General features: G+C 52.2%; 3 protein-coding genes and 1 pseudogene across 4 annotated transcripts; all 4 read right to left on the reverse strand.

The window, feature by feature from the left end:
* Positions 1-15336: 15336 nt before the first annotated feature.
* DNAL4 (dynein axonemal light chain 4) lies at positions 15337-19606 on the reverse strand. Its single transcript, XM_049771744.1, has 4 exons — positions 19535-19606; positions 16486-16683; positions 16222-16305; positions 15337-16027 (listed from the first exon to the last, which is right to left on the reverse strand). Exons 2-4 carry the CDS (start codon positions 16552-16554, stop codon positions 15863-15865), a joined length of 318 nt encoding a protein of 105 aa, XP_049627701.1. The 5' UTR covers positions 16555-16683; positions 19535-19606; the 3' UTR covers positions 15337-15862.
* Positions 19607-29000: 9394 nt separating this feature from the next.
* Positions 29001-55578, reverse strand: NPTXR (neuronal pentraxin receptor). The gene is made up of 10 exons (XM_049772475.1): positions 55524-55578; positions 54025-54097; positions 53470-53540; positions 49851-50087; positions 49653-49746; positions 48775-49540; positions 37087-37306; positions 33710-33957; positions 32548-32727; positions 29001-31851 (listed from the first exon to the last, which is right to left on the reverse strand). The coding sequence occupies exons 1-10, from the start codon at positions 55576-55578 to the stop codon at positions 31627-31629; spliced, it is 2169 nt and encodes a 722-aa protein (XP_049628432.1). The 3' UTR covers positions 29001-31626.
* Positions 55579-62165: 6587 nt separating this feature from the next.
* On the reverse strand, positions 62166-69692 carry CBX6 (chromobox 6). Of its 2 annotated transcripts, none has more exons than XM_049771629.1 (5): positions 69540-69692; positions 69337-69380; positions 69117-69182; positions 68917-68983; positions 62166-64507 (listed from the first exon to the last, which is right to left on the reverse strand). In XM_049771629.1, the coding sequence occupies exons 1-5, from the start codon at positions 69675-69677 to the stop codon at positions 63560-63562; spliced, it is 1263 nt and encodes a 420-aa protein (XP_049627586.1). In that variant the 5' UTR covers positions 69678-69692; the 3' UTR covers positions 62166-63559. The 2 variants fall into 2 exon arrangements, with proteins under 2 accessions (XP_049627586.1, XP_049627585.1); XM_049771628.1 differs by having other exon boundaries at positions 62166-64561.
* A 29297-nt stretch (positions 69693-98989) lies between these two features.
* Positions 98990-100162, reverse strand: LOC126006355 (coenzyme Q-binding protein COQ10 homolog B, mitochondrial-like; annotated as a pseudogene).
* Between the last annotated feature and the right edge of the window lie 24013 nt (positions 100163-124175).

Here is a 124175-nt window from a genome sequence, read left to right on the forward strand (position 1 = left end):
CAAGGGAAAAAAAAGAAAGGGGCAGGTCGGGGTCGTTCTGAGGAAGGTGCCCCCCCCCCCCCCAAGTTCCAATAGGAAAGGGCAAAGGGAAAGGGAAGATTAGGGAATTCTCTCACTTACAAACTCGTGTGTGTGTGTGTGTGTGTGTGTGTGTGTGTGTGTGTGTGTGTGTGTGTGTGTGTGTAAGGATTATTTAAAGGCTATTTGGGGCCACCCCAGAGTGTCAGAAGTCCTGTCCTTTCCATCTGAGAAGCCCCCTGAGTTCCCAACCTTGTTTTATTGTTTTTTTTGTTTTGTTTTGTTTTGTTTTGTTTTTTTGGGTCACACCCGGCAGCGCTCAGGGTTACTCCTGGCTCCAGGCTCAGAAATGGTTCCTGGCAGGCTCGGGGGAACATATGGGATGCCGGCATTCGAACCAATGACCTTCTGCATGAAAGGCAAACACCTTACCTCCATGCTATCTCTCCAGGTCCCCCTTGATGGAAGAAGCTTTTCTCAGTCACTTTATTATTATTATTATTATTATTATTATTATTATTATTATTAATGTTTTGGGCCACACCTGGCGACTCTCAGGGGTTCCTCCTGGCTCTGAGCTCAGAAATTGCTCCTGGCAGGCACAGGGGACCATATGGGATGCTGGATTCAAACCTGGTTCTATCCTGTGTCGGCTACACGCAAGGCAGAACACCCTGCCGCTGTGCTATCTCTCCGGCCCAGCTTTATTATTTTAAAGGGGCTATTCCTGGCTATTTGCTAGACTATTTGTGGTGTTGAGAATTTTGTTTTGGGAGGGCATATCCGGCGGAGCTCAGAGGTTACTCCTAGAAGGGTCTGGGGGACCATATGGGATGCCAGGAATTGAACCCAGGTCGGCAGCTTTTAAAGGAAACACCCTCCCCGTTGCGATATCAATGGGGTGGTGTGGGGGGCTGTTGTCAGAGATTGAACTCGAAAAGGAGTCCTCTCTGCAGCCACATAGCTTGCAACGGCCTCATCTCCTGTACTATCTCTCTGTCCTGTTCCTCAATTTTAAAGAGGAAGGCCCCTCCGTGTTCAGAACCTTTTCCTAACCTGCTTTATGCAGACTTGCCAGAGGAAAGAAGGCTGCACGAATACAGGGGGAGAACCAAGTGCCGGGGTGGGGGTACAGAGCCCTGATTTTCCCAAAGCAGAATCCCCAAAGACAGGCACCTCTCAGGAGAGGCTCCCTGGCAAGCTCAGGGAAGTCAAAGCTGTCAGTGCCAAGAGGAAGCAGAAATGACAAAATCAGGTGACAGGACAGGAAGGCTATGGGCACGGGCCTGGGAGAGCATGAAACTCCATGTGCTGTGAGCAAAAAATAGGACTTCATGAGCCAGAGCAATAGTACAGAGGTTTGGGCTTTTGCCTTGTGTGCAGTCGATCCGGGTTCGATCCCTGACATCCCTTGAGTACCACCAGGAATGATTTCTAAGTGTAAAGCCAGAAGAAAACCCTGAGCACCACCGGGTGTGTCCTCAAAACAAAAATAAGACTCCATCACCACTCACAGCCCTTCATGGAAGAAAGGGGTTCCCTTACTCATACCCTGAAGACCATGGCTACCTATGTTTGTGGTTTCAAGGAGCAGACACCCAGAAGGGGGCTCCAGAAGCCTATACAAGCTGGGGGATGCAGGCTTTAGCCCCTGAATCCCAATCTCAGTGGCCAACCATGTGGCCCCTACAATCAGGCCACAGATTTCTTTCTCTTTCTTTCTTTCTTTCTTTCTTTCTTTCTTTCTTTCTTTCTTTCTTTCTTTCTTTCTTTCTTTCTTTCTTTCTTTCTTTCTTTCTTTCTTTCTTTCTTTCTTTCTTTCTTTCTTTCTTTCTTTCTTTCTTTCTTTCTTTCTTTCTTTCTTTCTTTCTTTCTCTCTTTCTTTCTTTTTTTTTTTTTTTGATTTTTGGGTCACACCCGGTAATGCTCAGGGGTTACTCCTGGCTATGTGCTCAGAAGTTGCTCCTGGCTTGGGGGACCATATGGGACACCGGGGGATCGAACCAGGGTCCGTCCAAGGCTAGCGCAGGCAAGGCAGGCACCTTACCTTTAGCGCCACCACCCGGCCCCTCTTTCTCTCTCTTTCTTTCTTTTTCTTTCTTTCTTTCTTTCTTTCTTTCTTTCTTTCTTTCTTTCTTTCTTTCTTTCTTTCTTTCTTTCTTTCTTTCTTTCTTTCTTTCTTTCTTTCTTTCTTTCTTTCTTTCTCTCTTTCTTTCTTTCTTTTCTTTCTCTCTTTCTTTCTCTCTTTCTTTCTCTCTTTCTTTTCTTTTCTTTTTCTTTTTTTTTTTTTTTTTGGTTTTTGGGCCACACCCGGCGGTGCTCAGGGGTTACTCCTGGCTATCTGCTCAGAAATAGCTCCTGGCAGGCACCGGGGACCATATGGGACACCGGGATTCGAACCAACCACCTTTGGTCCTGGATTAGCTGCTTGCAAGGCAAACACCGCTGTGCTATCTCTCTGGGCCCTCTCTTTCTTTTCTTTCTCTCTCTTTCTTTCTTTCCTTTCTTTTTTTTTGGTTTTTGGGCCACACCCGTTTGACGCTCAGGGGTTACTCCTGGTTATGCGCTCAGAAATAGCCCCTGGCTTGGGGGACCATATGGGACATGGGGGATCGAACCGAGGTCTATCCTACGCTAGCACTTCCAAGGCAGACACCTTCCCTCTAGTGCCACCTTCCCAGCCCCAAAAGTAAAGTGATTTTTTTTTTTTTTTGGTTTTTGGGTCACACCCGGCAGCACTCAGGGGTTACTCCTGGCTATGCACTCGAAAATCACTCCTGGCTTGGGGGACTATATGCGATACTGGGGGATCGAACCACAGTCTGTCTTAGGTTAGTACGTGCAAGGCAAACGCACTACCGCTTACGCCACTGCTCTGATCCCTCTTTCTTTTTTTCTTGGTTTTGTTTTTGGACCACACCCACACTCAGATATTACTCCAGATAGGATCAGTGAACCTTTAAGGATGGGGGCTCAAACCTAGGCTGGTCATGTGCAAGGCAAACACAATCGCCCCTGTGCTATCACTAAGCCCGATTCTTGTCTTTCTTGCCAAGAAGTTTGGTTCAGGGGCCCTTCCTTCATTAATAAAACAAAAGAGGGGTGGGAGATCTGGTGCAGGAGAGAGGGCAAGAAGCTTGGTTCAGGGGCCCTTCCTTCATTAATAAAACAAAAGAGGGGTGGGAGATCTGGTGCAGGCGAGAGGGCATTGGCTGTGCATGCAGCTACCACCCTGATTCAAATCCCTGTCACTACATAAGCACCACTAGGGCATCACTTCTGAGCACAGAGCCAACAATAGCCCGGACATCCCTCTGGGTGTGGCCCCCAACCAAAACCCAGAAACATTCTAAATAGCTTTGCAAATCAGTTACTAAGTTGCATGATTTTACAGACCTTAATAAAATTGTAAAAGTATCAAGGGCTGGAGTGATAGCACAGTCGAGGGTGTTTGCCTTGCACACAGCTGACCTCAGACCGACCCTGGTTCAATTCCCAGCATCCCATATGGTCCCCAGGAGCCTGCCAGGAGCAACTTCTGAGTGCGGCCAGGTGTGGCCCAAAAATCAAAACTAACTAAATAAATAAATAAAATTATTTTAAAAAGCTAAAAAATTAAAAGTATCAAACTAAAAGGAAGTAAACTCAAACAAACCAAGAACAAAATAGAAACTAAAAAAACCTACCCTAAATAAATACAGTTTTTATTTTAATTTTATTTCTTTATTTCGGTTTTTGGGTCACACCTGGCAGCACTCAGAATTTACTCCTGGCTCTGAGCTCAGGAATCACTCTTGGCAGGCGGATCAAATCTAGGTTGGCCACGTCTGAGGCAAAAATCCTACCTGCTGTGCTATGGCTCCAGCCCCGTTCTATATTTTTTCTTTTGAATTTTTCCATATTCCCCCCTTTTGTTTCTTCAACAACCAGGGAGGTTGAGGTGGGAGAGTGACCCTCAGTTATAGGGTGCTAAAGTGCACACAACTTGCTGGGGTTTCCCAGGAGCCTAATGAGCAAAGCTGCAGTGTTGGGGGTCCACATTGGATCTCGATCTGTTTGCAAAGCAGGTGCTCTATCACTGAGCCATTCCCAGGGGTGTTGGCCACTTCCGAGGCAAACATCCTCCCTATTCACTTCAGCCCCAGAAGGTAGAAAGTTTGCCTTGCATGTGGCTGACCTGGGTTCTATATCCGGCATCCCATACGGTCCCTTGAGCACCTCCAGGAGAGATTCCTGAGTGCAAAGCCTGGAGTAACCCCTGAGTGTTAACCTCCGGGGGCCCCAAACAAACAAACAAAGAGATGTCAGAAAAACTAAAGCCACACACTTCCTCTGGGCCCTCCTGGAACTGGCTGGAGAGGGGGTGTCTCTGATGCATTCAGGAGCAAGCAGGTGAGGAGACAGGGTGGCAGGAGCAGATGGCTCAATGTTCCCAAATCTGCTCTGGCTCCAGCCCTGTTCACTTGAGGGCTGGCCTGAGGGCAGTCAGCAGCCAACATGCTAGACAGAAGCTGGCGCCTGTCACCTCACAAACCTGCCCACTCCCTGAGCTGTGTCCTCGGCGGCCAGGCTGAGGCTTTGAACAGATGGGTGAGGTCTTGCTGGACACTAGGAGTTAGTCATCAGTCTCTGAGATGCAACAGGATGGGCAGGGTCCTGTCAGATCAGTATCTTGAGTCTCTGTCCTTCCCCTGGACACCCCCTAAGGACACCTCATATCACCGTCCCTGTGCATCTGCCATTTTCCAGCCCCTTGATCTTACTCTTTTTTTTTTTTTTTTTTTTTTTTAATTTTGGGCCACACCCGGTGATGCTCGGGTTACTCCTGGCTCTGCACTCAGAAATCACTCCTGACTCCGTGGACCATATGGGATGCTGGGGGATCAAACCGCGGTCCGTCCTAGGTCAGCCACGTACAAGGCAAATGCCCTGCTGCTGCGCCACCACTCCGCCCCCCCCTCCTTGGTCTCTTGGGCAGAGCCTTTAATGCAGGATCAAGTTTGACAGCTCTGGGCAGGCCCCTCTGAAGACCTGTGGGGGTCAAGCCCCAGGCATACTCGCTCCTCTGCCTCCTGGGGGATCTGATGTGGTCCACCCCCGCCCTGCCTGTCGAGGGGTTGAGTGAGGGCTAAATCTTTCATCCTTGGAGCATAGAGCGTCCATCTCTGGGCGGCAAGCGCAGTTAAGTCGGTTTTATGGAAGGAGAGGTTCCAGCTGCAAAAGGGAAGGTTCTGGAAGGGGGGCTGGCCCCAGAACACTCTCAGCCGGGCCTTTCGGGGACTTCTGAGTCATCTCTGTCCCCCACGCCTCTGGCTTCTCATAAATGCCAGGTAAATGGGTATTAGCTAACTGCCCCATTGCACCTCCCAGTCTTCAAACGCGCAGCTTCCCATGTAGCTGAGACTGGCATCCAATGCCCCCTGGTGCTCTGACTGCTCTCCTTGGAGCCAAGCCCCATCCTCTGCCCCACCCTGGGCTCTATGTCTCATCTACTTTGACTCAAGTGGAGCACTGGACTGAGAGCCCTCCCTCTGTGCCCTGGTATCTGACCCATGAAATGCTGCTCAGACTATCAGCCTTCAGGACTGACTTCTGCCTCCCTGTTCTCCAGCAAGACAGTGAGGTGGTTCCAGGAACAAATTAAAAAAAATTAATTTTGGGGTCGGAGAGATTGCCCAGTGGTAGGGCATTTGCCTTGCAAGTGGCCGACCCAGGACTGACGGTGGTTCGAAACCCGGCATCCCATATGATCCCCCGTGCCTGCCAGGAGCGATTTCTGAGCACAGAGCCAGGAGTAATCTCTGAGCACTGCTGGGTGTGACCTAAAAACCAAAATAAATAAATAAATAAATAGGGGCCGTCAAGGTGGCACTAGAGGTAAGGTATCTGCCTTGCAAGCGCTAGCCAAGGAAAGATCGAGACCTCAGTTCGATCCCCAGGCATCCCATATGGTCCCCCAATTTCTGAGCAATTTCTGAGGGGCAATTTCTGAGCGCTTAGCCAGGAGTAACCCCTGAGCATCAAATGGGTGTGGCCAGAAAAAAAAACTCTCAATAAATAAATAAATAATCGAAATTTGCCCTAATTCTTTTTGTTTGTTTTGTTTTGGAGCCACACCTGGTGGTGCTCAGGGCTTCCTCCTGGCTCTGCACTCAGAAATTACTCCTGGCAGGAGTAATTATCATAGGGGATGCTGGGATTGAACCCAAAGCAGCCTTGTGCAAAGCAAATGCCTTCCCTGCTGTGTTATTGCTTCTACCCCTCTTTTTATTTGTTTCTTTGTTTTGGGGTCACACTGTGCTCAGGGTTTATTCCTGACTCTGTGCTCAGGAATCACTCCTGATGGGACATGGGGGACATTATAAGAGCCAAAGATTGGACCTCAGTTGACTGCATGGAAAGCAAGTGCCTTGTCCATTGTATTATTGCTTTTGTGGAGGGGGCTGGGTCGCACCTGGTGGCGCTCAGGGGTTACTCCTGGCTCTGTGCTCAGAAATAGCACCTGGCAGGCACAGGAAACCATATGGGATGCTGGAATTCTAATCACTATCTGTCCTGGATAGGCTGCATGCAAGGCAAACACCCTATGCCCTACTGCTATGCTATCTCTTAGGCCCCTTATTGCCTTTTTTGTTTGTTAGTTTTTAGTTTTAGGGCCACACCCGGCAGTGCTCAGGGGTTACTCCTGGCTCTGTGCTCAGAAATCACTCCTGGCAGGCTTGGGGGACAATATAAGATGCCAGGAATCAAACCCAGGTTCATCCTGGGTCAGCCGTGCACAAGACAAACGCCCTACTGCTGTGCTATCTCTCCGGCCCCATATTATTTCTCTGATCTAGAATTTGCCCCAATTCTATGAGAGTGAAACTGACAGTCACCAGCCACTTTTCATACTGTGAGGACCAGATGGGCAACATTCCTGGGCTGTCCCTTGTCTCGGGGTCCTCCTCTGGATCACAGAATAATTTGACTGTATTGATTTAATACAGTGTTGGCCACACGGGGGCTGGCCTGGAGTCTGTGACCACTTTATCACTTACTTACCCATGTTTGGCTTCAGTACCTGCTCCTATACAGAGCCGAGAATGAGATGGGTTCTCACTGGAAAAGGCTGGAGAGAGGCTCGAGGCCCCAGTGGGAAATTGTCCCCCAACAGTCCTCAGGGACCAATACAAGGACCTCCTTATACTTATCATGGGCCCCTTCCTCTAGAAAACAGATGAAAATCATTATCTGTGGGGCCAGAATGATAGCACAGTGGGGAGGACATTTGCCCTGCACAAAGCAGACCTGAGTTTGATTCCCAGAATTCCATATGGTCCCCTGAAACTGCTGGAAGTGATTCCTGAGTGCAGAGCTAGGAGGAGATGAGGCCCAAGCGATAGCACAGCGGTAAGGTGTTTGCCTTGCACTCGGCCAACACAGGACAGACCCTGGTTTAAATCCTGACATTCCATATGGTCCCCTGAGCCTGCCAGGAGTGACTTCTGAGCTCAGAGTCAGGAGTAACCCCTGAACACCGCTGCGTGTGACCCCCCAGGGGAAAAAAAAAGACCCTCTGAGTGCTGCCGGGTATGGCCCCCAAAAACAAAACAAACAAAAAAGAAATGAAAATAAATGATCATGTAAGGGTGACTAGAGAGACAAATCAATGGACTGAACTTGTGCTTTGCCTGTAATAGGATCTGGTTTGACAATCTAAGATCTCCTGAGCACTGTCAGGAGCAGCCTCTGAGCCCAGAGTCCAGAGTAGATTTTGAGCACTTCCAGGTCTAACAAAAATATATTCTAGGGCCCTGAGAGATAGCACAGCGGCATTTGCCTTGCAACCTATCCAGGACCAAAGGTGGTTGGTTCGAATCCCGGTGTCCCAAATGGTCCCCATATGTGCCTGCCAGGAGCTATTTCTGAGCAGACAGCCAGGAGTCACCCCTGAGCACCGCCGGGTGTGACCCAAAAACCAAAAAATAATAATAATAATAATAATAATAATAATAATAATATTCTAGGGGCCAGAGAGATAACGCAGCAAGGCTTTGGTCTTGCACATGGCCAACCTGGGACAGACCCAAGTTCAATTCTCGGCATCCCATATGATCCCCCATGCCTGCCAGGAGAGATTTCTGAGCAGAGTCAGGAGTAATCTCCTAGTGCAGCCATCTGTGGCCCAAGAACCAATACACACACACACACACACACACACACACACACACACACACACACACACATTCTAGGGCTGGAAAGAGAGGATAGGGGGTAAAGGCATTTACTTTGGGCTCAGCCAACCTCAATACAATATATGCCAAGATGTGCCCCCCTCCCGAACTACACATGAATAGAAATTTGTGGGGGCCGGAGAAATAGCATGGAGGTAAGGCATTTGCCTTGCATGCAGAAGGATGGTGGTTCGAATCCCGGCATCCCATATGGTCCCCTGAGCCTGCCAGGAGCGATTTCTGAGCATAGAGCCAGGAGGAACCCCTGAGCGATGCTGGGCATGACCCAAAAAAAAACCCAAAAAAAAGTAAAAAAAAATTGTGATAGGTTTGTCTTGATAGGAAAGTGGATGGGGTATTTGCCTTGCACATAGCCAACCTTTTGGTTGGATTTGCACTTCATAAGGTCCCCTAGCCCCACCAGGAATGATCCCTGAGCACAGTCAGGAGTAAGCACTGAGCACTGTCGGGTGTGGTTCAAAAAAGAAAATCTTCAAAAATGATTAGCAGACTAGGAAGATGACTCTCGGGGTAGAGTACACGCCTAAGGCCCTGAGTTCGATTCCCCCAGAGCCCCCCCCCCCCCATCCCGTATTGTTAGGCTTAGCATCATCAGGAATGGTCCCTGTTGGAAAAAGCGAGAGAGAGAGAGAGAGAGAGAGAGAGAGAGAGAGAGAGAGAGAGAGAGAGAGAGAGAGGGAGAGAGAGAGAGAGAGAGAGAGAGAGAGAGAGAGAGTGTACGGAGGGACAGTACAGCAGGGAGGACACTTGCCTTGCACACAACAGACCCAGGTTCGATCCTCAGCATCCCATATGATTCCCGAGCCTGCCAGGAATGATTCCTGAGCACAGCTAGGTCTGGTCCCCTCCCCCTGCAAATGGAAGTCATTTGAGGTCTTCTGTGGCCCCGAAAGTGGTATATGCCTGTGAGCTAAGTGAGTGACCAAGGGGGCAGGGACTGAAGGGCACAAATAGGCAGAGAGTGACCAGCTCAAGGGGACAAACCCAACTGAATCAGGGACACTGAGGCCAGGGCTGGACTCAGCCACAACCCTGCCTGTCATTGGAGACAGACCCAAGCCCCACACAAGCTTGGTTTCTTCCCCTGGGAGCTGTGTGCTCCCTTCCTGCTTGACCTCAGTTTCCCTGTCTGTGCAGTGGGGACAGGCACCATCCCCTTGCCCTCCCCTGGGGCTGGTGGAGCCAGGGTGTCCAGACAGATGCTCTCCCCAGCCTGGGGCTGTATGGGGCCCCACAGAGGCCGGTGTCCTGGGGCACTCTGCAGGTGGCACTGGGCCCTTCCCACGCCATTGCAACCAGCTGGGCACCTCAGCAGCAAGGCTGGAGGGCAGGTTGGCCACATGAGTCACTCCTGATGTCCCCTGATGGCTGCAGGGCTGTGGCAGCACTCCTGAGTGCATTCAGTCTGGGACCTCAGGTTCTTAGTTGTCAGCTTGGCCCTTTGTATCTCCTCTCAGCTGTTTTATTTGATTTATTTTTAGCAACATTTATTCACATTTAAAAAAATCCTTTTTTTTGGGGGGGGTTTTGGGTCACACTTGGTGGTGCTCAGGGGTTACTCCTGGCTCTGGGCTCAGAAATTGCTCCTGGCAGGCACAGGGGACCATAAGGGATGCTGGGATTCGAACCGGGGTGCGTCCTGGGTTGGCCACGTGCAAGGCAAATGCCCTACTGCTGTGCTATCTCTCCAGCTCCACATTTTAAAAAATTTGTGTCAGGGGCCAGAGAGATGGCATGGAGGTAGGGCGTTTGCCTTGCATGAGCTAATCTAGGATGGATCGCAGTTTGATCCCCCGGCATCCAATGTGGTCCCCCAAGTCAGGAGCGAATTCTGAGTGCACAGCCAGGAGTAACCCCTGAGCGTCATTGGGTGTGCCCCCAAAACCAACCAACCAAACAAACAAAAACAGTAACTTTGCCAAAGTTGTCTGAGAATACCCAAGGACCTCCCAGTGTATGAGCCCAGCTTGTTGGGAGACGCTAAGATACTGGGATTTGGGGATGCAGGTGGGAGCCCTTGGAAAAGGAACCATTGGGAAAAGTGGGGGCAGGTGTGGAGATGGGAGGGGGGCATAGGTGGGCGTGGTTAGAGGTGGTATGGTCAGAGCTAGTGGGCTTGGACAGATGTGAATATGGTCAAGGGTGTGGGCGTGGTCAGAGGAGGTGGGTGTGGTCTGAGAAATTGGGACCAGGTGAGTAGGTGGACCAGGGGTGTGGTCAGACCATGGGTGTGGTTAGAGGATGTACATAGGGTCAGATTGCTTAGGAAGGTCAGCTGGTGTGGGTGTGGCTAGATAAAGTGGGTGTGGTCCTAGGTGTGGCTGGAGGACATGGGCGTGGCTAGATCAGGTGCTCTGGACCAGGTCCATTGCAGGGAGCATCCATAGTCCAGAGAGCAGGTTAGATGACAAGACGGACCTTGCAGTGGAGCCTTGAGGGTCGGGTCCCTTTGAATTGTGCCCATCGCGCAGGGAAGGCACACAGGAAGTGCTCAATAAACTCAATAAACCTTATGAATGAAGTGTAAATTCGTGTAAACTGATTCCAAGTCTGTACACCTGTTTCCACTGGGCCTGATAAAACTGATTGTAGGGGTCGGAGAGATGGCATGGAGATAGAGCATTTGCCCTGCATGCAGAAAGATGGTGGTTCGAATCCCAGCATCCCATATGGTCCCCCAAGCCTGCCAGGAGCGATTTCTGAGCGTAGAGCCAGGAGTACCCGCTGAGCGATGCCGGGTGTGACCCCAAAACAAACAAAAAAATAAATAAACAAATACATAAAATAAATAAAAGATGGCCTATGGGGCTGGAGAGATAGCACAGCGGTAAGGCGTTTGCCTTGCACACGATCAACACAGGACAGACTCCGGTTCGAAACCTGGCATCCCATATGATCCCCTCAGCCTGCCAAGAGTGATTTCTGAGGGCCAGAGAGATAGCATGGAAGCAGGGCATTTGCCTTGCATGCAGAAGGACGGTGGTTTGAATCCTGGCATCCCATATTGTCCCCCGAGCCTGCCAGGAGCTATTTCTGAGAGTAGAGTCAGGAGGAACCCCTGAGTACTGCCGGGTGTGACCCCAAAACAAACAAACAAACAAAAAACGTGATTTCTGAGCGCAGAGCCAGGAGTAACCTTTTAGCACTGCTGGGTGTGACCTCCCCCCAAAAATATAGATGGCCTGATTAAAAAGAGGTGGCCATGTGAGGGCAGGTACATGAGTCCTGCCAGGCACCCAAGAGTCTCCCAGTGTGCTCTCCCCTCTTTGTCCCTCCCCACGCCCAGTCCTCTCCCTGTCCTCTCCAAGTGCTCTCCCAGGGGATAGTGGCCAGCGAACCTTGCTATGAACACTGTGGCCACCAGAGGACGCCCTACACCAGCAGTTGCAGTGAGACCCGCCCAAGCCTTCAGCAACTCAGTGACAAAGGTCACCCTGAGAGAAGAGGGCAGAGGGACAGGCCCCGGGCAGGGCTCTCTGGAAGGCAGGCCGAATGTGTCCCACAAACATACCCGTGGGGTACAGAGGAGCGCGGACAGAGCAGGGATGTCTCAGAGGGACACAAACAACTGAGTGGCTCCTTCCAGGAGAGTTGAAGGGGATTGTTGGGGGGGGGGAGTTATAAGGAGTTTACAGTGCACTGAGGTGAGGGACAGTGGGGGAGATGAGAAGGTGTGGGGATGTACCCAGAGCCAATGTCATCCTTGACTGGCAGCTCAGGTAGGCTACTGGCCTCTTAGCCTGGCTCTTTCTTACAGGAAGCCCTCTGGGGGTCACAGTTACGGGTTGGACACACTTTGCCCAGCCTCAGATGTCCAGCTCTAACCTTTCCTCACTCCCTGGGGCCCTCAGAATCTGTCGGTCACAGTGCCCTACAGCCAGGCTTCCCTGCACCCCCAGAGTATGGCCACTCAACTTACCCTGCAGCAGGGACCCTGTTTCTAGTCTTCCAAGGAGAAAGAGATGGAGGTGGTGGAAGGGAAAGAGGGGTCAGGACTGAGGGGTCCCAGGGACAGTTCCGGCAGCAAACAATATTGTCTCATGTCCATCCTGGGTTCTGTTCCTGCCCCCCACTTCCTCCCCACTCATCTACACTTCAGGAGGCCACAGGGCTCCAGCCCTTCCACTCCCCCAAAGTCCTCCCTCACTTGGACCACCCCAACATTCCTGCTTCACCGCTTGAGTGCAGTTTGGATCCAGGCTGGGTCCCAGTGTCCCTCTCTGTCCTCAAAACCCCTCTGGCCCTCTCCACCATGATATCCCTTTGCCCCCAGAGCTGCCCCCACAGCTGTGCAAACATATCACTCGACTGGAGTCCCTGCCCCAGAAGAGGTTTGAAAACCAATAGGGGACGCCAATAGTCAGTGAGTCCTGCGCAAGGCTCAGGGGTTTAATAAAGAAGTTTTGTTTGGGGCCCGGGGAGATAGCACAGCGGTGTTTGCCTTGCAAGCAGCCGATCCAGAACCAAAGGTGGTTGGTTTGAATCCCGGTGTCCCATATGGTCCCCCGTGCCTGCCAGGAGCTATTTCTGAGCAGACAGCCAGGAGAAACCCCTGAGCACTGCCGGGTGTGGTCCAAAAACCAAAAAAAAAAAAAAAAAAAAAAAGTTTTGTTTGCCCTGAAGTTTGACATTAGGAACTGGAAACTGTTAAGTGGGGCTATTCTTTGGGGCTCGGTGAAGGGCCAGAGGCCAGCAGCTCAGAAGCAGAGACTGCCCCTGACATCTCCCAGGCCCCGGACCCAGCACCTTGCAGAAGGCCTGGCTGGCTGTGTGGCCCGACTCAGTTCTTGCCTTGCCTGGGTGAGTCCCTGGGCTCATCTTCGGCACCACAAAGAGTGTCGCTGGCTGTATGGTGGCGGGGAAGCTCTTGGCAGCAGGTGACAATGGAGCCATTGTCACAGCCAACAGATGCGGGCCCGGCCAATGGCTCAATGGACACACTTGGGTAGACTGTAGCTGCCTGGTTATTTTCAGGTTCCTGGGGAGGACAAAGCTTCCCCCAAGGACTCATGAGGAACTGAGCCCCAGGAGATGAAGGGGCTCACTCAGACCACAGGCTCAGGGAGACCAAGTGTCTGACCCTCCTGCTTCTTGCTGTCCTTGACCTAGGTGCTCCCACCTGGGCAAACACTCACAGCTTCCGGATCACTATATTTTAGGGAAGGAGAAAAGGGACTGATGTGAACTGCACATCTGAGGCCTGGAAACCCATCAAAGGGCGTTGGATACCTAGGGACAGGGCAGGGCGCTGTTATCTGTCACTGATTTCTTGTTGGTGTATTCTGGAGAGAACTTTCTACCCACTCATCACCTGTCCATCAACCCATATATGGGTCATCTACCTACCTACCCATCATCCTCCCATCTCCTCAGCACCCATCAACAGTCACCCACCCACCTACTCAGTATCCTCACATATATCCATCACCCATCCAACATATATCCACAGACCCATTCATCTGACTATACATTCATCTGTCCATCACCTCCCATAAATCCATCTGTCTGTCTGTCCACCCATCCATACACACCTTCCCATCTTTAGCACAGTGGGGACCCGAGGGTCAGGATACCACTCTTGACTCATTCTTCCAATTTGAAAGCATGGCCCACTTGATCTAAGTGGGTGTATGGGGCAGGGCAGGAGTGAGCCTTCGATCCAAGTACTATGACTGCTGTGGGGAGGCTGGGGGCTGGACTCTGGGAACCTGTCACCCTCTAACTGCACTGCTGTGGTGTGGGGCCACTGGAGTGCTCACCCCTCACCTACAGAGGAGGAAATGGGAGAGGAGCCGGGGTGGCGCTCTTGCCTGCAGGTTCGGGGTGCTGGACGCTAACTCCAGGTCTGCTCTGGGCCCCCGCAGGCCCCGAGGCCTTTTTCTTTTCTTTTTTTAGTTTTTTTGGGTCACACCCGGCAGTGCTCAGGGGTTACTCCTGGCTGTCTGCTCAGAAATAGCTCCTGGCAGGCACGGGGAACCATATGGGACACCGGGATTTGAACCAACCACCTTTGGTCCTGGATCGGCTGGCTGTGCTATCTCTCCGGGGCCCCGAGGCCTTTTTCTAAGGCAGCAGCTGGCAGTGGGCGGTGGTTGCCTTAAATACAAACCCTCAGGGGAACAAAGGGAAAATAAAACAGGGTAGCTTCCGGTCCAGACCTAGTGTCTCCCCACAACTGTGGGGTCACTCTGGGGAGCTTCGGGCTCAGTAGGAGGCTCTCCCAAAGCCACTCTGTGGCTCCTTGGCAAGGAGTGGGGGTGACATGTCGGCCCTAGCTGGGAGCCCCCAACCAAGGGAAACCCCTGCTGCCTGTCAGTCCTATTCATGAAGCAGGCAGTGGCGTGGCCTTGAGAGCCCTGAGCAAAACTCTAGAAACTTCTCCACAGGCTCTGGCAGAAAAAGCAGATCTCAGCCTTCCTGCCATCTCCTCACCGACCTCAGCACCCCAACCTGGAGCTGGAGACCCACGTGGGACTTCCCTGGGCAGGAGGACCCAGAGGCAGGGCCTTTGGATGGTCTGACAAGGCCACAAGGGCTATGGGGGCGGGAAGCTGGGTCTGAGCAGCCAAGGCCGGGGTGGGGGGCCTAGACTTGTCGCAGACCCCTCTTGTGTGAGGGGATCACAAGGTGGGGGCTTGTCTCCTTGTCTTCAGCTGCTCACGGACACAGCTGGAATGAGCCCTGGCAGGGCTGTGCCCACAGTGGCAGTGTTCCCTGGTGGAGTGAGCTGGGAGTAGCTACCTAGGCTTGAATCTAGGGTGTCCCCTTCCCCTGCTGCCTGGACAGGCCACAGACGCCCGTCTGTATGGGACCCTTTTGGGCCTCACCTCCCCAAGGCCCACTTTTCTGGGGACCCCCATATGCCACTCACGTGTGGGCTCCAAGGGCAGGGTGGGATGGGTACTTCCCCCAGAGATCCTTAGGGAGCACCACTGAGCTGGAGTGAAACCAGTGATGGAGGGCTCCTCACAGCTCTGCAACGGGGTGGGGGGTGTATGCAACTACTCACAGGGCCCCCCGAGGCAGAAGCCTGCCAGGACCAGTCCTGCCTCCCCCAATCTCAAGGGGACGGAGGCCGAGGTCAAGTTTTGTCATTTTAATTGTAAAAACCAAGATGTTTATATAAATAAGTCCACTGTGTAAAATAGGGGCCCCTCTACCAAAACCCTCTCCCCACACTCAAAAAGCATCTAGAAAAGCAGCGGTGATGAGAAGTACAAAGTAGCAAGATGTGTCCCTGATGGGCAGTGTCCGCGCCCCTGCGTGGTGGTCGGGCTGGGCACCGGTCAGCGCAGCCTGGGGGCAGGTCGGAGAAGGGGCTTCTGGGGGTCACTGTGTGCTGGGGCGAGCGGACTCCGGCCAGCGCCCTGAAGGGGAGGGTATGGCTGGGACCGGCAGGAGCGGACACCTGGCAGCAGTGCAGGGGGCGGTCGGCCAGCTAGGGGTCTGGACTGTGGGGGTAAGACCGGCTCCCCCTGTCCCCTGTCCCCTTCCCCGAGCAGCCGCCCTGCGGTCCCGGGGTCTTCTGAGGGAGGGTCACCACACACGGGGCACAGGGCGGGGACATGGGGCTTCGAAGCTCCAAAAGTCCTGTGGCAGGGGGAGGGTCAGGAGCACTTCCAGACGCACACGGCCAGGGTACCCCCGAAGTAGAGGTACAGGAGGCTCTTCACCTCGTGCGTGATCTCAAAGCCGAAGCCCTCGCCGATCACCACATGCCACGAGGAGCCGAACTTCTTGTCCATCGTCTCCTTGATCATTTTTGCAGCACTCTGGGGGTGAGGGGGGGAACAGGACATGGTCAAGGGCGCAGGAGGCAGGGTAAGTGGAGAGGGAGATCACACCCGGCAGCTCTATTCTCTGTCTGGAGTGGGTACCCCACCCAGGCTGCCCACAGACACCAGAGCCGCTGAAAGGGGGTGCTCCAGAGCGGGCCTCATCCCCGGGATGGGCTGGCCTGTGGTACCTCGTTGTTGTTGGAAAACTTCTCGCAGGCCATGACACACAGCTCCATGGTCTCCACGCGCATCTCCTCAGGCATGTCCGAGTGCTGAGGGGGAATCGAAGGCACAGAGCTGAAGGCACAGGCTGGGCAGCCGGAGCCAAGCTGAGCCCCAGAGGTCAGGCCCCGGCCCTGAGGTCTGCAGGACGGTAGGACAGATCTTGGACCAGAGCACAGGGACACAATGGGCGTCTGCCCACCCCACCGCCCCAACCTCCCGGGCCTTACCCTGACCAGGGGGAAGGTCTGCAGCCGCTTGTAGTCCGCCTCGTCTTTCTTGCCCTCCGTCTCTCCCATGGTCCTTCCACTCCGGCTACCGCCGGAGCAAGCGGGAGTGGGGCCTCGTCGTGTGGGACTTCCTCAAACCGCCCCTGGGAGCGCAGCCAGTCTGGGGGAGCTGGGAGTGGGTGCCAGAGAGGGGAGCTGCTGAGAACAGGGAATACCGGGGCTGAGTTGACAAGTGACAAGGTGTCTGGGTGGCCTCTGTGGTGCCTCCAGACTGCCGCCTCTGTGTCTCCTCCTGGGTTCCAAGTGGCCAGTGGGTGTGGAGCCTGGCGAGACGCCAGCCCCAGGAGGCGAGGAGTGGCTGTCATCGTCATTACTGCCAACAGGGAGGTGGCAGTGCCATTGGGGCCCAGGCGACACTTGCATCTCTGCTCACCAGCAGGCAGGGCCGTGAGTGTCACTCGGGGAGCTGAGGGCGCTAGGTGCCCCTTGGGTGCCCGGCCTCCGCTCTTCCCACCCACCATCCACAGGCTCTAAGCATGTGGTCCTGGTTCTTTGAAGCCACACAGACATCTCGGCCTCCCAGGGCAGTCGTGAAACTTAAACAGAGAGGACCAGGCCCTGCCAGGCCCTGGGTGGGTGACTGGCTAGGACACCCCACCCACATGACACCCCTTATTTCCATATCCAGAAACTGAGTGCCCAGCTCAGAGCACAGGCTGGACCTTCGATCTCCACGAGTGAATCAAGGACAGCTTGATTCCCACAGGGGTCCCACTGGATAGGCGTCTCGCCTCGAGCAGGGGTGTGGGTGCTGGCTGGGGCAAGGGCTGAGCAGCAGAGACTCCAGGAACTGGCCTCATGTAGCCCAGATGCTCCTGCCCTAACCCCAGCCCACACTGTGGGGCCCAGCCTGGTGCCTGGCTCTGCCTATAGCCCCTGTTCACTGCTCTGGCCCCTGCAGTAACACCCCTGCCCCACCCAACGCTCCTGTTCCCCGCTCCTGTTCCCCACGGGTGTGTTTCTACCTCCCAACCCAGTTCTGGAAGCACCCAGCCCGCCACTGCCCCGCAGAGGCTGCCACTGGGGCTGGGTATGAGGCTCCTTCCACGCCCTTCATGCCCAATTAGGGTTTGTGGGGGAGATTACAAGGAGCACACAGGCTGGGGGCCAGGAGTGTTGGTGGAGTGGGCTGTAAGGATCCTCAGGGACCAGAAGACCAAGAGGTACCACAAAGGGCTGGAGCCATAGCACTGTGGAGAGGGCACTCGAGTTGCATGCACTGACTGAGCTGGGCTTACGGTCACCTGAGAACTGCTGCGTGTGTGTGTGTGTGTGTGTGTGTGTGTGTGTGTGTGTGTGTGTGTGAGAGAGAGAGAGAGAGAGAGAGAGAGAGAGAGAGAGAGAAGGAGAGAGAGGAGAGAGGGAAAGAGAGGGAGAGGGAGGGAGAGAGAGGAGAGGAGAGAGAGAGAGGGGGGAGAGAGGGGGAGAGAGAGAGAGAGAAGGAGAGAGAGGAGAGAGTGAGAGGGAGGGAGAGAGAGGAGAGGAGAGAGAGAGAGAGGGGAGAGAGGGGGAGAGAGAGAGGGGAGGGAGGGAGAGAGAGAGATCAGTGGGCAAAGGGCAGGCTTTGCATGCCACGAGCCTAAATCTGAACCCAGGTCCCACCTAATCGCAGGCTCATCGAATGAGTTACTTTCCCATGATTGGAGGATAGAGAAGAGGAAAACAAGGTGGCATTCACAGCTGGACTTGGCTGTGAACTAACTAGACAAGGGCCTGAAAACCTGGCTCAGGAAGCCTGTTGCACATTTGGGGTAACTATTCCCGCAGCAGCTGTGTGAACGGGGCAGAACAGGGGGATACAGGGGTGGGGTTGGTTTGTGGAATGCATTGGTCAGACCATCCCCTCATCAAAGCCTTTGGAGGTGAGAGGAGATAGGCTGGCAGTGGCCAATGGCATCCCTGGGGAAAAGGGGGTGTCAGCGAGGACAGATGGTTAGTGGAGACACAGGGCATTGGGTTTCACAACGCCCTGAGTGTCAGTGGGGGATAAGGTAGGCAAAGGGGGGGGGTGTAGTTTAGCCTCTCCCCTGACCCTCTCTTGCTCCCATGCTCCAGGCATGACCATGGAGCCAGGTAGGAAGAGTAAAGGTGCAGATCTGGGTTGTGGAGGGTCAGATGAAGAAATGAAGTGATAGGATGGGTAAAAGGTGGGTGGGCAGAGATGGAGGAGAGGAAGAAACTTCATTTACACTAAAGTCTTATGGGAGGGGTCCACCTCAAAACTCCCTGCGGGGCGGCTGGAGCCACAGCACAGCAGGGGGGACATGGCCTTGCACCCGGAGGGGCTGGGTTTGAGCCCTGACACCCCTCCAGAAATGATACCTGAGCAGAGCCAGGAGTAAGTCCTGAACACCACTGAGTATGACCCCTCAACTTTCAACAGGGGGCCGGATTTGAGCCCTGACACCCCTCAAGAGTGATCCCCGAGCACAGAGCCAGGAGTTAAGTCCTGAACACCACTGAGTATGACCCCCCCCAAAAAAAAAAATTCCACCAGGGTCAGTGACGGGAGCTGTCTCCCTTGCACTCAAACTGGGGTCCAGGGAAGTTAGGAAACGAGGGCGGGGATCCCTCACAATAAAGTCCCCCAAGTTCTCCGGACGCGGACCCTTCTGGGGGGCACCCCCCAAAAAGACCTTGGGAGCGTGCTAGAAGGATGGGGAAACTGAGGCCCAAAGTGGGAGGGTCCCAGCCAGCTGTCAAACTGCCCCGCAGCTGTCAAACTGCGATCGGGGCCCGTTGGCGGGCCGGAGCGAATGTCGGGGTGCAGCGGCGGGGGTCCCCGAGAAAGGAGAATGAGGGGTGCACCTGCAGCGCCAAGATCGACCAGGAGGAGCCGGGGCTGAGCCCCCCGCAGGCGGATCACCGAGGTGCGGCCTCGCCGAGGCCCAGGCCCCGCCGGCCTGACTCAGGCCGTCCCGGCGCCCGCTTCGCGCCGGCCCGGCCCACTCCGGCCCGCTGCCCGGCCCGCCGCGCCCCGCGGCCTCACCTGCTCCCGCCGGGACAGCCCTTAGCGCATCCCCCGCCAGGTTGTCAAGGCGCGAGTGTCTTAGCAACAGGGAGGAAGTCCCGCCCCCACCGCCGGAAGTGGACCTCAAGCGGCGCTTTTGATTGGTGACTTCGGATGCCGATCAAGGTCGAAGGCCCCTCGTGACGTCAGGTTTAAAGGAAAGGTGGCGTGGTTTAGGGGTCAGGGAGGCGTGGTCTCGCTCATAGGCGTCTTAAGCGTGCCTGAGCCCCTCTGGAAGTTCTCATTGTGGAAGAAACAAACTTTGAACAGCCTTTTTGTCTTGAGGGTTTCCGTTACTGATTTGACATAATAAATGTAGTGATGGGGCTTGAGCGATAGCACAGCGGGGAGGGCTTTTGCTTTGCATGTGTTGGGCCAGGATTTGGTCCTCTGCATCCCATATGGTCGGTCCCCCAGAGCCTGCCAAGAGTGATTTCTGGGGAGAGCCAGGAGAAACCACCGAGCATCAATGGAGTAACCATTGAGCATCTCTGGGTGTTGCCCAACAACACAGATAGACTCTAGACTCTAAAGACTCTAGATACTACTTTATTAGACTCTAGATTTGTGTAGATTTTTTTTGGGGGGGGGGCACACCAGGCGGTGCTCAGGGGTTACTCCTGGCTGTCTGCTCAGAAATAGCTCCTGGCAGGCACGGGGACCATATGGGATACCGGGATTCGAACCAACCAGCTTAGGTCCTGGATGGCTGCTTGCAAGGCAAACACCGCTGTGCTATCTTTCTGGGCCCTGTAGATGGTATTTTACAATTAGATGTTTATCTTATGGGAATTTCAGGTATTAGGATCCTGGAACCCATGACTCTGAGACTGCAAGGAATTTTATGTGCTTTGCATAAAGTACAGAAGGCATTTGAAGACGAGGGGTGAAGGTGGGGCACATGATGCTGAGCACCAGACCCTGCCATCTACATGTAGAGCTAGAAATCAACCTTTTAAACAGTTTCCTCGGCCCATCTCACCTCCATCCTTTGGCACAGTTATTGCATCTAGAACCACAGTCCAGTGGAAGGAAGCTGGACTTCCTCTAACAGCCTCAGAGAAGGGCCAGAAACTTTAGATGATTGGACATTGACAGAATCATTTCTTCCCTGGATGCTGGGATATTATGAGGAGTCCAATTGGGTCAGAAGCACAGTTCTGGGGGAGCCCCCAGTGAGCCTGGGAGCCCAAATGTGGCAGGTGTTGATAAAAAGGCAAGCAGTGGAGACAAGAAAGAGGGAGGGCACTGGCCTGGTGCAGCTAGCCCTGTCCATCCCTGACATAGCACGTGGTTCCCTGGGCACCAGGAGTGACTCCTGAGCAGAATCAGGAGGAAGCCTCAAGCTGAGTATGGCCCCAAACTCTCTTCCCAGGGGAGACAGGTAGGGATCCCAAAGATTGAAAGCTTCCAGGAGCTGGGGACTACTCTGGGGTAAAGTGGGATGGTAAGGGAGGAAACTATTTGGTGAGTTTTGTTTTTCTTTATTTCTTTTTTTTTTTTTTGGTTTTTAGGTCACACCTGGCAGTGCTCAGGGGTTAACCCTGGCTTTATGCTCATAACTCGCTTCTGGGGTCTGGCTAGATAGCATGAAGATAGGGCCTTTGCCTTGCATGCAGAAGGATGGTGGTTCAAATCTCGGCATTCCATATGGTACTCCGAGCCTGTAAGGAGTGATTTCTGAGCGTAGAGCCAGGACGAACCCCTAAGCACTGCCGGGTGTGATCCAAAAACCAAAAACCAAAAAAAAAAAAAAAAAAAAAAAAAGAGATTGCTTCTTGTTTCTGGCAGGCTCAGGGGATCATATGGGATGCTGGGATTCAAATCACTGTCATTCTGCATGCAAGGCAAATATCTTACCTTCATGCTATCTCTCTGGCCCTGTTTATTTCCTTTTCTTTCCATTTTTGGTTTTAGAACCATACCCAGTTATGCTTAGGAGTTACTCCTGGCTCTACACTCAGGGATCACTCCTGGCAGACTCAGGGAACCATATGGGATGCTAGAGAGTCAACTCAAGTTGGCCATGTGCAAGGCAAATGCCCTCCCCACTGTGCTATTGCTCCAACCCAGTTTGGAGAGTTTTAAGGCAGGCAGTAGCCTGTTCTGACTCAGTCACAGGAAATCCCCGGGGAGGGGGTGTACCCAAAGTCCCAGACTTGAATTGGGGCAGCAGAAGGCAGATTGGAGTTTGCTGGCAGCCTGGGGTGTGCTAGGCCCTTGTGGGCCTCAGCTCAGTTGGTCCGGTGAGAGCCTAGGGCTTGTCTGCTGGGCCGCCATGTTTCCCAGCATCTCTGCTAACTTCCTGCAAAAGTTGGAAGATAGCCTTGGGAGGCAGGAGGTGAGAATCTCGCCTCCGCCTCTCATCCAACCATCCCCTAAATGGGGTCCATGTTGGCTGTCTTCATTCTCACCTCCCATTCCCTCCTCAGCCCACGGCAATCTGGCATCCACTCCCACAGTGGTACCCAAATTCTCTCTCCCATGGTTACCAACACCTCCTGGTGGGGGAGGATTTGGTGGGACCTTTTCCTCTTCCTCACTAGATCCTGTGCTAGTAGCCACTTCTGTTGGCCACACCCAACAACCCGAGTTCTCTGCCTGGTGTCTGAGAAGGTGAAGTCTGGTCTGTACTTTGCATGCCAGGCGACTGTCCCAGGGAAGTGGCTGTTCGATTCCACCCCACTCCAGTCTTCCTCTCATGTCCCCTCCTAGCCCCTTGCCCTTTGATTGTCCTCCTGGTGCTGGTCCTTTCATCTTGCCACTTTCCTGCCTACTTTGGCCATCTCCTTTCCATCAAGAAGCTCACTGGACCCTATTTCCTGGCATTTACAGAAATGAGGGTGCATCTCTACTTTAGGAAAGCTCCCCCACTGGTGGATCCAAACTCTTTTTTGGGGAGGGTTGGGTCACACCCAGCAGCGCTCAGGGGTTAATCATGGCTCTACACTCAAAAATCACTCCTGGTAGGCACGGGAAACCATATGGGATGCCAAGATTTGAACCACTTTCTGCATGCAAGGCAGACACCCTACCTCCATGTGATTTCTCCAGCCCCGGATCCAAACTCTTTCAGGGATTAGGCTACCCTATGCATGACTGCCTGGGCCTTCTGCCTTCTGCACTGTTCCGTGGGGATCTGGCTCATTTCGAGTTTCACTGCTGGGTCTTTCTCTGGCTCCTGGATTTTGGCCTAAGGCTGAGATCCTATTTCAAATAGAAGCTCTCCTCTTTCATCCAAAACAAAGATCACCCCTGGTTCCTTTGTATCTATTTGTTTTCAATTTGGTTTCACCCCAAAAGGAAGATTGCCTTACATGCAAACCTGAGCGGGACTGGCTCAGAATAGCCTGAGCTACCTGTCCTTACTCTATCCTTACCCCCTACCTGGGGGTGGTCTCTGGACTCAATAAAAACGACAGTTCTGGCAGGCAACTTGCTCTGTACAGGAGGTAGAAGATTATCAGACTACACTCGTTTTACCCTCAGCCTGGTTTGGATTATTTCATGTGATCCTGCTTTAGACCTGCTCACCCGAGGTTGGAAATATGGCAGTTGGGGTGATCTTGCACCCATCACAGACCCTTGGCCTGACCGTGACCTGACCATCTGTCCCATGTCTGTTTCCACCACAACTCCCAGGGGAGCTTCCTGACCACGCTTGCTCTGTCTTCCGGTCAAATGGAATTTTCCAAAAGGCATCTTTCCATCTTGTACAATGTTGTTCATCTCCTTCCTAAAACTCAGCTCTTCGAGTCCTAAAATCCAGCTTCTACACCTCTCTCTTCAGCAGCACCTTCCTTCCTCCCTGATGGCCCCAGGTGACATCAGGTGTGGTTTGCTTGCTGGGCCACCTTCTATGAGGCTTATGCCTGGGTCCCACCCACTCACACTTTGCATCATCCCCTGGCTTTGTCCTGTGTACTTCCTGCCAGCATCTCCTCAGTACCCTCCCTCTCAACAGGGGGAATCCAGCCAGGAGGGTCAGAGATAGGGAGGAGGAGGAGAAACTGTTTCATAGGTGTGTATGTGTGTGTGTCTGTGTGCAGTAGACTCCGGTCCCCTCATCACTCACCCCTATCAACTGAAGTCTGGTTTTATTATTATTTTAAATTTTATTTATTTATTTATTTATTTATTTATTTATTTATTTATTTATTTATTTATTGTTTTGGGGCCACACCTGGCAGCACTTAGGGGTTACTCTTGGCTCTGAGCTCAGAAATTGCTCCTGGCAGGCTCGGGGACCCTATGAGATACTTGGGACCTAAACCCAGGTCAGTCCTGGGTTGGCCAGGTGAAAGGCAAATGCCCTCCTCGCTATGCTATTATTTTAATTAAAAAAATTATTTTCGGGCCCGGAGAGATAGCATAGCGGCGTTTGCCTTGCAAGCAGCCGATCCAGGACCAAAGGTGGTTGGTTTGAATCCCGGTGTCCCATATGGTCCCCCGTGCCTGCCAGGAGCTATTTCTGAGCAGACAGCCAGGAGTAACCCCTGAGCGCCGCCGGGTGTGACCCAAAAACCAAAAACCAAAAAAAAAAAAAAAAAAAACCCAAAAAAAAAAATTATTTTCTTCGGGCCAGAGAGGTGGCGCTAGAGGTAAGGTGTCTGCCTTGCAAGCGCTAGCTAAGGAAGGACCACGGTTCGATCCCCAGCATCCCATATGGTTCCCCCAAGCCAGGGGCAATTTTTGAGTGCTTAGCCAGGAGTAACCCCTAAGTGTCAAACGGGTGTGGCTCCCCCAAAAAAACACCCCCCCAAAATTATTTTCTTTGGTGCTTAGGTTTACTCCTGGCTCTGTGCACTCCTGGCAGGTTAGAGGGATACCGGGACTCGAACCCCTTTTGGACTGCATGCAAAGCAAGCACATACCTCCCGGACTATCTCTCCAACCACAGAAAACTGAAGTGTGGGCGCCCGATACCCCCTTTCCTGCCTGCCTGCTTGCCACTGTGAAAATGGGGCTATGAACACTTGGGAATCATTATCCAGAGGATGTCCTTCAAGGGTCAGAGTTAAAGCCCTGAGTGGGGGCTTTGGCACAAAGGGGAGGACTCCAGCCTATTGGGGTTTGATCTCCGACATCCCTTATGATCCCCTGAGCACCTCCAGGAGTAAGTAGCTCCTGAGTGCAGAGGCAGGAATAACTTCTGAGCATTTTGGAGTGTTACCCAAAATAAAAATAAATAGGTAAATAGGGGCCAGAGCGATATCACAGCAGGAGAACATTTGCCTTGCCAGCAGCTGACCCAGTATGGACCTGGGTTTGATCCTGGTGTCCCATATGGTCCCCCAAGCCAGGAGCGATGTCTGAGCACAGAGCCCAGAGTATCCCCTGAGCATCACCGGGTGTGGTCCAACCCCCCCAAAACAAAACAAAACAGAAAACTAAATAGGTGAATAAATAAATGCCACGTGCCCCCGGAGTGTATTAGCTACATATCTGGGGTCAATCGTCTGAAACGAATCTCTCTGAGTCAGGCACACCTTTACTTGGGATTCTCGCAGGGCAGTGCTGCCCTCTCTTTTCTAGCTCCTAGCGAGTTCTGGGTTTCCTTAGCTCAGGCTCGCTTTGACCTTCAGAGCCACCCCTGACTCACATGTCTAACAACACGGATTATGTGGGTCTCCTCGATAATCCGGGTTAATCTGATCTCACAGTCATCTAATTAGCAAAACAAATCTCCTCTGCTCCTTTATTTCATGGCCACGTGCCCACAGGTTTGGGAACCAGGACTTGGGCACCATGTAGAGTCCTAATTCTACTTCCTGTTAGTCATGGGGGGGGGTTAACTTTGCATGTGTGATGGGGAAGGTCTACCCTGTTTGTTCATTGAAAATGAATGGTGCAGAACAATAGCACAGCGGGGAGGGAGTTTGCCTTGCACAAGACAGACCTGGGTTCAATTCCGGGCATCCTATCTGGCCCCCTGAGCCTGCCAGTTGGGATTTCTGAACACAGAGCCAGGAGCACCACCAGGTGTGGCCCCTAAAAAAGAAATGAATGTAGGAGGGGCCTCTAGAAAGACAGTACTTGGGGAATGCTTTGCATACAGGCGATCCAGATTGGCTCTCCATCAGCCCATGTGGTCCCCTGAGCTTACTAGGACTGATTCCTGAGTGCAAAGCCAGGAGCAACCCTTGAGCACTGCCAGGTATGGCTGAAAACAAACAAACAAACAAACAAACAAACTGTGGGAGCCAGAGTGATAGTACAGAGGGCAGGGTGTTTGACTTACACACAGCTGACCCAGGTTCTTTTTTTTTTTTTGGTTTTTGGGCCACATCCAGTGGTGCTCAGGGATTACTTCTGGCTGTCTGCTCAGAAATAGCTCCTGGCAGGCACGGGGGACCATATGGGACACCGGGATTCGAACCAACCACCTTTGGTGCTGGATCAGTTGCTTGCAAGGCAAACGCCACTGTGCTATCTCTCCGGGCCCTGACCCAGGTTCTATCCCTGGCATCCCATATGGCTCCCCAAGGCTGCCAGGAATAATTTCTTAGTGCAGAGCTTAGGGCATTGCTAAGTGTGACACACACCCCCCTTCAAAAAAAATGAAAAAGAAGGGGCCGGGTAGGTGGCGCTGGAGGTAAGGTGTCTGCCTTGCAAGCGCTAGCCAAGGAAGGACCGCGGTTCGACCCCCGGCGTCCCATATGGTCCCCCCAAGCCAGGGGCGATTTCTGAGCACATAACCAGGAGTAACCCCTGAGCATCAAACGGGTGTGGCCCAAAAACCAAAAAAAAAAATAAAATGAAAAAGAAAAGGAATGTGTAGGGGTCAGAGCAATAGCACAGCATGTAAGGCATTTGCCTTGCATGCAGCTGACCTGGGTTTGGTCCCTGGCATCCCATACGGTTCCCTGAGCCCAACAGGAGTGATTCCTGTGCAATGCTAGCCCACACCCATCTCTCCCAAAAATAAACTTGTAGATGAGTGAATGAGGGGATATAGACCCACCTATCCTTCTTCTGGGAGTGACCTCCAGCGGGGTGTGACCTTGGGATCCTGGGAATGACCTACACCACATGGGACCCCAACCCTGCCTGTTACCTCCAGGGAACCGAGACCCTGGGTTGCAGGATCCTGTGTGACCAGCAGAGGGCGTGCGCAGAGCAGGCATCAGGTTTGGTTTCAGGCGCCTAATGCCAGACCTAGCATGGGCCTCAGTGCCGTCCTCACCAGGGATATCCCCATGTGTCCTAATCGGGCCCCACTCTGCTCCCCCAGGACACTGACCCCACCATCCTTCCCTATGGGTGACGAGGAGATAGGTGTGACCGGTCCCCTCGTGTCCTGCATGTGCCAGTCCTGACAGTCAACACGCGCCATGGGGATTTCCTCACATATGTTCCTCGAATCCTGGAGGAGCTACAAAGACACCCTGACAGACAGAGGCAGGTCCAGGGGCCCCAGGTGCTGCAGGCTGACGGCAGGGACTGCTTCATAGGCTGCTTTATAACTGAGACTGTAGGTGCGGCCTGGATGACAGTGGAGAGTGAGCTCCAAAGGGCACCAGACTGTGGGCAGAGAAGCTCTGTCTGGGCTCCCCAGTGTCCCAAGTCTGTGCAGAGGGTAAGAGCTGTCCCCCTTATCTCCATCTCCTTCCTTCCTTCCTTCCTTCCTTCCTTCCTTCCTTCCTTCCTTCCTTCCTTCCTTCCTTCCTTCCTTCCTTCCTTCCTTCCTTCCTTCCTTCCTTCCTTCCTTCCTTCCTTCCTTCCTTCCTCCCTCCTTCCTTCCTTCCTTCCTTCCTTCCTTCCCTCACTCCTTCTCTCATTTTTTTGTGCACTCCTGTTGTTTTCGTGTCCACCCTCTTAGCTTTCACCACAGATGCTTTTGCTTGTTTGTTTCGTTTTGGCACTCAGGAGCTAATCCTGGTTCTTTGCTTAGGAGTAACTCCTGGCAGGTTCAGGGGAGCATTTAGGATGCTAGAGATCAAACCTGGATTGGCCAAAAACCCTTCCCACTGCGCTATCATTCTATCCCCTAAGTTTTTTTTTATATCACAAAGCAATCATTTAATCAAAAAGATACAATAACTGATAGTTAGATTTTTAGAAAATGTTTCCAGAGTGTTGAACAACAATAATAATATATGAGGTCTACAAACAAATGAACAAAGAACTTCTGTTATGATCACTCATTCATGAGCTGTTTGCTGCTAGTTTTTGGCCACACCTGCCAGTGCTCAGGGCTTACTCTAAATTCTGCACCCAGAAATTACTCTTGGGAACCCTTTGGGATGCCAGGGATTGTTGAACCTAGTTGGCCGAATGCAAGGCAAATGCCCACCCCACTGTGCTATCACTCCTGCCCATCTTGGTTCTTTTATTTATTTATTTATTTATTTATTTATTTATTTATTTATTTTGGTTTTTGGGCCATAGCCAGTGACTCTCAGGGGTTACTCCTGGCTATATGCTCAGAAATTGCTCCTGGCTTGGGGGACCATATGGATGCCAGGGTTCAAACTGCCATCCATCCTGGATCAGCTGCGTGCAAGGCAAACGCCCTACCACTGTGCTATTGCTCTGGCCCCATTTTTTTTTTTTTTTTGGTTTTTGGGCCACACCCAGCGGTGCTCAGGGGTTACTTCTGGCTGTCTGCTCAGAAATAGCTCCTGGCAGCACGGGGGACCATATGGGACACCGGGATTCGAACCAACCACCTTTGGTCCTGGATCAGCTGCTTGCAAGGCAAATGCCGCTGTGCTATCTCTCCGGGCCCCATCTTGGTTCTTTTTTGAGGCACTGTTCCATGGGATTATTTATTATTTGTGCAAGTGTGAGAAGCTTTGGGGAACCCTGGGTAGGTTCATCTAGATGGCATGGCCCTTGGCCTCTGACCAGGATCCAAGAACCAATTTCTACCAGGAGCTGTGATGACACCAATAGATCTGGCAGAAGATAGCAGTACCCTCAGTGAGCAGAAAAGTGAGGCTGGGGACTGGGGTGGGCATGGGGTGTGGGGTGGGCTGGATAAGGTAGCAGTGGCCTGACAGCTCTGACAGTCAGTGGGGCCCTAGAAGAGCTTCAGGAGTTGGAGCAGATGCCAGAGAAGAGATGGGATAAAGCACTCCAACCTCCCTCCTTCCCTGCTCCCCTCTCCCCTGCACCCTAAGGGAGGCCTCATGTGGGGTCCAGGTGGGTCATCCAGGCTGGTTGATTCTTCCCGGAACACTCGAGGACCTGAATCCCAGAACTGGGGCACAGAGTGGGGATGGGGCGTAAAGAATGAGGCCAAAGCACAGGTAGCAGAACTGGGGCACCTTGCACGTGGGATTTGGGTTTCTTACACTGTCCCTGCAGAAAGTGGGGTGTGCCTGCTCTCTGGGCTGCAGAGTCTGATGGGTGTGTTGTATGGGAACAAGGGGGAGACACCTTCTTGGGGGATACCTCATTCCTATCCTCCAAGATAGCCCCCCAACCTTGCAAGAAGAGCCTCAGTAAACTTCTTGTTTATTTGGAACGTTCAGATTTACAAAAACGGAAAAAGTAACAAAACCATGAGAGACCACACTCACACACAGACACGCACACACGCACCGCATGTCACTGTATATACAAAATCGGGGGCAGGGAGGGTGCCGCGGGGGACAAGGATGGTTGTTGGGTCCCCCAACTTGTCATGTTCCCTCACGGCTCAGCCAGGGTTTCATTCCCCAAAGGGGTGGGACGCACATGGAGCTTGTGGAGACAGGCATGTGGGGGAAGGGGCAAGGAACACAGGCCTGTCCCTGGGAGAAACATCTACCCCAGTTTGGTCAGGCAAAGAGGGTGCAGAGACCTTGATAGGAGGGGAGTGAGGGGTCCCTGTGGGTGGGAGGGGACAGATAAACACAGCAGAAATTTGGTGTCGTCTCCCCAAGTCCCGCAGGGCACCCATTGGCTCAGGCGCCTTCCTGCCCTGGCAGTGGCCCCTGGTCATGGACGATCGGGGAAAGGGGGTCGGCGCCCCCAGGACACGGGTGGGGCACCATGACCCACAGTGGTGGGGATCTGGCAGATATGAGCTGGGAGCACCTTGCTCCGGGCAAGACCGGAAGCAGGGTTTGGGGAGATGTGAGTATCCCCCTGCCCTGCCTGCTGGGGATAAAAGGGAGCAGCCTGGGCCTCTTCCCTGCCAGCTGCTATAAATGCTGAGCAGAATTCGGTGGTTCCTTTGGGACCAAAGCAAAGATACCCAACTCCATTCTACAGAGTGGAGGAGTTCCTCGGAGCCCTGAAAGCTCCTCGGAGGTCCTAACTAAAGTTCAACTCTGGGCCTTCATCCCACTTCTGTCTAATGGGCCGATGGAGGGTTCATGCCACTGGGCACTGAGCATAAAGGGGTGTCCCACAGGATCCAGCTTCATGACTGATTTTCACTTCCTCAGGAGTTCCCTTGAGTGCCCTTCTATTTTGAGGGGACCAAAGCAGTCACCCAAGCTGCAGGGATGGGCCAGGACAGGCAGTGGAGGGAGAAGGGGAGGCCAGGAACTGCCTAGAAGGAAACTGGGACCCTGACCTCTCTCAAGGGACCCAAACTTAGAGAGTCTGCACCCCCACAATGCCCACAGCTTCCTCTTGCCTCAGGAGGGCTGGCAAGGGAGAGGCAGGAGCTGATCACCAAACAAGGATAAAGGACTTAGGGCATTGCTGGGGTAGGGGACCCCAAAGATCAAACTAGTTCCCCACCTATCCTCTCCTCAGTCCCTCCCACAGCCATGTCCTTAAACATGGTCACAGCAGCCTCCTAGATCCTGGCATCCCCAGAACTCGGGTCCTGTGCCCTGCGGTAACCCCAGCATCCTTCGGCAGATGAAACGTCATGGAGGCTCATGACTCTGTTCCAGGCTGACATCATTTTGCTTTTACCCGGGCAACAGAAATGCACAGTTCTGGCTGTGGTTCTTGCAGGGGCTGGGGGTGTCAGGAGGTCCAAGCTACCTGTGCTCTGGGGTTACAGACAGAGATCCGGGAGCTAAGAAAGCTGGAAGGAGCCCCTGCCCCCAGCCCAGGTCCTGCCTATGGTTCTGGGGTGAAGTTCGTGAGTGTGTGGCCATGGGAATGGGCATGGGCAAGAAGAGGGCACCTAGCCTGGCACTGGGACACACCTGGTATTTGGCTGACAGGGAGAATCCCTCTGTCTTCTGCTCCCCATTCCCTCCACATCTTCCCTTTCTCTCCTCCTGGGGGGGCTCTAGAAAGGCAGATGGGGTGTGTCTGGCCTCAAACACCTGCTCTCTCAGGTTGGCCAGACTCAAGGACAGCGCTGGATGGGGCCAGATAGATGGTTCATGGGGGCCCTGGGTTGGGGTGCTGACTCCCCTGCTGTGCTGTGGGAGCCTATGTGACACCAGCCCTCTCTGACTCTTCCCAGTTCGGGCCGGATGACCTCCCATGTGTGATATCCTTCCACTCTGTTGGGGAGCCATGAGATCATGCGGTGGGGCCAGCTCTTGGGAAAGTGCTTATCCTGGCGTGGGCACCAGATCAGGGCATACAGAAGAGGGTTTCGCTGTCTGTGTGCGAGGCTAGTGTGCCTCGCCAGGCCATGCTCTGACCCTGGTGCCAGCTGTGAGCCTGGGCACAGGCCTGGCGGATGCCACCTGTTGCCACAATGCCCCTTATTAACCAGGGGTCCACAGTTCACCTGGGGAAGTGACTGCAGGTCCTTCCTTTGAGAGAAGAGGCCTCTCATATGTTCCCAGTCTGGGCTGGGGGGTTCGGGGGACACAGCTGTGGGTGGGCACAGGGGGTGACGGGTGATGTCCTGGGGTCTGGTCCCCAACTGCAGGCTAGAACTGGACAGGGTCTGTCCAGAGCCAGGTACAGAAATACTCAAGCCACAGGATACAGAGCAAGAGGGCTAGAGATAAGGGGGGGAGGGAGAAATGCCCCAGACTTCCAGGCCCTCCAACTGTAGCTGCCCACCCCCTCCCATATGGCCTAGGGGTGCCTCTGAAGGGCAGGGAATCCTGGAGGGGCAGGTACAGGTGGGAGGGGAGGGAAGGAGAGAGGAGGAGGAAATATGCCCCCAAAGTCCCCCCTGCCACCGATTTGGGGCCCCTGGGAGAGATGGCCCCTCAAGCCTTGGCAGTGCCTTTGCAGACATTGAAGGCATTCTTGGTTGCACCCCCGAAGACCTCCACCAGCTTGTCTTCCCAGGGGAGGGCATTGCCCAGCAGCGGCCCTGAGCAGTTGGCGATACCCTGGATCTGGGCAGGCGTCAGGATGTGGTCCCACAGGTTAAACTGGGCAATGTCACCCACAAAGGCCTGAGTGGCATCAAACCGGCCGCCCAGAGTATCCTGGGACAAGAGAACAGCAGAGAAAAGACAGTATGAAGGGGCAGAAAAGACAGGCAGGGGCTGGTCAGACCCACCCCTAAAGACCTAGTCTCCGCCTCTACACTCCTAGGCTCCGCCCCAACACTTAGGCCACGCCTCTATACCCCAGGCCCTGCCCCCAAAACTTAGCTTCTCGCCACTATTAAAGTTCTACCCTACAGTCCAAGGCCACGCCCTCAACCTACAGCCTCAGGCCCCTCCCCAAAAATATAACCACACCCCACAGTGAAAGCCCTGCCTCTATAGTTTCAGACCCGTCCTCCAATTTTTTTTTTTTTTTTTTTTTTTGGTTTTTGGGTCACACCCGGCATTGCTCAGGGGTTACTCCTGGCTGTCTGCTCAGAAATAGCTCCTGGCAGGCACGGGGGACCATATGGGACACCGGGATTTGAACCAACCACCTTTGGTCCTGGATCGGCTGCTTGCAAGGCAAACGCCGCTGTGCTATCTCTCCGGGCCCCCGTCCTCCAATTTACCCCCCAAGGTTTTAGCTCCTCCCCAAAGCTCTGAGTCCCGCCCTAAAGATTCCATGATTCTCTTTGGCACTTTTCTGTTCTCTGGAATCTCCGTGTACCTCACTGCTGAATGGCCTGGGGATTGCTATGTTACCCCGGTTCCTCTTCAGGGACCCAGCCCCAGTTCTCACCCCAGCCTTACCTGCTCCTGGCCCAGGATAAGGATTCCGTGGGGCTTGATGGGGTGCCAGGCGGCCAGGTTCTCGCCAGAACCCCGCAGCTCCCCATCCAGGTAGGCGGACCACAGGCCGTCCCTGGTGGTCCAGGCAATGCAGACGTGGTGCCAATTGCTGTCCTTTAGGCTCAGGGGCAACTGGGCCACCTAGACACAGGTCCCCAAATCTGGTTAGAAGGTCTGGAGGTGGTGTCCAAGATCGGGCAGCGAGGTGTCCTTCCTTCCCTGCCCTGGGACTCAGACACTGGGCAGGTGTCTGGCCCTGGCCCCAGCACCTAAGCTCATTGGGCCATGGAGGCGGGGGTGGGGTGGGATTGTCCTTCCTCCCAGCACCCTGAGGACCGTGACTGGCAGATCTGAGCTGGCCTGTGAGCTGAAAGGTTCTTTCTGCCTGTGGTTTGGGGCTCCGGGTGGGGGGCACTTTCAGCTCTCCAGTTCCCTGAGCTCATGACTAAAGGCAACACTCTTGCTGCCTTTGCTGCATCAGGCCCCTTTCTGGCCTCTGGGACTCTGGGTCTGGCTGGTGCCAGCAATGCCCTGGGTCTGTCCATCTGGAAGGGGCTGAATTCAGGGACAATAAAGACACGAGAGAAGCAGGCAGGAGCCTGGAGCAGAAGCTGCTGAGGGAGACAGCTGCTGGGGGTGGACCAGCATGAGGAAAGGATAGTGGAGGTGTGACTGGTCCCCTACAAGGCCTAACCATGGGAGCACAGCAAAAGGAGGTATGGAGAAGACAGAGATGAAGAAACCTCTGGTGCTGTCCAGGGTGCTGAAGTCCAACCCTGGGGAACTGTATGCAGGGCTGCGGCAAGCTGGATCTAGGTTCTGTGCAAGGTAACCAGCTAGCAAGATTTTTTGTTTTGTTTTGTTTTTGGCCACACCTGGTGGCACTCAGGGGCTACTCCTTGCTCTGCATTCAGGAACTGCTTCTGGCAGGCTCAGGGGACCATATGGGATGCCAAGGATAGAACCCGAGCCCATCCTGGGTTGGTTGAGTGCAAGACAATCCCCCCACTGCTGTGCTATCATTTCACTCCAGCCCCTAGCTATCAGGACCTAAACTGACTGAACCCCCTGTCTTCTGAGGATCTGCTGGACCCAGGAGAAATGTTCGATCCCAGCCCCTCACCTTGTCATTAATCAGCAGCTCCATGGGGTCCCGACCTGTCTGTAGAAGCACAATCTCATTGGCCTGGCCTGGCACTGAGTAGGAGAAGGGGGTGCCCTGGCCGATGCCAGCCGAGCGGGAACGCAGCCACACGCAGATGGTGAAGGCGTAGAGCTCAGGCAGTGCCTTCCGCACGCGGCCATACATGTAGTTGTTGCGAATGGGGATGCTGATCTGAAAGGCATCTGGAGGGCTGTAGGCCGAGGGTCCTGGATGGGTGATGGGTGGGTCAGTCAGGCTCATGGAGGCCATCAAGTCTGCTCTGATCCACCCCGTTGCTCCTGTGGCAGAAGCTGTGTGCAGAGACTCTGGACCAGAGATGTTCCCAGGCCAACCGTTTCCTAGGTTGCTTGCCAGGCTAGTTTGGCAGCATCACTGCTTTGGCCTGGGAGAGCCAGGAAAGTGGGGTACAAGAGTTCTTCCCCTTGAGTGTGAGGCTCAAGGGGGGAAATCATTTTTCATGAGGATTAGGGGTTCAATGCTCCACTGGGTTAGCCAAGAAGCAGCATCCCAGGCCAGAGTAATAGCACAGCAGAGAAGGTATTTGCTTGCATGCGGCAGACTTGGGTTCAATTCCCAGCATCCCATATAGTTCCCCAAGCCTGCCAGGAGTGATTCATGAGTGCAGAGCCAGGAGGAACCCTTGGGCACTGCCGGGCTGGTTGGGGATGATCGCATTTCTAGCCTAAATCTTTTTTTAGTTTTTAGCTTTTGGACCAACCCAGCAGTGCTCAGGACTCTGCACTCAGGGATCACTCCTGATGGTGTTCAATCCCTGGCACCCTGGTGGCTGCACACCAGGACATGCACTCTCTGTAGTGCTTGGGCTCCGGCCATGGTTTCCTCCTCTGAATGGCTTCTGTACCTGAGTCTGCTCAGGGTCCCCAAATTCACTGCCTGTCTCCGCCTTCTGAGTGTGGTCCTTACTGGGCACCAGAGTTGAAGCCTAAGGGCTGCAGGACTGGGCCAGGGAGTGAACCAACAGGCCACTGAGCCACCAGGGACAGCAGTGGTGAGGACCCGGGCTCTGGGGCTTGTCCCTACACTGCCCTCCACTCCGTCTTTCTCAGAGTCCTCACCCTATTCCATGGAGGCACTGTACACACATGTCCTGTTCACTGTGTACCCCTATGATAGTGCTTAGGACCCTAGACTCGAGTCACACAGACCTGACTAAGCCCCTAGATTTACTCCTTAGGACTGGCTGTGTGACCTTGGGCCTGTCCCAGGACCTCTTTGAGCCTCAGTTGACCCATCTATGAAATGGCAGTAATGGCACCGAGAAGGTTAAAACTAGCTGAGTCCTTCTCATTCACTGCTGGTAGGAATGCTAACTGGTCCACCTTTTTGGAAAACAATATGAATATTCCTCAAAAAAAAAAACAAAAACAAAACAACCTTAGAAATTGAGCTTCCATATGATCCAGCAACACCATTCCTAGGGATATACCCCAGGAACCCAAAAAACACAATGTAGAAAAGCCGGATGCATTCCTACATTCATCAAAGCACTATTTACAATAGCCAGAATCTGGAAACGTCTGAAGTGCCTCAGAACAGATGAGTGGCTAAAGAAACTGTATCTTGGGCCGGGTAGGTGGCGCTGGAAGTAAGGTGTCTGCCTTGCAAACGCTAGCCAAGGATCAGGACCGCGGTTCGATCCCCCGGCGTCCCATATGGTCCGCCCAAGCCAGGGGCGATTTCTGAGCACATAGCCAGGAGTAACCCCTGAGCGTCAAACGGGTGTGGCCCAAAAACCAAAAACAAAAACAAAAACAAAAAAAAAAAAAAGAAACTGTATCTTTATAGAAGTTTAAAAAAACTGTATCTTGGGCCCAGAGAGATAGCACAGCGGCGTTTGCCTTGCAAGCGGCCGATCCAGGACCAAAGGTGGTTGGTTCGAATCCCGGTGTCCCATATGGTCCCCTGTGCCTGCCAGGAGCTATTTCTGAGCAGAGAGCCAGGAGTAACCCCTGAGCACCGCTGGGTGCGGCCCAAAAACCTAAAAAAAAAAAAAAAACCAAAAAACAAAAACAAAAACAAAAAATACTGTATCTTTGAACTGTATTTGTTTTGTTTTGTTTTTTGGGTCACACCTGGCGGTGCTCAGGGGTTACTCCTGGCTCTGAGCTCAGAAATTGCTCCTGGCAGGCTCTGGGAACCATATGGGATGCTGGGATTCAAACCACAATCTGTCCTGGATCGCTGCTTGCAAGGCAAATGTCCTACCACTATCTCTCTGTCTATCTCTCTGGCCCCTTTAAACTGTAAACTGTATTTTTTTTTTAAAGAAACTGTGGTACATCTACACAACGGAATACTATGCAGTGGTTAAGAAAAAAATGAAGTTGTGACTTTTTTTTTATACACGGATGGATATTATTCTGAATGAAAAGAGTTAGAGGATGAGACAGGGAATAATCCCACTCATTTGTGGGATATTAACATAAAAGATATTAACAGGGCCCGGAGAGATAGCATGGAGGTAAGGTGTTTGCCTTTCATGCAGGAGGTCATCAGTTCGAATCCCGGTGTCCCATATGGTCCCCCGTGCCTGCCAGGAGCAATTTCTGAGCATGGAGCCAGGAATAACCCCTGAGCGCTGCTGGGTGTGACCCAAAAACCACAAAAAAAAAAAAAAGATATTAACATAAATGGTCTGAATACCCAGAGATAATAGGGACCAGAGACAGGCCAGTCCATGATAGGAAACTTGCTACAAATAGCAGGGCAGTGCAGTTAGGATTGAGAAGGGTCCACTATGGCAATGACAGTTGGAAATAGTCACTCTGAACAAGTAGTGCTTGTTGAGTGGAGATAGAGTGATATGCATGGTATCCCTTTATTAACAATCATGAAAACCAGTGTCTAAAAGAAATCAAAGGAAGAGAGAGAAAGGGGGGAAACTGGGGCATTGGTGGTAGGAAACGTGAAGGATGGTGGACATTGTAAGACTGAAGCTCCATCACAAACAATTTTATAATCACTGCTTAAGGCTGGAGCAGTAGCACAGTGGTAGGGCACTTGCATTGCACGGCTGACCCAGGATGAACCTTGGTTCGATCCCCGGCATTCCATATGGTCCTCCAAGCAAAGAGTGGTTTCTGAGTGCATAGCCAGGAGTAACCCCTGAGTTATCATAGGGTGTGACCCAAAAAAGAAAAAAAAATCACTGTTTAAATAAAAAGGAAAAAAAAACTAGCCGAGTCCTGTACCTGAAAAGTGCTCAGTGACCACAGCCATGGGACCCTCATCTTGCTCTTCCTTGGGGGTCTGCAGCTCTCCATCTCCCTTTCCTCCTAGCATCGGGTGTCCCCGAGGGTTCGCCCCCAACTCACCATGTTCCAGCTCGGCTATTCGGCCCTGCAGCGCGTCCAACTCCTTCTCCACCTCCTGGCGCTGCTGGTGGCTGCTGTGGCTCAGGGCCTCACGCTCCTTTTCCAGTGCCAACACTTTGCCCAGCAGGTGTCCCTCTAGCTCGTCCATCTTGGCATGTAGGGCAGTGGGTGCAGCTGGTGCAGGGCCGGTGGAGAAGTTCCCACGGGTGGGCAGCTCCTGCTATGGACGGGCAGAAAAGAGGGCACATGAAAGGGGCCTTGCATAGTGCCCTAAGGGAGGGTGCAAGGCAACTCAGGACAGGTGCTTAAGACCCACAGGGGGCACAAAGCTGGAGTCCTTCTGCCTGTACAGACATTAGGCCTGGGGTACAGCAGAGGGGCTGAGGGGCAGGTGTCAGAATTGGTTCTAGGAGGATATGAAGGGGACACTGAATCAAACCCAACTCCTCCGCACCTTCCTCACAGCTCATGGGACAAGCCATGAGTGTTGCCCACACCCTAACCCCTGCCCCAGCGGATAGAATATGGGGTGTGTGTGGTGCTTCTTTTAGGGTACAGGGTTTACTGAGTTTCTTAGAGCTCACTCATCCTTCCAGTATCCCTGAACTCCCTCCAGCTGAACCCCCAAATTCCTTTCATCCAGTCTCCCAAACTCCTTCCAGCTACCCCCCCAAACTCCTAGAGCCAGGGGCATCCCTGCCACAGGGTCCAGCTCCCCAAACCCTCCTGAGGATATGCTGAAAACAAAACCACCCCAAGAGCAGAGCCCCAGGTTGGACAGAACTCAGCACGTGGCTCCCAGCACTTTGGTTTTCAGTACTTTACCCAGATCTCAGTACTTCCGCTCACTAGCCCACTGACCACTGCTATATTAGAGGGTTTTTTCTGACTGCCGGGGGTCCTATACACCCTGACACTGACACTGTTTATAAACAATGCCTTGGTTTCCCTTTCTGTGAAACAGACGGGGCCCATCTGTATACCCCAGACAGATGGGAAGAGAGGAAGTAGCAGAATGCAAACAGGAGACTTGCATATCTTTTTTTTTTTTGGTTTTTGGGCCACACCCGGTAACGCTCAGGGGTTACTCCTGGCTATGTGCTCAGAAGTTGCTCCTGGCTTGGGGGACCATATGGGACACCGGGGGATCGAACCGCGGTCCGTCCAAGGCTAGCGCAGGCAAGGCAGGCACCTTACCTTTAGTGCCACCGCCAGGCCCCCGAGACTTGCATATCTTAGCCAACAGGGGCTCACTACCTCCAGGGCCTTCCCTAGACCACGATGGTCCATTCTGTGACAGAGCCACCACTCACCGTGTGTGGACTTCCTGGAAGCCTTGGGAAGGACCACAAAGTGGCCCATTTTGAGCGTGTCCCAGCCTGGTGCAGGAGGGGCTAGGCCAAGTCTTGGTAGGGGTGCTGTGCATCTTTGTGAGGCTGGGCCCGTCCACAATCCACTGTGGAGCCCTCAGGACATGCGTCGTGGGGAATGCGTGAGGTGGGGGGAAACTGAGGTAGGCGTCCTTTGGAAAGTCCTAAAATACCGGGGCACAGGCCAGAAGATGAGGTGCGGGCCCGGAGAGATAGCACAGCGGCGTTTGCCTTGCAAGCAGCCGATCCAGGACCAAAGGTGGTTGGTTCGAATCCCGGTGTCCCATATAGTCCCCCATGCCTGCCAGGAGCTATTTCTGAGCAGACAGCCAGGAGTAACCCCTGAGCACCGCCGGGTGTGGCCCAAAAACCAAAAACCAAAAAAAGAAAAAAGAAGATGAGGTGCCCCATGCTGCCAGGAAGGAAGGGCCGGAAAATATTACGCATTGCCTCTTGTCGGGGCTGCAGGAGGGAGCGTACAAGCTGTTCTTTTGTGAGAGCTACCAAGTTCTGGGACAGGAAGAGGGAGGCGGAGAGGGGGCCTCTCCGGATTGATCGTGAGGGCCCTTCCCTGCTCACCACCCCAAGTCTGAATCAGTCAAACATGACTCCGACCACCTCACTTTCCCATCTGTTGCGTGCGGGCGGTGCGTGGGCGGCTGAGCCAGGCGAACCTAATTGGGGTGTGGTGGGAGGATGGTTCCATCACCCCCCTTTTAGCTCCTGATAAGGCAGAGAAATGGGGGTTCAGAGCCCGCCAACCCCCACCAGGATGAGTTTTGAAAGAAATTCTGGCTCTAGCCCAACTCAGAGAATTGGGAACCATCACGGCAGTCCTTGTCCCAGAGAAACCTGAAAGGAAATGCCAGGCAAGCATCCCACACACCCCTCAACACCCAGAAATCCAAGGAATTCATTGATGGACCACAGAATGGAGGCTCAGAGAAGGCGAGTCTCCCACCTAAGGTCACACAGCTTCAAAGTTGCAAAGCCAGGGTCCCAGTGCAGTCGCCTCTAAAAGGAGAAAATTCTGCCACCTCGGGGACCAGCTCAAGGAAATGTAGTGGGGGACCGGAGCGGTGGCGCAGCAGTAGGGCATTTGCCTTGCATGTGGCTGACCTAGGATAGACCGAGGTTCAATCCCCCGGTGTCCTATATGGTCCCCCAAGCCAGGAGTCATTTCTGAGTGTGTAGCCCGGTGTAACCCCTGAGAGTAATCTCAAGTCTCCAAAAAAACAAAAACAAAAACAAAACAAAAAACAAGGGCCGAAGAAATAGCATGGAGGTAAAGGCGTTTGCCTTCCATGCAGAAGGACGGCGGTTCGAATCCCGGCATCCCATATGGTCCCCCGAGCCTGCCAGGAGCGATTTTTGAGCACAGAGCCAGGAGTAACCCCCGAGCATTGCCAGTGTGACCCAAAAAAACCCCCCCAAAAAACCGAGGGCAGCTTATTTTGGGGGGACTGTCATCACTGAGGGGTCCTACAAGCACATGAGCACTGCTGGAAGATCAGCCCCAGGCACAGCAAGGAGGAGAGGGTGAGGTGCAGAATGTGGGGATTCAGGTAGCTCTCCTTCCTCACCCAGGGCAGCAAGTGCCTCTCTCCAGAGGGTCTCTGCCCCCTTAGAAAGTCAGAGTGAAGGGGCCAGTGTGGTGGCGCTAGAGGTAAAGTGTCTGCCTCACTAGCGCTAGCCTAGGACGGACTGCGGTTCGATCCCCCAGCGTCCCATATGGTCCCCCAAGCCAGGAGCGACCTCTGAGCGTATGGCCAGGAGTAACCCCTGAGCGTCACCAGGTGTGGCCCTAAAACAAACAAACAAAAAAAAGTCACAGTCAAGTCTTATCTCTCCCCTGGGTCCTTAGATATCATACTCACACCCCACACCACCAGCTGAGTGGCATGGTTAGATGAGGGTGCCCTGCCTCAGTTTCCCCATTGCACAAAGGGTGTGATAAGAACATTGTTTTCAAGCACTAGAGAGAGGAATAAATATGCTCACAGACATGTAGGAATGGCACTTTGAGTTTCTGCTTAGTTTGGGGGCCACACTCCATGGTTGTTTAGGGCTTCCTCCCTGCTCTGTGCTCAGGGATCCTTCATAGCAGTGCTGGCAGGACCACATGTGGGGTGCTGAGGATCAAACTTGGGTCACCTGCATGCCAGGCCAACACTTTTCCCTGTGCGGTGTCTCTGGTTTTGAATGAGGACACCCTGCCCTTGGCCTTGTTCAAGACCTGCCATACTGGAGAAAACGTTTGGAGAGAAAAGGCTCAGAAGAGACTGTGAATTTCATTACTCAGGGTGAAGCTAGAATGTTCCAAAGGTGATGTGTCCAACATTAAATTATTTTTCTGCCTTTGTTTGTTTGTTTGTTTGTTTTGGGGGGTCACACTCAGCGGCACTCAGGTTACTCCTGGATCTGTGCTCAGAAATCACTCCTGGTAGGCACAGAGACCATATGGGATACTGGGATTCAAACCACCTGGATCGGCTGCATGCAAGGCAAACACCCTACCGCTGTGCCATCGCTCCGGCCTCTTCTTTGCTTTTTTTTTTTTTTTTTTAAGATCACATGCATCAGATCAGTGCTGAGGGCTTTGTCCAGGCTCAGAGATCACTCCTGGTGGGACTCAGGGGACCCAGGTAGTGCTGGGAATCAAAACAGTGTCAGCCACGCACAAGGCGCTTGTGCTACCCGTTGCCCCATCTCTCTAGCCTGACTGGCCCTGTCTGACCCCATCGGTCATCGTGGTTTGGGGCCCTCCTGTCTGCAGTCTGTACCTCCTTGTCAGAGCCCCATCTGTCCCCCCAGTTCCGCACTGCTGAGCCTCCGCATGTGCTGTTCCCGCTGCCAAGAACACTCTTTCTGCACCCGCCCTTTCGGCCAAATGCCAGCTAAGCCTCCAGATGGCAGTTTCCCTGGCGCCTGAGCCCAGAGAGACATCCCAAGAAGGAGGAAAGGAAGGGAAGGAAGGTGGGCTTCTTTGGGGTTGCACTCATGCCCTCAGATTTTTGGGACTACTCGATTTCCTTCATTATGAAAAGGAGCTGAGAGGGCCCAGAGAGATAGCACAGCAGCGTTTGCCTTGCAAGCAGCCGATCCAGGACCAAAGGTGGTTGGTTCGAATCCCGGTGTCCCATATGGTCCCCCGTGCCTGCCAGGAGCTATTTCTGAGCAGACAGCCAGGAGTAACCCCTGAGCATCGCCGGGTGTGGCTCAAAAACCAAAAAAAAAAAAAAAAAAGAAAAGAAAAGAAAAGGAGCTGAGAATGTGTCTCTATGTTTGGAGATTCAAAACAGAACAGGGGTCAGAGTGATAGCACAGTTGTAGGGCATTTGCCTTGCACATGGCTGATCTGGGACAGATCCAGGTTTGATCCTTGGCATCCCATATGGTCCCCCGAGCCTGCCAGAAGCGATTTCTGAGTGCAGAGCCAGGAGTAACCGCTGAGCATAGCCAAGTGTGGCCCAAAAGCAAAAACAAAAACAGGTCATGGGAGTGCCCCACCTCATTATTCTGTGGGGACCTCCAATCTCCTGTCTAGTGTCCCTGCCACAGCCCAAGGCCTCAAAAAGTGGCCGAGAAAAGGTGCTCAATGCTGCGCATCAGAGGAGAAGCAAAAGGAGAACGTGGAGGCTGCCAGGTGCCACCAGAATGGGTGCGTTTGTAGGGTGACCTCACCAAGACTGGTGGGTGGTGCCTGGGGCCAGGGGCGGGCACTGCTCTGGCTGCCACTTTAGGGACGGAAGAGATGCCGCCCACTGGACTGGGCCTCTCCATGCCGGAGAGGAGACAGGGAAAAGGGAGCATGCCGCCTCCAGGTCTCCCTAAAGCGGAGTGTTGCTGCCTGTATGTTCACGGCTGCCTTTCTCGCCATCAGTCTAATGCGAGATCCCAGGCTCCTCCGCAGTTTTGGGGCCCTGGGATGGCTTGGCAGACGAGGCCAGCGTCGGAGGCGTGAGGCTGCGAGTTGCACCCCCGCACCACCCCACATGCCTGGTGCCAACTCCCGCTAGCAGCTGCGTGGACTGCTGGAAGCTGTAACTGACTGTGTATAAACACAGGGGTTTCGGCATGCGACGCCTGGATCTACCCACAAAGACCTGGATGGAGCCCAGGGGCTGGAGCAGTAGCACAGTGGGGAAGGAATGCTGTCAACCAGGGTTCAATCCCTGGCATCCCATAGGGTCCCCAGCCTCCCAGGAACAATTCCTGAGGGCAGAGCCAGGAGTAACCCCTGAGTGCCGCCAGGTGTCTGTTATAGAGTTGGGCTTCCTGAAACCCAAACACAGAGGCCATTGATGTAGTCTCTTGGGGGCTGTGGATTTTGAGGGGGGTCAGACATGAACATCTGGGAATTGGAAGTGATTGGATTCTGAATTTTGGGGGGATACCTTTGTGGGTGTATCCACCGAGGGAGTCTCACTAATGTCTGAGTCCTTCACAGATGGAACTGGCGGCATTTACCTACCAGAGGGAGGTGAGTGTGTGGTAGAGGTGATAGGCCTCAGGATGCATGATGCGTGACAGAGCAAAATGGGGTCCTTTGGAACATCCTTCCACCCTTCCAATTGAACAGACGGGGAAACTGAGGATGGGGACGTAAGTCACAAGCCAGAACTCTGCAACACACTCCTGTTCCAGAGGCTGGGAGGGGAGTGTGGGTGGGGGGAGTGTCTGGCCCTCTGGGATGCTTTGTAGAGGGGAAATGGCGGCAGGGGACCTGCTGACTCTGGATCCAGCTTGGGAGCACCAAGATCCTTTCTGCATTCCTGTAGCAGCACAAGAAATCTGGTGTGTCTGAGCCCCAACCTGGTTCCAAGGGTGTACAGGGCTGGAGGCAGGAGCTCCTGCGAGTGATGGAATTTTCGAGAGACCCTTCCCGCCCCTGTTCTTGGGCTGCAGCTGCCAGCACAAAACCTGGGGATCTCTGCGCTCTCCGGAGGGCAGGTTCCGCGTGGGGAGGTTCTGGAACGATGCTCAGGGTTCCCCCACGGAGGTGCTTCAGGTGCCAGGGAGCAAACTCAGGTCACCTCCCTGTAAAGTGTGAGCTCCAACCCACTGGGTTCTATCCCATGCCCTGCCTTTAAGCCAATCTTTTTTCTCTCTTCTTGCTTTTTTTTTTCTGTTTTTTTTTTTCTTTCTTGTTGGTTTTTGGGTCACACCCGGCAGTGCTCAGGGGTTACTCCTGGCTCTAAACTCAGAAATCGGTCCTGGCAGGCTCTGGGGACCATATGGGATGCCAGGATTCCAACCATCGTCCTTCTGCATACAAGGCAAATGTCCTACCTCCATGCTATCTCTCCGGCCCTTCCTTCCTTCCTTCCTTCCTTCCTTCCTTCCTTCCTTCCTTCCTTCCTTCCTTCCTTCCTTCCTTCCTTCCTTCCTTCCTTCCTTCTTCCTTCTTTCCTTCCTTCTTTCCTTCCACTCATGGTTTACTCCTGGCTTTCATCTCCAGCATCACTCCTGGTTGGACTCAGAGGACTCTATGGGGTGCCGGGGATCAAACCCAGATCACTCTCCTACCAGGCCAACACCCTCCCTCCTGTACTATTGCTCAGCCCCTGAACCAGGCCCTTAATCTCTCTGTACCTTGTTCTTTCTTCCCTCGTTAGTAGGATGAAGCACTTCTGAGTGTTTCTGAGGATTAAACGAGCCCATGACGGTGTCTGACTCACACATGCTAAGCGCTCTGCAAGCAGGGGGCTCTAATTATTTTCACAGTGAGATTTGGGACTATTAGTGCCCCCGAGTCAGGGGACCTTGGTGTGAGCCTCATTAGTTGTTCTTGGCTGTGGCTCCCACTGGCATTGGGGGGACGTGACCAGCTTGCCAAGCTGGGGTTCGGGATGCTGCGAATGTCACACACTGGTTGCTTAAATCAATCTTGACGTTTCCTTCCATGCACAGGTTGTGTTAGCACAGCCGCAGCCTTGTACACGGGGCACAAATGGGCCGGCCCGTTGACAGAGTCATTCCTGGCCCTGGTGCCATCAAACCCGCCTCTTCTGACCCACTAATCCAACTCCTGGGATTCAGCCACAGAAAAGCTGCCACCGACGCAAAAGAAACCAACAAGGCGCCCTGTATTTGGCAGGAAAGTAATTAGCCGACAGTCCCCAACCACGGAGGCCATAGAGGGGCTGATGGATGGTGGCGAGGCGATGGGCCCCCAGAGAGCTCAGGGCTGTTAAAATGCCGTTACTAGGGAGGCTGGCAGCCCTGGAAGCGACCCACGCTGGATCTGCACCGAAAGACCTGCAGCTGGCTGGAAGGGAAGAATTCAACAGGGCTTTTTGCTTTTGAAAAATTTCTGTTCAGGGCTAGAGCTATAGCACAGCAGGGAGGGTGTTTGTCTTGCACACGGCCCACCTGGGTTTGATCCCCGGCATCTCATATGGTCCCCTGAGCCTGCCAGGAATGATTTCTGAGTGAAGACAGGAGTAAACACTGAGCACCGCCAAGTGTGGCCCAAAAAACAGCAACAAAATTTTTCTTTATTAATCTTTTTGTGGTGCCGGGGACCAAATCCAGGGTTTCACACCAAGCTTGTGTGCTAAATCATATTCTAGATCCTTTTCCCTCCATCCCAACTGTGTGTGTGTGTGTGTGTGTGTGTGTGTGTTTGTCTTTTGGCCACACCTAGTATTCAGTGGTTACTCCTGCTTCAGCGCTCAGGGAGTCACTCTCATGGTGCTCAGGGACCATGTTGCACTGAGGATCGAACTTGGATTTCTGGAGAGAAAAGCCTGTGCTCAGCTCTCTGAGTTTCCCCAACCCTCCCATCCCCAGACGATTTTTCTTTCTTTCTTTCTTTTTTTTTTTTTTTTTTTTTGGTTTTTGGGCCACACTTGGCGATGCTCAGGGGTTACTCCTGGCTGTCTGCTCAGAAATAGCTCCTGGCAGGCACAGGGGACCATATGGGACACCGGGATTCGAACCAACCACCTTTGGTCCTGGATCGGCTGCTTGCAAGGCAAACACCCGCTGTGCTATCTCTCCGGGCCCCCCAGACAATTTTTCAATAAACAAAACCCACAGCAGCAATAGAAGCCCGGAGAAAGGGATAATTGCTTACAAGACCTGAGGGGGTGAGACCTTCCTCCCCTTTGGGAGCCTATTTCTTGGGGGTGGTAAGAGGCGAAGGCAGAGAGGTGCCAGGTGGAGGAGGGCGAGGGCGAGGGTGTGTGGAGGTGATAAGAACATAGATGGGAGATAGACCAGGGCCAACTTGTGATTAGGGGCGGCCTCTGGGAGGAGGTATCCTCAACAAGACTCTTTAGATGAGAAATGGGGGTGCATGATGGGGGTATTCCAGACTGAGGGAGATGAGCCCTGATCTGAAATGGGGGCCTGGAACAGAGAAAGGGGTTTGGACTCCAGGGAAGCTCCAAGATACTGAGATAAGAAGTAGGCTTGAGAATCTGTGGACACCCTCTGAGGGGGTATTGAATGATATTGGGGGCTGCATGGGATAGGCAGGGGAGGCCAGTCATGGAGTAGGATGCACCCCAGTGTGGGTAAAGTCTGGGCTCCACCCCACCACTGTCCTGGTGTGGTTCTCATGGTCCCAAGACTGCAGAGCAGGGTCCCTATGACATATTTTTAGAAAAGAGTGCAGGGGGCCAGAGAGGTAGCAAAGTGGGGAGGGCGTTTGCCTTATGCCTTACTCTAGGTCGATCCTCAGCACCCACTATGGTCCCACTAGGAGCGATTCCTGAGTGCAGAGCCAGACATGACCACTGAGAACTGCCAGGTGTGGCTCCCCGTCAAAAAAAGTAATAGTAAAGGATGCATGTAGGACCAGAGAGATAGGACAGCAGGAAAGGCAATTGCCTTGCACACAGTTGACCTCGATTCAATCCCCAGCATCCTATATGGTTCTCCGAGCTTGCCAGGGATAATTTCTGAGTGCAAAGCCAGGAATAGTAGTAACCCCTGAGATCTGCAGGGTGTGGCCACAAACTCCAAAGTAAACAAATAATAAAATTTAAATTAAAAAAATGATACATAAAATTACAGATTGCAGAGCTCAGGTCCCCCCAACCCCAAGGAACTCTGCCAGATTCGGAAGGCAGGTGGGGACCCCAGACTGTTTGTCTCAGAGCACTAATGTAGGCATGGGGAGACCCCACGCAGTACCTTACTTCCCAGACACCAGGATCCCCCAACCTCAGCGGATTACCCAGAGGGGAACCCCACTTGCCAAATGTGTGGGTTCCAGGCAGCTCGGCTGGGGGTGAGCAATCCTGGTGGCATCTGGGCCTGCGGCCAGAGTCAAAATTGGCGAGTAAGAACCTTCTTGCTTTCTTCCTTTTTTTTTTTTTTTTTTTTTTTTTTTACATCCGTAAACTCTAGTTCCTGAACGGAGTGTTTGTTTCCATTTGTAAATGTGGGGACACATTTTGTTGTTGTTATGTGTTTTGTCTTGGGGCTGACTCCTGGCTCAGGGCTCAGGGCTAACTCCTGGCTCTGTGCCCAGGTATCCCTCCTGGCAGTGCTTGGGAGACCATCTGGGATGCTGGGGACCGAAGCCAGGTCAGTCACAGGCAAGGCAAGCACCTACCTAACCCGCTGTACTATTTCATGGACCCTAGACTGTATATTTTTCTGTTGTTATTTTTTTTTTAGGGCTACTCCTGATGGTGCTCAGGGCTCATTCCTGGCTCCACACTCAAAACTCACTCCTGGTGGTGCTCGGGGGACCCTATGGGATGCCAGGATCAAACCCAGGTCAGCTGCTTGCAAAGCAAATGCCTTCCCACTGTGCTATCACTCCAACCCGTGTGTTTTGTTTTGTTTTGTTTTTGTTTTTGTTTTTGGGCCACACCCGGCATTGCTCAGGGGTTACTTCTGGCTGTCTGCTCAGAAATAGCTCCTGGCAGGCACGGGGGACCATATGGGACACCGGGATTCGAACCAACCACCTTTGGTCCTGGATAGGGTGCTTGCAAGGCAAACACCGCTGTACGATCTCTCCAGGCCCTTTTTTTTTTTTTTTTTTAAGTTGCCTTGATGATAAAAGCTGATGGTGGATTGAGCTAGACGTTTGTCTGTGCACTGGGCCTTCTGGTGAATACACTCAACCCACTTGTACCCCAGAAAATGAGGCTGCAGCCCCATTTTACAGGTGCAGAAACAGCCTTCTGGGGGCCTTCTGTGTTCTCACCTCTCACTCCTCTCCTGCCTCTGCCCTTTACCTCTGAGTCCTACCCACAGACCTGGCATTGTGGACTTTAAGAGGCCAGGGACATCCCTGTGCTGAGCCAGGACAGGACGCAGAGGGCCCTGAGAGCATCCTGACTTTGTTTTCTTCCAGCATCTCCTCCTCCGCCTTTGCTGAGTTTTGGGGGGCAGATGAAGCCCATCCTTTTTCTCCCCCATTTCCATCCATCCAATCATGTTCCTTTCTCTCTTTTGCTGCAGCCTGAAAATGGGGGGTGTGTGTGACTGGGAGTGTTTGGGAGGTCCAGCTTGCTCGGTCTGTCCCCTCCCTCTCCGGAGGACCCCCAGGGAGGTCTGGAGCGGACGATGGGACCCCAGAGCTGATTCTCCGCAGATCAGACCCCCCTTTAGCCAGGAATGTGTACAGAAGGTGACCCAGCTCTGTGCACAGTGCTCACGCCTCCATTTCCGCTGGCAGCTGGGGAGAACTCGGTGGGCAGTGATCCTAGTGTGGGGTGTGGATGAAGTCAAACCTAGGGGTGCGGGAGGGGGGTGGCGTAAGGGCACCCGAATTGTTCCACCACCTTGGCAGAAGCGGATGACATAGGGATCCTCGACGAACACTCCTTGGGGAAGTGAGTGTGCCCATGAGGGGCCAGCGCCACTTGGGGGGGCATTTGGAAGAAGAAAAGGGAATGAAAGGGGCATTCACGGAGGTCCCGGTCCCCACTCCAAAAGAAACGACGGGTCTCAGTGGGGCCGGAGCGGTGGCGCAAGCGGTAGGGCGTCTGCCTTGCACTTGCTAGCCTAGGACGGACCTGGGTTCTATTCCCCTGGCGTCCCATGGGGCCTCCCAAAGCCAGAAGCGATTTCTGAGCGCATAGCCAAGGAGTAACCCCCTGAGCGCCACCGGGTGTGGTCCAAAACCCAACAAAAAAGAAACGACGGGTCTGGGTCTCAAGCGCAAGTGCGCGCGTGGGGAGACGCGCCATGGGGAGAGGGGCCGGGAATCGAACTCGTGGCCCTGCCTCGCCTGACACCCGAGGTGCAGATGAGTGGGGAGTAGGAGAACCTTTCCCCGCGGGGGGGGGACCCCGGGATCTCGCAGCACACGGGGCCCCAACCCAGCCACACCCCCGACGGCGCTCACCTCCAGGCGCTCCAGGCGGTCCCGCAGGGCGCGCACGGCATCTTCCAGCTCCAGCAGCAGCGCGGGCGAGTCCCAGGAGCCGTCGGCCATGGTGTCCCGGCGGGGCCCGTTGCCCTGCAAGCCCCGGGGCAGGCCGCTCTCGCAGCGGCCCAGCTTGCCGGTGAGCTCGCGGATGGTGTCCCGGTCGGCTCGGATGCGCGCCTCCTGCTGCAGGGCCGTCTGGCGCAGCTGCTCCGCCGTGCTCTGCAGCAGCAGCAGCTCCTCGCGCTCCCCGACCCCGGGCTGGCCGTCCCCGGGCTGGGCGTCCCCCGACGACGGGCAGGCGGCGGCCAGCGGCGTGCACAAGAAGCGGCTGAACAGCGGCAAGGGCGGCAGCGGGTGCGCGCTGGCTTCGGGCGCTCCTGGCAACGGCGGTGGCCGGGCCGAGCCCCCCGCGCCGTGCAGGGCGCTCAGGCTGCGTTGCGGGCCCGGGGACGCGGTGGAGACGTTGTCCCCGTGGCCGCCGGGCAGCGCCCGCGCCGGGCTGGCCGCCAGGGGCACGCTGGCGATGATGCAGATGACGGCACCCAGGAACGCCAGCATGCCCGCGGCCAGCAGCACGGCTAGGAACTTCAGCGTTGAAGGCGGGCGGCGGGGGCTGCCCGAGGGCCCCCCGGCTAGGCGAGGCGAGGCGACGGGGTCCGGGGCGCGAGGGCCCGGGAGGAGCGCGCGGAGCCGGAGCCGGAGCTGTTGGCACGGCCGCTGCTGCCGCCGTTCTGAGCCGGGGCTGCGGGAGGAGCAGGCGGCGGGAAGGGAGGGGAGGGAAGGGGAGAGGAAGGGGAGAGGCGGGGAGGGGAGGAAAGAGGCGCGGCCGCCCCGCCCCGCAGGCTCCCCAGGGCCAGGCCTGGCCCAGCCCCGCTCCCTCTTTCACGCCCGACTCCCAGGCCAGGCAGGAGGGGAGCCCCCCACCCCTATCAGGGTGGTAGCGAAGAGCTGGGGAAGCCCCCCCCTCGAGTCTCATTGAGCCAGGAGGGGGGCTGCATCCTGGGGAGGGAGGCGAGATTTGGGGTTCACCCGGAGGGGTGCACCCCACATACTCAAGATGCGCTCTGCGCCCACAACCTGTCCCCCCAAGTCGGGTTCAGCTACGGGAGTGGCTAGCTGGCTGCGGCTGGACCCATCACAAAGAGGAAACTGAGACCCTGGGGGACTGGGCGGGGGCCTCGTTGGACAAGAGTTAGTGAGCCAGGCCCTGGTGGGCTGCAGGAGGGAGGCGACCCCAGCGTGGGGGGCAGGAGATGAGAGATCCGCTGCCACCTGCCAGTGACACATCCCTGCAGGCCCCCCAGACTGCGGAGTCTCCAGTCCTCTGCGACCTGAGTCCATGGCATACATAGGAAGTAGCTGGATGATGCGGGTCCATCAGTCCATCTCTGAGTCTTCGCCCATGAAAACATAGACCTATTTTAGTGCCCCCCCATTAACTTTGCTTTGAAAAATTCCACCGAAAAATCCTGTCCTCGGGGCTGGAGCTAGAGCACAGCTGGGACGGCGTTTGCTTTACATATGGTCCCCTGAGCCTGCCAGGAGTAATCCCTGAGCACCGACGGGTGTGGTTTACCCCCAATAAAACACCTTTCCACTACCCCTCTAGCTCCTGGGTCCCACAAGAGGTTTCTTCCTGGTATACGCTCCAGACTGCCTGTAGAGGCCTCTGGGTGTTGGTGGCAGAGGAAGGTCCTTCTTCTGGCTCCAAGATTCCCCCCAGACCCCCCTCCCCACCAATGGTGCAGAGGGGCAAGGCAAAATCAGAACAGAGCTTAGCACCATTCCCTCCAGCCCAGTCCTGGGCCTACAGGACCACACCTGCCGGCTTCCCACTCTCTAGGCTTCTGGGATCTGAGAGGCAGGAACTAAGAAATGGGGACCTCATCTACTAGGCACCCCAAAGCCCTGTGTGCCTGTGTCTTTGCAGGGAGGCAGTGACCTGGAAATCCAGCCCTACAGTGTGGGCTTTGGACCCTCTCTGAAGGTCGAGGAAGGAAGTAGAGGCCTCCAGATACTCTGTTGGGACATTTGTGCCTTTGTCCTATGAAGCCAGAGATGTTATGAGATTGTATCCTGGTGGCTCCTGCACGGGAGGGCAGGAGCAGCTGGGCAGGGCCTTGCCCAGAGGTAGGGAGACACTGGACATTGGTACCCAACGGTGTCACTCTATATGATGTGCCCCCATGAGATTGGGGACCTCTGGCTAAGTGGGTCTTCCAAGTGATGACTTAATTTTAGTTTTGGGGGAGCACATCTTGTGTGCTCAGGGCTCACTCCTGGCTCTACATTCTGGGTTCACTCCTGACTGTACTTAGGGAACCCTACAGTAAGTATACTGGGGGATCGATGTAGTTGGCCTCCCTGCTGTGCTATCACTCTGGCCCTCCCAGTCCCTTAGGGAGTGAGGTCCAGGTCCCCTCCAAGGACTGCATCCACCACCAGCTGACCTTCCTCTGACCAGCTGCTCCAGGCCAGGTGTACCTATGACCTTGGGCCCGTCACTCCCCGCTGGTGACAATACTCCTGGCGTCTCTCTGGTCTCAGATCATCTGGCAATCTGAGACTCTGGCAGCTGTTTTCAGGTCATTTTTGGAAGAACAGCTGTGCTAGGCGGCCTCAGAGAGTGGAGACCGTTTTCCCCCTGGATCGTGTGTGCCCAGATAATACAGCTGATGTCTAAGCCAGAGGTTAAAGAGAAGGTTTCCTGGGCCAGGTGGGGAGGGAGGGCAATGGTCTTGCCTGCAGCAGATCCGGGTTCGAGCCCTGGCACCGCATAGGGTCCCTTAAGCCCTGCCACGAGTAATATCTGAGTGCAGCGTTAGGAGTAAGCCCTGAATTTCTCCCAGGTGTAACCCCAAAATGAAAGTGAACAAGAAAAAGAGGAGAGTTTGTTGAGCTCCCGACTCAGGCCCTGTAACAGGGACCTACTGTGAGTATAGCATGGGTTGGATTCCCCTTTACGACCCCAAGATTCTGGGGGCTGAGTACCCTCAGGAGTGTTGACTGCCTGCCATGCCAGAGTGTCAGGTCACGGGTCTCAGCTGCATTGGAAGGAAGAGGAGATTCTCAGCCACTTACAGTGCTCACCACTCTCTCTGGGCCTCAGTTTCCCCATCTATGAAACGGGGAGTCATTGTAGCACATGCAAAATTCCCATAAATAGTGGTTTCCTTTTTTAATACATAATTTATTTAAGTACCATAGTTACCAACATGTTGGTAGTTGAGTTTCAGTCATAAAATGTACACCCCCTTCACCAGTGCAACTTACCTGGCACCAGTGTCCCCCATTTCCCTCCTCCACCCCCATAAATGTTATATTTTTGAGGGGGTTTTGGGTCACACTGGGTGGTGCTCAGGGGTTACTCCTGGCTCTGTGCTCAGATATCACTCGTGGCAGGCTTGGGGGATCATATAGGATGCTGGGATTTGAACCACCATCTGTCCTGGGTAGCTGCGTGCAAGGCAAATGCCCTACCTCTGTGTTATTTCTCTGGCCCAAGCGTTGTATTTTTTCTTTTTACCTCAGCTTCTACCCTACCCCTCTTAAGGCAGTGTTCAGTGATACTGGGACCAGGGATGTTGCTGGGGATCAAACCAGGATAGGCTGTGTGCAGAACAAGTGCCCTCCCTCTATGCTATCTCTCTGCCCCTCACATAGGCACCCGCTGATTTCCAGACAGTGGAAACTTTCAGACATTTCCAATATTGTCACTGCCTAGAGAGATGGAGGAGAGTGGGTGGCTGTCTCCCCAACACCAAGGATGCCTTCTGCATTTATTTGGGGGTTATGCATCCCTCAGTGCTCAGAGGTTACTTCCAGCTCTGCACTCAGGAATCCCTCCTAGTGGTGCTTAGGGACCAATGGGTTGCTGGGGATGGAACCCAGATGGGTCGTGTGCAAGACAAGCACCCTCCCCACTGTGCTATCCTTCCTCCCTGCCTTACTCTGTCTCTGATCTCAATCCAGCCTGGCTTCCCTGCCCAAGGCAGCTTGGTGGGAGGCAATTTCCCTCGAAGTTAGCAGGCATCTGCCCACACAGGAAGAGGCAGATGGGACCAAGTTTATCACTCTGGGGGTCCTGGAAAGCCCCCTCAATCCTAGAGATGATGAGAATCAGATTCTCAGCGAGATGCCTGGGTCCCTCGAGCCCCTGGGGTTGTTTCGTTGTTTTTGTTTTGTTTTGTTGTTTTTTCTACTTACATTCCCTCGATGGTGTCCAGGAGTAACATCTGCCCTCAGCGAGTGACAGACCATTCACTGGGAATCGGTAAATGATTCTGGGAGTGAATCAGTTATGAGGGTAGCATGGTGCCCATCTCGGGGGAGGGCAAACTCATCCTTTTTATTTTAATGGGAGGCAGGTGGTAAACTAGTGACTAATGAAAGAAGCAAGTGTATTTATCATAATCATGGACTCTCGAGACCATGAAAAAGCAGGAGGGTAGAAAGTTCTAGGAGGTAAGGTTAGGGTGGTTGAGCTGAGGCTCATAGGACCTGGGTGTGCTTGGGAACAGGAAGGAGACCCATAGGGGGGGGGACAGGAGCAAGATGAACCCCCAGAAGAGGGGAGCGGGAGGAGGAAGGGAGGGTGCCACACCCCATTCTGCTAGCACAACCCAGCAGAGAGACTGATGGCTAGGCAAGTAGAGTAGGCAAGGGAATCACGTGGCTTGTGTTTGTGGAAGATCTTGAGGTGGTTGGTGTGGAGACGAGTCTCCTGGGCTTCGAGGAAGCATCTAGAACAATTAGGAGCGAAGAGGGAGCCAGCGATGACATGGCGGGGCCAACACTACAGATGGTGTACCCTGAGATAGGGTTGGGTGTATGAACATTTTTGTTTTGGGGGGTGGCACTCGGGCCTGGGGAAGGTCCCAGAAAGGAGGAGATGCGAGTTGGTGGGATCTGAAAACACCCTCGCTTCTCTCCTGGGGGGCCTCTGGCTCAAGAACACCCACCTGTGCAGATGCCCCAGTCCCTCTGTCTGTTCAGCCGTGGGTGTGCGTTAAGAGGGAGCTGCTCCAAAGATGATCAAACATTGGGGTGATGTCACTCCAAACCGGATGACAGACATTTAGAGCAGCTCATATCCCTGTGGTTTGAGCATGAAAGTCCCCCCCCCCAAGATGGCTTTTCGGGGTCCAGCCAGACAATGGGGTATTATTGTTCAGGCATGAATCATCATTTTGGATGGAAAGACGCGGGTCTCGGCGGAACACGCACACTCCACGCTCGGCAGGCTGCCTGCGGCTCTTTGTGGAAACACTTGGGAACAATTCCAAAGCCCCGCGGTTGCCTGGAGCCCGGAGGCACAGCAGAGCTGGCACAGAACTGGCTCCCCAACAGGCTGACATGGGGCCCGAGCACAAGCACAGCTCTGAGTGCGTGAATCCCACTGTGGTAAAAAGCATCGCGTGGATGTGGGTCCATCTACATTCACCCGCAGAGCCTTCTGCAGGAGTGGGAATGTGTGTGTGTGTGTGTGTGTGTGTGTGTGTGTGTGTGTGTGTGAGTGTGTGTGTGAATTGCAGGGAAAACTGACAATACACAGATTCCAAAATTTAGGGCATTGTGGAGACAGTTCCAAAGCCCTTGGGTTGCCTAGCAGGCTAGGGATAGAAGAAGGAAGGAAGGAAGGAAGGAAGGAAGGAAGGAAGGAAGGAAGGAAGGAAGGAAGGAAGGAAGGAAGGAAGGAAGGAAGGAAGGAAGGAAGGAAGGAAGGAAGGAAGGAAGGAAGGAAGGAAGGAAGGAAGGAAGGAAGGAAGGAAGGAAAAGACAGGACCTTCAGCTTAATTGTTAGGGTCAGGAACTCCACTCCCCCAAACTAGCAAGTGGCCAGATCTGGGTTGGACCTAGAGGGCTTGAGCGAGACTGCAAAGCACCCCAGAAATTGCAGAGGCAGCACTCTCTGCTGAGCCAACACCATTCATTCCCTTGGTGCAGAGACCCAAGAAGGGTGCGGGTGTTTGCTAGGGACAGGGGTCCTAAAGAGAGGACATGCTGCAGCCCCCCAGCTTTGTTCCCTCCATTACCCAGGTTTTCCTGGACCCTCCTTCCTCACCTGGGTAAAGCCCAGGGAGGATCCAGAGAACAGGGAGATGCAGATGCGTGTTGGGAGAAGCAGGAAAGAAAGGAAGGATGCTGGGCAGCCTCGGACCTTAATCAAGTTATTCCTTAAAGAAGGGAAGCTGGGACTGGAACAATAGCACAATGAGGAGGGCACTTGCCTTGTACCTGGCTAACATAGGTTCAATCCCTGGCACCGCATATGGTCCCCTGAGTCTTCTCGGAGTAATTTTTTGTTCTCGTTTTTGGCACACTTGGAGTTGTTCAGGGCTTACTCCTGGCTCTGCACTCAGAAATCGCTCCTGGCAGTCTCAGGGGATCATACGGGATGCTGGGGATTGACGCCAGGTCCATTCTGGATTGGCTGTGTGCAAGGCAATGCCCTACTGTTGTACTGTCACTCCATCCCCAGAGTGATTTCTGAGAGCAGAGCCAGGAGGAAACCCTGAGCACCACTGAGTGTGGCCCCAAAACAAAATAACAAAAGAGCTGTGTCAGGGGATATTTAGGGTTTTGGGGGTTCACCCTGAGATGCTAGAGATCGAACTTAGGCTGGACAGCTGCCCTACCTCTGATGCCCTCTCCTTGTCCTCCAGTGCCACACTTGGATCTAGGGGTGTAAGGTGACAGACAGTTTAGGCTGCTTCAAAACAAACCTGCCTCAGGGAACTTGGCCACACTTGGGGTCTCCACACCCAGACCTTTCCTCATCTTGGTGTTTGCCCCATTGCTGCCTTCTATTGCAATAGGCCCCAGCAATAGTCCTCAGCCTGTCTCCTAAAAGTCCATGGATTGACTCCTCCTTCCATCCTCCTTGTCTGTCCTGGGGCTTTTGGGGTGGAATACTCTGGTTTTGTTTGTTTGTTTGTTTGTATTTTTTGTTTTTGAGCCACACCTAGTGGCACTCAGGGGTTACTTCTGGCTCTGCAATCAGAAATTGCTCCTGGCAGGACCATATGGGATATAGGAGATCAAACCTAGGTCCATCCGGAGTCCACAGTGTGCAAGGCAAATGCCCTTCTACCATGCTGTCATTTAGGCCACAGAATATTCCTTTTGGACGAAAGGCAGCTCTTAGAGGCTGCCTATCTGGACTTCCCCTCTTCAGGAATGAGGACATGGGGCAGAGACCCCACATCTCCCTCCCTGTATCCCGTCCCCTTGCAGAGATGTCCCCACAGAGGACTCAGCTAATGAGTCTCCCCATCTATGTAGGGGAGCAGAATGGTGGTCAGAGAGGTTGTTTGTCAAGTTGTCCAGGAACCAGGGGACAGGCCCCCTTCTGCCCTAATACCCAAATTAACCAACCCAGTGCCAGGCATTTACCATCCGACCAGGGGCTCAGTCTAAGCACTTCCTTCTTCCTTCCCTGCATGTACTACAAGGGGCTCAAGTTGCATTTCCTTCTTGGATCCCCAATTTCCCACCCCTCACTGCTCCATCCTGTCCTTTCCTGCCTCCCAAGCGGTGCTCTGAAGTTTTGTGGGGGTTCTCCCGGCGATCCTCAGTGTGTAGAACGAATCCACATCCAAGCACTGGCTGGCCCAAAATTCGGGTCTCATGAAGGCTAACACATGCACCCTCTGGAGAGGCTGCTGTGTGGGGGTACAGGCCTGCCCGGAGATCACCCCTGGCTCCTGGGGGAAGCCCTTAGTTTTCCAAGCCAGCTTCCGATTTCCTTGGGAGGGTGAACAGGAGGAGCTCGGCCGGGGCAGGAAGGAGCCATCTGGTGCTGGCACGAAGACCGGAGAAGCCGGGGACACGGGTGTCCTGCTGGTGGGGGCCAGAAGGGCCAGAAGGATGGGCACTTGCTTGTGGCTGCTCCACTTAGGGGAGGTGGGCCCAGGCATTTTCATCCCGCTTTATCCATGGCTGCTCAGCTGTGAAAGGAAGCCTAGATCTCGCTCCCCAGTCCCTGCCTCGGGCTGTCCCTCAGAGCCACAGAACCTCGATGTGGCACCCCAACCCTGTCTTCTCCATGGTCTCAGCACCACTTCCTGTGACCCTGATAGGACCGTGTGTGACCTTCATATACATGGAGGGGGGTGTGACCTTCATATCCATAGGGGTGCGTTTGGGTTGGGTCTGGGAGAATGGGGGTCTGAGAGTGTGGGGGTCAAAGCTGAAGAGTGTGGGTAGCCCAGGCTTCGAAAGTTTTGGGTATCTGGGCTAGGAGTGTTTGGGGGGGGGTCTAAGCTTAGAGAATGGGGTTCCAGCTGGGAAAGCAGGCCTGGATTGGAAGAATTGGGGGATCTGAGCTAGGAGAGTTTGGGGGTATGCTCCAAGTGGCTGTGGGGAACAGTCTCATACACACACAAACCTTTTCCTCGATCCCAGCAGGCAGTCTGTACCTGGGTGGCTGTGGACCCTCCAGACTCAACCCGCCGGGCAGGGAGGGCAAGAGGGGGACAACACTTGCTTTTAGGCTGGCTTGGGAGCCCCTGGGGCTCAGCTCCGTCTCTGTCTCTCTCAGCTGCCCCCCCCCCCAGCTCTGTAGCGAGGCTCCAGCTCACAAAGGCTCATTCTGGGGCCCAATTTCTGCATGCTCCGAGTTCGACCTTTGGAAAAGGCAGAGCGGTCGGTGGCTCCCTGTGGCTCTAATGAAGGTCACCTCCGGCGGCAGGCTCCGAGGACACCTGTCCCCATCCAGTCCCCATGAGTCACTGCCACGATTTCCACCTTCATCTTTCGATCTCTTTGTTCCAACTTGGTTTCAGAAGCTGGAGGTCCTGAGGAGCCAGAGATCAGGCAAATGCGGGTGGCTTTGTTTTGCCCCACTTTCTCCTTCTGTGACTGTCCAGCCTCGCAGGGGATAGGCGGCGAGTCCTGGCCAGCTGCCACCTTCCCTGCCTACTGTCCAATGTCTGAGATGTTTATAAGGGCTCATCTTGGGAGCATTGCCCCAGGAACAGCCTGCAGGTCCTTTCTTTTTTTTTTTTTTTTGTCTTTGTTTTGTTTTTGGGTCACACCCAGCAGTGCTCAGGAGTTACTCCTGCCTCTATATGCTCAGAAATCGCTCCAGGCAGGCACAGGGGACCAGATGAGATGCTGGGATTTGAACCACCGACCTTCTGCATGCAAGGCAAATGTTTTACCTCCTTGCTATCTTTCTGGCCCCAAGGTCCTTTCTTCGGGGATTGACCCCCCAAACAGGCTTGTGTCTGCTCCTACATATACTCTGGGGTGTAACTCCATGTACACACACATACTTTTTTTTATTTTTTTGCTTTCTCTATTTATTCCCAGACGTGGGCATTCTGGGACCACGCAGATTTCTAATTCAAACCTCAAATATGTGTCAGGAAAGGTCTCAGTTTTCATCGTTTCATTCCATCTGGGTTGTGACTCATTTATGAAAAAAAAAAAAGTCTATTTGAGACCTTTTTTTCTAGCCTGTCAAGTATTCTTATTTTTAGGGGGGGGGGCACACCCAGAGGCGCTCAGGGATTGGTTACTCCTGGCTCCGCACTCAGAAATCAGTCCTGGTAGGCTTGGAGGACCATATGGGATGCCAAGGATGGAACCCAGGTTGGTCTCGTATTGACTGCTTGCAAGACAGACAATCTACTTACTATGGCTCTGGGGGCGGTATTTGAAGGGTCAGAAGGCCACAGATTAAAGTTAGGGTTTCAGGCTTTGAAGTAGAGCAGTTAGTATAGTGCAATGGATAGGTAACTTGCCTTACATGCAGCCTGCCTGGGTTTGTACCCAGCATCCTCTAAGGTCCCTCAAGGAGTGATCCCCGAGTGATAAGGCAGAGTAAGCTTTGACTCAAAGCTGGATGTGGCCCCAAATCCAAATTAATAAAACGCACTTGGGGTTTTACATATGCTGAGGCCCCTCCCCCTGCTTAGATCTATCAAGGGGTCAGTTTTCTCCTCAGTGCCCCAGGGGCAGCTGTATCTTCCTTTTTTTGTTTTTGTTTCTGGGCCATACCAAAAACGATGTGAGGATGGGGGTTACTCCTGGCAAACGACCTACCGCTTGCGCTACTGCTCCGGCCCCAGCTGTTGTCTTCTGAGTCTCCAATCTGGGGTGTCCATTACTCTGGACCATCTGCCTCCGGGTCAAAGTGGGGAGCACGGGGAGCCTGGACTCCAAGACCAGATCTCCCTGGCTCCTCTCCAAGCCTTTGGAATGTGCTTCTGGGGTCCCTGCCTGCCACTTGGCTGACCCCATGTCCCACTGTCCTCCTGAGGGAGGGGGACCTGTGAGGACAGTTCTGGGGGTAAAGCTACAGTGTGTGTGGAAGAGCAAGAGAGGGGTTACATCTTTTTCTAAAATTTATTTTGGGCCACCCTGGCAGCACTCAGGAAACCATACGGGATGTTGGGGATTGAGTCCAGGTCAACCTTGTGCAAGGCAAACATCCTCCCTGCTCTGCTATTGCTCTGGCCCCAAGAGGGGTTACATCTGGAGAACAGTTGGGGGTGCCGTGTGGGAAAGGTGCTCCCTACAGGCTGGCCAGATTCATTCTGGGATGATGTTGGGTAGGAGATCCCTATGGTGGGAGGGGTGAGGGGCAGAAGGCATTTGGGGAAGGGTGGAGGTCACATTCAGGGGCACTGGGGCCCACCCAGATAGGCCTTGGGGGAAGAGCTGGGAGTCTTGGGGGGGGTGCAGCTTTGAGCCCCCATGGTCTAGAAGACACCCATCAAAAACCCCTCCCAGTCCAAAGGAGCTCACCAGTGGGGCTAGGTGAGGGACCATGGGGACCTGAGGTGACCAATTTAGGGGTTCAGCACATTGCCCCCAAGTATCCTCTGGGTCTCATTTGGACATGTTTTACCTTCCTGGGGGAGCCCACCTCAAGGTAGGAGGGGTCTGAGGAAAAAGCCAAGTCTTGTTTCTTTTGACCCTGAGACCAGCCAGTGGTGGAAGGAAGGACAGACACGAGATACCCCCAGCTTCGGAATGTGACATTTATTTTGGGGGGCAAGAAAGGCTTTTCCACTCCACCTTCCTGGCATTGGTACAATATTGAAGAGCAGCGGAACTAAACAAACAAGATGGGAAAATTCAGCACAGCCCCCACCCCCAAAACAGTCAGATCAGGAACGGAATCAAACCCCCCCTGCCTGCTTCCCCGGCTGACCTCACTGCCCAGCCTCGCTGTGGGGGAGAGCTCACCCCCAGGCAACACCCTCATTCCCCACCCAGCTTGAGGGATGCTGACCAGGGCCAGGTTTAGCCAGCTGGGAGCTGGATGGTTGAACCACGGACAAAGGTGCTCTCACCTCATGTCCCATGCGTGGGATGGAAGCAAGTAACCTCACCCCATCCCCACACATGGGGTCACACAGGTCCCCTTCTAGTGGGGACCCACCCACGCCCATTGCATGAGCTTTGGAACCGAGTCTCTCTGTCTACTCTGTTCCTTCAACCACGGGGTCCCCTTTGACCCCTGCCAGCTCAAAGCCCTGCCTAGAGCAGACCCACATGAGAAGAGGCAGGAGTGGGGTGCTGACCCCGCCAAGCTGGGAGACCCATTTGCTCTGTGTCCTCTGACTTCTGCATCAGGCCAGGGGACCACCATTTGTGGGTGCGGCGACCAGCCCCAGATTCTGGGCTCTCGGTCCCAGCAGGGATGCAGACAAAGGAGAAAGGAAAAGCTTTCTAGGATTTTTCTTTTCTCTCCCAAGAAGTTATTCTTGAAACCACACAAGTGCCATCGAGGCTGCCTTGGGCAAACCCTGACAGTAGAACTGACTACGTAGGGGCTCCTCTGGCCTCGTGGGGGGCCAAGTGCAAAAAAAAAAATAAAATAAAGAGGGGCTGGAGAGATAGCACAGCGGTGTTTGCCTTGCAAGCAGCCAATCCAGGACCTAAGGTGGTTGGTTCGAATCCCGATGTCCCATATGGTCCCCTGTGCCTGCCAGGAGCTATTTCTGAGCAGATAGCCAGGAGTAACCCCTGAGCACCGCTGGGTGTGGCCCAAAAACCAAAAAAAAAAAAAAAAAAAAAAAACCCCAAAAAAAAAACATGGGGCCCGGAGAGATAGCACAGCGGTGTTTGCCTTGCAAGCAGCCGATCCAGGACCTAAGGTGGTTGGTTCGATCCCGGTGTCCCATATGGTCCCCCGTGCCTGCCAGGAGCTATTTCTGAGCAGACAGCCAGGAGTAACCCCTGAGCAATGCCGGGTGTGGCCCAAAAACAAACAAACAAAAAAAAAAAACATAATAAAATAAAATAAAGAATAAATCCCACAGAACCCCAAAACAGAAGGCAGCCCAATGCAGTCCCTAGAGGGACCCCACTTCCTGGGCTCCCCTCACCTGAATGCCAAGGAAGCTTAGCTTCCGGGGGTCCCCCTCTTTGACGGAGTCTCCCCATGGCAAAGCAGCTGCCTTCCATACCACCCTACAGCTCTGCCCCTAAGGTCCCGTTTCCCATGCTTAGAAACGGGACGCCTCAGGCCCCAGCATCTCAAGGCAAGAGGCAGGGCTCACTCGGAGCCTCGTCCCTCTGCAGGCTGTGGGGGAAAAGGGGAAAGGGGGAGGGGCCTTGCCTAACTCCCCACTGCTTCCTGGGGCTCAGCCCATAAGCGGGACCCAGGCAGGGATGGAGCCCCAAGTCTCAACTCATGCAGACACAGACCTTGCCTGCTCCTAGCACAACAATGGGGTGGGTAGGAGGCACATGAGGGAGATGACTAGTGCCCTAACATCGAATATGGACCAGCTCAGGTTTTGGGGGGCACCTCACACACGTATAAAAATAAAGTCAACCAGACCACTTCTGCCTGGTACTTGGGCAGAGGGAAAAGCAGCAAGGGGGGGTATGGGGAGGGGCTGATCCGTGCAAGTGTCTGGGGGGGCGGCTGGGCCCTACTTAAGAGACACCCTGGGAGAGGTAAAAGGGTGCTCTTCCTGACCCTGTGCCCACATACCCCGTATCCAGGAGGGGGCGCTGGACAGCAAACCCTGGTGGGAGAGGAGGGGCACCCTCCAGTCTCCCTAGAAAAATACACAGCTCCACAATCCTGAGCCTACAGCACTGGCCAGGGAAGTTCTGGGGTGCGGTGGCCTTTGGGAGCAAAGGGAAGGGGGCTTGATGGAAGGAACCTGGAGGCCCTAAAAAGCTGGTGGAAGGCACGAGGCCCACAGCCAGCCGCTGCACCCCCATCTCAGCTTCCCCTCAACTCCCACTTGCCTGGCCCCTGCCGCTGTGACTCCAGGACCCCCGACTTCCTCACATGTGCAATCACTGCGATACTAATTTTTTCTTTAAATATCTCTCCCGCCCCCCGCCCCCATCCCCCTAGCCCCGTAGGAACCCCACAGTATTTTTTTTTCTATTTCTTTTTTTTTGCCTCTTTTTTTTTTCTTTTTTGGGTTTTTTTTTGTTTGTTTTTTGTTTTTTGCAAAACTAACTCTCACTTTCCTGTCATAAAATCACCTCTGAAAACACAACTCCTTTACAAAAAAAGGTCACGAATGCCACGAACTCTCGGAAAACACGTCTCTGTGGGCGCTGGGTCACCTGTCTGGGTCCCCCCGAGACAGAGGAGGCATACCAGCCCTTGGGGGGGGCCATTTGGCACTTAAATGGCCACGAAGCCAGCACAAAGGGGGGGTGGGGGAAATGGGACAGAGGAGGGTTGGGAGAAAAACGCACCCCACAAGGTGGTTTTTGCTGCCTAACTGGGTCCCCGGGTCCCCTCTGCTGCAGCCTCCTTGCCCACTATGTGGGGTACCCTGGCACCCCATTATCCTGAAGCACACAGGCCCCCTCTCCCCAACTCTGCTCTTGTGGTGGGGGGATGGGGGAGGCCGGGAACAGCACAGGGAAGAAGTCGGCAGGCTGAGCCCCACGGGGACAGGGGACACCCAGGACCTTCCTCTCAAGCAGGAGGGGGGAGAGGAAAGATGGGGTGGGGGTCTCCCACCTGCCTAGTCTCTCCATGCATGTCTGCTGAGCACCCCAAGGAGGACCAAGTGCACAGGGGCTGGAGATGGCCCCAGATAGAGTACCAGGCCTTGGACCCTGTTCTACAGAAGTGAAAGAGGATGCCCTGGGAAAGTGGGGCCCACAAGGACACAGACAGCACCGGGGCGACAGCGGAGGTGAGATGGGGAACTCAGCAGCTCCCAGGAGCACCTTTGGTGGAGAATCGTGCGTGGGGTGGCCCGCCTGGCCCCACCTTCCAGATGGGGGTCAGAAGAGGAAGGGGCAGTATTGATTGCTAAGTGCCTCCAGCCCCGCAGGTCCAGCCCTAATATCTGGGAGGTAAGGGGTACAGCCACTCTGGTCAGGGGAGCTACAGTGGGGCCCCCCCTCAGCTGCCAGGTTAGCACCAAGAAGCCAGATGCACCAGATGCCCAGAGGCAGGAGGGAGGTGAGCGGGGAAAGGAGGGGCAAGGAGAGAAGGAGGAAGGGGCAGCTGACCCCCAGATCCTGTACGCACAGAGGGGGTGCAGAGAAGCAGGGGACCCCCGCCCCAACCCTTAGCACCACCCCCATGTGGGCTTGAGGGGACTCCAACCAGCCGGGCCCATCCCATCCCATCCCGGGAAAGGGGAGTGTCCACGCGCAGCGGTTTGAGAACAAGCAAAAAGCACAGGCAGAGGGTCCGGCAGGCTGGGGTGGGGTGGCGTGGGGAGAGTGGGGGTGCAGGAGCGGGTCTAAGCACTGTCACAGGTGGGCAGGGCGCCCAGACCCGGTCCCTGCCTCCTGGTGGGGGGCTCCCCCCTCACTTGCCGGCCCCACCGCTGCTGGCCCCAGCGCCCCCCACTACGGCGGGCCCTGCCACCTTCTCGAAATCCTCGGGGTTGCAGAACTCCTTGATGGTGACGGTCAGAAGGTTGCTGGTCACGTCAGTGACCACCACATTGGAGCAGGGTGACATCTCGGGGCGCCAGTCCCCGGCCTCGGGCTCGGCCGGGGGCAGCGACGGTGGCTCGGTGGGACCCCCGGGCAAGGCCTGGCCGGGGGTGTCTCCACCCATGCCCATGCCAGAAGCGCGCTTGCCGGTGGTGGCACCGGGCTCGGGCTGGCGCGACAGGTCGAGCACTTCGGGCTCCCGCCAGTGGGGTGCGGTGGCAGTGGTTTCGGGGTGCAGCTTGGGGGGTGCATCGTCGGGGTCAGGGTCGGAGGAGGCGGGCACGGGCGAGGGGCAGCCGGAGGAGCTGGAGCTGCGCGCGTCCAGGGGCGCAGAGGTGGCAGCGGCGGGGCGCGTGGGCACCGGCGGGCCGGGGGGCGGCTTGTAGAGGGCGAAGGGGCCCAGCTGGACGTGGCGCAGCTGCGATCGCAGGACACTGTCGCCAAACTGCTTGCTCTTGCCGATCACCCGGTTCCGCGATGGCACCTTGGGGCGTGCCAGGGTGCTGGCACCCTGCCCCGCCTGGCTGGCAGTGCCACTCCCGCTCCCGGCCGTGGCCGCCCCAGGACCCTTGTCCAGCACCTTGAGGTTGAGGATGATGCGGCTTCTCTTGGGCTCCCTCGGCTTGACCTTGCGGTTCAGGATGCGCACCGTCTCGGAGAAGGGCGAGATGGGTGGGCGCAGGCCCGGGGTGCCACCCTGCGGGTCGGGGCGCGGCAGCGGGCGGCGGGACATGCGGTGGCAGCGGCGGATGTCCTTCTTGAGCCGGTGCACGGCCGCGCTCGAGTGCAGCTTGGGCGAGGAGGCGCTGGCGCTTGGCTTGACAGAAAAATGCACATCGCTGACGCGAAGGGCCTCGGCCTGGGCCCGCGCCTAAGGGGGGCAGAGGGCGGGCGTGGGCTCCTCTGCACGCCCCGGCCAGGCTGACACCCACCACCACCAGCCAGCCACGGGGTTCAGACAAGCCAGGAGGTCCCAGAGCCTGAGCTGCTGAACCCAGGATCAGGGGAGTGGGAGTAAATTAGGGGGATTGGGAAAAGGAGCCAGCGCAGATTTTGCCCCCCTCCCAAAGGGGACCGATCCAACCTGAGGCTAGGCCCAGTGGCTCCAGCCCCCCCACCCCCGTTGGCACGGCACTGCGCCAGGGACCCAGGTGACGACAAACCCAGGGAAGCCCAGCCCTGCTCCACTCACAGCTTTCAGACCCCCTTTTGCAGGGCTCCAGACTCCCTCTGCCTCGGAACTAGCTGTACCTCACTACTTGGCCTGGCTCCCCTTCCCTGAGCCTCTGGGGCCCCATTTTCTGAGCTCCCAGGCCCCACTCCTGGCTCTGACCCCTTTGTGGGGTTGGAGGGGATCAGGTAGGAAATGCAACCCCAGTAGAACAAGTTATTTTTGGAGGGGGGAAGGGGGTTTGGGCCACACCTGGAGGCACTCGGGTTACTCCTGGCTCTGCACTCAGAAATCGGTTCTGGAAGCCTCAGGGGGACTATATGGAATGCCGGGGATCGAACCTGAGCCCATCCCGGGTTGGCAATGTGCAAAGCAAACATCCTACTGCTATGCTATGGTCCCTGCCCCTGAACATAGTTTCAAAGGGGATGAACGGACAACTGACCTCAGTGTCAAGGGACCAGTGGGGAGATGAATGAGGAGAAGTGTGAGCTGTCAGGACACTGTCCCCAGCTCTCCTCTCCTCCCCCAGACATGGGGCGCAGTGTAGGGATGCTCCCAAGGTCACCGGAGCCAACCCCCTTGGCAACCTTTCGCTGTGACAGTAACAGGCCAGTTGCCAGATGCTTCATGGCTTCCCCTCCGTTCCAGGAGAACCAAGAAACAGGCAGAGGGGATGAACACAGAATCCTCCTGCCTGGCTGCAGTCCGGGGGTCCAGGTGGAAAGAGAAGACAGAGCACAGAGATGCTGAAACCCACGCTGGGTGAGAGATAGGGGTCCTGTGCAGACACTCCCATCAGCGGGTGATGGGATCAGTATGCAAGTTTCCAGATTTGGGGTCTCAGTGCTGCTGCTCTAACCAACCAGTGCCTGGGGGGGCCGGAGGGGAGGGGTATAGTATCAGTCAGACTAGCGAGGGCACAACCACCAAGTCCCCCAAGTTTGGCAGTGGGTCAGGCTGCAAATAACCACCACCAGCACTAGATGGCAGCACACAGGGCGTGCCCTCCCATCCCAAGCAGCAGAAATCCCAGTGCCAGGGCGGCAAGGCCCTTGGCAGGGGCTCATTTGAGTATCAGGGGCAACAGCTGGTGAAGATCCGGCAGAAATGCCTTTGCATGAAGTTTACTCATTAGGTAATTAGACTGATTGGGGGGGGGCTCCCAAGAAATTATCATTTTTCTAGTGTTTGCTTCTCAAACCTGCTCCTAGGACCTTTTTTTTTTGGGGGGGGGGGTCACTCTTGGCAGTGCTCAGGGGTTCCTCCTGGCTCTACGCTCAGAAATCGCTCCTGGCAGGCTCAGGGGACCATATGGGGTGCTGGGATTCGAACCACCGACCTTCTGCGTGAAAGGCAAACACCTTACCTCCATGCTATCTCTCCGGCCCCTAGGACAGCTTCTTACTTTAGATTTTGGAGCTACTTATACAGGGTATTGCAGCCAATACTCAGCTAAGTGGTACATACAAGCCTCATTGCTTCTGAGGACAGGGATGAATGGCCGTGTGGGCAGAGCATGTGGCACGAGGGATTGAACTCAGAGCCTCAGGCACGAGGCACGCACTTCACCCACACTGATCTCTCTACAAAGTGAAGGCAACCTGTCTTGCATTTGACTAACGTACGGTCCTCCCAGTCACTAGGGGTCCCTCCTGAGCACTGAGCCAGGCATAACAACCTTTTACTCCAGATTTGTTTCTTGTTTTTTTGGTGGGCATAGCAGGCAATGCTAAGGGCTTACTCCCGATTCTGCACTAGCAGTGTTTGGGGGATCATACAGGATGCCAGGGATTGAACTAGGCCAGTCATGTGCAAGGCTCCTGAACTCCAGATCTTTTTTTTGGGGGGTGGGGGGTCACACCTACCAGCGCTCAGGGGTTCCTCCTGGCTCTGCATTCAGGAATTTCTCCTGGCAGGCTCTGGGATGGGTGGCTTATATCTCATATGGGATCCCAGGGATCAAGTCTTGTTTTCAAGCAAGGCAAACACCCTCCCTGCTGTGCTATCACTCTGGCCCACTCTCTGGACATTTTTTAAAGGGTCTCGTTTCCTTTTTATGCTCCAGTCTGAAACCCTTGTGAGAATCCATTGAAAGAGTCTCGGCTGTCTGTGAATAGCGGGTGACTGCAGAGGGTTTGTCAGTCGGCGGGTAGCCAGCTCGGAGGGACTCCATGATCCTGAGCAAGTTGTCCCACTTACTGCCTTATTTACCCCCCCCCCCAGTGGACCAGCATGGGGCCCTCCTTGTGTACTCTGTTCAAGAGCTTCAAAGTAAGGGGTGGGGTGCAACTAGCTTACCAGACACGCCCCACAGTGGCTCAGTCCAGGGGCTTCTGACCTACTGGCCACAATTGTGATGCTGTCCCCAAAGTCCTGAACCAAACCCCCCCATCTTCCTCGCCACCCAGCAACCCTTCCACCCTGCAGAACTTCCATGTGTCTCCATGTAGGAGCCTTTCCCCTGAACCTGCCAGGTACTCTATGAGAAACAGGGTGAAGTCAGAGGCAGGGCATCGGGACCTCAAAGTTAAATGACTTAAGTCTCCCTAGGGACTGCAGAGATAGGACAATGGGGAGGGTGTTTGTTCTGCAGGCAGCCAGCTCAGGTTCGATGCCCAGCATCCCTTATAGTCCCCTGAACACCATCATGAGTGATTCCTCAGTGCAGAGACAGAAATAACCTCTGAGAATTGCTGGATGTGGCCCCCCCAAAAACCAACAACAATAAAATGACTTCTTTCCAGGGCCTTGACTTTTTTCATCTGTGAAGTGGAGGTAATCCCCTTCTCCTTCAGAGTAGGGGGCTGGAGAGGAGAAAGTAGATATTCCCATTGGGAAGAAGGAGTGGGGATAGATTCAAAGCCCATAGACAGCTCAGAAACTGAAGCTCTCAAAATTAAAAACAAAACAAACAAAAAAACAATTTTTTGACCATCAATGATCAAGCGCCATTCCTCATGTCCCCACTAGAGGACGCTCCAGCTGTGCGGAGTCACACAGCCCAGCCCTCCTCCCTCCTAAGATCAGGTTCAGGGGTGCAGAAGAGTTAAGGATGCTTCCCCCGCCCCTGTGAGGCCCCATGTGTGCGATGGGGTTTCTTATAGAGCAATCTGGAAACAAATGTCTCTCACTTCTGCTTGAAAACCCACACAGCAAACCTTCACACCTATGTGGGGGGCCTACTCCTCCCCATCCACCTCCTGGGACTCAGCCCTTTTGGAAGAACTAAACGGAGAATTCTGCAATCTCATTTTGGCATGCCCACCCTTCCCGTGAAAAGTCACCAACATGACACAGGCTGGCTGGGGTGCGGGGTAGGGGGTGGCACTGAGAGCCCAGAGCACTAACTCCTGGATTAGATGCTCCTCCTTGCATCTCTAGCTCACTAGGGTCCTCCTGCCCTCCCCCATCATCAAGAAGATCAGATCAAAGCCACCCACAAACATTCTTAAGATGGCTTCCTGGGGAGCAGAGGGGGCCCCCTTCCCTCCTCATTTAGAACCTCCAGAAACAGGGTGTGAGATGGGCTGAGGCTCAGCACCCCAGAGCCAGTAATGGCCTGGCTGCAAGAGAAGAGACTGCAGGACAGTGGGGGGACAGCGAGGAGACGACAGGGCCAACACCCACCTCAGGAGAGAGATGCAGGAGGTGAACCCCAAATGCTTCTCCTGTTGCTTGGACCCTCCAGCTCTGAGCTCAGCTCTCAGCAGGAGGACTAGGGGGCTTTGCCAAGCCTTAAGAGTGGGCAGCCCCCACCTGTCTTGTTCCTACCCTACTCCTGGAGCCCCCACCATCTCCCCAGAACCCTAGTTTCCTCCCTGACGTTTGTCTTGCTGGAGCTGAGGGCGGGCTGAGGCCTGGTGCCAGGGGCTTTTCGGGGGACTCACACCACCCCCCTACCCAGCTGGGGCCCACTCTGCAAAAAGGCCCGCCCCGAAGGGCGGCGGCAGTGGCTGCATCTCTGTCCCTCCCTCTCTTTACTGAGCGCGGGGCGCTGGGGGCCCGAGATGGGGTTCCCGGGGATGGATTTCCCGGGGGCTAGGCCAGGTTACCTTCAGCAGGAAAGTTTTAGGTTTGGGTCCCCTCTTCTTGGGTCCGTAGAGCTCCCGTTCCCGCTCCCTGTGGTGGAGAAACACCCAAGATCCAACCGGGGTTCCCTTCCCGTGGAAAGGGGAGCCCCCTCCCCAACCCAGGGCATGTCCTCCCCGAGCCCCTACACCCCACCCCATGCCTGCCAGCTGCCCCAACGCACTTCTGCTCGAAGGCAGCGATGAGCCTCGAGTCCAGGATATTTTCCTCCGGCTCCCAAGTGCTGTACCTGTCATCGGGAGGAGGGGGGTACAGGCAGGGAGGTCAAGGCACATAAGTGGGGGTACCTAGGCTTGCCAGGGTGGCAAGGTGAGCACACCCCATCACCCCCAAGAAATGCAAAGGTGCAGAGGGAGCCCCTGGGCTTGCATGCATGCACTCACTTGATCGCCCACCCCTTCCATTTCACCAGGTACTCGATGCGCCCCTGCAAGACACAAGAAACACAGAGGGGGTCATGGGGGGTGTCGTGGGGGGGAGCGGGGAGGCGAGATCGCTGGGCCCTGGAGATCCCCCGACCCCTAGGGCCTGGGCAGCGGGCTGGAGAGACACCCCTCGAGCCCCTCGGGGTGTCGTGTCGGCTCACCTTTCGGATGCGCCGCTTGATGATGGATTCGGCCGCGAAGACCCGCTCGCCCACTGCAGACAGCTCCATCTTGCTCCGCGGCACCCACAGCCCATAATACTCCCGGCTCCCGCGGCCGCTGCTGCACCGCTCGCGCATGCGCAGCAGAGGCGGCGCTCCGAGGGGCCCCCCTCGGCGGGCGGGTGAGCGAGCGCGCGGCGGCAGGGCGAGAATGCGCACGCGCGCACGCGCGAGCCGACGGCGGGCCGTCACGTGACCTCGGCGCCGGGCGCGCGGTTGCTAGGGCCTCCCTCCTCTTCCCCGGGGACGGTTGCTAGGGAAAGAAAGCGCTCGCGGGGCGGGGCTCTTAAAGGGGCCGCGTCGGGCTGCTGGCGGTGGGGACCCTCCGCCGGGCTCAGGGCACCGCTGGGTCGGAGACAAGGTTGGGGTAGTGCCGAGGCTGTCTGGCGGATACCCGCTCACTCTTGTCCGTTTCTCTCCGCACGCTCTTTTGAGCCCCCGCTCACGACGCCTCGCCCCCTCCCTTGCGAACCCCGCCCGCCTAGGAGTTTGCAAACAGTTAAATATGATACAGCAGAAATGCATTTGCTGCTGCTTTTGCCTCGCCGGGCCCTGCGGGAATTTCTTTAAAAACCTTGGCCCAGCACCACCTTATCCATTATTTATGGGTTCGTGGGAGTGTGGTTTTGTAACCAGTTCAGATGAATTAAAACAAAAACGCCACCGCAGGAAAGGGGGTGTTTGGAAAAGGGGTGAAGGAGGCCTCCCTCTCCTGGCCCAGGTGACCCCATGCAGAGGAGGGTGCAAGGCTAGGGTCTAGGGGCCCTCACCTGCCTGTACCCCTCGAGATCTCAGGGACCTCGGCGAGGCGGAAGGGAGAGCCGCGGGGTGCGGCAGTGCTCCCCGATCCTGCAGAGTGGCCCAGGCGGGTCATCCGTGGGTCAGTGGCTGGAAACAGCCAGTGCACCCAGGCGCCCTGTTTTCTGCTTCTCAAGATGGGGGAGCCTTGGAGCTGCGCTGCTCCCTCTCTCCCGCAGTTCCTCCAAGGGCTCCACCTTAGCTAACAACCTTAGATCCATTGCTGCAGCTGGGGAGACCTGGATTGGGAGGGGGGCTGCCCCTGACCACAAGCTGAGTTGCCCCCACACTCAAAACACTCTGTTTCTTTCCTTTTGAATGATGGAAGCTTCTTTTTTTCATCACATTTGTAAAATGGAAAAAGCCCGGATCTGCAGTCTTCTTCCAGCCTCTTAGCTGTTCTAGAAAAACACTCAGCTCTCAGGACTATATATATATACACTGCGCTGAGATAGTGGAGACATTTCAATTGTTTTTCAGCAACGTGGGATCCGCTCTTTTGCTCCTTGGCTGTCTGGAACCTGCTTTTTTTCCATGATGTCAAGTCAGAAAATACAGATTAAGGGGCTGGAGCAGTAATAGTGCAACCTTGTAAGCAACCTACCTGGGTTGGATCCCCCTCACAATCCTAGCCAGCCAGAAGTGACCCCTGAGTGCAGAACCAGGAATAAGCCCTGAGCACCGCTAGGTTTGGCACCCAAACAAGAGAAAATACAGACTTTGCCCTCTAGGGTAAAGTGGCCAGATTTGCTCATATATGAGAAATGAGGAGGACTTTGACATTTCTGAGCTGCACGCGCGCGGGCACACACACACACACACACACACACACACACACACACACACATTCTTAGGGTCTGCAGAGAACCCCATCATAGTTTCAGCTGTTTGATTCTACCTTGAGAGCCCCCTACCCCTTCTAAAACTGCTTGTTCCCTGGCCAAAGCAATAGTACAGCCTTGCGTTTGGCTGACCTGGGATTGATATTCAGTATCCTAGATGGTCTCCCGGAGATTGTTGGATGTAACCTCAATTCAAAAGAAAACACAAGAATTTTTTTTAACGCGAGTGGTTTCTGATGGCCTTAATTATTAATGGCTTGTGTAGGGGTTGGCACGATAGTACAACAGATAGGGCATTTGTCTTGCACGTGGCTGACCCGGGTTCAATCCTCAGAGACCCATCTGGTACCCTGAGCTTGCCAGGAGTGCTCCCGGAGCACTACCAAGTGTAACTCAAAAGCATAACAAACAAAAAATGTTTGTGCAAGCCTGGGACATAGTCCGAGGACTAGAGCACATGCTAGCTTGCAGAGGCTCTAGATTCGAACCCCAGCACTACACGGTTCCCTAAGCACCTCTGGGGTAGCTCTGTTGTCAATCTCATCTTCTGAGTAGAGCATCAAACTTTCAAGCCAGGCAAAGTCAGATCAGATATCTGTAGAAGGGACCCCTGGACCTCCGAGCACTGCTGGGAGAGTCCACCCCTCCTCCCCATAGAAAAGCACATGGCGGGCCCGGAGAGATAGCACAGCGGCGTTTGCCTTGCAAGCAGCCGATCTAGGACCTAAGGTGGTTGGTTCGAATCCCGGTGTCCCATATGGTCCCCCGTGCCTGCAGGATCTATTTCTGAGCAGACAGCCAGGAGTAATTCCTGAGCACCGCCGGGTGTGGCCCAAAAACCAAAAAAAAAAAAAAAAAAGAAAGAAAAAGAAAGAAAAGCACATGGCTTTTCTATGCAAAGATTATTCGGGAGGAAAATAGATTATTCACAGTGGAAAAAGATTATTCAGGGGGAGGAGACACAACATTTGGGGAGGGAACTTTCTTGCATGCAGCTGATCTGGGTTTGCTACAGAGCACCCATATGGTTCTCCAAGCCCTGCCTTGAGCAATCCCTGAGCACAGTTAGGAGTAAATCCTGCGCACACCCACGTATGGTCCAAAATCAAAAATATAGGGGCTGGAGAGATAGCACAGAGGTAGGGCATTTGCCTTGGAAGCAGCCGATGCAGGACGGATGGTGGTTCCAATCCCGGCATCCTATATGGTCCCCCACATCTGCCAGGAGTAATTTCTGAGTGCTGAGTCAGGACCCCTGAGTGTGGCCGGGTGTGACTGAAAAACCAAAAAAAAACTTTTTTTAAAAAATACATCAATTTATTCAGAGGGTTGTTTAGGTTAAAATTTAATAAATTGAGTGTTAAAATTTTACACTTCATTAATTACAATTACACATAAAAGGAGAAAGCCTAATTTGTCTTAAGTTATTAATTTCAGCTTAAATTACCCATAATTATAGATGGAGCAAATTTGAGTCATCACTTTTAAAAGACACTTTGATTAATTTTTGGTCTCTCTTGTAAGCTTAAACTCCACGATGCATCTCACGTTGCATTTTCTGTCTCAAGTATTCGAGAAATTCTTCTCGAAATAACACATTTGGCCAATAAATAGAGCAGTTTGGGGGTTTTATCAGCCATTCCCACACTGTATATAAAGGAGAAAAATCCTGCCTTTAGATCAATTACTCAATTATAATTAATTCGGGATCACATGGCAACGCAGTTTTCAAATAGACTGCAATATTGTAGGAATGTAAAATTGCAAAACTGCCTTAGTATAAAAACATTAATGCTTCTGGAATATAGGTGATTAAAAAATATATATTTAGGGGCTGGAGCGATAGCCCAGCAGTAAGGCATTTGCCTTGCACGCGGCCAATACAAGATGGATCCTGGGTTGAATCCCGGCATCCCATATGATCTCCAGAGCCAGCCAGGAGTGACTTCTGAGTCCAGAGCCAGGAGTAACCCCTGAGCATTGCCGGGTGTGACCCAAAAACCTATATATATATAGAAACACATTGCAGTGGATGTTATCTTTAACATTTTTTGGGGAGGGACCCACACCCAGCTGTGTTCAGGTCTTACTCCTGGCTCTGTGCTCAGAGACCACTTCTGTGTGGACTTGGGGGACCATATGTGGTGCCAGGGATTGAAACTGGATTAGCTGGGTGCGAGGCAAGCACCATACTTGCTGTACTATTTTTCTTTTTTATTTTTTCTTTTGGTTTTTGGGTCACACCCAGCAGCACTCAGGTTTCTGGCTCCATGCTCAGAAATCGCTCCTGGCAGGCTCGGGGGACCATATGGGATATCCGCCAGGATTCAAACTAATGACCTTCTGCATGAAAGGCAAATGCCTTACCTCCATGCTATCTCTCTGGCCCTCCATACTATTCTTCTAACTCCTCCTTTTTAACTTTTGGGCCACACCTGGTGGCACTCAAGGGGTACTCTGGCTCTGCACTCAGAAATTATTCTTGGCAGGTTCAGGGTACCCTATGGGATGCTGGGGATCAAACCCAGATTGGCAGCAAATGGATTGGCAGATTGGCCTCCCCTCTGTGCTCTGGCTCCAGCCTCACTTTGAAACATTTCTGATCTCAGCAGAGATTTCCTGGAGATAGAAAGTTCTTCCTTACTAGGAAACAATTGGGAGGCTTGTTCGGAGGGCACCTCCTCCCTCAGCCCGTGGGTCACTCAGGGATCCCCATGATTCTCCACATGATCCAGAGGCCTATTTATAGATGTGGCACACTGGAGTTTTCTTTTTTTTTTTTTTTTTTTGGGGGGGGGCACACCTGATGATGCTCAGGGAGTACTCCTGGCTATGCGCTCAGAAATTACTCCTGGCTTGGGAGATCATATGGGACACCGGGGGATCAAACCACAGTCCGTCTAGGTCAGCGCATGCAAGGCAAATGCCCTACCGCTTGTGTCACAACTCTAGCCCCTGGAGTTTTCTTATGAGAAGGGGTTCTCATTGCCCTGGGAGCCACCTGAGTTCACATCATGGGTTCAATTCCAGTGATGCTTCCTCTGTTCCTGACGCTGAGAGACTCCACTCCAGGCTTCCTTCCTACGCATTGCTGAGATTTTGTATTTCATGGGTCTGCACTCAGAAATTACTTCTGGCTTGGGGGACCCTATGGGATGCCGGGTCAGCTGTGTGAAAGGCAATGCCCTCTTCCTGTGCTATCATCCTGGCCCCTCATCATCTTTTAAGAAATGAAAACGGGGAGCTGGAGAGATAGCATGGAAGTAGGGTGTTTGCCTTGGATGCAAACAGACAGTGGTTCGAATCCCGGCATCCCAAGGTCCCCCAAGCTTGCCAGGAGTGATTTTTGAGTGTAGAGCCAGGAGTAACCCTGATTGATGCTGGGTGTGACCCAAAAACCAAAACCAAAAACCAAAACAAAAAAAAAAAGAAAGAAAGAAAATGTCTAAAGAGAAACTGAGGATGGCTCAGAGGGGCCAAGAATGTCTACCTGAAAAAAAAAGAAAAAAGAATGTTTACCTGGTAAGACCTTGAGTTGTAATCCCCCTTCAGCTCACATGTGTAGTTTCAGCTGTGTGTCCCACAGCAGGATGGAGTGTGCGTTCCTGGCACAAAGCAGCTGTGGTGTGTGAGTGCAGCCACTGAAAGGCAGGCCAGCACCCTGGCTGGGGTGACAAGTCTCCAATGCGCACCAAGGCCAGTATGGGTACAAGTTCTGTGCTGGAAGAATGCAGCCTTCCGTCGCCGCAACTCAGAATGGGAGGGGAAAGAGAGGGGAGAGGAGGAGAGGGGAGGGGAATGAAACTTTTTAAAAACCCAAAAACATTGGCTGAGAACATTCCTATTCTCAGTGGCTGGCATCTATGGAGGAGAATTCGTGCTCAGAATAGTTCGCTCAATTCTCCTGCCAACTCACGAGGTTTTACTGGTATTTTCAGATAAAGAAACTGCAGCCCAAGAGCTGGAGTGATAGTACAGTGGGGAGGGTGTTTGCCTTGCAAGAGGCCAACTGGGTTTGAACCCCAGATCCCATATGGTTCTACAAGCACCACTAGGAGTAATTCCTGAGTCAGGAGGAAACCTTGAGCATCGCCAGGTGTGGCCCCAAACCTCCCAAAATGAAGGAAGGAGGAAGGAAGAAAGGAAGAGAGAGAGGGAGGGAGGAAGGAGGAAGGAAGAAATGAAGAAGAAATGAAGGAAGAAAGAAAGGGATGGAGGAGAAAGGAAGGAAGGAGAAATGAAGGAAGAAAGGAAGGAAGGAGAAATGAAGGAAGAAAGAAAGGGATGGAGGAGAAAGGAAGGAAGAAAGGAAGGAAGGAGAAATGAAGGAAGAAAGGAAGGAAGAAGAAATGAAGGAAGGAAGGAAGGAAGGAAGGAAGAAGGAAGGAGAAGGAAGGAGAAATGAAGGAAGAAAGGAAGGAAAAGGGAAGGGAGGAAGGAAGGAAGGGAGGAAGGAAGGAATGTAGGAAGGAAGGAAGGAAGGAATGTAGGAAGGAAGGAAGGAAGGAAGGAAGGAAGGAAGGAAGGGACAGCTAGGCCTGTTCCCATCGTCACATGATCCAAGACTCACCCAGGACAGTCTGGTTCCAGTTGGAGTTACTATTATTTTTTTTTAATAATCCTGATCTGACCTCTTAACTCTCAAATGATTCCAAACAGCTGGCTGTTTGGGGGCTTTGCCTACAAGGTTACCCCCACCCTGCACCCCACTTCACATGGTTTGGTTTGTTCTAATCTCTGCTGGAAACTTACCTCTTTCCATCCCATTCTAATGAGTTGATTTTCATGTTTTAGGATGTGACCTTGTTTCTCAAATATCTTCAAAGAGATATTTTGGAAACATTTTAGCATGATGAGAATGTCAGTAATCTTGTACAAGAAGATAAAAAAATAAAAAGTCAGGGGCTGGAGCTGTGGCGCAAGCGGTAAGGCATCTGCTTTGCCCGTGCTAGCCTAGGAAGGACAGCAGTTCAATACCCTCAGCATCCCATATGGTCCCCGAGCCAGGAGCAGTTTCTGAGCACATAGCCAGGAGCATCACTGGGAGTGGCTCAACTCACCCCAAAAAAAGTCAGTTTAATGTTTCAAAACAATACTCATTTATTCATTTTGGAGTTTTAAGTTTTCACTTGAGGGAGGGATGGGCTCTGTTGGGCAGTGCTCAGGGTCTTCTCCTGGCTCTGTGCTCATGGATCATTCTTGGTGTGGTGGGGATGGAACAGGGCACATCATATGTAATGGAAGTGCTTTATCTCCTATAATATCTTTCTGGCCCTCATTTATGAACATTTTAATTTTATTCTGGGCCACACTCAGCAGTGCTCAGAGGTTACTTCTAACTCTGTGCTCAGAAGTTACTCCTGGGAGGCTCAGGGGACCATATGGGATGCTGGGGACCAAACCCAGGTCGACTGTGTGCAAGGCAAATGCCCGACCCGCTGTAGGGCAAATGCCCTATCGTTCCCACCCCTTGTTTATGAATTTATTTATTTATTGGTTTTTGGGTCACACCCAGCACCGCTCAGGGGTTACTTCTGGCTATGCACTCAGAAATCGCTCCTGGTAGGCTCAGGGGACCATATGGGATGCTGGGATTAGAGCCACTGTCCTGCATGCAAGGCAAATGCCATACCCCCATGCTATCTCTGGCCCCTTGTTTATGAATTTATAAGAACATATTTATAGGTATGGGCACTCTTGCACTCAACCAACCTAAGCTCGATTTCTGGCATCCCATATGGTCCCCCGAACCCTTCAGTAGTAATTTCTGAGTTGCAGAGCCAGGAGTAAGTAACCCCTAAACATGGCTGGGTGTGCCCCCCAAATCAAACCCAAACAAAACAAAACAAAACAAAAAAATGAATGCTTTTTTTTTTTTTTTTTGGTTTTTAGGTCACACTTGGCAGCGCTCAAGGGTTATTCCTGACTCTATGCTCAGAAATCACTCTTGGCAGGCTTGGAAGACCATATGGGATACCGGGATTCGAACCACCATCCTTTTGCATCCAAAGCAAACGCCCAACCTCTATGCTATCTCTCGGCCCCCAAAACTGAATGCTTTGACATCACCACCATCAAGACGAAGAACATCATCTCCACAGACTTCCTCCTCTCACATCAGGGCTCCCTCCTTCCTGCCCCCAAGATGTCCAGTTCCTTGGATGTTTGCTGATTTGTTCAGAGCCACTAGGAAGGCACTTTTTTTTTGTTTTTGTTTTTGTTTTTGGGCCACACCCAGCAGTGCTCAGGGGTTACTCCTGGCTATCTGCTCAGAAATAGCTCCTGGCAGGCACAGGGGACCATATGGGACACCGGGATTCGAACCAACCACCTTAGGTCTTGGGTCAGCTGCTTGCAAGGCAACCGCCGCTGTGCTATCTCTCTGGTCCCAAACCTTTTCTAAAGTTTTCTACAAAGTCTGTCCCAATGGCTAATTTATCCCACCTTGCTTACTTTGAGATTCATCCAGGCTATTGTGTTTACCCACCATTATTTCTTCAGTGAGCCAGGCCTTAAGTTATGTCTGTGGAGAGGCTCCAAACTCTTTTCCCGTGGACCGCTGACAGGTTAAAACAATATAAGCTTGTGCGGTGCAGCAAGGAGTTGGTCTGGATAAAACCGGCTTCCCGGGGCTACTCGATGCACATGCGTGGCTGTTGTGTTGATTTTCTTCCCTGCAGAGCAGAACTCAGGTGAAGGCAGCGCATGACAGGGCCAGGCCAGTGGCATCAACATTTCTTCCCCTTTTTCTTTCTTTTTCAAGTAAGACCAGGCTTGTCCCCTTGCCAAGCTCAGGATGGGTGGTGCGTTCACCCACCCACGTGGGAAGCGGAGGAGGAAATGCAGATGGTTCCCAACGCAAGATAATTGGACTTAATGACTTTTGGAAAATTCTAATAGAAATTTTATGCAGTAGAAACCATACTTTGATTGTTGCTTATTTTTACCTCCCCCCCCCCCACCAGACTCATGTTCCATGTTTGGTTATGCTCTGGTGCTCTGGAAACCCAGAGCTGCCACTGCTCCAGCCATCACAGGCACCTTCTCCTGACTTTTCTCCAGTTTTATTAGAAGACAGAGAAATTGGACCAGAGAGATAGCATGGAGGCAAGGCATTTGCCTTGCATGTAGAAGGTCAGTGGTTCGAATCCCAGCATCCCATATGGTCCCCTGAGCCTGCCAGGAGCGATTTCTGAGCATAGAGCCAGGAGTAACCCCTGAGAGCTGCTGGGTGTGACCCAAAAACCAGAAAGAAAAAAAAAGAGAAATTGATACTGGGTACTGGAGCTTTCCTATTACTTTCTAACCCCAGCTCCCCAAGCTCTTCAGGTATCGTGAGCTCAGAGCTGGGCTGGCCACAATGAACCCCATCTGACCACCAGTCACTTCCTTTCCCCCAAGTCACACACAGGCGTCAGTGGATTGTGAGGAGCTGCGCTCTGTAGGAGATGCTTTTGCCCACCTGCCAGCTAATGCCAGTGTCTGGGCACCTTTAAGGCCAACCAGATGGGCGAGAATGCATGGGATGTGAGGCGATTTCCATGCCTTTTCCATAGCAGATATTTTTAATGTTGGATGTAAACTGAGAAGCGTATCAGGTCTTACCCTGAGAAAGCAAAGTGGCATCGAAGCACTGAGCCACTGGCCCCTCCCAGAAGCACACCCCCCACCCTGGAGATACTGGGCATCTCACTAGTTGGGGTCTCTGCCCTTGAAGTGTCAGCGAATATCTTTTGGGGATATACACCGGTTGCCAGTCCCAGCCTCCTGGGATGACTCGATTTAGCATCATCCATCACTGGAATCACCAAATAGAGGAACCATGTTTACAAGTCAAATGTCGTCTACAGTGCAGTTGGGCATGGTGCCAAGTATCATTAGAGTAAAGACCATTGGGGATCAGCAAGGCCAGAGGCAACTCAGCCCCAGTGAGGAAAAGCTTGTCAAGGACCTACTTGAGAAAAAGCTAAAAACAATAAAACAGCAGAAATATAATTTAAGACGAAACCAGGAAGGAAGGAAGAAAGGGGCCTGGAACAAAGGTTGGTGGCTTAGGGACTTTGCCCAGTTTAAGATTCAGAGTTCAGTCCTCGGTGGCTCCTTGTATGTGAAGGTCAATCCTGGTAGCTTCGGAGCCAGAGCAATAGCTTTGCAGTAGGGCATTTGCCTTGCACACGGCAGACCCAAGACTGACAGTGGTTTGAATCCCGGCATCCCATATGGTCCCCCAAGCCTACCAGAAGCAATTTCTGAGCACAGAGCTCAGGAGTAACCTGAGCACTGCCAGGTGTGACCCAAAAACGAAACAAAACAAACAAACAAACAAACAAAATTCTGGTAGCTCTGCTGTCTGAGGTCCCTGGACACAAGGGGTGTGGGGGGAGGTCAAACCCCTTGCTGGTGGTCTGCGAGTCCAAAAGTAACTCCCAGAGAGAAAGATTAAACCTCATTCTTCCGTCCTCCTCCTGGAGGAGACCGCGGCAACAACAATCCGCCACAAATAATTCACTTTAGACAAAGAAGTTAGGGGATCAAAGGTTTGACAAAGAAAGTTCTTTGACAGTCTGATGCCAGTTCAATCAGCCATCTGAACCAGTCGTCAGCTCTGGCAAAAAATTCTCAATAGCCTCCCCCACAAGCTCTTTTATTTCTCACTCAATCGCCCCTACCTGAAAGATCCAGGTGGGACGACAGGCACAGAACTAAGAACATAGAATAATACCAAGAATACTCTAGAAAGGGGTTTCTGACTATTCTGCAAATGAAAGGGGTGTGACTCCCCCACCTTCTCCCTACCCCTGTGAGTACCACTTTAAGATGAGTGACTGTCTCACCTGTGTGAGCACTGAGGCAGAGAGTAGGGAGTACTCGGATGTGAGAACATAACTTAAGAGTGTGACCCCTTGCAGCAGGCGTGTGAGCACCACCACAGGGGGACTGTGGTCCCTGAGATCCCTGGCCAGCACCCTGGATAAAACAAGGGAACTCCCAGCCCCACCACGCCAGGTGTGTTGCAATCCCAGTCATTGCAGCAATAGTGACAGAAAACTGGGGCAATGCATCCTGAGTTCAGGTCCTGGATCTCTGTCTGTCTGTCTGTCTGTCTGTCTGTCTGTCTGTCTGTCTGTCTGTCTGTGTCTGTGTCTGTCTTTCTGTTTCTGTCTCCGTCTGTCTGTCTCTCTGCCTGACTCTCTGTTTCTGTCTCTGTCTGTTTGTCTATGTCTGTCTCTCTGTCTATGTCTGACTCTCTCTAACTCTGTTTTCTGTCTGTCTGTCTGTCTCTGTCTGTTTCTGTCTGTCTGTCTCCAACCCATCACTAATCACAGAGCACCATTTTGCCTTGGGCAGCAGCCCAAATACAACTTGATCCTTTGTAAACCCTAACCAGATGCAGCTAGAAACTGGCTCCAGAAACTGGGAAGCCCCGAAATGTCTGTCTCTCCCTTGGCTGTGCCAATCTCTTCCCAGGACGTCCCAAGAGGGCGGAGGTGACATCTGACACCTTCCTTGTTCCCTCTGGCCTTGTGGTTGATTCCTACTTCCCTGGACACCTCAACTTTGTTAAAGAGGGGTTCCTTCTGCCGGGGTGCTGGCGAGGGTGCTCACACACTTTCATGCCCCCAAGGGAGGGATATGCTAATTAGAGAGATTCAAAGCCAAACCTCAGAACAGAGCTTGTCTGCACCCAAGGGGAGAGGCTCAGGATCCATGGACTCCTGGCATTTATGCCCAGAGCAGAACCCCAGAGGACGCACATTTCACCAAGTGGGTCCAATCATGCAGAGCCGAGGCCCAACTCCAATCCCTGCCAAGAGGTGCTGGCTGGGAGGCTGGTGGGGGGAACCAACCAGAGTCCCCAAGATGGTTCATGCCTGTTTCCATGTGGCCTGGATTTGAGGAACAATGGGGGGGGGGCTTACAGGATGTCTGTGCCACTGTTTCCACTTTTCCTTGGTCCTGGGCCCCAAGCAGCTGCAGTCTGTTCCCCAAATCCCCAGGCATGTCACAAGGAACCAGATCCCTCCTTGGACTTTTCACCCCACAACTAATCGCCACACTCTGCCAGCTGTGGGCACTGTCTTTGAGGACCAGAACAATTAGCACCTCTTTCCTTCCTTCCCTCCTTCCTTCCCTCCTTCCTTCCCTCCTTCCTTCCCTCCTTCCTTCCCTCCTTCCTTCCCTCCTTCCTTCCCTCCCTCCCTCCTTCCTTCCTTCCTTCCTTCCTTCCTTCCTTCCTTCCTTCCTTCCTTCCTTCCTTCCTTCCTTCCTTCCCTCCCTCCTTCCTCCTTCCTTCCTTCCTTCCTTCCTTCCTTCCTTCCTTCCTTCCTTCCTTCCTTCCTTCCTTCCTTCCTTCCTTCCTTCCTTCCTTCCTTCCTTCCTTCCTTCCTTCCTTCCTTCCTTCCTTCCTTCCTTCCTTCCTTCCTTCCTTCCTTCCTTCCTTTCTTTCTCCTACTCTGCACTCATGAATTAGTCTTGGAGGTTATTGGGTGACCATATAGGATGCTGGGGATCAAATCCAGGTCATCTGCATAGAAGAGAAGCACCCTCCCTCATTTGCTTTCTTGTGTTCTATTTTCCTCTGTTGAGTGAAGCAGTAACTCAGAGAGAGAGAGAGAGAGAGAGAGAGAGAGAGAGAGAGAGAGAGAGAGAGAGAGAGAGAGAGAAACACACAGAGAGAGAAACACAGAGAGAGAGAAACAGAGAGAGAAACAGAGAGAAACAGAGAGAGAGAAACAGAGAGAGAAACAGAGAGAGAAACAGAGAGAGAGAGAAACAGAGAGAGAGAGAAACAGAGAGAGAGAAACAGAGAGAGAAACAGAGAGAGAAACAGAGAGAGAGAAACAGAGAGAGAGAAACAGAGAGAGAGAGAGCAATTGAAGATGGGGTCTGGGAGTGAAAGGGAGGACATTCTAGGAGAAAACAAAAGGAAAAAACTTTTGAAAGGGAGCCCGGTGAGATAGCACAGCAGCGTTTGCCTTGCAAGCAGCCGATCCAGGACCAAAGGTGGTTGGTTCGAATCCTGGTGTCCCATATGGTCCCCTGTGCCTGCCAGGAGCTATTTCTTAGCAGACAGCCAGGAGTAACCCCTGAGCACCGCCAGGTGTGGCCCAAAAACAAAACAAAACAAAACAAAACTTGAAAGGATAGAAAACAGAAATTATGGAATTACAAGGGTCACTTAATTGGAATTGTTATAGCATGTTATCAAGTAAGGAAGACATCACATCACATCACATTCTCTCTCTCTCTCTCTCTCTCTCTCTCTCTCTCTCTCTCTCTCTCTCTCACTCTCTGTTTCTCTCTGGCTTTTGGATCACACCCAGAAGTGCTCAGGGGTTACTCCCGGCTTTGTGCTCAGGAATCACTCCTGGAGGTACTCGGGGGACCATATGGGATGCCAGGGATGGAATCTGGGTTGGCTGCATTGCAAAGCAAGTGACCTACCTACTGTACCATCTCTTGGGCCCCTTAGTTTTTTTAAAATCTGTTTAATTTTAGTGCAAAACTAACCTGGATCAGATTCTTTTGTCCAAAAGATAGTTGCAGGAGATAAGAAGATGCTTGATTTGAATCCAGAGCTTTAACTGACCCTCATTGAAATCCCCTGAGCACCTAACCAGGAGTCACTCCTGAGTACAGAGCCAGGGAACCAAATGTGATGCTGGGGAGCTGAGTGGGGTTATGATTGCTATGTCCCGTGTTACTCGTCCAGCCCCTTCCTAGTCTTTCAAAACACCCATTTATTTTATTTTGACTTTCAAAGTCTTGGTTTTAGATTCAAATATGTTGCTTTTTTAAATTTTTTTTTTGGGGGGGCACACCTGATCGTGCTCTGGAGTTGCTCCTGACTCTTTTGTCCAGGAACTACCCTTAGCAATGCTTGAGAGACCCAATGGGATTCTGGGAATGGAACCCAGCTTGATCGCCTGCCAGGAAAGCACCCTCCCCGATATGCAATTGTTCCAATCCTTCAAGTCACTTGCATTTTTCATCAAAGGATTATTTGTTTAAAAAGTCACTGAGGGCTAGAGAGAAAACTTAATAAATTGAGTGTATCCTTTGTATGCAGAACATTTCATATGGTCCTGGGAACAGTCCCCCGACATACCGCCAGGTGTGAACCCCCCCCCCAAACAAACCCCTGAAGTCCTTGAATAAATACATTTAGGTTCATGAAAATGCAAACAATCCTCTTCCTGGAATATTCTCGTGTGCCATTCAGAATGCCTTTGTCAAAATAGAAGCTTCAAATTCTGAAAACAGATCCTTCCGGTTCCTGCAGAAATTGGTTCACTATTTCACCATTTTCAATCCTTTGTTTGGAGAGGAGCATTCCAGGTCATCACAATACTTGAGAGTTGAAGGGGGCTTTTGATTTTAACTACTGAGCCCTTTCTCGGAGAAAAACGTGCTCTCGTGTTGAATTGCCCAATTAAACACACTTATACTCTCATATGGATTCGGGTCCTTTGGCTGCCTCACGTTTTTATTAGAAACAGGAGCAATTTCTTTCTATTCTTTGGCTGCCAGAGTCTGAGTATACCCAGAGATGAGAGAATAACTTTTTGGAAATAATTTACTTCCAACCTTTCCCCTTCCCTGCTTGTTTCCACCGGAAGCCGAGATTTATTACCCCCCCTTTTTATTATATTCTCTTTTTTGTTTTGTTTTTGGAGCACACCCAGCAGCACTTAGGGGCCACTCCTGGCTCTACGCTCAGAAATCACTCCTGGCAGCCTCAGAGGATCATATGGAATACGGAGATTCAAACCATCGGCCTTTTGCATGCCAGGCAAATGCCCTGTCTCCATGCTATCTCTCCGGCCCCTATTATATTCTTTTTATTGATACATCCCAAACTGAGGGTCAGAACAGGTCGGCCCTGACAATGCTCTATGCTCAGGTGGGATAGTTGAATGCTCTGTACTTTTTGTTTGTTTTGAAGCCACACCTGGCGGTTTTCAGGTCTTACACGAACCTCTACGCTCAGGGGTCACATGTGACGCCAGGGATTCGAATCAGAGTCAGCAGCATGCAAGGCAAGTGCCTTTAACCCCCTTACTATTTCATCTTTTGTTTTGTTTTTTTTGGAGGGGTGTCACACCTGATAGTACCCAGAGGGTATTCCTGGCTCTGTGCTCAGAAATCACTCCTGGCAGGCTGGGGGATCTTATGGGATGCCGGAATTCAAACCTCCATTTCTCCTGGATTGGCTGCTTGCAGGCAAACGCCCTACTGCTGTGTTATCTCTCTGGCCCCAATCCCCTTGCAATTTTCTGTCCTTAATGTTCGTACCTTCAGGGGCTCAGACTTTGAGGGATTATTAGTTTAGATGTTCGATTCCCAAATAAAGTCATTGCTTTAGCTACAAATCCCTTTATGCCCAGAATGAATCACATATACCCCCTTCTTTGATGGGTTTTTTGTTTGTTTGTTTGGTTGGTTGGTTGGTTTGGTTGATTTTTGGCCACAACCAGAGGCACTCAGGGGTTACTCCTGGCTCTGTGCTCAGAAATCACTCGGTCTTGTCGCCATTCAGACACAGAGAAAGTCCAGGACTCACCCTACGCTTAGACAGGACATAAACCCACAACAGGAATCTGAGCAGAGCGAGTTGAACGTAAAGACTTGCTGTCTGGTTAGCAAGAAACTGAAAGGACAAAGAGATTATTTTATTTATTTTTATTTTATTTATATTTTATATTTAATTTAATTTTTATTTTATTTTATTTTTTTTGTTGTTTGTTTTTTTTGGGCCACACCCGGCGGTGCTCAGGGGTTACTCCTGGCTGTCTGCTCAGAAATAGCTCCTGGCAGGCACAGGGGACCATATGGGACACTGGGATTCGAACCAACCACCTTTAGTCCTGGATGGGCTGCTTGCAAGGCAAACGCCGCTGTGCTATCTCTCCGGGCCCTTAATTTAATTTTTATTATTTATTTTATTTTATTTTATTTTATTTTATTTTATTTTATTTTATTTTATTTTATTTTGTAATGATCTCCCAAATTATTAGAAGGCTCAGGGCCAGCTGAACCCGTGGAGTGAGCCTGAGGATGGGTGCTGGAAGTTGCCGGGCAGTTCCTTAACCCCAACTCTCTCCAAGCCCTGCTCAGAGTCAGGTGTAAGGAAGCAGCTGTGGGTCTGTCCCAGGATTGGGGGAGCAGAGGGGGAGACATTGGAATTAGCAGCATTAAACGATGTATTGGTGGAACCATCTGAGGAAGGGTTCTGCCTCTATGGAGGCTGCTGTGGGGGTCCCTGAACTCTGAGGAAGGGCCCTGCAGATCCTGACATTGACAGAAGTTTGCACAGCAGGAGGCAAGTTTTCCTCTGGGGTGTGAGTTTGGATTCGAACCAAGCTGCTGGTGGGGAGACTTCAAGCTGGGTTCAGGGGCTGACCAATGCTGTGTGGCTGGCTGATGGGAGAACCAGGGAGTGGCTGCAAGAGCAGGCAAGGGGCAGCAGCTGCAAATAAATCCGGGTGGCTTCCTAACCCTCTAGTCCCCTACCACCCCCTACTGGCAGGGACTAATCAACTAGCCAACCAAGTCTGTTAACTCTCAGGTCTCCCTCCTTGACCCCCCCATTTCTTTTTTTCTTTTCTTTTTTTTTGGGGGGGGGTTTGGTTTTTGGGTCACACCTGGCAGCACTCAGAGGCTACTCCTGGCTCTATGCTCAGAAATCGCCCCTGGCAGGCTCAGGGGGCCATATGGGATGCTGGGATTCGAACCACCGTCCTTCTGCATGCAAGGCCAATGCCCTACCTCCATGCTACCTCTCCGGTCTCTCCCCACTTCATTTCTAGTTGGCTTTAGGATTTCTTCTGGGGGTGGGCATGGCACCCTCGGTGATGCTCAGAAGATACTCTTAGCTCTGCACTCAGGAATTACCCCTGGAGGTGCTGGGGGTCGAACCAGGGTTGATGGTGTGCAAGGCTAACGCTCTCCCCACTGTACTGCATTATGTGACGCCATCAAGGCCCTTTCCTGAGGATTTCTGTCTCTGGGATGGAGAGATAGAGCTTGACTCACCTTTGCTACCTCCCACTACCTGGACAAGATGTTCTCTAGGTCACAGATGAGGGAGAATGTCCTTGTTTGCTCTTGTCCTTCTCACTTAATTCACTGAACCTACAACTCTCTGGCTTCTTCCGTGCTGCAGCAAATGGACATGAGTCCATGTGGCTGACTAGTGACTCTATTGTGTCCAAAGCTCTGTTTCCCACCCTTCCATGTTTGTTGCTATGCACAGAGTTGTTTCAAAGCTTGGCTATTGTAATAAGTGCTGCATTGAATGTGGGTGCATGTAAGTCTTTTCAAGTGACTGCTTTTGCATCTTTTTTGCGGGGGAGTGGACCATACTCTGTGGCACTCAGTAACCACTCTGTGGTTACTCCTGGCTCTGCACTCAGGAATCACTCCTGGTGGGCTCAAGGGTACAAAGGGGGATCGAACTTGGGTTGGTTGCATGCAAGGCAAATGCCTTCCCTATTGTTCTATTGCTCTGGCCCTGCTTTTGCATCTTGTTGGTAGGTATCAAGCTGCGGGATCTTTGGGCCATTGGAAGGGTCGATCTGGATGAATTGGTTCTATTTCACACAGGTGGGAGGGCAAAGAAATCTCTGTGTGTTTTGGGGTCCCCTTCCACTGCTGCCATGTGTGGAATAGAAATAAATAAGGAGAATTCCCCCCAAAAACAGAGGAAGCCCCTTCCTTCACCTCTTGGTTTGGTGCCATAAAAACCCAACTTCCCATTGAATAAAATAAAGTTATGAATTCTTTTGTAAGCGTCTCATTTCTTTCTTTGGCAGGTTGTTACACACAACAATGCTCAGGGTTTACTTCTGGATTTGCACTCAGGAATCACTCCTGGCAGACTTGGGGGACCATATGGGATGCCGGGGATCGAACCTGAGTCAGCTGCATGAGAGGCAAACGCCCTCCCTGCTGTGCTATGGATCAGTCCTTAGCAGCCTTTTCTGCTCTTGATCCCCACAGAACACAGAACTTTAAGGAGGGGGAAGTAAGAATACTGAAAATAGGTTTTCGATGCATGAGTGAGAGAGAGCCACCCCCAGTTCTATCTGTTACTTGCTGGCTTTATCTATTCTGGTGGGAGGAAAGAAAAACTTCTACAGCATCAGCTGACAGGATCGTCAGCCAGATCTCCAATTCCTCCAGCTCCTGCTCTTCTCTCTGCCTGGATGCAACAGACAGTTTCTGGGCACCATCTAAGCTTTGATCTGAACCAGGATGGACCTTGCATGGGGCTTGTCCGTCATCTGGGCCTCTCAATCCATTGAAATAGGATTTTCCTCCACTCAGAAAACGCTTCTTCCTGTATTTAATTACGATCTCGTCCCCATCTGTTCTCATTTTGTCTCCATCTGGAACTGCCAGGATTTGTCCATTAGACCCTTCTGCTTTTGTTCGCCAAGTCTCATTTTCCTCATCAATTATGATTCTTTTTGGAAGAAGGAGAGGGGCAGGGATGGGAAGTTCATCTTTCTTCTTCAAGTTTCTAGAGACTTCCTGCTTGTCCTCTGCTTTGACCCTCTTTCCTTCCTCTTAGAAGAACCCTGGTGGGGCTGGAGCAGTGGCACAGTGGTAGGGCAATTTCCTTGCACAAGGTTGACCCAGGACGGAACTCTGTTTGATCCCCGGTGTCCCATATGGTCCTCCAAGCCAAGAGCAATTTTTGAGTGCATAGCCAGGAGTAACCCCTGAGTGTCATCAGGTGTGGTCCAACCCCCCGAAAAAGAACCCTGGTGATGAGACAGGGTCACCCCACAATCCAGGATACACTTCAAGGAATGCAGTGGATGGAGAGATAGCACAGGGTGCTTGGTGGGGGAAGTATTTGTCTTGCACACAGCTGACTCCAGTTCAATTCTCAGCCCTGTATATGGCCACCAACCTCTCCAGGGGTTACTCCTAAGCCCCAAACCAGAAATAACCCAGAAGTATGACAGATGTGGCCCCAAACACTACTAAAAAATAAAACCCAATAACCAACTAGATCAAGGACAAAGCAGCCTGTTGAAGGTTCTGTGGGGGCTCGTGGGCACTAGTGTCGATGCGATTTCGGTGGCGGGGTTGGCGGCCTGGCTGGCTGGCCATGATGTTCACACACTGAACTGTGGCGCTCACGGTGCTTCATGCCCTTTAGGCTGCAGGACTCGCCCAAGGGCTCCCAGGAGCCTCTGTGTGTGGCGATGAGGGGTCGCTGCAGGGTCACATCTGCTCACCAGGGGGCACCCCTGAGGTTATGGCACTCAGGTCTCTACGGTAGGACTTCTGGGGTGACCCTTTTGTGGTGTTTACACACACCTGGCCGTGATGCGTCTGCAAAGAAATTGTAGTATGGGAGATTGCAGACATCAGCACTCCAGGATCATACCTGTGTCGCATGCCAGGGATTTAAACTCATGGCCACATCCTGGCAGGGCAGGTACCCCACTCCCCTGCACTATAACCTATATTTTGCGAGGGGGACACACCTGGTGATACTCAGGGCTTACTGTTGGCTCAGCATTCAAGAATCACTCCTGGTGGGACTCAGGGCACCATAGGAATGCCAGGGATTGAACTGGGTCAGCTACAAGCAAGACAAATGGCCTCCCCACTATGCTATCTCTCCTGTGTTCTTTGCCATCATTTTGGACTGAAAGCATACGTTCCCCTGGGCTTCTTTAATACAGTCCTTGTTAGTTTTGAGGCCACACTCAGTGGTGCTCAGACTTTACTCCTAACTCTGAGCTCAAGATCATTCCTTGCAGGTTTGAGGGACCAGGGGTCTGTAGTGACCATCTGCCTGGGACTGAGAGAGAAGAGAAAGAGAATGCAAGCATACTTTTTATTCCTCCTGGAGTTTGAGGCCTGCCATCACTGCCCAGGGGTTTCTGAGAGAAAGGGAAAGATAAATGAAAATTCATTGGCTAGAGGTCCTGGTACAAGAAAGAAAGAGAAAGGGATAGAAACAAAGCAGGCAGCATCTCTCTGATGCTTTATCTGAGCCACACACCAGCAGGAACCACTCTGTTCACTATCCTGGAACCCCCACAATTGTCCAAGTTTTTCCTTTTATACCCACATGACAAGAGGCACGTTAAGGGTGTGTCTAGGATTAACTGTCATTGCAGTGGGTTTACCCAAGGGGTGTGTCCAAGTTCACTGCCATCATTAACAGGAGTCAAACTTGGAGCAGCTGCATGCAAAGCAAGTGTCTTCTCTACTGTACTATCATTCTGTAACCCCCTTTAGATTTTGGGCCACAGTTGGCAGTGCTCAGGGCTTTATCTAGGATCTGTGCTCAGCTGGTGGATTTGGGAGACCCTTTGGATGCCAGGAATCAAGCCCAGGTTAGTCATATGCAAGGCAAACCCCTCTGTACTGAACTACCACTCCAGTCCTTTCTGGTCCCTTTCCTACTCTCATTTTTTTTTTTTGGTTTTTGGGCCACACCCATTTGACGCTCAGGGGTTACTCCTGTCTATGAGCTCAGAAATTGCCCCTGGCTTGGGGGGACCCTATGGGACGCCGGGGGATCGAACCATGGTCTGTCCTAAGCTAGCGCTTGCAAGGCAGACACCTTACCTCTAGCGCCACCTTCCTGGCCCCTCCTACTCTCATTTTAAGCTTCAGTCTTCAAGCTGCATATATTTTGGTCCAAGAAAATGTTAAATTATGCCTTGCTTTAGAGACATTGCTAAAGAAGAGCTATTGATGCGTCCTTAACGGATTTAACAAGAGAGGAATGTGAGAAAGAATCAAAGATGGTTGTCGAGTTGTTCCTCTCAAGGATTGGAGTTTCCAAATTGGGAGGTGGTAAAGCAGGTTTTGGAAGGAAAACATCCTAAAAAAGATGAGATGTAAATGTGAGGCTAGAGGCAGGGGGAAGGAGGAAGCTCATGAGTGCACACTCTGGGGACCAGAGCAAAGAGAAAGGCAGAGCGAGGACTGAAGCTCTTTCCCCACTCTCTGAGCAGGAAAATCAGGTGCCAGGACAGGAGGGTCACCTGGGATCTGTTTTTTTCTGCATGCTGTGCTGAAGGCCACTGGTGGACTTGAGTCTTATGAAGCAGCAAAGCCTGAGTCGTGGCTCAGGAATGGCTCTGTGCACACTCGAAGCTGCCTGCCTTTCCTTCCATAGTGGATCCAGGACCCCAAGTTTCAGGTGTTTTGTGGTTTGCAGACACGACTTCCAGAGGTGAGGGGGAGTGCCTGGGATTCCTCACAGGAGCCCAGGTGTAGATCCAGTACCTGTATCCGATGCAACCCAGCCTAAGAGAGACAGGGAGGCCTCCAAGTGGGTCTCCAGAGGTCAATGGAACTCAAGACTCACCTGTGAATGTCAGGAGGCACCTCCAGGAGCTGTCCCTGGTGCTGAAACACCCTCTTAGATCTCCACCCTATGCTGTTGCTCCAGAGACGTGAGCCCCATGGAGTAACCTTTCACTCTGGCAAAGTGCTTAGTGATTTACCTTCAATCCTGCTACTAGATCCAAAATTTAATCCTGATGGGAGATTTATCACAGATGTGTCAGGTCAAAAAAGCAGGCCCACAGAGGTGAGTCCCATGGAGTGACCTCACTGGCTCCCCAAAACCTCTCCATACATCACCCCATAAACTCACCCAGTATTTTACACATTGAAAATAATTTTAGAGACAGAATATATTCAATGATATAGCACATGCCTTGCAAGTCTGTGGTCCTGGGTTTGATTTTTTTCATTCCTACTATTTCCCCTACATGTCTTAAATGTTTTCCTTTTAGTTTCCTATGCCTGTTCTTCTTGGGTTGTTTTGCTGGATTTTTCTGTTGATTTGTTTGTTTTGGGTCACACTTGGCGGCATTCAGAGATTACTCCTGGCAGGCTCAGGGGACCCTATGGGATGTGAGGATCGAACCAAGGCCTGCCACGTGCAAGGCAAATTCCCTCTGTGCTGTGGCTCTGGCCCTCTTTGCCGACTTTACGCCATTGCAGCAGAGATGGACCCATCAATGAGTTTCCACCCACATCCACACCATAATTGGTCGGGAAGTGAACACGTGATCCAAATCTGCCCAATCGGTGTGAACTTCAAGCAATTGGTTGGAACACATGCTGAGAAGGAGGCTTTGGAGTGGCTCTAACCATTGTCCCCTGCGAGCGAAGCTGGTTTGAAAAAGTGCCAACATCAAGTGAAAGAGGCAAAGCAAGCGGGATCCAGGGCGTTGGCATCACGGAGGATTCTTACCCCCCCCCACACACTTAATGTTCAATCCTGGGATCTGGGCTTCCATACCAACCAGAACCATCCTGACCTCTGCACATGCCTGTTTTATTCTCAGGCTGAAAAGATGGCCACTGAACCGGCCTTGATTCCACGAAGCACTGGTTTTAAAAATTATTTTTTTGAGGCTGGAGCAATAACACAGCAGGCAGGGTGGGGCGTTTGCCTTGTTGACTACTGGTCCGGGTTCGACGCCTGCTATCCCATAAGGTCCCCCCGCCCACTCCAGAAGTAATCCCGGATTGTAGAACCAGAAGTAAGCCCTGAACATTCACAGATGAACCCCCCCAATTATATCATTATTCTTAGTGAATCCAGTTCCTGATTCAGTCTTTGACCATTAGGATTTTGTTTTTAAGCGCCCAGCAAACCTTATTCTCAGAGCCAAGCTATCTTTTGGAGCTCTGACCCTGGCACCCTTCCCAAAGGCCCATTTCCAGCATCTGACTCACTAAGGAATTATTTTTAAGTGGGGCGAAAAAAACCCTTCATTTCTTAGCTGCTTTGGCCTGGTGCACAAAACAACAGACCCAGGAGCAGTTTCTCTTCACGTTTGGACCCACGAAGGTCAAGAACTTGCTTCTCGGCCTGCATGTGAGCAGTTTAGGCTTCTGTCTCCTATGTCCTTGCTTCTCTGCTCTGTGGTTCTTGCGGGGCACAGAGCTGGATCTGTTACCTAATAAAGGATTGTCCACAGTTGGTCTCTCTCCCCTCTCCCCCAGGCCTTACCATTCCATTCAGAGACTTCTTGGCAATGGCCTTTTCCGTGTATTTTTGTTAACAAGAGAACAGCAACTTAAAGCAATTGCTTCTGTCGCTTTGGTCAAGACCAAGAATAATTTTTCTTCTATTTTGACAGCATTAGTTTGTGTTTGTTTTGGGAAAATTGGAGTGCTTGACTTGAAAAGATAACTGACAGAATTTTCATAGCTCCAGATCACTAACTTTTCATTTTAATAGCAATATTGAGAACTAGGGATCCATTGGATCACTGGTCTAATTGATGGAATTTTTAGTTATTTCCCAATACACTAATTATGTGGCTACATATGGAATCAGTCCAAAAACAAACTTTATTAACTCTCTCAGGAGAATGTTTGTCCCTTAACATTTGGGGTTGATGTTTCATTGTCATAATATTTTTATATTCTGAGGAAATTCTTTTGTTTGTTTGTTTTTGGGTCACACCCGGAGACATTCAGGGGTTACTCCTGGCTATGCGCTCAGAAAAATTACTCCTGGCAGGCATAGGGGACCATATGGGATGCCGGGATTTGAACCACCATACGTCCTGAGTTGGGTGAGTGCAAGGCAAATGCCCTATCACTGTGCTATCTCTCTGGCCCCTATATTCTTTTTTTTGGGGGGGGGAGGGTCACACCAGGCAGTGCTCAGAGGTTACTCCTGGCTCTATGCTCAGAAATTGCTCCTGGCAGGCTTGGGGGACCATATGGGATGCCAGGATTCAAACTACCATCCTTCTGCATGCAAGGCAAATGCCTTACCTCCATGCCATCACTCCGGCCCCATATGTTCTGAAGAATTTCTATCAAACCTTCAATCTTTCTTTGTAATCTGAGACCTGACACGACAGGAAGTTACCACAAACATTTGAGACACAAACTGGCATAAAGTAGAGCTGACAGCTCTCAGCGTGTTCACCAGCCAAGTCCTGTCTCCCTGTGCTCAGGGCTGCAACATGGGGTAGTGCGTCCATGCAGAGGTGCTGTTCCTGGAGAAGGTTCTTTCCTGAAAGCTGAGCCCCAAAGTGACCTATAGAATCACCTGCTTCATCTCCTGGAGCCCCTGTTCCAACTGTGCCAGGGAGCTGAAGCGTTTTCTCTCGAGCAACCCCAGGTAGAGCTGGACATCCGTGCAGGCCCACATCTATGATTAGATGGCTACAAAGAGGGTGCTGCAGAAGGGGGAGCCTACGAATGGGGGGCTTTAGAAGCTGAAGGCCACTGGGGCAAAGATCTCTATTATGACCAGAGCAGGTAGGTAAGGGTCAGTGAGGGGGGCGTGGAGAGGAAGCAAATTCCCTGAAAGATGTTTACTTGTTGAGTGTAGAGGGACAATAGGATATCAAGGTCCCTAAGCTGCTGGTCCCTGCATGAGAGCCCTGGGGCCTTCTAGAAGACAGGAGAGCAGAACTGGGTGGGGGGAGACCAGCCTCAGTCGAGGAGGACAGAGAACAGGATGAGGACCCCCCTCAGCCCACCTGCCACTTCTCCACAGACTATGAGCACTGCTGGGACACCTTCACGCAAAATAAGGGGGCGCCCTTCAACCCAGAAACCATCAATGATGAAGACATCAATTGTGAAATTATGAGGCTGGGCACCATTAAATCGGTGGGCTTCCCTGCTTCCCCTGCCCTCCACACTGTCCTATGAAGTATCAGCTCTCTCTTTTGTCCTCCAGAACTCCCCAATTTTCCCTCTCTTGCCCTGCTGGCTATTCCTTCCATTGTCCAACCTCCCTTGAGACTCATTTCTTCTTCAAATCAGGTGACTCTAGATGACAAAAAAGATGACCCCAAATACCTGCCGACAGAAGAGACTTCCAGGAATAGCAGAAACATGCTTCTCCCTGGAACCATGAACCCCCAGTGGCCACCTTCACCCTCAGCAGTCAGTAATTGAAATAAACAGTGTCCAGTCTGAGCTGATTCTGACTCACTTATGCCCCAGGAGGGGGAAATTCTGCCACAGCAGAAATAATATTTGAGGCCCCGAGTCCTAGTACAGTCAGGAGGGCACATGACCAACCTGGGTTCGATTCCCAGCATCCCATATGGTCCCCTAAGTATCCCATGAGTGATTTATGAGTGCTGAGCAAGGAGTAAATCCTGTGCACTTAGGGTGTGGCCTTTGAAAAATAGAGGCCACGGAAGTCCCAAATACAGAAAGATGCCTGGATGTTCTTGCAGTGGGGAGCAGGGTCTACGGTTTCCAACAACTTTAATCTGTATCCAAGATCAGGCTTACACATGCTCTGAATGCCTCCTGCCTGCACAGTAGGAAATGCTCCTGTACCCCCAGACCTGAGCCTGGTTCCAGTTTCAGGGATGAAATCCCTATTGGCACAGACACCATTCCTGCCCAGGACAGCCTTTCTGTGCCCCAGTTTTATTTTCCAGACTCTGAGCCCAACCCATCTCCACCCAAACCTAGTGGAGGAACTGAAAGACAGAGTCACTCTGACGAGGGAGAATCCTACTTGCCAGCTCTGAGATGGGCTCCAAGCCAGCACAGCACCTTGTTTCTAGACCATCAACTCCCAGCATCCCCTACCCAGGGCCCACATTGTCTCAGGTCCAACATCACCTGGGGGGGGGTCTCCTCTGTTCTGAGCCCTCTCTCCCCTGGACCCCTCTTAATAGGCCCCTTTTCCCCTATCCCTAATCTTCAGGTCTGCTCTCAGAAAAATGGCCATAACCCCAGGCTGCTAGGATAGAACAAGTAACTGGGGGTATGTGCAGGTCAGGAGCAGAAGGAACCCTGCTCCCCAAAACAGCAGATGTGAAAGTGGATACTCTCAGGTTTCTGTCCCTTTGGGCCTGCAGGTGGGGTCTGATCCAGCCTTCCAGAATCTTGATCCAGGGATAAGATAGGGCCTAGTGGGGCTCCTGCAGCAGGGCCCTTACAGTGCTCAGAGAAGACTAGATCTCAGGACAAGCTCCCCCAGAAGTCAGCAGGCTGGGGCGGGGCCCAGGTGCAGAGGGATACCCCACACTGTCCCCTTCTCCATAGTCAGATAGTGGGGGGCCCTTTGTGGTGCTTCTGTTGAGTCCCATGGGGCCACAGGTGTTGAGGGGAGTTGAAGGGAGTTTGTTGACCAAGAAACAGGGTGCAGGCTCAGCAGAGCCCCCAAACATTGGAAGCTCTGATAAGGTTTTCTTGAAACGAGGAGCGGGTGCCTGGAGGAAGGGACAAACCTTGGGACAAGCCGTCCAAGAATGCTACGGTCAAATTGCACTTCAGCAGGCACCACTGCCTGCTTTGCCCCCGAACCCCACCTTCCCACTGGGCCTTCCTCCAGCTGGGCCTGCCCACAGCCTCCTCGACAACCCAGTTTGCTCTTGAAGTACCACCCCACCTGCTCTGTCCTGGGGATGCCTCCTACATTGAGCTGAATGGCCCTTTCTGCACCCCTCTGTGGCCATGCTCCCCTGGCCCAACCATGGTTCTGGGCTGTAGGAGAGAGTCGGTGGGTCACGTGAGTCCTAGAGCACGTTTCTGCTCAATCACACTAAATTCTGCCAAAGCAGGGGCTGGATCCATAGCACAGTGGGGAGGTGTTTCTCTTATACTCGGCCCACCTGGGTTTGATTCCTGCCATCCTGTATGGTCCATAAGTACCACCAGGTATAACTTCTGAACACAGAGCCAGGAGGAACCCCCTGAGCATCACTGGGTGTGTCCATGTGCACCAAAGAAAAGTTAACTGAAAAGAAAGAAAAGCAGATGTAAAGGAGAATTGTCCTCCAAGACACAGCAGTTGTCCTTGATTCAAACTCACCGATCTGGGGCCGGGTAGGTGGCGCTGGAGGTAAGGTGTCTGCCTTGCAAGCGCTAGCCAAGGAAGGACCTCGGATCGATCCCCCGGCGTCCCATATGGTCCCCCCAAGCCAGGGGCGATTTCTGAGCACATAGCCAGGAGTAACCCCTGAGCGTCAAATGGGTGTGGCCCAAAAAACAAAAAAAAAAACAAAAAAAAAAAAAACAAACTCACCGATCTGGGGCCTGAGTGATAGCACAGCGAGAAGGGTGTCTGCCTTGCATGGGTCAACCCAGGACGGACCCCCAGAATCCCATATGATCTCTGAGCTGGCAAGGGATAATTTGTGAGCACAGAACCAGGAGTAGCCCCTGACAGCCACTGGGTGTGGCCCCCAAATAAAAAAAAAGACAAAGCCTAGAGGGTGCTTGCCTTGCATGTGACCAACCGGGGTTTTATCCCTGACTCCCATATGGTTCTCTGAGCACCTTGAAGAATGATCCCTGAGCACAGAGCCAAGAGTAACCTCTGAGCATCACTGGGCCCAAAAACAAACAAACAGAAGATGAAAAAAAAAAGTAGACCAAGTGCCGGAAGTCCAGGAGGGTCCTTAGGACTGCATGGCCCCCCAAACATCTCTAGGAGTGTCCCCTGAGCACTTTTTTTTTTTTTTTTGGTTTTTGGGCCACACCTGGCAATGCTCAGGGGTCATTCCTGGCTGTCTGCTCAGAAATAGCTCCTGGCAGGCACAGGGGACCATATGGGACACCAGGATTCGAACCAACCACCTTTGGTCCTGGATCGGCTGCTTGCAAGGCAAACACCGCTGTGCTATCTCTGCGGGCCCTCCCCTGAGCACTTTAGTGTGGCCTTTCTCAAAGGAATATGAGGAATGGGGAGATGGGCCTGTGTGATGACAGCCTGTCCAGGGTCATGCCCTTCTCCCCTCCACCTAGTCTGTCCATGCTGTGTCCCACCCTCCTTGCTCCTCTCTTGGCCCCATCACTCCCAGCCACACCCAGGCTGGCTCTAGACCCCAGCATTTTCCTGTCACCTGCTCTGTCTCCTGAGCCCCGTGCCACCTGCAAGGAGCAAATGAGCAAAATTCTGCAGGCTGGCAGAAATGCTTGGGGGCATCTTCTTGCCACCCACAGGAGGGCTCCATACACTGTGCCGCAAGGGGGTCCTTGCAAGGTGAGAGCTGGGGGGGGGGCAGCTGGGGAGCCCCTGGGAGCAGCAAAGAGAAGCCACCAGGAGATCTTCCTGTGCAGAGACTTAGACTTGCAGCATCCTTGATGCCTGGTGGGGTCTGAGCAAAATCAGGGCCTCCTGCTCCCTGTCCCCTCCTTTGCATCCCCCTCCCCACTCCCCTCATACCCCAAAACCTGGTCCTGCCCAACCCATCCCATGAACCAAACCTGCCTGTATAGGAGCCCAGATCAGGGAGACTAGAAAACGGCAGCTTGGGTGGGGGGAGGTCGGAGTCACCCCTTCCCATTGAAAGTGCAAAACAGGGGCTGGCGAGGTGGCACTAGAGGTAAGGTGTCTGCCTTGCAAGCGCTAGCCAAGGAAAGGACCACAGTTCGATCCCCCGGCATCCCATATGGTTCCCCCAAGCCAGGGGCAATTTCTGAGCGCGTAGCCAGGAGTAACCCCTGAGCACCTAACGGGTGTGGCCCGAAAAACCAAAAAAAAAAAAAAAAAAAAAAAGAAAGAAAGTGCAAAACAGAACAACCTGCCTGAAGATACCCTGACAGCAGATCCTAGGGGTCCAGTATGAACTGGCCATTGTGAGACACAAAACGACAGGCTCCCCTCCCCCACTCATTGTTTTATTACACTTAATTATTTTTTGTTTGTTTGTTTTTGTTTTTTTTTTTTTGGGTCACACCAGAAAGCACTCAGGGGTTACTCCTGGCTCTACACTCAGAAATCGCCCTGGCAGGTGCGGGGGACCCTATGGGATGCCGGGATTCGAACCACCCTTCTGCATGTAAGGTAAGTGTCTTACCTCCATGCTATCTCTCTGGCCTCACACTTAGTTCTTTTATTTATTTTAGTTTTAGTTTATTGTCATACTGGGCGGTGCTCAGGGCTTCTGTATCTTCACTCAGAATTAACTTTGGTGTTGGTCAGGGGACCATGTGGGATGCCAGGGACTGAACCCATAAAGGCATGCGCAAGACAAGTGCCTTTCCCACTGCACTATTTCTCCAGCCTCTACTTCAAATTTCATTTAAATTTGGGGTCAGAGAGATAGCACAGCAGTAGGGCATTTGTCTTGAACCCAGCCGACTCAGAACAAACATTGGTTTGATTCCCGGCATCCCATATAGTCCCCTGAGCAGGGGAGATTTCTGAGTGCAGAACCAGGAGTTAATCCCTGAGTGTCTCCTGGTGTGACCCAAAAACCAAAAAAAATAAATTTCATTTAAAAAAAATTTTTTTTTTTGGTTTTTGGGCCACACCCGGCGGTGCTCAAGGGTTACTCCTGGCTGTCTGCTCAGAAACAGCTCCTGGCAGGCACGGGGGACCATATGGGACACCAGGATTCGAACCAACCACCTTTGGTCCTGAATCGGCTGCTTGCAAGGCAAACACCGCTGTGCTATCTCTCCGGGCCCTTCATTTAAAATTTTAAATGTCACCAGATTCCAAAGTATTTCAAGTACAAAATTTAAATGGCTTATAAATAAGAGTTGGACTTAATAAATACTTTTTTTTTCTTTTTGGGCCACACTTGGTGATGCTCAGGGATTACTCCTAGCTATGCGCTCAGAAATCACTCCTGGGACGCTGAGGATAGAACGGGGTGGCTTGTCCTAGATTAACACATGCAAGGCAAATGCCCTATGCTTGTGCCTATGCCAGCCTCAACAAATACTTTCTAACTGTTAAAATAAATGTTAAAATACTTCCTAAGTACATAGATGAGGCTCCAAGAATTGTCCAGTTCCTTCTTCCCTTTATGTGTGATGAACTTCATGGAGCATTAATTCCAATGGGATATTTGTTTCTGAACCAAATAGTTTACAAGCCTTTCTTTCAAAGGCATCTATCATCTGCTTTACAACTTCATAAAAAACAAAAACAAAAACAAAAAAACAACGTGGAGGGACTGGAACGGTAGCACAGAGGTAGGGCATTTGTCTTGCACATGGCTGACTCAGGAGGGATGCGTTTCGATTCCCCGTGACCCAAATGGTACCCGAGCCAGGAGTGATTTCTGAGTGCAAAGCCAGGAGTAACTCCTGAGCACTTCCAGGTGTGCAAGTGCCCCCCTCAAAAAAAAAGGCGTGGAAAGCTGAGAGTGTAGAAGGGAGCAAAATATGAAATAAATAGAAAAATCTAAGGTTCAAGTTCTTGGGAAACCTGTAAGACCTGGACTAAAATGCCAAATTGTCTCCAAGTGATTGAAGTCTTCCATTAGTACAGGATGCCTTTCCAAATATGGTTTCACCATTGGTTTCATCATTGGTGACTACAGATGTATACCACTCCAATACAGGTGGAAATCCAATGTCTAATCGTGTTTTGTAGTATCCAGATCTCTGATCTTCTGGCTCTGTGCTCAGAAATCACCCCGGCAAGCTCGGAGGACCATAAATTCTGGGAATCCAACAGGGGTCCAACCTGGGTAGGCCTTGTGCAAGGCAAATGCCCTACCACTGTGCTATCACTTTGCCCCTATATCTGATTTTTTTATACATGAAATAAAGTATTTGTTATCCTCCATACCTGAAACTACATCATACATTTCTTGCATTAATTATCTGTTAATCCTTCTTTCTGAATACCATTTTCTTTTATTAGTGGTGCAGCAATTTTGTTTATTTATTTATTTATTTAAATTTTGGGTTTTGGGCCACACCCATTGATGCTCAGGGGTTCTCCTGGATATGCACTCAAAAAATGGCTCCAGGTGGGCTCAGGGGACCAGATGGGACGCCGGAGATCTAACCCAGGTCCATCCTGGGTCAGCTGCATGCAAGGCAAACACCCTACTGCTGTATTGGTGCAGCAATTTTGAAGATATTTCTTGCATATATATCCTTTGGTAAAGTTGAGGCAAGTAGAGGAAAAGTTCTGCTCATCAGTATACCACAGAAAGGTAAATATCTGACATTCTGCATGGGACCCTGTGATATGGTTGGCACACTGGTCACTGCTTCTGACTTTGAAGACCATCCTGACACCACTTCCTCAGGACCCTCTGGATCTTGGGGTTCTGATGTGACCCCTATCACCTATATCAGCTGTTCTGTGCTCACATCTGGGTTCCTGTCCCAAAATCAGTTATGAGGTGCCCAGCACAAAGGGAAACTGAAACTTAGTGTGTCCCAGTTTTCAGTGTGATGTCAGACACAGTAGTTGCCTTTTCAAGGTCACCACAGTGTAGTATGGTGGTGGGGTTCCAAAGAGGGGTGATATGTGATGTGTTGCTCAATCTTTCAAAAGTTGGGGCAGCATATAAGGCTGGGGGGGGGGAGCTGGGGAGAGGTTCGATACACACTGAGCCCAGAGCAGCAAGACCAAGAAACAGCTGGAGAGACAAACTTGGCAACAGCCTCAGAGACCATGGACAGGTACCCTGCTCCTGAACGGGCCCTAACCTCAGTTTTTACTGGGTTCCTCTTTTCTCTTCTTCTCTCCTGGGGCTCAGTCATATCTGTGTCCTATGAGACAAACCCCCCTGGATCTAGGCGGAGCTTCACATCCTCCTTGAATGTCCCCGTGACCCCTATCCCTAACCGAACTCCCAGACAGGAAAGGCAGTTCACTTTCCCCTGTCCAAATAGGACAGGAGGAACAGTTCCAGTTGTAGAGATCCGCAGGAAATAATTCAGACAGGGAAGAGGCACAAGAATGGGTTCAGGAAATCCAGTGCTCGAGCAAGAAATTCAAACCACAAAAGCTTTCTGCTTCGAAGAAGGAGTAAAGCTCAGTGGAAGACCGGAGAATGAGCCCCAGCCTTCCTCACACCTCTGTTTTTATTCACAAGAATCAGGTCCCACCTAGGGTGGGAGAATACCAAGTAAAGGGTACTTCAATATACTATCACCAGATCACACATTAGGGTGGAGTACAATTATTGATTAGGGAAGGATCAGTAACCCAACAACCCTTGTCACTTATGTCAGCTGTTCTGTGCTCATAGCTGGCTTCTTGCCCACAATCAGTTTTGATTCACCAGCTCAAAAGGAAACTGAAACTTAGTGTGTCCCTGTTGTTCAGGGTGTGACGTTACGCACAGGAGTTGCCTTTTCAAAGTCACCACAGGGTAATATGGTGATGGAGTTCCAGGAAGGGGTGACATGCGACATATTGTGCAATCCTTCAAAAGTTGGGGCAGCATATAAGGCTCGGGAATCCTGGAGAGAGGTTCAGATACACAATGAGCTCAGAGCAGCAAGACCAAGCATCAGCTGGAGAGACAGACTTGGCAACAGCTTCAGAGACCATGGACAGGTACCCCACTCCTGAGCATACCCTAACCCTATTTTTACTGGATTCCTCTTTTCTCTTCTTCACTCCTGGGGGGCAGTGGGCAACCCTTCGATCATGTCATCATGTCTATGTCCTATGAGTCCATGCCCGCTAGACCCAGGCAGAGCTTCACATCCTCCTTAAATGTCACCATGATCCCTCAACCCCCTAATACTATGTAGAACCTGCACTTTGGCCTCAGTATCTCTTCTCCAGTCCAGGGCTTCATCCCTGATCTGGGTGACACCACTGGGCAGGGATATGGAAAGAGTGTGCCTGCGTGCCATGGTGAACCCTGAGAACAGAGAAGCTTAAGGGCGTCCCTTACAGCTGAGAGGGACCTGATAGCAAGTAGGGTGCATGACAGGCAGAGGGGAGCCAAACTCTGCAGTGAGATGCTGGGCCCAAACCCCACTCCCCAGACAGGTTAGCAGAAGTCCAGTGCCCTGTCCAGGGCCCTCATCATGATGCAGACACCAGCCTGGCCCCCGCTGTCCTGGGTGGAAGGTCTGGTCCTCTGCAGGCTCTGGCTGCTGGCAGGACTGGGCTCATATTTCTCTTGGCCCTCAGGGACCGGATGGATATCAGGACATTCTTTGTGAATTTCACCCAAAAATCACATGCGACCTACCTGTGCTATGAGGTGAAAGAGGGGGGGGACCTTGTTCCAGAGAACCAGAGAATGGACTTCTTGAAGAACCAGGTAGGACCCTGATTCACAGGCAGGACTTCTGCATGATCAGGGAAGTTTTGGGGTACACAAAAACTGCCCCTTGGGGTCCCCAGATGCCACACTCTGCTTGGGGGTTTTCTGTTGTGAAGCTGATTCATACCTCTTGCAGGAGAAGAATCAGGCTGATCCCAGTGTCCTGAGTCCCCAGTGGCCTGAATCTTCCTTCAGTTTGGTAAGAATCAGGGGCAGGAAAAGGATGGAGGCTAATGAGGCTCCTCTCTGGTCCAATTGGGCCCCTCTGGCAGAAATGGGGCTGTGCTGGCTTCTGAGGTTTCCCCAAGATTTGGACCCCTTGTATGACAGGTCCCACGATCATTGTACACTGAGCCCAAACCTACCTCCTGCACCTCTCAGCATAACCCTGAACAGGCACCGCATGCCACCTCTTGGCCAAGGGTGAGCCCATTACTGAAAAAGACAAGACCCCAGCACCACCATCTGCCCTATGCGCTGAGCTTTGGCACCCAGGGAATTGAGGGAGGTCAGGGGAGAGTGAGTCGTCCCAGCAGGAATCACTGCAGAGATCTGGGCATCGTAGTCCATGTCACTTCTCTCCCTGCTGGCCATGGTAGGGTCCCTGGTCTCACTCTCCTGGACACCAACTAAGGGGTGCCCAAAGGTTCCCTTTATTGTGTTGGGAGAAATGAAATTGCCCATAGCCAGGAGAGTTTGGGGTTTTCCAACCTGCCACCTGCTGCCTTGATGGCCAAAGTGACGTGGGGAGCCCCACAGCGCCTTTGGGCCATGAGCTGGAGCCATCCTTGGAGGAAGCTGTGAGTGACTGAGAGTCCCAGGAGGGCACTGCCTGCCCCACAATATTACTTGAGCCGATCAGTGAAACTCAGCAAAACCTGGAGGCAGGAAACTTGCCTGAACGTGTTGGGGTTTGTGCAGGCGAAGCCCCGAGACCTCAGATCCCAAGAGCCCTGGAGCTGGCCCAGTTTCCTGTTCCTGCTGAGGTGTCACAGCTCCTGGACCCCTGGACCCCAACAGCCTAGAGTCCTGTCTCCACTGCCAGCTGGTGACGCTCAGTGAGTTTCTAACCAGGTCCAATCTCCCTGTACTCAGAGCCGCAAGAAGAACGCCGGGCATGCAGAAGTGCTGTTTCTGAAGAGGGTCCGTTCCTGGAATCTGGACCCCGAAGTGCCCTGTAGGATCACTTGCTTCATCTCCTGGAGCCCCTGTCCCGACTGTGCTAGGGACTTGGAGAATTTTCTCCTCGAGCGTCCCAAGGTGGAGCTGGACATCCATGCCGCCCACATCTATGACTGTTGTTTCGGCTTCAAGTTGGGGCTGCAGGACCTCAGGGCCGCTGGGGCAAATATCTCCATCATGACCAGGGCAGGTAGGCATCGGCCAGTCAGAGTGGTTGGGGGACTAACTCCCTGAAAGATGTTTTCTTGCTGGTTGTAGAGAGCAAGAAGGGCCCCAAGGTCCTTAAGCTTCTGCTCCCTGCAGAGTCTTGGGGGATCTAGAAGGCAGAAGAACAGAGCTGGGGTGGGGAGGAGCGTTTAGTCTCAGTTGAAGAGGGCAGAGAATAGGACCAGGACCCCCCCCCTCAGCCCACCGACTGCTTCTCCACAGACTATGAGCACTGCTGGGACACCTTTGTGCAAAATGAGGGGGCGCCCTTCAACCCAAGAATCATCATTGATGAAAACATCAATCATGAAACTATGAGGCTGGAGAACATTTTCCGGGAGTCCGTCGTCCTGCCTCCCCAGTCCCCTGCACTTCCCTCCGAGGTATAAACTCCATCTCTTGTCCTCCAAAACTCTCCGGATTGTCCCTCTCCTGCGCTGCTGGTTGTTCCTTCCATTGTCCAACCTCCCTCGTGTCTCATTTCCTCCTTGAATCAGGTAACTCAAGATGACAAAAAAGATGACCCTGAAACCCTGCTGACAGAAGAGACTTCCAAGGAATAGCAGAAACATGCTTCTCCTCAGAACAGTGAAACCCCAATGGCCACCGTCACCCTCAGCACCCAGAAATTGAAATAAATGTGTTGAATCTGAGCTGATTCTTCATCTTATTTCTGCCCCTGGAGGGGGAAATTCTGCCCCAGCAGAAATATTGATTGAGGGGGCCGAAGCAATAGCACAGTGGGAATGGCATTTGCTTTGCAAGTGGGTGACCCAGGTTTGATTTTCAACATTCATATGATCCCCCGAGCCTACCAGGTGTGATTTCTGAGCTCAGAGCTAGGAGTAACCCCTGAACACCTTCAGGTGTGACCCCAAAACAAAACAACAATAAAAAAGAAATACTATTTGAGGACCAGAGGAATAGCATAGAGGTGAGGGCACTGGCCTTGCACAAGATTGACCTGGGCTCAATCCCCAGCATTCCATATGGTCTCCCAGGAATGAATCCTGAGCATAGAGCCCAGAGTAAGCCCTGAACACTGCCAGGTGTGGCTTAAAAGCTAAAATCACATCAATAATAACAAACCAGAAACTGTTTGATATGCAGAGAAATATTTGAGTTGATTCTAACCCAACAGAGAAAAACAAAATATTCGCCCTTTCCGGCCTTTTTGCCTCTGTCTTCTCTAGTCAAACAGCCCACCCCCCCACCCCCCCCACCCCCAGGAAGCAGAACCCTGAATGAAGGCTTGGTGTCTCCATCTCCTGCCACATGTCCATTGGGTCACTGAGAGAACAAATACATTCCAGGAGCAGAAAGGAGAGTGAGTACAGGGAAGGTCCCTGCCAGAGGGTCAGAGAGGAAGAAAGTTCTGGAAAGAAATCTGTCTGCACATTAAGGCAAATTCAGCTTCTCTGGTTCACCCTACCCCCACCCCACAGACCTCTCACAACCTCAATTCTGAATGATGGATCAGAAAGAACGCAGAGGGGATCACAGGACTAGCTGGGGGTGGGTGCTGGCACCCCTGGGTAGATGGAGAAATGAGGGGATTATGGACAGGAAAGCCCCAGCCTAGAGGTTTCGGTGGCCGCCAGTGAGAGAATATTCTGGAGCGTTGAATCTCCCAGGCATCAGAGCAGCAACTGGGAAGGGACACGGAAAAAGAAAACACAATAGAAAATCTGGTTCAATGCCAAAGAGATAACATAGTGGTAAGGACACAGTGGTAAGGTGTTTGCTTTGCATGCGACCAACACACACACACACACACACACACACACACACACACACACACACAAGTGAAAGAGAAAATCCCTAATAAAACAAACAAGGAAACACCAGACCAAGCAACATGACTTTGTGTTTATTTTTTTGCTGGGGCACAGTTTGTGGTAAGTCTTCTGTGGTTCCTGTTTTGGGGACTCAGGGGTTTGGGGTTCAGTTCTAACCCTTTGCAGCCCCAGCATGCACACAGCCCTATGAGCCACCTCACTGGCCCTTGGTCTTTGATTTCTTTTTGTTGGAGGGGTGTGGGGAGGGAGCACTTTCAGGTGGTGCTCAGGGGTGCAGGGCTCTCCCTGTGATTCAGGCCAGGGCTCAATGCAGGCCCCCAGAATACAGAGGCTCAGGCTTGGCAGTGCTTGGGATACCAGGGACACTCCCATGGTGTTTGGGTTCCTCAGGGCCACAGAGTTGCTCCCTGCAGATTTTAGGGCCCCTGGAGGTGTTGAGTGAGGACAGAACTGGAGCAGCTGCAATGTTCAGGGGTTACTCTTGGCAGGCTCTGGGGATCCTATTGGATGTCGGGGATCGAATCCAGGTTGACCTCATGCAAGAAAATGCCCTACCCATTGTAGTATCACTCTGGGATCTCTTTTAATGACAAACTGGCAGTGAAGAAGTGAGAGACGAGACATTTGCATCACAGAAAAGCATGCAAAGCTACACAAAGGTAGTGCAGCCTGGAGGGAGACATTACAGGGATACACTGCACACTCACCCACACATTCACACACTCATGCACAGACACACAGGCAGTCACCTCTGGGCTGCTGTTCACCCCCAATGCCCTTTTCCTTTCTCTACAAAGCTGGGGTGACAGGGGGGACAGAATCACAGATTTGTCCCTGCTCCCCACTTTGGGAAGGGGCACCACTTGGTGCACCCGTAAAGGGGAGAAAGTTCAGGCTAGACCCTGCAGCATGGGGGTGTCCAGCCCGGGAAGCATCCAGGGGGGCATCGTCAGGAGCCCTGGACTCCAGGATCTTGGCTCCTGCTGCACACATCGCTCCACTCTTAGTTCCCGGGGTGACAGGGATGTAGGGCAGACTCGAAACCTTCCAGGCCTGTGCTGGCACCTGGAGTCCTAACTCCGCCCATTTCCGGGCAAAAGACTTCAATAACTGCGGCTGCGCATGCGCAAATTCCCGGCTGACTTCCGGGAAACTGTATTCCCAGTCTGCGCTTCCCAAGGACCGGACGCACGGGACTGCAGGATACAGACAGGAGGCCACAGCGCCCCCTAGTGGATGACAGAATCAACCCTCCGCCGCATAAGCAGCGCCCTCTTCCGGGGCTCCCCCAAGACTTTTCCCTGCCCCTGGCCTCTCTGTGTCTTCTCTCTTTGATAATGGGGTGGGAGGGTCCTCCCTGGAGAAGGTGCCAGGAGCACAGCTGTGGAGCCCAGAAGGTGACTCAAGGCTGGCCCCAGCCCATGCCCAAATCTGGATGCATTTTTGAGGGGCGTTGGCCACCACAGGTCATGGGCAACGTGGGGTCATTGCATTGCACCCACCTTTGTATGGGGAGGGGTGTTCATCATTTCATCAGCTGGTGTGACGTGCTACTTTGATCTGCCAGGATCCTTCCAACATAGACCCTTACAAGGCATAGAACAGAGTAAAGGCATTTATAGAAAACACTTATAGCCACTGATGTCCCAAAGCAAAGGCACTTGATGAAGGTTTATTTTTCACTCTCCCTCCCTTCCTCCCTCCCTTCTTTCCTTCCTTCCTTCCTTCCTTCCTTCCTTCCTTCCTTCCTTCCTTCCTTCCTTCCTTCCTTCCTTCCTTCCTTCCTTCCTTCCTTCCTCTCTCCCTCCCTCTCCTTCCATTTTTCTTCCTTCCTTCCTCTCTTCCTCCCTCTCCTTCCACCTTCCCTCCCTCCCTTCCTTTCTTCCTTCCTTCCCTCCCCTCCCTTTCTTTCTTTCTTTCTTTCTTTCTTTCTTTCTTTCTTTCTTTCTTTCTTTCTTTCTTTCTTTCTTTCTTTCTTTCTTTCTTTCTTTCTTTCTTTCTTTCTTTCTTTCTTTCTTTCTTTCTTTCTCCTTCCCTACCTCCTTTCTTTTCTTCCTTTCTACCTCCCTTTCCCCCCCCCCCATCCCTCTCCTGACCCTCTTTTAGGGGGTGAGGGCCATGCCTGGCAATGCTCAGGGCTTCCTCCTGGTTCTACACTCAGGTATCAATCCTGCTAGGACTCAAGGGACCGTGGGGGAATGCCGGGGATCGAACCTGCATCAGCCACATGCCAAGCAACACCCTCTCCTCTGTACTATCATTCTAGTCCTCTCCTAGCCTTCTTCCTTCCTTTGCAGTATGAACCCAGGGACTGCTGCCTGCAAGGCAAGAGCTTTACTGTTAAGAGACCCCCCCCCCAAACAAACCCCATCTCTAACTGCAAACCTGGTTGTGAACTTGCCTTTGGTGTCCACTTGCTCTTGCTATTCTTGCTATGAGGAAATAGTTCCATTAGACAGTTATGCCCCTTGTGACAATTGAAAACAAAGGAGTTGACAAGTTCCCAGGGAAAAGTCATTGATGATGATAATGAGAGGAAAATATAAGCTCTGGTGCTGGAGTGATATGGCTTTTGCCTTGCACACGGCCTACCCAGGATGGACCCAGGTTTGATCCCCAGCATCCCATATGGTTCTCCAAGCCTGCCAGGAGTGATTTCTGAGCTCAGAGCCAGGGGTAACATCCTGAGCGCTGTTGGGTGTGCCCCCCAAAAGAAAAAAGTGAGCTCAGATCTGGTCATTATCCACGACAGCTGGGATCCTAGGAAACAAGTTCAGCTGTAAGTTTCCTGGGGCCCAAGTACAACCCTTTCTGCCCTTCCTGCTACAGAAGGGGCACTGAATGGCTTGATGCTGAGAAGGAGCAAATGAGAAAGGATTGCACATGTCTTGCACTGTGATAATCTTTGGCGATATCTAGAGAAACAAAGCACTGAGATATATCAGACAAGAACAAGACAAAAAAAAAAAAAAACCAACCTGTGAGCAAAACAAACAATTTTTAAGCCTGGATGGAATGGGGGAGGAAAGCACAGTCACAAGCAAAACAATTTTGGGGGACTGGAGAGATAGCATGGAGATAAGGCGTTTGCCTTACATGCCGAAGGATGGTGGTTTGAATCCCAGCATCCCATATGGTCCCCTGAGCCTTCCAGGAGCGATTTCTGAGCATAGACCCAGGAGTAGCCCCTGAGCGCTGCCGGGTGTGACCCAAAAACCAAAAAAAAAATTTTTTTGAGGGGATTTCACCTGGTGGTTCTCAGGGCTTACTCCTGGCTCTGTGTTCAGGCATCATTCCTGAGATCTAGGATTTCCAGAGATCTAGGAACCATATAAGGTGCCAGGGATCTAATCCATCTGGGTAGATTCACTGCAAAGTAAGCAGCCTGCTCACTGTAGTCACTGTCATTCTGGCCCATGATTTATATATATATTTAGTCACTGTGATGTTACAGTTATTCATGATGATTGAGTTTCAGGCATATATGTTTCACAGATGATTCCTTCATCATCAGGAAGAAATCATCATCAGTGTTCATTTCCTGCAAAATAATTTAAGGGACGGGTGCGATAGTGTGGGTAGGATATTTGCCTTGCACATGGCTGACCCAGGAAGGACCCGGGTTTGATCTCTAACATGCCATATGGTACCCCAATCCTTCCAGGAGTGATTTATGAGCACAGAATCAGTAACCCCTCAGTGTCACCGAGTGTGGCAAAAAAAATTAAAGTTTAAGTCCTCAAGTTTTGGTCCTATTTAAATAAAGAAGAAAAAGAAGGAGGAGGAGGAGGAGGAGGAGGAGGAGGGGAGGAGGAGGAAATGGAGGAAGCGGAGGCGGAAGAGGAGGAGGAAGAGGGGAGGAGGAGGAAATGGAGGAAGCAGAGGCGGAAGAGGAGGAGGAGGAGGAAATGGAGGAAGCGGAAGTGGAAGCGGAAGAGGAGGAGGAGGGGAGGAGGAGGAAATGGAGGAAGCGGAGGCGGAAGAGGAGGAGGAGGAGAAGAAGAAGAAGAAGGAGGAGGAGGAGGAGGAGGAGAAGGAGGAGGAGGAGAAGGAGGAGGAGAAGGAGGAGGAGGAAAAGGAGGAGGAGGAGAAGAAGGAAGAGAAAGGAGGAGGAGAAGGAGGAGGAGAAGGAGGAGAAGAAGGAGGAGGAGGAGAAAGAAGAGGAGGAGGAAGTGGAAAAGGGGTAATAACATTAGCACACAGGATAAAGCGTTTGCCTTGCACCCATTAGATCGCACATACAGTCTTCTGAGCACTGCCAGGAGAGACCCCTAAGTTCAGAGTCAGGAGTAAACCCTGAGTACCTCTGGGTGTGCCCCCCTAAAAAAAAAGCAGCTGAAAACTATGCAAAATATTTGAAAACTTGTTGAGACATATTTCACTTTGTAGCCTCAATCAGCGGGTTTGCCAAGGAAGAGAAAAGTTACTTTTCGGGGCTCACTGCTCTAGGACCGAGCCCTTTCTTCTGGACGACCGATCCTCTCTTTCCCTATGGATTGGTGGGCAGTTCCCGTGTGGGCTGTATCCTTGCGGCCTTCCCAGCTCCCAACAATGCACAGAGGTCATTGTTGCTGGTCAGGCGCGTTCTCCCCACCTTGACACCCACCAGGCTGAGCTGGGTGGCCCTGGGTATTTAAACGGTTTACAGGGTGTATGTAGCTTTCCTGTGGTCAGAAAATGCTCAAAGGGCTTCCTAATCTTCCTTGGTCGTCCCCATTACTATTTGGGTTGCTTTGGCGGCTCTATGGAAGGGGATCTCCGCCTTCTGCAAATCCGGATACGTCCAGAGGGGGGCGTTAGTGAGCCTCTACCCAGTCTCATTACCCCAGCACCTATAGGGCAAATGCGCAGTAGGACAGCATACTGGAAAACTCTGGAGTAAATAAATCTGTGTTTAAATAACCTCAGCCTACTTGGTCCAACTTTTTAAATTTTGTTTAGGAGCCACATCCAGCAGTGCTGGGGGTTACTCCTGGCTCTGCACTCAGGAATCACTCCTGGCAGGCTTGGGGGACCATATAGGATGCTGGGGATTGAACTCAGGTCTCTGTGTGCAAGACAAATGCCCTCTGTGCTATCGCTCTGGTCTCCCCCAAAATGTTATTTTTTTAAATGCATTGAGGGGTCTGGGATGTGGCTCTTGCCTTGCATGTGTGAGACCCCAAGATTGGTCCCTCTCACAGATACTATCCCCCCAATGTTGTTAGAATTGTTTGCTGAAAAATCACACCGTTGAGAAAGTTGTGGGGAATAGTCCTGAGTTTTGGTGTGTGCATGGTAAACAGAAACAAGAAAGCGTGGTAAAACAAAGAAAGCATGGTAAAAACAAACATACAGAAGTGTGCTTGTATGTCAAAGAAGGCCTGAGGAGTGGGTGGCAGTTTCATCATGGGGTTTTTCTGGATTAATGTGGGATTTCTGGAAGTCAGTTTTGCAAAGGAGTCTAGAGTTCTTCCCTTCCCTCCCCTCCCCTCCCCGCCTTACCTTTCTCCTTTCCTTTTTCCTTTCCTTTCCTTTAATGTGGGATTTTTAGAAGTCAGTTTTGCAAAGGAGTCTAGATTTTGCAAAGGAGTCTAGAGTTCTTCTCTCCCCTCTCCTCCCCTCCCCTCCCCTCCCCTGCCTTACCCTTTCTCCTTTCCTTCCCTCCCTTCCCCTGCCTTACCCTTTCTCCTTTCCTTTCCTCTCCCTTTCCTTTCCTTTCTCCTTCCTTTCCTTACCTTTCTCCTTCCTTTCCTTCCCCCTTTCCTTTCCCTTTCTTTCCTTTTCCTTTCCTTTCTTTTCCTCCTTTTTTTAAATTTGGTTTTGGGGTCACACCTGCAGTGCTCAGGGGTTACTCCTGGCTCTATGCTCAGAAATCGCTCCTGGCAGGCTCAGGGGACCATATGGGATGCCAGGATTTGAACAACCGACCTTCTGCATGAGAGGCAAACGCCTTACCTCCATGCCATCTCTCTGGCCCCATTTTTCTTCTTTCTTTTCCTCTCCCTTTCTTCTTTCCTTTCTCTTCCCTTTCCTTACCTTTCTCCTTCCTTTACTTTCCCTTTCCCTTTCCTTTCCTTACTTTTCCTTTCCTTTCTTTTCCTTTTCTTTCTTTTCCTCTCCCTTTCTTCTTTCCTTTCTCCTCCCTTTCTTATCGTTCTCCTTTCTTTTCTTTCCCATTTCCTTTCCTTTCCTTTTTCCTTTCCTTCTTTTCCTTCCTCTTTTCATTCTCCTCCCTTTCCCTTCCTTTCTCCTTCCTTTCCTTTCCTTTACTTCATTCCTTCTTTTCTTTGATTCCTTTCTTTCTTTTTTTTTTTTTTTTTGGTTTTTGGGCCACACCCTGTGACGCTCAGGGGTTACTCCTGGCTATGCGCTCAGAAGTTGCTCCTGGCTTGGGGGGCCATATGGGACACCGGGGGATCGAACCGCGGTCCGTCCTAGGCTAGCGCAGGCAAGGCAGGCACCTTACCTCCAGCGCCACCGCCCGGCCCCAATTCCTTTCTTTCATTGTTTTGCTTTTTATTCTTCCTCCTCTTTCTCCTCCTCCTTTATTTATTTATTTATTTTGGGTTTTGGTTTTTGTTTTTTGGGTCACACCCAGCAGTGCTCAGGGTTTACTCTTGTCTCCATGCTCAAAAAATCGCTCCTGGCAGGCATGGGGACCATATGGAATGCCAGGATTTGAACCAATGACCTTCTGCATGAAAGGCAAATGCCTTACCTCCATGCTATCTCTCCAGCCCCCTCCTTCTTCTTTCTTCTCTTCCTTCTCCTTCTTTCTCCTCCTCCTCCTTCTTTGTATCCACATCTGCTTATTCAGAGGTGACTCCTGGCTTTTCATTCAGGAATCACTTCAAGCAGGCTTGGGAGACCATGTGGGATGCCAGAAACAGCAGTGTTCTAGGCAAGTGCCCTCCCCACTGGGCTTTCACTCTGCTCCCATCCCAACTTTAAGGCAGTTTTCATCTCAAATGTTTGCAGTTACTTCCTGTCATGTAAGGTCTTAAATTACAAGGAAAGATTGAGGGGTGATAGATCTTCAGAATGCAAAGAAAGTATGACAATAAACATATCAACACCCTTGGGGCCGAAGCAGTGGCGCAAGCAGTAGGGTGTTTGCCTTATGGGTGCTAACCTAGGATGTACTGCGGTTTGATCCCCCCGGCATCCATATGGTCCCCCAAGCCAGGAGCGATTTCTGAGCGAATAGCCAGGAGTAACCCCTGAATGTCACAAGGTGTGGCCCAAGAAACAAAATAAAATAAAATAAACGCCCAAGTGTTAAGGGACAAACTTTCTCCAGGGGGAGTTATAAAACTTTGTTTCTGAACTGATTCATTCTTCCATGTGTAGCCACCAACATACATCATTAGTGTTAGTTCAATGGGAAATAACTAAAAATTCCATTGATTAGATCAGTGACCAATGGGTCTCTAGTCCTCAATGTTGCTATTAAGATAAAAAGTTAGATAAAGAGTGATCTGGAGGGCCCAGCGAGATAGCACAGCAGCGTTTGCCTTGCAAGCAGCCGATCCAAGACCTAAGGTGGTTGGTTCGAATCCCGGTGTCCCATATGGTCCCCCGTGCCTGCTAGAAGCTATTTCTGAGCAGACAGCCAGGAGGAACCCCTGAGCACTGCCGGGTGTGGCCCAAAAAACAAAAAACAAACAAACAAAAAAAAAGAGTGATCTGGAGCCATAAAAATCCTGTCTGTCATCTTTCTAAGTCAAACATTCCAGTTTTCCCAAAACAAACACAAACTGATGTTGTCAAAATTAAAGACGAATTATTTTTGGTCTTGACCAAAGTGACAGAAGCAATTGCTTTAAGGTCCCATTCTCTCATATATACAGAAATATATATATTTATACAGAAAATATACAGAAAATATACAAAATATTATATACAGAAAATATACAGAATATACAGAATATACAGAAAAGGCCATTACCAAGAAGTCTCTAAATGGAATGATAAGACCTGGTGGGCCCAGAGAGATAGCACAGCGGTGACTGCCTTGCAAGCATATATACAGAATATACAGAAAAGGCCATTACCAAGAAGTCTCTAAATGGAATGATAAGACCTGGTGGGCCCAGAGAGATAGCACAGCGGTGACTGCCTTGCAAGCATTCGATCCAGGACCAAAGGTGGTTGGTTCAAATCCCAGTGTCCCATCCGTGTCAAAATCCCGTGTCATCCTGGTGTCAAATCCGTGCCTTCCAGGAGCTATTTCTGAGCAGACAGCCAGGAGTAACCCCTGAGCACCGCCAGGTGTGGCTCAAAAACCAAAAACAAACAAACAAACAAACAACCTGGTGCAGAGAGAGAAAGAGAGAGGGGGTGAGAGAGGAGAGAGAGAGGGAGAGAGATAGAGACATAGAGACCAACTCTATGTGAACAAGACTCCTTCATCCGGTAACAACTCTGACTCAGTGTCCCCCAAGAGCCACAGAGCAGAGAAGCAAGGACATAGAAGGCAGAGCCTAAACTGCTCATGCTCAGACAGAGAAGCAAGTCCTTGGCACTCATGGGTCCAAACATGAAGGGAAACTGCTCCTGGGTCTGTTGTTTTGTATACCAGGCCAAAGCTGCTAAGAAATGAGGGTTTTATCCCCACTTAAAATAATTCCTTAGTGAGTCAGATGCTGGAAATGGGCCTTTGGGAAGGGTGCCAGGGTCGGAGCACCAAAGGATTGCTTGGCTCTGGGAATAGAGGTCTGCTGGGCGCTTAAAAACAAAACCCTAATGGCCAAAGGCTGCATTAGGATCTGGATTCACTACGAATAATGGGATAATTGTGGAGCGTGTTATCTGTGAATGTTCAAGACTTACTCCTGGCTCTGCACTCTTAGAGGGCTGCAGCAGGGGGACCTATGGGATAGCAGGGGTCGAACCCGAGCCAGTAGCCAAAAAGGCAAATGCCCCACTCTGCCTGCTGTGCTATGCTCCGACACTGAAAATATTATTTTTAAAACCAGAGCTTCATGAAATCCAGGCAGGTTCAGTGGCCATCTTTTCAGTCTGAGAATAAAACAGGCAAGTGCAGAGGTCAGGATGGTTCTGATTGGTAGGACGGAAGCCCAGATCCCAGGATTGAACACTAAGTGGGGGTAAGAATCCTCTGTGATGCCAATGCCTTGGCTCCCACTTGTTTTTCCTCTTTCACTCGATGTTGGCGCCTTTTCAAACCAACTTCACTCACAGGGGATAATGGTTAGAGCCACTGCAAAGCCTCCTTCTCAGCATGTGTTCCAACCAATTGCCTGAGATTCACACCTATTGGACAGATTTGGGCCACGTGTTCACTTCCCAACCAATCATGGTGTGGCTGTGGGTGGAAACTCATTGATGGGTCTACCTTTGCAATGGCAAAAAGCCAGCAAAGGGCGCTGGAGCCATAGCACAGTGGGGAGGGTGTTTGCCTTGCACATGGCAGGCCTTGGTTCCATCCCCAGCATTCCATAGGGTCCCCTAAATGCAGCCAAGTGTGGCCAAAAACAAAGCATACCAAAAAAAAAAGACAACAACAGAACATCCCAAGTAGAGCAGGCAGGTAGGAAACTAAAATAAAATTTTTTTCGTTTTGGGTTACACCTGGAGGCGCCTGCTCAGGGGTTACTCCTGACTCTGCACTCAGAAGTCGCTCCTGGCAGGCTTGGGGGACCATATGAGATGCCAAGAATCAAACTGGAGTTCTTCTGGGTTGGCCGCGTACAAGGCAAACGCCCTACCTTTGTGCTACCACTCCAGCCCTAAAAAGATTTTTTAAAGGCATGTAGGGGAATAGTGAGGGTGGTTAAAATCAAACCCAGGGGGCCCGGAGAGATAGCACAGCGGCGTTTGCCTTGCAAGCAGCCGATCCAGGACCCAAGGTGGTTGGTTCGAATCCCGGTGTCCCAAATGGTCCCCCGTGCCTGCCAGGAGCTATTTCTGAGCAGACAGCCAGGAGTAACCCTGAGCATCGCTGGGTGTGGCCCAAAAACAAAAACAAAAAAAAAAACAAAAATCAGAAGGCCTGGGGCCCGGAGAGATAGCACAGCGGTGTTTGCCTTGCAAGCAGCCGATCCAGGACCCAAGGTGGTTGGTTCGAATCCCGGTGTCCCAAATGGTCCCCCGTGCCTGCCAGGAGCTATTTCTGAGCAGACAGCCAGGAGTAACCCCTGAGCACCGCCGGTTGTGGCCCAAAAAACAAAAACAAAAAAAAAAATTAAACCCAGGGCCACAGATTTGCAAAGCATGTGCTCTACCATTGAGTATATTCTGACTCTAAATTTTTTTCAATGTGTAAAATACAGGGTTATGCTTATGGGGAGCCAGTGAGGTCACTCCATGGGACTCACCTCTGTGGGCCTGATTTTTTTGACCTGACACATCTGTGATAAATCTCCCTTCAGGATTAAATTTTGGGTCTAGTAGCTGAAGACAAATCACTCTGTGCACTTTGCCAGGTCTTTCTCTTCTCCTCAGCAGCTTATCCATGCCACCCTCACTATTGCACTCTTGCCATGCACAGGGGTGAGGGGGCAGGTGAAGGTGGACATCCGGGACTTCTGTCCACGTACTTGCCTGTAAACTTAGCACCTGGGGGAACTGCCAGGACCTGGTGTTTCCCAAATCTGCAGCCTTAACCTGGTGGTGCTAAGACTTTGCAAGAAATGTGGCTCATCTCATTTCTGGAAATGTCTCAACAGCATATTCATCACCACCACCACCACCAGAGGCTCTGCCTGATCTTCTCTCTTCTACTCCTCACACCCTTGCTCCCTTGATTTTGGGTTCCTGGCGCCGAGTCTCCAAACTGGAAAATGGAACAGCATTCAGTGAATTCTCAACACGGTGTTTCAGCACCAGGGACAGCTCCTGGAGACGCCTCCTGGCCACTGGAGACCCACTTGGAGGCCTCCCTGTCTCTCTTAGGCTGAGTTGCATCGAATACAGGTACTGGATCTACACCTGGGCTCCTGTGAGGAATCCCAGGCACTCCCCCTCACCTCTGGAAGTCGTGTCTGCAAACCACAAAACACCTGAAACTTGGGGTCCTGGATCCACTATGGAAGGAAAGGCAGGCAGCTTCGAGTGTGCACAGAGCCATTCCTGAGCCACGACTCAGGCTTTGCTGCTTCATAAGACTCAAGTCTACCAGTGGCCTTCAGCACAGCATGCAGAAAAAAACAGAGCCCAGGTGACCCTCCTGTCCTGGCACCTGATTTTCCTGCTCAGAGAGTGCGGAAAAAGCGTCACTCCATGCTCTGCATTTCTCTTTGTTCTGGTCCCCAGGGTGTGCACTCATGAGCTTCCTCCTTCCCCCTGCCTCTAGCCTCACATTCCATCTTTTGGGGGACATTTGCCTTCCAAAACCTACTTTCCACCTCCCGATTTAGAAACTCCAGTCCTTGAGAGGAACAACTCGACAACCATTGTTTTAATATAAATTCAATACATATGAAACCATTATTTTAATATAAATTAAAGAGTCCCACTGTTGGTAGGGGAATGGTGAGGTCTTTCTGGGATCGACCCAGCTCCACAGCCCCTATGGCCTGGTGGATTTGAAGGTTGCAGGGTGAGAGTGGAGAGATTCACAAAGTAGTCAGATGAAGTTCCAGGAGTCAGCCAGCTTGATTTCACAGTCCTAATCTAACATATACATTTCCTCACACGGCTTCTATGGTAAGCCTTTTCCTAGCAGCCACTTCTCTGCTCCTTCTGGCTCCCTCAGCATCTGTCTCCCTTTCAACTGCCTTTCCAGGTTTCCTTGCTGACTAACTCCCTTTGCTGAAGATACTGCTGCTGTTTCTTTGCTGATGTGGGAGGGGATACCCACATTCCAGAATTCCAGCATCTTAACTTTGGTTTTAGGTTAAATCTCTTGACTCTATTTGCATCGGTGATTGTCTTGCTGGTTAAATTATGTTTTATCTGTATGAATCTGACTGTTTTGTTCTAAGCAAACAAAAAATTTTGTATCTAACTTTAATATTTGTTTGCAAAATTCTGGGGAAATGCATGTTAGAGTTTTGAAAGTTATCAGCTGTCTAGTGAATGCTTCCCAATTGCTATGTTATATTGTGTATCTTATGTAGCAGTTTATTTTCAAATTGTATCATCTTCAGTAGTGTTCTTGTGATTTTGTTTAGAGAAGCTCATGAAAAGAAACTGCGATGTTCTAGACTTATCAATTGTGCTTCTGTAACAATACAAAAAAGGTGGGCCAGAGAGATAGCAAGGAGGTAGAGTGTTTGCCTTGCATGCAGAAGGATGATGGTTTGATTCCCAGCAACCCATATGGTCCCCTGAGCCTGCCAGGAGCAATTTCTTTTTTTTTTGGGGGGGGGCCACACCCGGCAGTGCTCAGGGGTTACTCCTGGCTGTCTGCTCAGAAATAGCTCCTGGCAGGCACGGGGGACAATATGGGACACCGGGATTCGAACCAACCACCTTAGGTCCTGGATCGGCTGCTTGCAAGGCAAGCACCGCTGTGCTATCTCTCTGGGCCCGCCAGGAGCAATTTCTGAGGCATAGCCAGGAGTAGCCCCTGAGTGCTGCTGGGTCTGACCCCCAAAAAAGGTGAAGAATGTGGGTATCCACTCCCCCAACTTCTTATTTATCTCACCTGAATGATTAGAATTGCCCACACCTAAAATGGGCAGGTAGAGAAGGCTGACTGGTGGGGAGAGGGGAATTAAGGAGAGTTAGAGAAAGAAGTGTGACAGAAGCGAGAATCAACAGCAAGATTCAACAGAGAGATTCAGCATCAGCAGTTGAGCATCAGCAAAGCAGCAGCAGCAGTAGCATCTGCAAAGGGAGTTAGTCAGTAAGGAAGCCAGGAAAAGCAGTTGAAAGGGAGACAGAGGCTGAGAGAGCCAGAAAGAACAAAGAAGTGGCTTCTAAGAAAAGCCTTAGCATAGAAGCCATGTGAGGAAATGTATATGTTAGATTAGGACCGTGAAATCAAGCTGGCTGACTCCTGGAACTTCATCTTATAGCCCTGGGGATTTCTCCGCCCTTACCCTGCAACCTTCAGACCCACCAGGCCATTGGGGCTGCAGGAGCCGGGTTGATCCCAAAAAGGCCTCATTCATCCCCCTACCAACTCTAAGATTCTTTTTTTTTGTTTTTGTTTTTTTTTGGGCCACACCCTGTGACGCTCAGGGGTTACTCCTGGCTATGCGCTCAGAAGTTGCTCCTGGCTTCTTGGGGGACCATATGGGACGCCGGGGGATCGAACCGCAGTCCGTCCTAGGCTAGCACAGGCAAGGCAGGCACCTTACCTCCAGCGCCACCGCCCGGCACCCTCTAAGATTCTTTTATATTAAAACAACAAGCCATCTATGATTCTTTCTCACGATCCTCTCCTGTTAAATCTATTAAGGAAGCATCCATAGTCCTTCTTTAGCAATGTTTCTACATCGAGGCATAATTTAACATTATCCTGGAAGAATGAGGCTTCAAATGAGAGTAGTGAAGGGAACCAGAGAGAATTGGAGTGGTAGTTCAGGGGGGTGTATGTGTGTGTGTGGGAGGGGGTATTTGCCTTGCGTGTGACCAATCTGAGTTTGATCACAGCACCACATAGGCTTCCCCAGACCCTCCAGGAGTGATTCCTGAGCACAGAGCCTGTATAAAGCCCTGAGAACTGCCAAGTGTGACCCCAAAACCAAAAAGGGGGTAAATAGGGATAGTACAGTATGGAAGAGAGTTGACTTGCATGCAGCTGATACAAGTTTGACTCCTGGAGCCTTATACAGTCTCTCAAACCTGCCAGGAATGATTCTAAGCTCAGAGCCAGGAGTAAACCTTGAGCACCACTGAGTGTGACCCCAAAACGAACAAGGACTGTAGTAAAGAAGCTCAGTAGAAGTTGAGGGGGACATATGTTTTCAGCCCATTACCCTCTAGAAACCCCAAGATGATGGCAGAAACACAGGAGACATAGCACAGTGGGGAAGGCATTAGTCTTGCATGCAGTCGACCCAGGTTTGATTCCCACCATTTTGTATGGTCCCCTGAGCACCACCAAGGGTGATTGTGCCCCCGAGCAAAAATATAGGCTGTAGTGCAGGGGAGGGAGGTACCTGCCCTGCCGGGATGTGGCCATGAGTTCAAATCCCTGGCAAGTGACACAGGTGTGATCCTGGAGCGTTAATATCTGCAACCCCACATACTGCAGTTTCCTCACAGAGGCATCATGGCCAGGTGCGTGAAAGCACCACACAGGGGCCACCCCGGAAGTCCTACAGTAGACACCTGAGTGCCATGACCTTAGGGGCACCCCTTGGTGAGCTGATGTGACCCTGCAACCCCTCCTCCCCACACACAGAGGCTCCTGGGAGCACTCAGGCGAGTCCTGCAGCCTAAAGGGCAGGAAGCACAAAGAGTGCCACAGTTCAATGTGTGAACATCAAGGCCATCCAGGCTGTCATCCCCTACCACCGAATTCACATTGACACTAATACCCGCAAACCCTCCAGAACCTTCAACAGGCTGCTTTGTTCTCGATCTATTTGGTTTTGGGGATTTTTTTGGGTAGGATTTGGAGCCACATCTGGAATACTTTGGGTTTATTCCTGGTTCTGGGCTTAGGAATAAACCCTGGAGAGGTTTGGGGCCATATGCAGTATTGGGAATCAAACTGGGGTCGGCTGTGTGGAAAATAAGTGCTTCCCCCACCATGTGCCCTTTGCTATCTCTCCAGCCACTCGTCTCTTGAGGTATATCCTGGGTTGTGGGATGACTCTGTGCCACCCCCAGGATTCTTCTAGAGGAAGGCAAGGATTCAAAAGAGAGTTCAAGCAAGAAATCTCTAGAAATATAAGGTCACACAGTGGCTCTCAAGGGTTACTCCTGGCTATACACTCAGAAATCACTCATGGGATACTTGGGGGACCATCTGGGATGCTGGGGATCAAACTCAGGTCAGTCATATGCAAGGCCTGATGTGCTATGACTCCAGGCCTCAAACAGTATTTCTGCCGGGGCAGAATTTTCCCCTCCTGGGGCAGAAGTGAGACAGAAAATCAGCTCAGATTCAACAAGTTTATTTCAATTTCTGGGTGCTGAGGGTGACGGTGGCCGTTGGGGGTTCACTGTTCTGGGGAGAAGCATGTTTCTGCTATTCCTTGGAAGTCTCTTCTGTCAGCAGGGTTTCAGGGTCATCTTTTTTGCAATCTTGAATTACCTGCTTCAAGGAAGAAATGAGTCACGAGGGAGGTTGACAATAGAAGGAACAGCCAACAGCACAGGAGAGGGACAATCCTGAGAGTTTTGGAGGACAAGAGATGGAGCTTATACCTCGGAGGGGAGTGCAGGGGACTGGGGAGGCAGGACGACAGACTCCCGGAAAATGTTCTTCAGCTTCATAGCCTCACGATTGATGTTTTCATCAATGATGGTTCCTGGGTTGAAGGGCGCCCCCTCATTTTGCACAAAGTTGTCCCAGCAGTACTCATAGTCTGTGGAGAAGTGGCAGGCGGGCTGAGGGGGAGGTCCTGGTCCTACTCTCTGTCCTCCTCAACTGAGACAGTGCTCCTTCAGCTCTGCTCTTCTGCCTTTTAGAAGCCCCCGAGACTCTTCAGGACTCTTCAGAAGTTTAAGGACCTTGGGGTCCTTCTTGCTCTCTACAGCCTGCAAGTAAACATCTTCCAGGGAGTTAGTCCACCCTCCAGACTCTGACTGGTCATTGCCTACCTTCTCTGGTCATGATGGAGATATTTGCCCCAGTGGCCCTGAGGGTCTGCAGCCCCAACTCGAAGCCAGAGTATTTTTCATAGATTTTGGCGGCGTGGATGTCCAGCTCCACCTGGGGATGCTCAAGGAGAAAATCCTCCAAGTCCCCAGCACAGTCGGGACAGGGGCTCCAGGAGATGAAGCAGGTGATCCTACAGGGCACTTCGGGGTCCAGATTCCAGGAACGGACCCTCTTCAGAAACAGCACTTCTGCATGGTTTGGGTTCTCTGTGTTTTTGCCCTGAGCACAGGGAGACAGGACAGGGCTGGAGACACGCTGAGTGTCGCCAGCCAGTAGTGGAGGCACGACATTAGGCTGTTAGGGGTCCAGGGGCTTTGATACCCCAGCAGGAACAGGAAACTGGGCCAGCTCCTGGGGCTTTTGGGATCTGAGGTCTCGGGGCTTCGCCTGCACAAACCCCAACATGTTCAGGCATGTTTCCTGCCTCCAGGTTTTGCTGAGTTTCACTGGTTGGCTCAAGCGACATTGGGGGGCAGGCAGCGCCCTCCTGGGACTCTCAGTCACTCACAACTTCCTCCAAGGATGGCTCCAGCTCATGGCCCAAAGGCGCTGTGGGGCTCCCCATGTCACTTTGGCCAGCAAGGCAGCAGGTGGCAGGTTGGAAAACCCCAAACTCTCCTGGCTATGGGCAATTTCATTTCTCCCAACAAAATAAGGGGAACCTTCGGGCATCCCTGAGTTGGTGTCCAGGAGAGTGAAACCAGGGACCCTACCACGGCCAGCAGGGAGGGAAGTGACATGGACTACGATGCCCAGGTCTCTGCAGTGATTCCTGCTAGGACGTCTCACTCTCCCCTGACCTCCCTCAATTCCCTGGGTGCCAAGGCTCAGCACATAGGGCAGATGGTGGTGCTGGGGTCTTGTCTTCCTCAGTGAAGGGCTCAGTCTTGGCCACACGGTGTCTGTTCAGGGACCATGATAAGAGGTGCGGGGGGTAGGTTTGTGCTCAGTGAACAGTGCTCATGGGCCCTGCTTTGCAGGGAATTCAAAGCCTGGGGGAACTTCAGAAGTCGGCACAACTCCATCTCTGCCAGAGGGGCCCAAGAGGACCAAAGAGGAGCCTCATTAGCCTCCATCCTTTCCCTGCCCCTGATTCTCCCTCAAAATGGGGAAGGGCGGGGTCATTAGGGATTCAAGACACTGGGGCCAGCCTAATTGTTGTCTTTCAAGAGGTATGAATCAGCCTCACAACAGGAAAACCCCACACAACCAGACAGAGTGTGGTATCAGTGGATCCTGAGGGACAGACTTCTGTGTACCCCAGAATTTCTCTGATCATGCAGGATTCCCTGCCTGTGAATCAGGGTCCTACCTGGTTCCTCAAGACATTCATTCTCTTCTTCTCGGTGACATAGTCAGCCCCCTCTTTCACTTCATAGCACAGGTAGGTTGCACGTAATTTGGGGGGGAAATTCTCCTGGAATGTTTTAATATCCATCCAGTTCCTGAGGACCAAGAGAAATGCAAGCCCAGTCCTGCCGGCCAGCCAGAGCCTGCAGAGGGCCAGGCCTTCCACCCAGGACTGCAGTAGCCAGGTTGGAGTCTGCATCATGATGGAGGCCCTGGGCAGGACACCAGGCCTCTGCCAGCCTATCTGGGGAGCAGGGTATGGGCCCAGCATCTCACTGCAGAGCTTGGCTCCCCTTTGCCTGCCATGCACCACACCTGCTATCTGGTCCCTCACAGCTGTAAGGGACGCCCTCAAGCTTCTCTGTTCTCAGGGTTCACCAGGACACACAGCCAGGGCACACCTGAAGCGAGCTATGAACACACCCTTCCCACTTACCTGCCCAGTGGGGTTACCCAGGGAGATACTGAGGCATGGAGGACTGGAGGAGAGATACTGAGGCCAAATTGCAGGTTCTACATATTATTGGGGAGTTGGGAGGGTCATGGGGACATTAAAGGAGGGTGCAGGGATTTGCCTAAATCTGGCAGTGGACTCACATGACACAGGCATGACTCAGGGGTCGCCCTGTAAAGAAAAAGTTTCCCCTGGGTTTGCTAACTGCCCTGATCACCTACCCCCCTTCACAATTCTGGGAACTTAAGTTTCCCCTGAGTTTCCTGACTGCCCTGATCACTCACCCCCCTTCACAATTGTGGGAACGTGTAGACCCAGTTATAGTTTAACTTTCTTTCTGTTCCTACATGGTTTTAACCTGGTCATGTTAACCCTGTAAGCTTGCACCTGCACCTTGCAAAAATGTGATTGAGCAAATGCCAGATGTCATGTACTTCCTAAAGCCAATCAATCTACTGTACCTTTCTATTGTTTGAAATACTATATACAGCTTGTAAGCTCATGACTCAGGGCTGGCAGTTTCTGGCCTATGCTGGATTCTAGCACAGCCCCTGCATGCTTGTAAGAAAATAAACCCCCTGCTTTTGCATGAGACTGTGGTCTTGGTGTCTTTGAACGGCGCATCATTCTCCTGGACTTAACATTGGAGGTTCCACCGAGATATTCACGCCTGTTCAGGGACATCAACGCTTCACCTCGGGGTTTTGAGAACACCGGCGCCTAGGAGGTAAAATGTGCACTTGGTGTGGGCAGTGTGACTACCGTAGGAGCCCACGAGGGTTCTCGGTGGCGGCTGACAGACGTGTCTAGAGGGCCGCAGGTCACAGATCTGAGGGACGCCTCAGTGAGGTTTGGGGATCCCGAGGATGCTCGGGAGCCCTTCTGTATGTATGACCCTTAGTGGGGTATACATTTGTAAACTGCCCAAGTATCGGGACCTAGGTCAGATTCTGTTTGTCTGTCTGTCTGTTACTGTTTTGTGTGAGTTGTTTCTCCTTGTCTTGTGTGACTTGGTTTTATTGAGGAGCCCTAGGGAGAAGTGGCCAGAGGGGCCCTTCTCATCAGGGAGGAGGTTGGGTGAGGCCTCCTCGGCAGGGAACAGAAATCTTGGCTCCAAACGTAGGAGACTTCACGGAGCTCCAAGGATCAGTGCAAGTCCCGGCTGGGCTTTCCAAATTGGGCGTGAGCCCTTCGCAGAGCCTTTCAGGTTGGTTTGATTTCATTTTGATCTCATTTT

Source organism: Suncus etruscus, chromosome 4, assembly GCF_024139225.1.
Source record: "Suncus etruscus isolate mSunEtr1 chromosome 4, mSunEtr1.pri.cur, whole genome shotgun sequence".
In the NCBI taxonomy this organism is placed as follows: domain Eukaryota; kingdom Metazoa; phylum Chordata; class Mammalia; order Eulipotyphla; family Soricidae; genus Suncus; species Suncus etruscus.

What these genes read in the sequence shown, in the direction of transcription:
- DNAL4 (XM_049771744.1), bottom strand. Translation starts at nt 16,554, where the DNA reads ATGGGAGAGACGGAGGGCAAGAAAGACGAGGCGGACTACAAGCGGCTG. An exon ending in AGACCTTCCCCCTGGTCAGG is followed by an intron (nt 16,306 to 16,485) that starts GTAAGGCCCGGG and finishes ATTCCCCCTCAG; the next exon opens with CACTCGGACATGCCTGAGGA. An exon ending in AGTTTTCCAACAACAACGAG is followed by an intron (nt 16,028 to 16,221) that starts GTACCACAGGCC and finishes CCTCACCCCCAG; the next exon opens with AGTGCTGCAAAAATGATCAA.
- NPTXR (XM_049772475.1), bottom strand. Translation starts at nt 55,578, where the DNA reads ATGAGGAAAGGTCTGGGTGTGGAGACCCCAAGTGTGGCCAAGTTCCCT. An exon ending in GGCCAAGTTCCCTGAGGCAG is followed by an intron (nt 54,098 to 55,523) that starts GTTTGTTTTGAA and finishes TCCGGGCTCCAG; the next exon opens with GCAACCGCGGGGCTTTGGAA. An exon ending in CAGCCTGCCGAGCGTGGAGT is followed by an intron (nt 53,541 to 54,024) that starts GTGCGTGTTCCG and finishes TAATTGTTCTAG; the next exon opens with ATGCTTCCTCGAAGCCCAGG.
- CBX6 (XM_049771628.1), bottom strand. Translation starts at nt 69,677, where the DNA reads ATGCGCGAGCGGTGCAGCAGCGGCCGCGGGAGCCGGGAGTATTATGGG. An exon ending in TGGAAGGGGTGGGCGATCAA is followed by an intron (nt 69,183 to 69,336) that starts GTGAGTGCATGC and finishes TCCCGATGACAG; the next exon opens with GTACAGCACTTGGGAGCCGG. An exon ending in CTAAAACTTTCCTGCTGAAG is followed by an intron (nt 64,562 to 68,916) that starts GTAACCTGGCCT and finishes TGCCCCCCTTAG; the next exon opens with GCGCGGGCCCAGGCCGAGGC.